This window comes from Gobius niger, assembly GCF_951799975.1.
Source record: "Gobius niger genome assembly, chromosome: 10".
Classification (NCBI taxonomy): domain Eukaryota; kingdom Metazoa; phylum Chordata; class Actinopteri; order Gobiiformes; family Gobiidae; genus Gobius; species Gobius niger.
The window spans coordinates 13,427,525-13,558,050 of NC_136861.1; the positions used below are offsets into that span (position 1 = coordinate 13,427,525).

General features: G+C 41.0%; 1 protein-coding gene across 1 annotated transcript; it reads right to left on the minus strand.

The window, feature by feature from the left end:
* Nucleotides 1-38,183: 38,183 nt before the first annotated feature.
* LOC306968923 (SH3 and cysteine-rich domain-containing protein 2-like) lies at nt 38,184-114,208 on the minus strand. Its single transcript, XM_079564506.1, has 12 exons — nt 113,565-114,208; nt 81,549-81,897; nt 72,569-72,663; nt 65,730-65,814; nt 65,543-65,632; nt 60,224-60,339; nt 58,737-58,803; nt 58,532-58,620; nt 56,352-56,440; nt 50,363-50,414; nt 40,381-40,518; nt 38,184-38,652 (listed from the first exon to the last, which is right to left on the minus strand). Exons 1-12 carry the CDS (start codon nt 113,646-113,648, stop codon nt 38,554-38,556), a joined length of 1,353 nt encoding a protein of 450 aa, XP_079420632.1. The 5' UTR covers nt 113,649-114,208; the 3' UTR covers nt 38,184-38,553.
* Nucleotides 114,209-130,526: the final 16,318 nt, after the last annotated feature.

Consider the following 130,526-nt stretch of genomic DNA (forward strand, 5'->3'; position numbering starts at 1 on the left):
TGGGTTTGTCCCTGTTTCAGAGCGTGGTGTCCTGCACTGTTCAGCTCCACCTTCTCCTCCCTCCTTATTGCATATACTGAACTGTAGTCTGTTCATCGCTATTTATATGGTGTCCCCTTGTTCCGTTAGTATTGCTGTCTTCAGCCATATCCGCAGAGAAACCCCTACACAACATGGACAACAAGAACTGATGCTCCAACAAGGACTGGCCGTTCTTCCGCGGTCTTGGCCCCGTCTGCAGAGGGACTTCCATCAGCCCTGGGTCTGTCTGTCCATGGATCTCTGCTTGCTGTGGTTCTTTCCATGGTTTCTCTTTTCTCCCATGGGTTTTTTACTTTTTCCTTGCCAGGTAGGATGGTCTGAGGAAGGGGACGGGTTTCCATCTGCTGTTTAGACATCACATCTGTTTGGACATCCTGTTTGCCTGGACATACATTTGCTTGGACATTCCATGCGTTATACTGGTTTTATTGTTTTAACGTTTAATGCAGCCATATGAGGCAACTCCTGTTGTGACTTTGGGCTATACAAAACAACTTAATCGATTGAATTTACTATGTCACATTGATCCTAAAAGGGGGTCTGAGAGTTCTCCCCTTTTTATGGAATTATCAATATTTCCGTTTTTTGGAGTACTTTAAACGGGTGGTTAGTTTACTGTACGAAGTAATCATATTTCTCCAAATTATCGGGAGGGCCAGAGGATTTCCTGTAGGACTGAATTTAGCTCCTGGGCTTAACGTCATTTTAAATAGCAATGGAACAAATTGTTTTCTCCTTCTTTATTACACCCAAAATAAATAGCAGTACAAACACATGCATAAAACAAATGTCTTTCTGTGGTAGTAACATGGGTTCAGGTTTCACTTTCCACATCTGCCAGATTGTCACTGCCAACTGTTTGAAGAAAAGGACATCTTTTAACAAAGACAGAAAAATGGCTGAACGCATTTGTAAAAGCTACAAGTCGAATTAAAATCCTGTTCACGCCGCAAAGCCCGCAGATTACACGAGCCGCTCTCCTCCTCTGTCCGTGGGCGCAGGATTTGGGAGCTGTCAGAACCACCCAGGGGACAAAACCACTTTCAGAGATGACTGAACCAGTGGCTGACTTCAACACCACGGTGCTTTGTTGCGCTGCGGAATCCATGCAAGGTGACGGAAACCGGCAAAACGGAGGAAACCGGGGCCAACAACCTGCAGCCATTGGAAAGAACACAAGCCCAGGACAACACCAGCTGCTCTGAACTGGCAGAGATTTGGAAAGATCTTGAGTCACCATTGTCCGGAAAAATACTCAGAATGTCACCATCGTCGAAACTGCCCAAGCCAATGGAAGAATTGAGGTTGATTTAGTCTTTAAAAGGCTTGACTCAATCTGTGATAACGGGGAAATGTCAAGTAATTCAGTTTATAATCAGGCTTTGACGGAGCCAAATAAATTGTCACTCCATTTTATCTAAAAAAGCAAGAGATTTCCTTTCAGTCCAGCCAGTGAAACGATATGTGTGTTTACAATTTATTATAATTGCTGTAAACTAGGTGTCATTTCTTTGTGCAGTTTTAATATTTCAAGTTCTTTGTTAATCTTATTCTAAAGTTCGTCTTTTATTTCAAGGCAAATGACAACATCGATGTTATAAAATTGAGGAGACCAACTAAAACACTGAAGTTTGGTTGAAGTGTTGCTCTAACTTATAATATTTAGTTCATACAACTTATAATTGATCTGTTTCTAAATGTAGTTCATTTTGTTGGTACAACTTTTTTTCTTTGTTGTGCCAACAAGAGGAAACGCATTCATAAACAAAAAAATGACAAACTAAGGGAACATAACACATGAAACTCTCTCTTCACATCAGCTATGCAGTTAAAAAAAGCTCAGCAGAGACTTTATTTTTTAAGGCGTCTCAAAAAATATAGTTTGTCACTCATCAACAATTACCGATGTACGATGGAAAGTGTTCTGAACAAGTTTGCTGGTGTGGTTTGGTAACGTTACCCGCACCCTCATGAGGACAGTTAAAGCCGCATCTCGGATTATTGCCTCTCAGCATTATGAATCCTGCACATTCCCTCTTCTCCTTCCTCTCTTCGGGGAAACATCTGTTGAGCCTCAAAACTCAGAAATCCCATATCAGAGGCAGTTTTTACCCTCAGGCGGTGAGGCTCATGAACACGAGCCCAAAGGAGATGAAGTTTTACTGAAGTGTTACTGTTGGAATGCTTTGTTTGTACTGTATACTTGTTTTTCTATGTAGATTATGTCTTGTTCAGCAGAGAGAGCGCCTTTGGTACTTGACACATGTGATAAATAAACTTGAACTTGAAATCGCAGTCTGGCATGCCTTGAGTGTCTTCCTTGAGTTTTGAGTTGAAAAGGCTTTTGTTTTTTACAGTGCAGCGACTCTAAATGTCTTGTTTATGACACATTTACTCGTCTCGTGGCATGCCGTGGATTGTTTGCACAAAGGACTTTTCAATCCAACAGATTTATTTGCCGTGCAGAGGATCTGGAATGCGTCTCAAAGAAGTTAAGAGGGGCAGCGCGCACTGACAGCTGAAGCTCACGGGTCAGCACTGATATGAGTGAGTGGCAGCTGATATTACGAGAGAGGTCCAGTGTCCCTGTGGTGTGGAGAGGAGCGGAGAGGAGGAGGAAGTGAAGATGAATGGGTGGAGATGATTGATGGATTATATCAAGAGTCTTGTGATGTTTGCAGAGGGGGAGATGGCCTGGCCCTGGCTTAGCTATCCCCAACAGACGAGGTGCAGCCAGAGGAGGCGAAGGCAAGTTAATAGAATGCAAGTCACGGAGGGGCACATGAGCAGAGACATTTCGAGGCGCTCGGGGGTACACTTAGTTATGCTGGGGTGAAACCAGGGTTGTCCCATGTCTATAAGGCTTTATTAAATTGAGTATAGTGAGCACTTAAAATTCAGCCTTCTGGTGTACTTAGTCGGTTTGTGCCCAATTTACCCATATTTGATCACATTTGGCGACACATGATTAAAAAAATATGCTGCTCAGACTCTGAGTGTGGTGACAATCTGTTTATGAGGAATAAGAAACCAGGATTGCAACACAAAAGTATAGATGTGCTTTAGTCATGGTGCCATTTTAATGACTTTTTTTCCATTCAAAAAATGTGTTTGACTCTTCATATTTCCTACCTGTGAAACACTGCTTGAGTAGGAGTTCAATGTGTGACTTATTAAATATGATCTACAAATCTACAAATCCACAAAACTCCACAGAAACACAGTCCATTCAAACGTGTCTGACTTTAAACAGTGGCTGTGACAAAACCTCCCCTGTCCAAACGAGTCACATACTAAATTCATCCTCTTTAGTGCCTTGAGCTTGATAAACGCAGCCCCAGATCTATTACTTTTGATCACCCACTCCAACCATGCAGTCAAGAGTCTTGGCGTGACTTTGGACTCTTATCAATCTCACTAAACTCAACAGACCGATAGACTTTGTGGACTTTCAGCTTCGCTTGTTGGCCAATGTCAAAAGTTCCTCAGCCATAAAGATCTTAAAAAAACGACCCTTTATTAGTTCATGGTTGGATGATCTTTGAGGTCAGGCTAAAAAACAGGTTGGCCTTTTGCATTTAAGTTTTGAGTCACCTGTGAATCGATAACAAGGGCACTATATTTTTAAACTTTGTCCAGCACTTTGATGAACCGTGGTTATAGATTTTAAAAATACACCACTGTTCCAAAGTTTGGGGTCACCCAGGCCAGTTCAGCACAACTGTTTCCAGCAGTGCTAGCATAATTACACAAAGGTTTTCTAATCATTAATTATCCTATAACACAATGTACCATTAGAAACACTGGAGCGATGTGCCTCTATGTAGGTATGTCTAGACTGTATTTCTGTATTTCTATTATCTTAAAGAGGCTAGATGCAAGTTAGCCATTTTATACTCACCACTGCCACCTCAGGTCATACATGTAACTACACCTTCTATATTAAAGCCTGTGCATGACGCCAATTCGGACCCGAAGTAACACTGTTTTGAGTGACCGTACAGGATTTTAGAGGCAGTTGTGGTGAACAGGCTTGGGCTCATTCTACACATTAGGACATGGCTGGAACATGTACATATTTTTTTAAATTCTGTATAGTCCCTTTAATTGTCCTTCAAAAATAAGGATAAGTCACCACAAACTTTTGAGTGGTAGTGTACTGTTATGGCATTTTAGTATTTAGTTAGTTAAATTAGTAACCACACTGGCGTCCCTGTCTTGGGTCCCCTGCTGGGCCTTTGACTAAACCAGGTAGAGAGACCGGCCTTTCCTGGACCCCAGACGAGGCCCTCGCACCTTTAGACAAAGGTCCTAAATGGCCCATCTCCCCAACAGCAAAAGATCTCCTTCTGCCTCCAAACGCCACCATGATTTCATTACCATGCAAAGTGCCTTTTGGTGGCTGCATTAACATCTCCAACTGTATTACCATTTCTCTTTGTTGTCTGGGCTTCCCCTTATGCTGCTCTGTCTGTGGCACTCACCTATAAAGGTAGTGCCAGGGCTGAGCAGAGTAGAGCTTACCATGATCTCCGCGGTCTGGGTAACCCTCTCCGCGATGCATTGTGTAATAAACTTCACATGTTGACTAGACAAACTTCTCTTAAGCTTTATTAAGTAAGAAAATCCACAACAGTACATTTATGATTGAATTAACCTCGATAAAGCAAAGTAAGACAAACTTAAACTACAATCACAGCATGTGAAAATGAAGGGAAATACTTTTAGAGATTTCCCCTCATGACTCTATTCTTTTTACAGCTAACTTTTGAAATGAAGCTTAAGGGTAAATTCAACCTGGAAGACCTCCCCACAGCACTCCATTCATGACCTCATCTACGCCTCTCAAGTGGCACCTCCGTGACAACCTATCACTGCAGTAGCACGTTCCTGCTTCAACCAATCATCTCCCAGGATTCTCCTCTTAAAATTAAGCCCCCTCGTTCATTGCCGCGCCCTTTTCCCATCTGTGCTGTGACCCTCCTCCACCATGGCCTCATCTCTGCTCTGCTCATCGTCCACTGGCCGCCTCTGACTTCATCCTCTACCACCACCATATCCAATAAAACTCTTCTCACGCTGCTTTGTTTCTGTGAGTCTTTTGGGATTAAAATGGTAGTAATCAGAGTCTATACTATATTTAGCCTTCAATATCAAGCCAGCCATGTAAAATAAAGACGTTTTAACTTTTTAACCTTTTTTGAGTGCCTCAGTTTTTTGTGGTTTTGCCTGTTAAGAATGAATGTACTGAAAAGGACCAAAGGATATGATATTAAACATACATCAAAGACTTTACAGCACTTTCTCTTTAAATTTAGGTAAGCCTCACTTTCATCATCATCTTGGCAAAAGTAGAGCTAATACAGTATGAAATAATTGTCTGCTGTGCTGAAGTATTGCAAACAGCTTGCACTTAAAAAGCAGGATCCATCACAGTATTGATTATGCAGCACCACCAACAAACCTGAACTTGAAATGCAATTAGTGGAAAAGTTTGGCTCAGTGGGTGAGAGATTGCATTTCATTGCACGAGTTTGCGCTTGACGTAGGCGCGCGTTAAACTGATGACGTAGGTTTGTGTCCGTGCCCAGGATGATGAGGGCACCCTCAAAGAGCAGCTACAACCGGGCTGAATCACAATAGGGCAATGACAAAGGAGCAGCAGCGTGAGAGCGCTCTGAACAGAGTTTAAGCCGGGAGTGTGATCTGCTGTGACAAGTTGGGGAGCTTAAGTAACACTTGCAGGATGTGCTTAAAAAAGGCGCTGCAATTACTGAACTGAACTTGGTTACCTTTAACTTGCTCATGACGAGTTTCCCTCTATATTAACATGACCTCCCCCATTTGAAAGCCAAGAAACACATTAACAAATGAATGAATGAACACTGCAGGACATTTTAAAACCCCCATTTCCTTCTAGATTTGTAAAGAAATTATATATTTATCATAACGGGCGCCTGCTCCAACTGAGAGTGATATCATTGGATGGTTGAAGCCGCAAATAACCATATAAGTCCAAAAAAGCCCAACACTTCTGCCTTTCCGTGGCTGTCTCTCCTCTGAATCAAACCCAACATTATCTCCACATCCTCGAGTTTTAGGATGATTAATGAAAAGAGCGAGTATGTCTCGTGGCCAGCCCGAGGCATTGCTCGGGTGCAGCACTCTTCTCCACTCTAACACTCATCGCTGACCTTTAGATTAGGGAAAGAGACAAAAAAAAATGACACTTTCTATAAGACAGATCTCTTTCCCCCTTCTTTTTCCAAAGCATTCATTTCCATTTTAGCTCCCTATCCATGAAAGGTTAGTCAATTTCCATTAACAATCGACAGGACTCATTACAATGCACAAGACATACTTACAAACACAAAGACTGAGTTCAATTTGAAGCCAAAAGAAATAGACATTTTACAGCACTAAAGCAAGAAAGGTTGGGTTTAATTGTAAAACTTCCCTGAAGCGATAAGGGCTGGATAATTATTTCAGCCTCATTCAGTGTCGTCTCACTGGAAGGTGGAAGCTTCGCGTGGTTTATACTCTGTCCTTGGAGATGATTAAACGTGGAAGCCATTCTACAAAAGCAACTATATTCAGTCATACAGAGACTAAAAGCTTGAGCACTAAACAATGGGATGTAATAAGCTGGATCGTGACGAATGGTCAATCCTCAATTGCCTTGCTCAGAGGCACAACAACGGCATGCAAACCATCAAGATACTGAACCAGTAAGTCAGTGAATATACATTAACTCTGCTTTTAATTTTATCAATAGCTTCTTATTGATGTGTAGTAGCTGGAAGTGTCGCTGCTGCCCCACAGAAGGATCCTGCCAACAAACGCCAAATGTTACGAAGCCAAAAAAGGCTGAGTCGAATATAAAGTATATTATAGTAAGGATATTTGGATATTGAAAGTTCAGATGTTTTGCACTGTTAAGCATGGGCATCGGTCAGAATGCACAGAAACCAGGAGATGGGACATTGACACACAGGGGCTGCCTGTTGTCTGCAACAAACAGAAAACAAAGGTATAAACTTAAATGTACACATTTCAGTTGTTACTAAATCAAAATATTGAAATGTGCAAATAAAGTGTCTTACCAAGGAATACAAATGAAAGCAGCCGTCCCGTGTAAAGATCAACAAAAGAGTGAAGTGACTGTGGGTGTGCAGGTTGCCTATATAAATAGGTGAGAGGAATCAGGATGATTACAAGGGAGGGGGGCAGTAAAGGAGGTGTGAAGGAGGAAGTAAAGTGAGGTAAATTAGGCAGGTAAATCACAAACTAAAATCTTTAGAACGGTGGTGCAGCAGTTATCGCTCGTGCTTCACAGCCAGAAGGTCCCAGGTTCGATCACCGGCCAGACGGGACCCTTCTGTGTGGAGTTTGCGTGTTCTCCTTGTATCTGCATAGGTTTCCCCTAGGTTCTCCAGTTTCCCCTACCACGAAAAACATGTACAATAGGCCAGATTGAATGAGAGTGTGTTTGAGTGCTTTGAGAAACTTGATAACTTGGAATTGTAAAGCACAATACAAGTGTAACACATTATTATAATTGTTCAAAGAGGAATAGTGCACAATCCCATTAAACTGTACCGACCACAGGTGTCTTTGTTAACAGCAATCCGTGCGTAATAGTGACCAAATCAGCAACATTAACCTGCAATACTTAAAGGAACAGGCCAGCGTTTTTACATACTGAGATATGTTCTTACCTGAGCTTTGTGCGTGCCCGTTAGAGCGTGGTCGCTTCTAACGTCACCCTGTTTGGAGCTATAGGAACATACTGGGAGAGGCCAAATGCTCTTCATCATCTTTAACATCTTTGGTTGTTTTGCGTGGCCGAGGACACGCACAAAGACCAGACAGGTACGTATGAACTCGTCTAAGCTCAGGTAAGAACATATCTCAGTATGTAAAAACGCTGGCCTGTTCCAGTGATCAGTGATCTTTCTAAAGTCCAAAACTTTAAAAAGTATAACATCTCTCTTTGCGCTTGTGCTTCACAGCAAGGTCCCAGGTTTGATTCCCACCTGGGCCTTTCTGTGTAGAGTTTCCATGTTCTCCCTGTGTCTGTGTAGGTTTCCTCCAGGTACTCCGGTTTCCCCTACTACGAAAAACATGTACATTAGGCCAGGATGAATGATGTGTGAATGATGGTGGTGGTGAGAGGGAGAGTGCAGTCGAGCTTCTATCATTCTACCCCAGGGGAAACTGAAGCTGCACACGTAGGTTACCACCGCCAAGTGAATGTTAAATTGTCCCGTGTAAAACCCTTTGTGACAATGTCTGTGGAAAGCGCTATACAAATAAAGTCCTTTCCTTTAGGCAAAAAGCTTTATATTTCATGACAAGCACTGTTTCATCCACAAGCGTCTCCAAGTCTATTTCTGTGTGTTTTGCATCAGTGCATGGGCAGCACTTCATTCACATGCAGCTAAATGAGTTTTTTCTACTCCACTGAATCGATGTCCCCCGAGGGATCAATACACACGGCACAAGACGTCTGGGGCACGTCTGGGCAACCTTTTCAACGCTCTCCCCCGTCGAGCGCGAGTAAGCGAATTATTTCAGGACAGGATTACATGACTTATAATTGAAAACCAAATACTCCCCATGAAATACAAGTTTCCACATCCTCCTCTCTCTTTTAGGGCTGCCAACAAGGGTATAATTTTGACATGCTCCATTCCCCATGATAACCAGGAACTCTCACTGATTGTGAGGGTCGCTTCATACAACTATAACATGGGGCATTTAACACACCAGTGCCAATGAGTTTTTTTTATTGCGAAACCATACACTCTAATACACCTTATGTGTGATTTTGGTAGCTTTGTGATGAACAGAACTGAAATAGATTACGATCAAAAACTTGTGAAAAGTCACATCTGGACATTTCATATGTATTTTTGCGTTTCTTTTATTTGGGGGCGTGGTGTTGCGTAGCAAACAGCTGTAAACCCGACACTTCTCTCTCGCTCCCTGGAGCACGTTTGACAAAGCAGCTTCCCATGGAAAGATCGAAACAGGAGAGATTTTAACATTTCTCTGAGTTTTTAAATGGTTAAAATTGGTCCAAGGACGGCTGAGAAACAAAAGTCTTCCATCCGAGAACCAGGCTGTTTAAATGCACACGCGATTAGCGTAAGCGATCGATCTGCGGCAACACACGGTGTTTCAAAATGTGTCAACAATGAATGTTGTCTTTGAAAATTGACTTGAAACAGAAATATTTAGGCATTTGCCTCTTCGCGTAACGTTAGTGCCCGTCCAGAGAGGAGGAGAGAGTTGGAGAGAGGAGTTAATCAGAAAGGAGAGTTGCATTCAAGACACATTATCTCAGAATCTAGAAAAAAGATATGGGATTTTGATCAAAACTAGCCTCTGTTACTTGTTACACTTACTGATCCAGAAATTGCATTACCACTACTTTTAAAACATGTAGACTCTTTTGGTAGAATATCCGGTTATAAAATATTATAAAATAATTGGTCCAAAAGCAAGCTTATGTTTATAGGAGAAAATGTTAAAATCAGTCAAAACCCTATTAAAGTCGCAGAGAACTATATATCCTATCTCGGTTTGAAAATAGCCAAGAATTATGAATCATTACTAAAATTTAATTTTAATGAAGCTTTTGAGAAACTGAAAAGATCCATTGAGTATTGGAAGACCCTTCCCCTCTCCATGATAGGCAGAGCGAATGCTATCAAAATGATCACCCTGCCAAAATGTATTTATCTCTTTCAAAACCTACCAATTCTCATTCCCAGCGATTTTTTTCAAAAAATTGAATCCTTGGTTCTAGATTTTGTGTGGGGGTATAAAAAACGCAGAATATCAAAGAAGCACTTATTCAGATCTACAAAGGAGGGGGGACTGGGCCTTCCAATGTTCAAAAATTACTACTGGGCAGCAAATCTGAAAGTCTTAACCTATTGGAAGATAGGGTTTCCAAACGATGAATCACTTAATTCTGCTCCTTTGTGGCTGAAATTGGAACTGCAATCATTAATTAAACCTTACACATCATTGTTATCTCTACTTTTTACTAAACCAGTCTCTTCTATTAAACTAACAAGCTGCAGTATAGCGGTGAGAAACTCAATCAAAACCAACATGCCACAATCATGCATTTATTCCATCTATAACAGACAAAACATTTCTTAATTGGCACTTAAATGGGATTAAATGCATAAAAGATGTTTACCTAGAGGGCAGTCTGGCGTCATTTGAGCAATTGCGAAATAAATTCAATCTGTCCCAATCTTGTTGGTTTCGCTATTTGCAGTTTAGGAAATTTATTAAAGATAACCTATCAAATTCTCAGTTGCTAAATGAAAATCACCCTCTCCTAGAAACACTAAACCTACCACCCACAAGCAAAAAGCTTATTGCTAAATTTGCTAGTTGCTTCATTGTGCCCGTCACATCAGCAGATGGTGTTAAAAAAGCATGGGAGAAGGAACTAAAAACAACAACACCGAAACAACAATGGGAACGGACACTCTCTCAAATTCACAATTGCTCAATTAACAGCAGACACAGGCTCATGCAGTTCAAAGTGATTCATCGTTTCTATTATTCCAAAGTTTCACTACACACATTCTATCCTGACGTATCTCCATTATGTGATAAATGTAAATTGGCTGAAGGATCATTGTCGCATTCATTTTGGGAATGTCTTATTATTCAACCATTTTGGTCCAGCATCTTCTTCTTTTACTCAGGAGTGTATCAGAGAAATCTTGTCCCTGACAGGGATATGGTCTTGTTTGGGTGGTCTTCTGAAACACAAAACCTTCCACAACATATTAGGGCTGTGTTGCTTTTAGGGACTGTCTTGGCCAAAAGACTCCTTCTCAAAGAGTGGAAAACCTCATCTGCACCGAACTTCAGGAACTGGCTAAATGAACTTGTGAACGTAATGACTCTTGAAAAAATAAGATTTATAAACTCTACAAATATGAACAAATGGGAAATAACCTGGAATCCTTTGTTGAAATATATTGAATCCTAACTTGTTGGCATTTCTTTTTTTTTTATTTCTTTTTTTTATATATATATATATATATATATTTTCCTCTCTCTAATATATATTTGTCTACATATAATTCTTTTTTTTTTTTTTTTTTTTTTTACTATAATGTTTCCTTATCATGTTTACACGTATTTGTCTCTGTATGATGGTTTCAAATTTTTACTGTTTTACTTTTGTATAGTTATGAAGGTGTCTTTTTTAAACTTTCCTTTTTAGTGCCTACGTGTGAACGGCTGAGGGGTCCCCAGGAAGTGATCCAGCGATTGCTTCCTGGGCTCCCTTGATGCCGAGCAATATTCATCCATCTTGTTATGGACTGGATCCTCTGCTGATCGTGAGCCAGTACAGGATGGATGGATATATACAATATCCGAGTATCCTCTCAAATAATGTAATGTCTCGATTGCGCCTCTCTCCTCAAGTGTGCATGTGTGCGTGACAGAGTGAACGAGTGAGTGGATGAATGCAGTTAAGGGTATGAATGAATAAAGTGTGAGTGACCAATGTGATTTTAACTGTAAATTCAATAAATATATTTGGATAAAAAAAACTTGGAGCTTAGATTTCTCAGGCACGTAGAATTAAACTGTTTTCGCCTACGGAGAGCTTAGAGTCTCGTCTTTCAAACGAGCCATAGCATGTGTCCATAGCTACAACATAGAACATGCTGTGGTGCTACAAATATCATGAAAAATGGTCTGGATTGTTGGCGCTCAACAGCTAAATCCTCAAAACAGCGCAGCACTCAATGTGTTAATAAAAGACGGTCCACAAATAGTGTCAAGATAATAGGTGCACAATATGAAGTCAGTCAAGGTTGATCCAATCTCATGTTTGATGAATGATAATGCGAGATTGAGTTGAAGTTTTGTTGTAAAGCCTAAGTGCCCATAACAGATCCTAATTGCTTTGCTCTTAGCCCTTTTAATTACCCGCGTAAGTCTCCTCAAGCACCGCACACTTTTCTGAAGCCCGTCCGTGATTGATCTCTCCTCCACGGCGCTCGATATGAAGAAACTGGGACAACATTGCGTCGGGGCATGTCAAACAAATGGAGGTGTAATCAAGCACAATCAGGTACGTACGCAAGGCCAATCACTAACGACGACAAAAAAACCTGATGCAATCTTCAAATTGGGACGGCAACACTGACACTGACAGCAATTTTACACGTTTTCAAATCACTTTTATGCAAATGTCGGGACCAGAAACCAGAAATGTTTTTTTTTTTTTTTTGCTCCTGCCATGCCATCAATCTGTTGTCAGCATCTCAACATGTCAGTCCATTGTAATGTATGATAATCTCGCAGCAGTCAGAGAGTGAGCACTGCACAAATGGGAACTGCACAGAACAATGGGCACACAAAAGCAATTTGTCTCACAGAAAGGCAAAAGGGCCATTGACACTTCCTCAAAGCGGTGTTTTCCCTTTATCATGGGCTTTTCAGCATTTGTGTGTTCGTACAGTTCTTCACGAGGCCACGCTGCGGGACATTACAGGTTGTATGTACTTATGTAATTTATTAAAACATGTATTCACACCGCCCTTTACAATAACTACTGTTGATCAAAGCTGCATCACAACAAGAGCACTTGAACTGTCACAAAATAACAAGCCACGGGTATAATTCTGAGCTTTGAAACAGTGACAGTGAAACAGTGATCAGAATAAAGCTTCGGTAGATGAGGCGACATTTTGATCTATTGTTTGGCTGTACCTGTAGTCAAAGCAAATCAGGAAGGTGCCTATACCTACACTAAAAATCATGTCATATAGAACCACAAAACATGTTAATTTATTATTTTAATTTTGACATAGATAGAGGCAAACTATTTTAAACTGTTGCCATGCCGAATAGGTTGAAAAGTTATATTTATTTGAATTTTTAAGCTACTGACAGGAAGTGACATAGATAGAGGTAAAGTTTCATGGCAGTTTGACTCATTTTTCATTAACATTACATGGTCGGCACGGCAACAGCTTAAAATAGTTTGCCTTTATCTATATAATTTCTTGTCAGTGTCTAATAAGGAAGTAAAACTATAAACATCTGAAAAACTGGATACATTTTTGAGAAAATTTTTAGGAAAAAAATGTGCCTAATGTGTCATGGTGCACAGCTTTTGAGGAGAGGCAAGAACTCCCACAGTAAAACAGCTACATCCACACAAAGACAAAACGCTTATGTTTTCAGAAACTCTCTTTGTAAGCATGAAGCCACCTTAGCAAATGTGTGCGTCCACATGGGTCGACTCAGGTCTGTGAAAACGGCGCAATTCATCTTCCAGGGCTGTGTGAGGCGCTGTGACGCTAACACAGATAATAGAACAAGCTGTAACATGTGCAGTAAACCTTTGTGGAATGTAAACAGTGAAAATGAAACTGATTCATGGATTAACGATCTACAGAAGAGATGAGGAGGCGAGTTTATTCTTCAGACATAGCGGGACTAAAGCAGTGACTTTTACTGTCAGTCCCAAAACACTGACTGACTCTGCAGTGGAGCAAAGAGGAGCGGAGTAAAACCATCATAGATCCATGAGGAAAACTCATTATAAGGTCAGTAGATCATTGATAACAGACACCACTCTGGAGCTGTGATGTCATCGTTAAAGTAAAAGTTGCGGAGACGTCTTAACAACGGAGCCACGTAAACGGCGTTTTGAGATCTTTCCACTCTGGGAGCTAGTTTGGAAAATGTTCGTTTGCAGACCCCCAAAACGCCGGGCTCGTATGGACGATACACTGGATTCATAAAATATATTTGCGTTTCGTCCTCAGCTTGACTTTGTATGGACAAGCAACAGCACCTTGTAAAATGAGTTATTGATTATATTTATTGGCTGATTTGTTTTTTGTTGTGTTATTGTGAAAGAATTAAAAAGTACTGAGACCTTCGGAGCTCACAGCGATCAATCCTGAAATTACAAATCCAGTAAAACTTGCAGAGGAATATGTTGACATTGAAAGCTTGTAAATGATTCACCCCCCAAAAGAAGACAGCGACAGATTTGCACAAAGTGACATGATTTAATGATGGAGAAGAGATGATAAACAGTCCGGGGCCTGCGGTGGATCACTGTGGGACATTCTGAATAATAACTCAGAACAAAAACAAGAACATTTAGGCCACAGCACAAGCACAAAAAAACACCAGTCTATTAAGACATACCACTGAGGTTTGAGTAAACTTCAAACTTCTTCAGATCAGTAATTGGACACATTTGTTGAGTACCAAGGTGTCCTGAATCCCCCTTGTTCTCTGAGAAAATTTTCTACAAACAAGCTCCCTGTTTCTGGCTCACAGCGGCTCTACTCGCGCCTGACGTCACGGATTAGCCGCGTCATTGAGTTTGGAGCAGACAAATTGACAGCGAGCCCCCTCAGAATGTTGAAATATTAATGGACGTGAAGACAGAGCCGCCTGCATGTGTAACGCAAAGACAAGGGCTGAGCGGAGACTGAACTTATCTCCAGAGGAAGAAGAAGGGGTTAATACGAATGACCTCAGACACATAGCGCTAAGATGTATAGAAAAATTCAATTAACATCAAGGAAACGCTGTGTTTCGTTGGTCAAAAGCGACAAGATGAGGGTAACAGTGCTCCTCGATGGGCAATTATTTGTCTGACAAATGATTAAAAGAAGCAGCGGCAGAGTGGTTTCCTCCTGTGTCTCAGATGTAAAGGTTGTTGCCATTTCATGGGGGGGAAATGAGTTCAATGTATTGAGTAGTTTACTGAGTAGATGGCGCATTATGGGATGAAGGGAGATTATGATTTATGAGAGAAAATATCAATTCTGCAGAGTATGGATATAAGAGGATGTTATGTCCGTAGGAGATATGAAGTGTTTGGCGTTTGGGCACAACCAATAAACCTAGTGTATTTAACCGCTTAACCCCCACATGAACTGAGCACATTTTCTCCAGTTTGGCTTTACCCGAATCTAAAAGCTTCTTGAAAAAAAAGAGTCAAAATAGCGTTGAAAACGAGGATGAAAATGCATCAAAAACATGACAAAAAAACGACAAAAAAAACATGACAAAAAAGCAACGAAAACACAACAAAAAACCTACAAAAAACAATATAAAAACAACAAAAAACACAACAAAAAAAACAATAAAAACCTGACAATAAACCACGAACTTGACAAAAAACCTACAAGACAATAATAAAAACGACGAAAAAGCTTAGTAAATGTGTGCATCCACATGGGTATGAAGATGCTTTTTACTTTTCACAGGCTACAAGACTGATACCGTCACATCTGGAGCCTGTGGTTGGCAATTGAATGTATTGAATAAATGTTTCCAAGCAGGCCAATGCTTCCTTTGTGCTGTAAGAGATCGGCAGTGTTAGAAGCCTGGATACATCAGCTGCCTATACCATTCACCAAAACATCCGTCAGAGATGGTGGAAGTAAACAACAACAGAAATCTCTCGAACAGCCTCTAGCAGTAACAGAGAGGAGAGTAAGGAGTGTTTCTCAATTGCCAGGATTCTCGGCGTCTGAACCACTTTGAAGGAATCCACGTCATCACAGCGGAGCCCAGTGTTACACTTCACCCAGACCCCTCGCCTCCTCCGCTGCTCGACTCCTCCGTTTGACTCATTCACCAAGAAACACAATTGTGGATCCTCCGTTATTACACACAGTGCACTGCAACAGTTAACTTCATTACAGTATTGTAAGTCGAGTAAAGTTCCATAAAAATGTGGTCTGATTATTCCTAATATGCCCCTATTGTCGGCCCATATGGTTGTTGTGTGCGTTTGTATCAGCCTCCAGTGTCTGCGTGGACTGCTGTATGAGTGAGAATGGGTGAGTGGTTCCTTGCTTCCTAATGAAGGTTGAAAAGCGCTACATAAGTGGAGACCATTGACCATTTTATCATATGATTTGATCGAAGCCTCTCACTCTGGAGGCGGCTCCTGCAGGACACTCGACACTGCTTCAGAGGAGCCCACACTCAAGGTAGTCAACAAAATGGACAACGGGAGAAGGATCCTGGTAACTGAGGGTACATCTGAATCTACATGTCCTAATCCTAGTTCCTGATCCGTCACCTTTCATGGGGTCAATTCGACCGTCCTTACCCAGGGCGGAAAACACAAGTGACATCACCAACAGCTACATTACCCATATAATGTTGGACTATACAACACTCCGACTGCTGCCACTGACTTTAATTACTTAAATTATTCAAACATGAACCACAATAATGATATGAAACAGACAATGATAAAAAAAGCTTTATTCATCATTACAGCTTCATTACAGAAATAAAAAATGCTCTGGTCAAATATTCCACCAAAATCCTGTCCTTGGTTCACTCTCAGAGAAAGCCATGTGGCTTAAGTTTTTACTAAATGAAAGCAGAAGCACAAAGTGCCTTCATTTAGGCTGTATACTGAGGCGGCGCTTTAAAACAGTGACATGTGACTGGGCTGTCTTTTGTTAAATTATTATTCAATGTGCGCCTGTCAATCAACAGTTGTTGCACATGAATCACTGGAGGGTATAGTCAGGGTGAGAGAGAGTAAGGGACCACAGGGTAAGGGGTCACATGCTAAAGGAGGTATGATAGTTAGCAGGGTCCTGTCCCTAGCTCCTTCCTAACTGGCAGCCCTATTCAGAGGCTTCTTATCATGGCGGACACTGATGCACATCCGGTTTGGTGTTAGACCTCTTCCCAATTTACTGGTTTCGGCTTCAGCCCTGGTAATTGAGAAACACCCCTTGAAACCTCCTCTCCTAGGTGTGATGGACACCAGGATGCCAATCAGTGATCCTCATGTCGGGACCTGCCCACTTTACCTTCACTCACAAAATCAGAGGGAAGACAGACGCATCCAGGGTCCAATCTGCTCTATCGTGGTCCAAAGAAGCGCCCCTTATCAATCATCACCTTTCCCAGAAAATTTCAAAAGAATTGTACCTTATTTTCAGTATTTCAACACATGAACATGTATTTGCTGTCTATTGTTTGTAATTGCACTCAAAATCATATTGATGACTCCAGATTTTGGGGGCCTGATGTTGTCCACCAGTTTAGAGGTAAGCAAACAAACAACTTATCAGTGAACTTCTAAACTGACTGTGAGAGTGATACTTGTTTCTTTAGTGGCTTTAGTCTGAGGATCAGCTGCTGGGAATCATAGCTGAAAGAAGCTGTTAAAAAGAATAGAAAGATTTAAAGCACCGACGGCTGAAATAATAGTTATGTTCTGTTCACAATTTTGCTATAAGTCATTTCTGTGTTTGATAAATAATGCATCAGGGTGAAAAGAAATTGTGTTTCATTCATGGTTTGGGGCTATTGTTAACATCCAACATACATTTCGATTTGCGCCTCAGTTTTTCCCAAACACAAACAATCTAAATGCAAACATGCTGCAAAGGATGACCCGCACAAGCTCGGAATTAGAAAGTGCATTTCCATATGAAATTACACAGACGCTCCTGATGAAAAGAAGGGTCGAAAATACACACTGGGTTTTCACAACACATAAGATGCAAAAAGTTTCAGGCGACTTTATGACCTTGCATTGCGTAGTTCAGTCACTAATGGACACTCATGATCGAGAACCCGTAATTAGTACATTCATTCCAGTACATTCACTCATGACTAATGGGCTCCAAAAGACCATTGAGTTCTTTACATATGCATTAGCAGATACTTATATAAATAGAAATACATGCCAAGTATGGGAATTATGGAGGCTGCTGTAATCTGGCGATGAAGTTCCGTTGTGTAGGTTGAATCCAAATGCGAGCCATGTGTTGGAAGTTATTCACCAGCTGTATTTGAGTCATGTTAATATTTGCAACATGCACTGAATGTTTTTGTGTTGTTTGCTTAAATTGTCTCACTAAAAGTCATTGCATATTTTGATGATAACATGTGCAGATCGATTCCCCTGCGACCCGGCAACGGATAAGCGGGAGGAAAAAGTCTTTATGTTGAGATATTCTCTGATTTGCATATACAGTACATAGTTGTCTATATAACTTCATAACCATCAATCTTTTCCCATCTTATCGGGAGCCAGGTCATGGAGGCAGAAATCTGTGCAGAGATGCTCAGATATCCTTCTCTATGTGCACTTCCTACTGCATCGAAACCCAGGCCGGCTGAGAGACGAAGTCCCTGCTGCACGTCCGAGGTTTCCCCGGGGCCTCTTCTGGATGGTACATTGCCCAAAAGACTTCGCGGGGGAGACCGCTGGAAGCATCCGAAACACACACACCTGAGCCGCCTCGTCACACTTCAAAACTGTGCAATTCACTGGCCCTGCACCTTAGGCAGATTCACATTACATGTTAAAATCCTCTCTTATACCTTAGACACCTTAACTCTGGGATCTCAGTAGCTCTCCAGCCCTTTCTGGGTAGCTCGCACTCTCAAATTTTAGAGGCACTTCCTGTTTGTCCTGAACTTGCTGAACATAATCTAATAACAGTTGGGTCGTTATTGTACAGTACGAAGACTATATTCAAGTATTTTTCTTGAAATACCATCTTGGCTACCCATTCTTTCGATGAACTCCACCTAAGTTGCATTTTACACAAGTGTATTTGAAGCTCTCAGACGTTCTTGTTGTGTAAAGGTAAATGTTCACATTTATAAAGTGCCTTTCTACCTTCTTTAGGCACTCAAAGCACTTTACATCAAGGAATCACTCACTGTAGTGGTTCTGCCCTGAGATGGAATAGAATAGAATTTTATTGTCGACCAAGGTAGAAATTCATCTTTGGCTCACCGACACACAGAAATACACGACTGTGGACAATACAAACATGTCCAATAAAAAAATAAAACAAAACAAAAACACAGTTCATTTCTGTGGCAATTGTATTCAGGACGCTGCTTCATTCAGAATTCCCACAGCACAGGGGACAGAGGATTTCTTAAACACAGCCTTTTTAGCCAGTGGGACTCTGTATCGCCTCCTAGAGTTCAGAAGCTCAAACTGAGGGTTCAGAGGGTGAGTCAGAGGCAATAGCTCGAGCCTTTGTCAGTGTCCTTTCCTTGTATCCTCATTGAATATTTATATTTGTATACATGTATACATTTGACCAAATACATTAAAGTACGTCGAAAAATATGTATTTTATTCTTAGTCCTGCTGTGGGGAAATTGCAACAACAATATGAACAGCATCAAACTAAAATATAAAAGGCTTTCTCAGTAACATCCTGAGCACGGGTTGCGGGAAAGTATAAATGATCTATTAGGCAATTTATCTATCAATAGTGAAGACTGTGTTTCACATGGAAGTAAATGTCTAAATGGCTGCGAGTAATTCCTCTTTTGTCAGTGGCAGCAAGACCTTGTCGTGGCGCTGCTGTGAATAGGGTTTTATCAAAAGGGTGAGTGCTCAGTGAAGTGGCTGCAGCGTCAGACCCATAAGCTCTGGAGAGGTGAGTCATGTTCGAAAGTCCGAACAAGAGCAGGTTTGTGGCTCAAGGAACAGAAGGAACTGGACTCATGCAGTGAGAGGAGCAGGGAGTGTAAATTTCCGTGGTACCAAGCAGAGAGCAAACAGGTGGCTAAGAGGATACAAGAGCACATGGTGAAAAGGAATCTCCAGCCGTGATGATCTAGTCTGGTGTAAAATAGGCTTGTTGTGGAGGTGGCCATGAGTTTTTCAAGAAGGGGAAGAAATGGCAGGATTTTTTTTTTCTTTTAGGTGTTTGTCTGACAAAATTTCTCTAGGGAAAAAAACGAAAAATAAATCTATGCAATAAGCTTATCTATCATTCACTGAATCAACGTTTCTTTATAGATTTAGATTGGAAATGGTGTAACTTCAAAGCCATTTTCTCAAAAGTGGAGCAAGGTTTGCAGCATTGTACTTGGTTACGTACCATCTCACCGTCCTGTGTAAAACCGAAATTGAGAATTTGGCCTGAAATGCCATGAAAATTGGTAGGAAAGAGTACCCTTGTTTTCAAACAATCTTCCTGGCACAGACAAAAAACCTTCTCAAAGAACCTTCTCATGTGCTCTTCAATGAATAGGAGCTTCTTCCACCTGGGAAATGATATCAGGCTGCAGGAGTCACAAGCAACCGATACAAACGCTCTTTTACTCCTGTATCGGTTGCTCTTCTTGACAAGCGCAGATAGCACTTCATGTTCAGTTCTTGTATGTTCTCTTTATTGTCTTAAGAAACGTATGGGCAACATTGAGGCCTTAATAATGCACGTTGTCTTACTATGATTGTTGTCCTTTTGTGTTTTGTATTTAATGTCATATATTGTTCTTGTAATGTAGAACTACAGCATGGCAAATCCAAGACAAATTGACCTATGGGACAATAAAGTTTAACCTTAAAGCAGTACTAAGTAACTTGTTTAGTGTTGCTGAGATGATTGGGGGGTCTTTCATTTCCAATACACACTAATGGAATCATGAAGAAGAAGCTAACAGGCTAACAGGCAAAGCTAACTGCGGGCTAGCGCCACTTAAACAGTATCAGCCAAGTTAGAGTGACAAAAATGATCTCCATTGTGTAATTGGATGTACAATATCCCTCTCTCCCTTTGTCTTTTCTATCAGCGTAGTATTTACTCTCACGGACAATTAATGAGTACAATGCTACGACACCTGCAGTGCTGCTTATGGCCTCTAGGGGCATGAGTTACTTAGTTCTGCTTTAACCTCAGTAAAAAAAAAAATACAATATTAAAAAAATATTTTTTATATTATCTTATTTGATTTATTTATCCTAGTTCTCTGGACGATCATCCAATCAGAAAGCTGCCAGATGCTATGGCTAATATGAACAGGGACTCTCCTACTTCCTCAAACAAGTCTTAAAGGGACTATACAAAGTTAAAAAATTATAAAATGATCTAATTTCCTCCTACATGTCCCAGCAATGCCCTAATGTGTAGAATGAGCTCAGACCTATAGTCATCGCAAAGCCTCTAAAATCCTGCACTGTCACTCAAAAAGTTGTTATTTCGGGTCCGAATTGCCGTCATGCACAAGCTTAATATACAAGCTGCAGTTACACGCATGAAATGAGGTGGCAGTCGTGAGCATAAAATGGCCAACTTGAATCTAGCCCCTTTAATTCGTGCTAGTGAAGCTCAGTGACTGAAACTAGGACGTCCCTCCAAGCAAGGAATGGCATGTTCAAATAATGCATCCTGTTCTATTCTATTTGCACAGACTTTTTTTAAACCACTTAGAGCTCATGCACTTTGTCAGTCAATACTTAGGAGCAGAAGGATGGAAGCAAAATTAAAAGAATAGATGCCGTGGCTCTGTAAGTTTGAACGCTGCACATCAGATGGAGGGAGAAAAGAACAAAACAAAGTATACTGACTCAACTGGGAGTCACCAGAGAGCTGTCAGCACAAGTCAGCAAACGAAACGTAAAATTCTTCTGTCACTCGACGCGGGACCGCCGATGCCAACTGGTGCATGCATCACAGGAGCGACGCCGGGCAGACGGGGGAGAGACCGGACCGAGACTGCTGTGAAAACATCAAGAGATGGACCGTGCATGGGGGGGGGTGGGGGCAACTGCCACGGAAAACATCCACACGGCAAGAGACAACGTGAAATGAAAGATTGATGAGGCTCCGTGGATCAGTGAAGTGACGAAGCTGATGAAGAGGAGAAGCGGTCACACATTGTACATTAACAAGTGACTTCACACGTACAGCATTGTGTTCTCACCTCTCCTATGTATTTGTATGTTTTAGTCAATCCACAGAACATAACAAGCACAGTGAAAATCCCACAGGCATGTCCTTGAGCCCAGGATCCGCCTCTACACTGGTTTACTCTCATTACAAACTCTACCTTGGATCGGAGGGAATTGCTCTTGGCCGCCGTATACAGCAGCAAATGTACAGCATATGTGCAAGGCTCGAACACATTCATATCACTGGTTGTTGTTATTTTTTCCTTCTAAAGCGTTATTATTTGCACATGTTTTCTCCGCTCTGTTGAGGCATTCACTGACCTGATTTAAAGTACGATAAACAAAAGGGAGTATTAAAGGGATATTTCAGGATTTTTGACATAGGGCATCATTTCCTAGTTATCCAGAGTGTTGCTGATTTCTGGAGATATTTATTTTTGTAATTCATGCAGTTCTTATGTTTGAAGAGTTTCGTGGCGCTAGGCTAGTGCTAGGCTAGCGCATTTCTACGATGTCAGCTGGCCTGCATTCAAAACAGTCTGCAAACGCCACTGATAACTTATAACGCCAGACTTATATTTGAGCAGCATCAGCTTCGTGGTTGTATAAGCTTCGTGATCTGCTAAATAGTCCCTCAAAATGCGATCATTCACGTGATGCAAGGTCAGTTTTATTCCAAAAATCATTCTATCGACACAGACATTAATATGGTTAGTCCGGTGTTATAAGTGATTTGCCTCAGGTGCACTGTGGAGTGCATAAGACTGTTTTTAATGCAGGCTAGCTGATATTCTAGAAATGCGCTAGCCTAGCCCAAAAATCTCCAGAAATTAGCAACACTCTGAATAACTAGGAAATGGCCCTATGTCAAAAAACCTGAAATATCCCTTTAGAAACTGTCCCCTAAGAAATGTTGATATTTGACTAAAAGGTCAACTTCTGTGTGTTTTGAAAGTTTAGCTTTGCCGTACGTGGCTTCAAGTATACATGTGGTTTGTATACTTATACATCAACTGCTTTGTTCTCCTCAGTTACAGTCGAGCACAAGCCCAGTTGTTTTGTGAAATCAGCAACTCGGCCTCAAGTGCTTATCCCAGAATAAATATAAAGTGCTTTGAGCGCCTGTTAATTTGAAACCATGTTTTGAAAGACAAGAAGAGCGATGGTCCGTTCTTTTTCTCTGAGGCGTTTTAAAGGGATGATTAAAAGTGAAAACTTAATTGACTAGACCGATGTTTTGTGGATGAAATGCAATAGTAAAAAGTATGTTCTGCAAATGTCTGTGAGGCCCAGCAGGATTATTAACAACTCTCCATGCAGACCGGTGGGGCACGAGGCCCGGCAGTGCATTTTTGTGTATTTTTATTTGCAATATCAGTGTTACTTTAAAACTGTAATATATTCTGTATTAGTAGTTACAGCTATAAAAATGTAATATGTTTGTATTACACATTATTATTTCAATGTAAGGAGCAGTCACACAGACTCCACTTTATATATTGGAGTCTATTATACAACATGTGCCTCACCAGCTGCAAACCTCACTGCACGTCACTGAACCACATAGAATCTGAGCCGTGTCATTCAAATGATCAAAACCACTTACTTATCTAATTCAGAATCAAACATTGATCCTATGTGAAACCAGACTGTAAACTACATAAATGGAATAAATACAACAAAAAAAACACATTACATCTGAGACGCCATTTAATTTTGTCGGATGAGAGAATATTGATGGAAAGCAAATGGACTTGAATAGCCCTCCAAATCCTGGCTGATCTGGTCACAGCAGATGGGACAGAGAGCTGAAGGAGAGGCACAGCTTCTGCCCAAACACTCAGCACTGTTTTACCCAGAGCCAAATCCACAATCAGCCAAGGACATGACCACCTCACTCCATACAGCTCCACCGAATACGTGCAAGATGTTTAAGCTCTCGCAAATGGTGCTATAAATGAAGACTGTATTTGAAATGTCTTTCGCCTCGTGTCACAGGCCTGCTCTTTGTGTCATTCAACCTGCTCAAGTGGCAGATGCAAACTTTTACATTTGTTCTTCTAATGACTATAGTTTGGAGATTTAATATTACATATTACATATATACAGTCTGGGGGGCACATTTCGGAACTTCAAACGGATCATGGAGGCAATAGAAATGTATAAACATGCGATCCGGACAGTAAACCGGGATGAGGGGACTTTAATGCTTTCGTACACCTGGAATACAGTAAGGAAAAAGTCAGACTACAGATGCCGCTGTCGTCCTGCCTCTCCTGATAGAAAGACAACACCAAAACGTGTGAGGAAATGTGCAGTGAGCTGTCGACTCTGTCATGTAAGAAAACACATGCAGACTGCACCTTTCTCTGCACCATCTTCAAATCAGCACTAACGTCTTTGGAGGGAGGTGTCCTTAAAGGTGGGGTATTATGTTTTTGTCAAGCACATAGTGCCATTCTATAGCATACTCAAATAACTATGCTACCCAAAATGGTTTGGAAAATGCATCAGATATCAAAAGCTTCCTAAAAGAATTTTCCCTCATACAGTAGCAACACTACTCCTGACGCTGCGATTTTGCCTCTGTCTCTTTAAGAAACTCTGTGCCCGTCTGACACGCCCATGAGCACTTCCCCTTCAGTACGTTGTTGGTGTTGTTTTTAAAATTTCTTCTTTTTTTAGGCATTTATAAATGAGTACACATAAGCAAGGGGTTTCCTACAAAAGTATTTAAAATAGCTAAATTAAAAGCTAACGTCCAGTTCACATTAAATCCGGTTACGGTCCGGTACGGCCTCCATGCTCTTAGAAAGTCATTAAAACCAATGACCAAACCGAACACTCACACTGCTCCGCGAAGTCCGGGTCCGGTTACCGAGGCCATGCGGCGGCAATGGAAAGAATCCACAAGTAGTCTATTTTGCTGGAGCCCTGCGGATCAAGCTGACGGAAAACACACGAGCCAAACAGGAAGTCAGGTCTCGTGAGAAAAGAATGTGTATTTCAAAATAAAATCTGTCTGCTCACTTCTTATCTGGACTCGTTCACCAGCTGTACACGAGCGCAACGTCAGAAATGTAAACATTTCTACATTACCGGTGCCACAGGGGCACTAGTGTGTTGCAAAGCATCCACTTCACTGGGGAAAGTCGTTGTACTGGCAAATGCGGCTTTTGTTTACAAAAACTGCCTATACAGCTACTTATCATGTGCACTTCTGTACTCGCGAGTGCCATTTCTATGCATGGCGCAGCGTCTGGCGCCGGAGCCGGCAGAGCTGGCCACAGTGTCAGCCGGATTCACTGTCAGTGGACTGGATCCGGACCGAACCCGGACTGTAGTTAATGTGAGCCGGGGGTAAGTCTGCAGAGGCGGGGACTGTGGGCTTAACTGAGGACAGCACGAAAATGGCTGCTGGCAGAAGATTCAAAGATGACTCAGAAATACTTGAATCAATCTGAGCAACATTGGAGGTATGTTTTTCAAGAGGGAATGACACACTAACATGATAAAAGCTTAAAAAAGTGACCCCCTTTAACAAATCATTTTTTTCTGACGTCCCATTGGTGTCTCTGCCATACGGGTCCAAGCAGCGAAGTGTCTGAGCGGCAAAGCCAAAAACTTGTACGAGTTAGAAGATGACGGATTGTATTGTAAGATTATAAAAGTTAGTGACAAAAGTTATTAAAATTGACTGCTTCCAATGATAAATGTGACTTAGTTATATCGCAACATTAAATGGTGTATTTCAGAGCGTTCTTTCTCAGAGTTTTTATGGGGGAAGTGTCTGCATCATAATGATTCAATGACACATTTTTATCATGACTTCGTCTGGCACGCTACAGCCCTCAAAGTCCATCTCATGCAATTTCTATTTGACACTTAGTTTTTGATCAAAGAAGGAAGTATCCAGGCATTGAAGATCGCATTTCCATAAAGTTCTGATAGAGATAATGTACTCTCTGGGTAATAAAATAATAAATAAATAAAAATAGTCCTATTCAAATGTAACTTGGAAAAAAGTTTTTTTTTTACAGAGATGTTGTACAGACCAGGAAGTCAGATTCATCCTGTACCAGGCATATTCCCACATTCAGACAGCATATGGTCACAGTTTATGTTTTCAGATCTAATATTCATGGGCCTCCAGCGATATCCAACACTATTAATAAATCATCACGCAACGTCTCAGTGGCTGCGTGTTGACAGTGAGGGCTCCTACTTTTCTTTATTTTTTATTTTACTGCAGTCTTACAGTGACTCCTGCACTCAACACGGGTGTGATGGTCATATTAATGAAGCCAAATGTAGGAACGTTTGGTGAATTGTCATAATTGGACGATCACTGTGGACGTGGCTGGAATAGTGTTTCAAAAGGTAAAACCATACCCTGTGCTCATTTGCAAGAGAATATTTGTGATAGAACATTTGCAGAACTATCTAATATTAATGCATAGGAATAGGAAAAGCTAGAGTGGTGTCTGGCTGGGCTCCTCAGAGAAAACACTGCCGCTGAGTAAAAAGACCGAGCAAAGTCTATGCAATATTGAATAAAGAACCCAGGCAGCCATTACACCACAGTTCACTCTCCTCTCCTTCGGTAAATGTCTGCAAAACCACGAGGGGATTTAAAAAAAAAATATCTGGAAAGCCGAGTTCTCAAAACATAGATACTATTCTTGCTATGTAATGAAGAGAGAGAAAATTGTACATAGTAAATACTCTAAATACTCTAAATACCATCATCAAAACAGGCTGGAAATAGGCGCGGACCTTTAGGTACCTGCGTCAAGAACAAGCTGCTTGTCTGCTCAGATAATGTATGTTTTCCACAAAATGCTGCCTGAAGCATTCTCATTTCGGGTGGAGATTACTTTCGGAGTGCAGCACTTTGAGGAAACAGCAGCATCAGTGATTTTTCTGGGACTATGACCTAGATTCAGGTTTCTGTGGAGACCGAGCGCTGGATCTAACTGGATAGACGTCGCCATCATTTTACTCTTCTGCGACATGAAACTGGTACGAAGTTCTGCATTTTGTCCGGTATCTGTAGAGTAAAGACAATGTACACCTTTTTAGTCGCTGATGGAATAGTCTTTGATCTTTCGGTGTGTTCAGTGACGCTATGTGACTATGCTTTATCTTCCATAATCACCTGCAGGAATTAATAATCCTTCAATTAAAAGCCGGATCAAGAGAGTGTGTAAAACTGTTAGATCTCAAGCATTAACTGCTTCAAGATACAAAGGAAATGCTCTATGATTCTCTCTGGTCTATACATAGCCACTGTCTGCAGGTGATAAGCCAGGCTGCACAAACAAATCAAAATGTTGTGAATTTTATCGTAGTGAAACTCCTTTTTAAATGTCTCGATGGACTGGCCCGGGAGCCTTTGAGTAAATAAGTGAACAGGCTGAAGAGCTCAAGAAGTGAAGAATGTAAGATGCCATTTAACATCCTTTGCTCAGTCTTCAATTTTGAGTGAGAGGTTCCAATATGTGGAACTTCACAAAAAACTTTGATAGGACGTTGTCCAAAAATGTGTATAAATCATGGATGCTTAGTGTTGTGTCTCTGACTTTTTATGTACAGCTCTGTACAGTCTTTAAGTTTGTGAACGTTATTGTTCTTTCATCCCTCACTGCAATGTCTTGTATTTTAAACAGACTTTAAAAGCCCTCCTAGTGACAAGTGCTGCTAATCAGCTTTTGATATAGCTAAGTCTGTTTCAGTTTATTTGGTTGGGACAGTGCATGTTAATGAACACACATGGGTCTCATGCATGTAAAGAAGCCACACAGAATTATAGCTGTTGTGGCTCATTTAAACAGCCACAGTGAGCCAGATATCAAAGGTTTCTTACACTGAAGACCAGGGAGACGTAATCCAGTGAGGTCCATTTATTAGACAAAACAAAAAATTAACATTAGAGTCTCTTTCAGTAGCAGCAGGTAGAAAATCTTCACCTGAACGGGCTAATTTCCATCCGTCGTCCCCAATGCGCACTCTCAAACACACTCTCATTCATCCTGGCCTATTGTACATGTTTATAGTGGTAGGGGAAACCAGAGTACCCAGAGGAAACCTACACAGACACGGGAAGAACATGTAAACTCCACACGGAAAGGCCCGTCCAGGTGGGAATCGCACCCACGACCTTCTAGTTCTGAAGCGAGAGCACGGTATCCCGATCAAATAGACCAAATAAATAAATAAAGTTAAATAAATAAAGTCCCCTCCTGGAGCCGCCACCTTAACCTGGTGGAGGGGTTTGAGCGCCCGAATGATCCTGGGAGCTCTGTTGTCCCATGGCAACAAGGTCCTGGGTGACGGGTCAGACAAAGAGCGGTTCAGAAGCCCCTTATGAGAGACCAACAGGCCCGGTTAGAACCATGAAGCCGTCCTCCCGTGGACCCACCACCTGCAGGAGGAGCCATTGGGGCTGGAGCAATGTGATATGGGAAGCACCAACAGTTGCCCCCACGACCCGGCAACGGAAAAGTGGAAGAAGATGGATGGATGTATGGAAATGAATAAAGTAATTTGGCCAAAGAAAGACAAACAGTTTTTGCATCATTGGGCAGGTTAGTGTGTCGAGTCCATGAGTCTAGTGCATTATGGGTTATCTCTATTTGCCAGATGGTCATACTGTTTTCCCTGATTCATGATCTTTAAAATAATCTATTCTTGCATTGATTCTCCAGTACTGTCTTTTTCTACAGCCCACCTGGCTCTCTCCAGCTTCTGTCACTAAAAGAATACATCTTTTATGCAACAAACAGGTGCTCGCTCTTCACCAGTAACTGCCACCACAACCATCTTAGACATGGCTTTCAAACAAGAAACCCTGTGAGAGGAAATGATGCGGGCACATCTGCAGTCGGCTCACACTAGGCTGCTGGCTACTCTTAAACCATTTCAAAAGCACCATTATTCATGCAGCGCGGAGAGCGGGTTTAATCTCCCAGATGCAAAGTATTTTAGGACATTCTTTCAATAGCACCAGACTTAACAAACACTTCTCTAAGCATAATTATATCGTTATTTTCGCTAATGCGGCAATTGCAGCTATTGACGTTTGCGAGACCTTGAAAAGCCTTTCGATTCGGGGCGTTCGACTGTGCGCAGCGTGCGTCGGTTCATTACGGGCCCCGCTTTCCTTCAATCTTCGTGTGGATTTGATTAAAGATAAAAAAAAATCAAAACAACCAAAAGCTACACGCTGTTTGCAAATGTTCACGGATTCCTCAAATAACAGAAGATTGTTTTGTAGAGACACTTTATTGAGCCCACGTCCAAACAAATTCATTCGACATTTGGGAAAGGAAAAGTCACACAATACGGGATGATAAAAAGTACGGGAGACTGATAGTGCCCCCACCCGTGAGAAAAAAAAGTTGCTACAAAGGCCACAGCAAAAGTTCAATACCATATTAACCTTCAAAAGCGTTTTCTACCCAGATTGTTGAACTTTCCATTCTGTTCCTTCAAGTTCCATTGAGGTTACTTTCCCTTTTCGGGCTTTCTGAATTTTTCACATATAATTCAATATATATGGAAAGCGACTTCTTAGGGGGAATTTTTACTTCGCTGAGAAAGCTGGGATTTAGAGAAAGGCTCTGCTGGCAAAGAAGGATACTGGAGTTTGATGCTCGCCGATTCAAAGCGCGGCTCTTAGCAAAATGGCATGAAGTAGATAGAAATTGACCGATGATAACAGTAATTTTCAGACAAAAATGACCAGAGAAGTCATACGAAGGTGAGTGGACGGTTGCACTATATTTACACTTCCTTAACCTTTACTCCAACATGAAGGAAACAAATTCTCTTGCATACAGGTTTTGAATTTGCAAACATATAGTGGGAGGAAAAAGTGAGTACGCTGTTTGGAATTTCATGGCATAAAATGTGGTTTGATCTTTAGTAAAATCACAAGAATGAGTAAACAGTGTCTGCGAGACACTGCAGGTGAATAGGGATTTTTCTTTTTTAAATTACAGATGTCAATTTGAAATTTTTGCTGTAGATTACTGGCATAAATGTGAGAAAAAAAATAGATTGAAAGTTTTCTGTCAGTTTATGTTATCATATTAAAACAAGATGTTTTATGCTTAAAATGCCCAAAGTTTCCCATCTTTTTGGCGACAAAATCTGAATAATGGCTTGATTCAAATGTATGGTTTTATTTTGTTGACAGATTAGTTACCAAGACATTTTCAGAGGGGATTTTGAATTTCTTTAGTTTAAAATAAGCTATTTTTAGTGGAAAAATCAGTAAAAAAATATTGTTCAGTCCAAAGCTGGAAAATTTGAAGTCTTTGGTTCCTACTGACGTGGAGATAGTGTCACCACAATGAGAGAAAAATGTGTTTTGAGAAAAAGGCCCTTGAAATTATGATGTCCTATATACATCTATGGGGAAGAGACCAATTTGGCCCAAAACCTGAAAACTGAAAACATTTAGTTTTTGCCTGTAGTGTCTCTCCTTAAACTTATACCACTCAAACATTTTATCACATTCTTATTGGCCATAGCATGTTAACATTCACAGGACTAAGTGAATAAGTGAGTACACCCTTGGATTCAATAACTGGCTGACCCCAGCGATAACTTCATCCAGACCTCAGGATGAATCTTGGACCATTCCTCTTCACAAAACTGTTGCAGTTCAGCGAGATTCCTGAGGTAAATCGCTTTTGAGCTCATGCCACAGCAGCTCAAGCTTTTGTGCTTTGGGTCATTGTCTTGTTGCAGAACCCATCCTCCTTATGGTCTCAGGCTTTTCTCTTAGAGCATCCTTAGCCAGGGGGTGTACTCACTTATTCCTCCCTGTCCTGTGAATGTTTCCATGTTATGGCTAATAAAAATATGATACAATGTAAATGTGTGGGTGGTATTAGTTTAAGCAGACACTGTTTACTCATTCTGGTGATTTTGATGAAGATCAGGCCACATTTTATGAGCGATTTAGGCAGAAATGTGAGAAATTCCAAATGGTTGACTCACTTTTTCCTCCCACTGTATAACAAGGCATAGAGAGATGTTGTATGTTGATGAATATTAACATTTACTGTGAAGGAATGGGATTAATTATAAACCTGTTCTCAATAGAAATTAATTGCTTTCGTGTCTCAGAGTGACTGAATGTAATTATTAAAAATCTGTTCATATTATACTTAATCTGTTGCTAAAACTGATGAATTGCCTGTGCACCTGTACATATTGTATTCATATCGTGTCCTTCTGGTGTTTTGTGTTTAAAAGGACATTCGCCTATTTCACAGGCAAATAAATGGAAAAAAACATCCACACGCTTCATTTGGGTTGTGAGAGGAATCCAGTTTGAAATCAGAATTGAGCCTGTGTCTTTCAAGTGAGAGAAGCCCGAGCAGCCAAACCCCCAGATACTCTTGACGCTCTTTTCAAGGGAACTGAAAGTTATTGAAGTCTCCAACCGCGCTTGACTGCAAAGTAAATGTGCTGGATCTCACAAGTGAGCATATTTTAGAAAGCCGGAGTTGGCATGTTTTTAGGGCCGCAAAATTGTTATTTCAGAAGTCAACAAAACAGTTAATTATAGTGAATTTGATGTGTGTATTTGATGTGTGTTTTCAGCACAATAAAAACTGTATATGATGCTTTTACTGACGGTTCAAGCTTGTGTTAGAGTCAAGAGGCAGTTAATACATTTGTCATTCATTACATTGGTCTATAGGTGCTGAATGGTTAGCACATATGAAGGTTCCCAGACCATATGCTGACTATCTGTGTCGAGTTTGCACATTCTCCATGAGTCTGGAGACACCGGCTTCTCTCATCAACCCAAATCTCCAGCTTTAGTCTTGTTGAAAGTTAAAGCTGAAGATCTGGAGATGGGATCATTTATTTAAGGCGAGACACTGCAGGTGAATACATTTAGAGTTATCCATTTGAAACTTTTGCTGTAGACAGTGTTGGGGAGTAGCTAATTACTGTACATGTATTTAGAACACTCATTTTGAGTATGCATTCTGGTAAAGTTACACTTTCATTTGATTGTATTTCGAATACAGTTACTTTCCAAAGATCAAGGGAACATCCCAGTACTCAATGATTAAATTTTAGCTCCATACTGCACTACATTATTAAGAAAGAACTTTTAGTGTTGACCTGTTTTTCCTCCAAAAATAATAAAGATTAAAAAAATGTTTGATTTAGATTTAAAACACCACAGTGCATACAAACACTGCGCATGTGTCACATGATGCTGTGATGTTCTGCTCTTGTGCTTTTGCCAAGAGAGTTAAAGAGTTCCTCATTAATGGTAAGTGAGTTTATAACAGGTGTTCTAATGATCATAGTCTTTATTTTTGTAATTATGCGGCATATTTATACATAAATATAATGACAATCAATGTGAAAGTATTGAAAAAGTATTCAAAGTATTCAGAATACAGTACGCTGATTAGACAAAGTAACAGAATACATTGCAAAATACATTTTAAAGCCAGTATTCAGCATTCTCCCCAACATTGGCAGTAAATTATTGGCATAAATATGAGGAAAAAATAGATTTTAATTTTTTTTTCCGTCATTCTATGTTTTCATGTAAAAGAATGGCCCTTTATGACAAAAAATGCCCCAAATTTCCCATATTTTTGGCGATGAAATCTAAAGAATGGATCGAACCAATTTTACATTGACAGTTTCAGAGACTTTTTCTGAGGGGACTTTGGATATCTTATGGGGTTTTGAAATATGCTGTTTAAAAATTGAAATTTCGCCCTGTTTTTTGAAATTCCTAATTTAATGAATCAGGCAAGGAATTAGATATTAAAATTTGGAGTCTGTCAGCACTACTTACGTGGAGATATTGTTGCACCAATGTGAGAAAAATGCCTTTTGAGAAGATGGCGCTTATATCAATCTATTGCGAAACATTGAATCAGTGCAATAATTAAACATGTTATTGTGAAGATTAGTTACTTTTCTGTTTCCAAGTGAAAGTTTATATGTTCAAGGGATATTTCAGGATTTTTGACATAGGGCCTCATTTCCTAGTTATCCAGAGTGTTGTTGATTTCTGGAGATTTTGTTTTTTTAATTCATGCAGAGTTTAGTGGTGACTAATAACACCAGACTACCGATATAAATGTCTGTGTTGGAATTCAAAAAGGAGCTTTCTACAAATCAGATATGGCAACGTTTGGAGGGCTTCTAGTTACCATAGACATGTGCTAGCCTAGCACTAGCCTAGCACCAATAAACTCTTCAAATATAAGGATGAATTAAAAAAATGAATGAATTAAAAAAATAAAAAAATCTCCAGAAATGAACAACACTCTGGATAACTAGGAAATGTCAAAAATCCCCTGAAATATCTCTTTAAGAAACCAATTTGGCCCCCCGAAAAAAGAATAAAAAGGTTTTGCCGGTAGTGTCTCCCCTTAAAAGTGACTAATAAATGGTTTGGAGACAAGTTTTCACTGGACCAAAACAGAGCGAGGACCGGCCCTGCTCCGGTGTCACGACTCTGACTATTACAGTCACACATAAGAGAGGAAGACAGGAGAGTTATATTTAATCACAGATGACTACAGCTCTCTCGAGTCCGGCGTTACCTGCACACACAAACGCATCACGGTTCAGTGCTTGTGTCGTCCCTGTTATTTCTGAACTCATCCAACGAACGGTCCCCAAACTCCGTCAGGCTCAAATCCCTGGTCGGGAGCCGATCTTTCCAACAGACTGGGCGCTTTGCATGTTTGAGTGGTTCGGAACGTTTGGAACAAAATGTGTTTCCGGGAAGGAAAAAAAAATGCTTTGGACAAGTAAATCAGTTTTGTACCATAGGCTGCAGGTGATATAGTGGGTCAATAGGTAGCATTCACGATTAAGAATGTGATGATGTCATAATGTCAGGTGGAGGGCAGGGCCAATACAACTCTATGGGAGAAATACAGTTTTTGTAAGAAATCTCCAAAACAAAAATTGACAAATGTTTCTCCTCATCAGTTTTTGATCGTGATTGGATTCACAAACCTGTGATATTATTTCTATGTCTGAAAGTTCTTTCCTTTGGACAACATCACGCACTAGGTAGGCTAGCGTTCACGTGAAATCATTCTAAAGAGCCCATAGTTTAAAACTGAGGTGGAGCAACTGACGGTAACTATGGTAACTGTGGTAACTGACAAAATGCATATTTGTATGTCTTTGTTTTTTGGCTCATATCTCAGACATTACTGGAGGAATCCACATGAAACAAAAACTTTCAGACACAAAAATAACATCACAGGATTGTGAATCCAATCATTCTCAAATACTGATGAGGAAAAGCATGTGTCAATTTTTGGTTTGGAGATTTCTTACAAAAACTGTATTTCTCCCATAGAGTCGTATTGGCCCTGCCCTCCATCTGCCATTATGACATCATCACGTTTCTAAATCGTGAACGCCACCTTTTGTTAAACAGGGGGTTGATGGTACTTGGCAGAGAGGTATGTATGGGCTTTATGCACAGCTTCACCACGCGACGACTTCTTGGACAATAAGCCAGACACTGCACTTCCTGTCGCAGATCGTTTACATTCACAGTTAGCAGGTCCCACACAAATAAAGAGAGATAGCTCAGGATTTGGTTAAGGACAACGAGTTACTAATGGACAGTCACTGCTTAATTTCTGTGGGACCCTGCTAATTTTTAATGGGAAGAGATAGCGGCCAGGAAGGACAGCGCCGGGTTTGCTGTCCAGGTTGAAATCATGTGGGGTCACTGTGCATAGAGCCCACTGCTGTGTGTCTGGGCAAGACACTTTCACATTACCCAGTAAAGCGGGACAATTTTGTAAAAACAAATGAATAAATCTCTCGTGGGAATTATTATTTGAGCATTACAGTTAGATTTGCAATATATATATATGCAGATTCAGTCCCCAGTGCACAGTTTAAACAGGTTTAGGATCATTATCATATAAATAGACTGGAATGTGAACTTTTATCGGACCACCTTTAGCTTTAATTACAACTGTGGCATTGTTTGGATGGCGGCCGCGACACAACGATCTTTCACCAAAGAAAAAAAAAAAGAGTGGTGCGCACTGAATGGGTGCTGCTGCCGGATGCTCTCTCATCGAATGCAATTTCTCCATCTGTGAGATCAATAAAGTACCATCTTATCTTATCTCTTTCAATAAGCTTCTCCAAAGTCAAAAGTTGCACACGTTTTTTTTCTACCAAGATATTGTACTGATGATGGGAGAGTGTGATCACTGCACAAAGCCTTCTCCAGCACATCCCAAAGATTCTCACAGGGGTTAAGATCTGAACTCTGTGGCGGACAATCCCACTGTGAAAATTATTTCTCTTGCTCTTCTTTCACAATGTGAGCCTGATGAATTCCGGCACCGTCATCTTGGAATATGCCACTGATGGAATAACCTGGTCATTCGGGATGTTCAGGCCGTCCGCTGATCTCACTCTTAGACCTAGACCTGACCAACTGCAGCAGCCTCAGATCAGAACAGTTTGTTAAATTCAAGAGACATCTGGTGTAAAGAAACATAAATGTTGTAAAATCACTGCGCGGCCAGCTCTCTAGGGCAAACCAGACTAAATTAAAGATAATACTACCCATAATAACAAGGAATTGCAGTCTACTTTTAGCATAATTTATGACCCTGGAGTGATTTGACTGTGAACTCGTGTTAGTCCATATAACTCTCAGTGCTCATTTCCATTCAACAACTTCACATGTAGTGCACATTACACACTTTTTATTAACTTTCTTCAATGTTAAAATATTAACCAACAAAACACAGAACAGGGACACACACTCAGACAGAATACATTAAAAACATTCACCAAAAAGGAACATTTTTGTTTTACATGGCTTTTAAGAGCTTTACCGAGCTATTTTGTTTCTCAAACTTCGAAATGTCATTTGAAATCCGCAAAGGGTTTATTTCCCTCTTGCGCCGCTGCAGAAGTCGCCCAGCGTGACTCTGAGAGATTTCCGGATTAGGCATTTGACCTTTTGTATATCTGTTCCTCTGTGGTTACTGTGAGTGGCGGGAGCTTCCTTTGACTCACGTCGGGTATCTGGCGTCGGTCTGTTTGAAATCGATATCTCTTCATAAGCCGTACAAGACACTAAAAAGATGACTAAGACGGAAGCTTCATGATACTTTGACTAGTGGACACCTACACAATGACGGCAAACTAAACAGTGATGGAAGATAGGCCTTGGTTCGGATTCTTAATACATTTCCCAGTGCATTTATCAAGCCAGCAACATTTTCATAAGTGAAGACGAATCGATGAATACGAGATTGCTAAAGACGGGACAGGCACCAGTCACTAACCCGGCAAAGTCAGATTGATATTAGGGTGTAATAACATTCACAATAATTCGCTATTGCTGCTGATTGGCTAAAACGCAATGAGCTTAATCCAATCACGGCAAAAGCTTAAAACGCTGACAAACAACATCTATTGATAGACAGAATCGCCCATATATGGTAATGTTTGAAAACAGTTAAGGGGGAAAACAATTGGAGAAAAATCTAAACCTTTCTGTAATTATTCAAAAACTATTTTAACAAATGCTGAATTATTAACATAGCTTTTCTACTAAATAAAGATACAAAGACATGGAGAGGAGCAAAGTGGTTCAACCGTAAATACATAAATAACGGAGAGCATCGTGCAAATGCTAATGCTAACCCTAGCGAGCACTAGCTACGAATGCCGTTTTTTCCACTTCTACATAACAATCTGCTGTGAATAAACATCCATCTGGACCCGATTTAGACTTGACTTTATTTGTATGTGATAAATAAGATTATATTTCGCCAGAATGGCTAAAAAAGAGTGAGCAATTGTGTTTCCCAATAGATTCTGTTTTCCCCCTCGGCGAGGCCACACCCCCTTCTGTGACGCGATGGTAACGTGTCAGACAAGGGGGCGTGGTCTAGCGGAGGGGGAAGAAAACCTCTTATTGGAATCACAATTTTAGAACGTTTTTAACCGTTTTCGGGTGGACTCTACACACATTTATCCTACACAAATAAGGTCAAGCCAAAATTGGGTTCATATGGATGTTTTTTCACAGTAAAATGTTCAGTATGAGCGCTAAAACAGCACTCGTAGCTAAAGTTAGCTTATGTAGCGTGAAGCTAACGTTAGCTTCATGTTAAGCATTGTCCATTTCTGAAGTCTGTTGAATCACATTGCACTTCTCCATGTCTCTGTATCTTTATTTAGTAGAAAAATATAGGCTAATCATAATTCAGCATTTGTTACATGGTCGAGTAGGAGAGAGTTTATATTTTTCCGCTCTTTGTTTTCCTTCTGGCTGCTGATCGTATATGAGCAATTCCAAAGATGCCGTCTGTATCTATTGTTATATAAAGTGTGTTAAAGTGTTATTTGGGGTCACCGTGTTGTTAACAAGAAGTAGCTAAAATTATTCTTGTTGTTGTCGCCAAATGTAGAATCCACCCACTCAAACTCGTGCAGCGGACTCAGAGCCCCTGTTAATGCACATGATGGATATTTTTGGTGAGTTTGTGAATGTCACCACAATCCAGCACTTTTTACTTCTACTTGAGTATTATTAAAATGAAGAATCTACTCTTACTTGACAAAAAAATAATAACATTGACTCTTGACATTATGAGAAAATCTTTAAGAGACAAATCTTCATAATAACCTTCACATAACACGTAAAATAGATCTTTTGTTTTTGTTTTACCTAATTCTTCATAATATTTTTGTATGTTTTTCTTGCATTATCTTTGAAAATATAATAATTATATATACATTTTTTAACATTATTTCATGTTTTGTTTCTCTAATTAATGTCACTACTGAAACATGATTCAGACTTTTATGCTCCAACAGATACTCAGTACTCACAGTACTCAGGTAAAATGTTCTTTAATTCTTTTTATTAATTAATGATATCTTTACCTTTTACTATTTACTACTGACATGACTGGATATACAGTTGTGCTCAAAAGGCAGACCTTTTGAAGATTTCTTTGTGTGACAATTTTTCAAATAATATGAAAGATAACACAAAAGGTTTCTTCACTCATAATAAGTGGTTGTGTGAAGCTAAAAAAAAAGAGTTTTAAATCATGATTAACAAAAAAAAGTACCCTGATCCAAAGTTCACATACTCTAGTTCTGCGTATTCTCCCCCTTTAGCGTCAATGACAGCTTGGAGTCTTTTGTGGTCATGGTGGAGAAGATTCTGTTTATAATTTAATGGTAAAGCGGCCCATCCCTCTTGATCATAAACTTTGGAACAGGGTCATTTTCTTTTTTCAATATGATTTAAAAAGAGCAAACTCAGTTGTTTCACTTTAATGGCTTCCCACAACCACTAACTATGATTGAAAAATAATTTTGTGTTTTCTTTCATATTCTTTGTAAAATAGAGAAAAAATCTGCCAGGGTGTGTGAACATTTGAGCACAACTGTATATGGACTGTAATAGGGGCTCTCATCATCAACATAATGCATGTTTAAGATATTATTTCTTATTTTCTCGCCTGTATAATTGTAAAGCTTCTAAGTTGGCCCTTGCACTGTTCACGCCTGTATTATCACTTGTATTGAAATGTTGCAACAGAACCCAGACCTATCTTCTATTATGTATAAGAACTCTGCCTTTATATGGCCGTTATATATTCAACTCGGGACCAATTAAAATGGCCGCCCCAGCCGAGGCGAACGGTGCAGGTGTCGTCAGGAGTTTGAAGTCGTGTAAATAAGTCTTTTGGGGTCCATATAAAGGAGGGATGGGCTCAGATCTCTTCTATGGATTGCGCCGCCACCAGGCCCCTCTTCTTCCCACTGCTCAGCTTCACAAACACCTCGCCGTCGTCTCTCTTCCCCACGCAGATCTGAGGAGGAAGGAGAGGCCAATTAGAAAGTTTACAAACGCAGTGAGTCATCGCTCCAGGGCTCAAATGTCACAGCTGTTTTTAAGATGGACCTGAAAGAAAATGGTCCAAGTTTAGTTTTGTAGCTACTGCTATTAGGCTCGGGAAGAAGGTGTAAAAAAATACCACCCAGAGACCAGGAACGGAGTCCAATGAGTTTCCAATTGCATGAAAAAATCTGCCTGTATACACCTTTTACAGATAGATTTAATAAGCTCTTTATTAGTGAAAAATTGCAAAAATTTAAATTTTGCCTTGTTTTCTTGTGGTTCAAAGCTCAATAAATCAGGCTAGGAATGAATCTTAAAAGTCTCTTTGAAAAGGACTTCAAAATATTACATTCGAATCTGTAGGAGCTTCCGTGCTGCACAAAGATCCCAAATATGTGGCTTGCTAGTGGAGATAACTTTACAAAATAAGCATAATAAGTTTGGTCTTTTTATTACTCCTTTTTTGACCATTGAGTGAAAAATCCATGTTTTTACCTGACATGTCTGCTTTAAAGGAACCATCGTTTTTCCATACTGAGATATGTTCTTACCTGAGCTTGGACGAGTTGATGCATACCTGTCTGGTCTTTACGTGTGCGCTCTGTCACCCAAAACGACCAAAGATGTTGTTAGCATTTAGCCTCTCCTCCTCTCCTCCATGGAGTCGAACAGGGTGAAGTCAGAAGCGACCAAGCTCTTGACGTCGGAGTGCTCCCCAGGTGTTATAGTGCTCCCCAGGTGTTATGACGCCTTGCAATATAGTACCCATTTTTATCCGCTTAAAAAATCGATATGTTTAATTTTGTGTAACTATACTTGAATCGTGTAACTACTCACGTAACCGTATTTAAATAGGGAAAATGTGGAAGAGCTTCGTCGCTTCTAACTTCACCCCCGTTTGGCCCCATAGAGCAGTGGTTCCCAATGTTTTTTGTCTTTCGTACCCCTTTGGCCTTTCAGTAGTCAACCGTGTACCCCCTACCTCAAGGGTGTTCCAGTTTATTTAGAAAGTAATTACTTAAAAGTGGTATTTGTAAGAAAAAAGGATAATGTTGCAGTCAAAATAAACCAAAAAATCTCCCAAAGCAACAATTATGTTACATGTTCCCCTTTTTCAATCTGAAATAGTTCCAAGTACCCCCTGCTATAGGTCCTCGAGTACCCCCAGGGGTCCCCATATCCCTGGTTGGGAAACACTGCCATAGAGGAGAAGAGGAGAGGCTAAATGCTAGCAACATCTTTGGTCTTTTTGCGTGACTGAGCGCACGCACAAAGACCAGACAGTTACGCATCAACTTGTCTCAGCTCAGGTAAGAACATATCTCCATATGGAAAAACTGTGGCCTGTTCCAATCTGATGCTTTAACTTTTACCCCAATACATTTACTGCTCCTGCATCTGTACTTTAAATCAAGTAAGAAAATGTAATATTTCTTCCACCACTGCTGAAGATGGGCTCGACCCGCCATCTGAGAACCACTGGCTTGAGCGACTCAGTAATATATGATCTTTGTAACTTCTGCTTTAAAGTCTTGATGTTTCAGAGGCTACTCAGGACAAATGGTTCCATGTGTTTAGCATAGCGGGGCAAGATGATTCATTCATGAGTCATTCTTCCTGGTCTAAAAAACAACAGTGCTGCTTTCAAGGTGAACCTGGCAGGAAATATCCCTAATTTAGCCCTGTAACTGTTTGTTACCTGGGACTCGCGCACTGGCATGTGCCCTCTCCCACGGTTCCCCTCGGAGCTCTGCACCACCCTCCACACTCTCTCTCCAGGACGCACCCGCTGCACGAAGTTGGCCGGAAAGAAGCCGACTCTGTCCCCGCATTTGCCCTAAAACACAGAAGAGCTCGTGAACAATTTATGCATAACAGTAAGAGGAACAAAAATCATACTTTACAAGTGTTTTAATAAGCACTTTCCACACAAAAGTCAGTCAGTATATGGCTGCAAAAAATGAAAATGGGAAATTAATGTTCAATCAGCCAATTGCAATCACTTATTATTTCAGAAGCATAATACCCTCTGAAAGTGTTTAAACCTGATAACACTTTAGTTTCCTACAAACAGCTCAAGAACACTGCAAATAATGTATTCTAGTGTCTGTGTTCTTCCATATCAGGAAGCTCATTTCTTTGAGACAAGAGAATTAGTGATGCATGGATGTGGCAGGTGTGACAGTGGCTTTGTGGAGAGACTGTGCGGTGTTTCTATTCAAGACACTTTGATGAGAACGACAGAACATAGGCGACAGAGTTACATTTTTAAACATTTTCTGTTGCCTCGTGGTTTTTTTCAATGAAAAAAAATGTGCCTTGGCTCAAAAAGGTTGAAAAACACTGGGTCAGGGAAACGCCTCATTTGAAAGCTCAAGCTCCTTCCTAATTTTTGTTGTCACGTTTTTTTATCACGTTTTTTTCATCACGTTATTTTCACGTTTTCATCCTGTTTTCTAGTTTTTTCACTTCGCGTTTTAATCACGGTTTTTTTTATCATGTTTTTATCTCGTTTTTGTCATGTTTTTGACATTTTTTCACATTTTTTCAAGGTATTTTTATCACTTTTCCCGTTTTCGTCACATTTTCATTTTTTTTATCACGTTATTTTCATGCTTTCATCACGTTTTCGTCACTTTTTCTAGGTTTTTCACGTTTTAATCATGTTTTGTTCACGTTTTCATCACATTTTTTCAGGTTTTTTATCACGTTATTTTCATGCTTTCATCACGTTTTCGTCACTTTTTCTAGTTTTTTCAAGTTTTATCACTTTTTTTCTTCAGTTTTTGTCAAATTTTCAGCGATTTTTTCCCCACATTAAAAAAAATAAAAAATCATCACGCTTTGTTCACGTTTTTGTCATGTTTTTGTCACGTTTTCGTCAGGTTTCTGTTGCGTTTGGGCCCATTTTTGTAGCTTCATCTAAACTAAATTACACTAAACAAAACGCAGCCAAAATGCTACAAAAAAGCAATGAGAACGTGACAAAAACGCAACACGACGAAAATGTGGCGAATGTGGCAAAAACCCTACAAACAGCACCAAAAACAAAAGCTATTTTGTTGACCTTAGCTTTCAAATGAGGCTTTACACTTGCCTATAGGCTGTAAACTCCAGTCGAGAAGCTTTTCGATTTGGGTGAAGCTGAACTGGAGAAAATGTGCTTGGTTTTGGTGGGGGTTCAGAGGTAAAATTCAGCCTTGATTTGAAATGTTTTTTCTGTGGCTTAGAATATAATTTCAATATTCTCCCTCACCTTCAATGCAATGCAGTGAAAAGGCCCATTTCAACATAAAAGTAAATAAACATGTATCTGTGAGTCCTTTTACCATGTAGAAAGTACAGAGAGTGGGTTTTAAAACCCATACAGGCATGGTTTAGTGCGGACAGTCATGATTGAGGACATTGTGGTTTCAGAATTACAGGCAAATGGAGCCCACTGCCCGCATCTTAGGAAATGTAGCTAATGAACGTAGATGCCTCATGTATCAAGTAAAGCTGAGAGCAACATTACATGCCCCACAGAGTCGATCCTTATTTGATTCCACGGCTTCATTGGCTTTAATTGTATTCCTCTTGTTCCATGTGCTCTGCCCTGAGAGCTGCTTCAATGCCACTGAAGAGGTTTATGTAAAAGCCAGACATTCCCTTCGTTCTGGCTAAATATTTTAAAATGTCTTGATTATTATTTCATAGCATTTGGATCGGCCACTGCTGCTGCTTGGATGACTTTGTCATTCTTGCTTGGAATGTGGGAACTTGAGTGCATGGTGAAGGGCGAGCTACTTCTGCTTCTACTTGAAACTTGTAACTGTTGGATTAAAAATGGAGGACACCCTGGACACTACAGTCGCCATGATGATATTTCTACACGTGAATGTTTGGAGGTTTTATTCAGTGTGTTCATAAACCTAAGTGTTTTTGACTCATCAAGGTTAGAAATGTTGAGAGCCTTTGGTGAGCTGTTGGAAAGGGCAATAAAGTATTGAACTGAGAAGATAATGAAATGTGGATGTTTGGCCTCGTGTGAGAGAGAGAAGGACCTCAACTACTGAATAGGACAGTCTACAAATGTGAATCGGAAATGACTTTAACCTCTTTACCCCCACCTGAACCAGGCACATTTTCTCCAGTTTGGCTTTGCCCGAATCTAACAAAACAGCGACAAAAACGAGGATGAAAACGCAACAAAAAAGTGACAAAAGAGTGTCAAAAAACGTGCTGGAAAAACAAAACAAAAAATGTTAAAAAGTAACAGAAAATGGCAAAAACATGACAAAAAAGTGACATAAAAACGTGACAAAACGCGACAAAAAGAGCCACAAAAAAACGTGCCAGAAAAATGATGGAAAGTGACAAAAACGTGGGGAAAACACAACAACAAAAGCTATGAAAATGTAACAAAAAAGTGACACAAAAATGTGAGAAAAACGCAACAAAAAAGTGACAAAAGAGCGACAAAAGCAATGTCGGAGAGTGACAAAAAAGTAGCGAAAACACAACAAAACAAGTGACAAGAACGTGGGGAAACACAACAAAAAAAAAGCTATGAAAAAATAACAGAAAGTGGCAAAAAAAGACACAAAAACTTGACAAAATGCAACAAAGAGCGCCAAAAAATGTGCCGGAAAAACAATGGAAAGACAAAAACATGGGAAAAAACCCAACAAAAAAGCTACAACAAAAGCTATGAAAAAGTAGCAGAAAATGACATTACAACCATGACAAAAAAGTGACACAAAAACGCTACAAAAAGCAATGAAAAACTAACAACAAAAACAGGAAACAAAGAGACGAAATCACGGCAAAAACATCGCGACAATGTGGCAACAAAGTAACGATCACTTTTGTAGGCCTTAGCTTTCAAATGAGGCATTACACTGTTGCTCTCCAGTCAAGAAGCTTTTAGATTTGGGTAAAGCCAAATTGGAGAAAATGCGCTCGGTTCAGGCGGGGGGTGAGAGAATAATTATCGCTTGTACTATATTTTCATGATGGTTAAAGACGGGGCACAGTATTACGCTTTTTTCTTTATCACTATCTTGCACTTGGTTGGCAAGAAAATGCACTATTGATCTAAAACAGCTCAAATTAGAAAAGAAGAAGAAGAAAAATATCCAGTAGTTTCATTTCCTGACCATCCACGCGAGCGAAGATAAGCTCCCCTTCGCGACGGATGGACGACACCAATGATTTCAGTTTTGAGCCGATACCAAGTCAGGGCGAGGGTTTCCAATAATGACACCAATGAGTTTTACATTAAAATGAGATGAAACTCCCTCATTTTGCTCCCTTGAGAAATGTACTTTAAATGTATTTATTTGATCAGGGACAGTGCACAAAAGACATTGGTCTAACAATGAAAGAAAGGAAGAGCTGTCATGTGCCAGATTGATGTTATACTTACAAAAGTGAATTAAATGATTACAGAAAAGGAGGAGTAAGAAAATGTAACTTCTTTGTCGAATTTTGTCTCTTATTTGTTGCATTCTAGTCTCTTTTTTGTTGCTATTTTGACGCTTTGTTCAAGAAGCTTTTAGTTTGGGTAAAGCCAAACAGGAGAAAATGTGCTCGGTTCAGGTGGGGGGTAAAAGGTTAAAAAAAAAAAAATATCGATATTAAGACATGCTGATCACACTGTCAATACTGTCTCCAGTATCGACATATCAACATTATGGTTTCACCCATCCCTGTACCCTTTGCTGAGCAGCTGTTTCAATAAAGAGTCAAAATAATGGCTGTGGTGAAACTATGCTGTGTGTTTTCCCTTCGCACTTAGCAACTATCGAGAGGTGAGGAAATCATTTTTCGTAGGACCTGGGGAGGAGATTGGTGGGAGCTGTCGACGGGCTGCTAATAAAGATGATTCAAAGATTACTGAAAGATGCGCTTGTGGCTCGAAACACAACTGAACAGGTGTGTTTGTGATGAGAAAACAACACCACCCTTTAAAGCAGGGGTCCACAAACAACGATGATTTAATCCGGCCCCCAACTTGTAGAGCACAAATCCCTGAGTATGTCAAAAAAAAAAGGAAGTCTCTAGCCCATTCCTGTGCGGAGTTAGGATATTTTAACTAAATAACCAGTTTACTCATTCCAGTCACTGGGGGGCAATTTGAATAAACAAAAAATAATTCCACAGGTGTCCAGCAGAGGGCACCTACATAATAGATCAGAATATAAACACATTATAGCCACGTGGTAAATGAAGCTTACCACCACAGAGTGTGGAGAGAATGAATAATGACCACGGTACTTTGTGAAACTTGTGACACAGGACACAGCACAATACAAGTGTAAGAAGTTATTACTTTGGTCACATTACATAATGAGGTTTTATTTGAAAATATAAATAAATGGAAATTAAAACAAAGTGTGAAGACTTGATTGACTATTCCTGCAAACCACTACATTGAAATAAATATGTGCCTGAATCAAGTGTTGACCTTGTGGATATAGTAGTGGGGACGACTGTGCCAGGCGAGTCATCTCTACTTCACAATGAAGCATTTTGGTCTAGGTCATACAATTCTATGTTATAGCCAACCCGGTCCGGCCCCCCATCAAAGTCAGGAACAATAATGTGGCCCCCACAGAAAAAAGTCTGAGGACCCCTGCTTTAAAGGGATATTTAAGGATTTTTGACATTGGGCCTCATTTCCTAGTTATCCAGAGTTAATTCATGCAGTCCTTATATTAAAAGAGTTTAGTGGTGCTAGGCTAGTGCTAGGCTAGCGCATGTCTATGGTAACTAGTAGCCTGCATTAAAGGCCTCTTCAAAATCATGGGGTAGTCCTCCAAATGTTCCCATATCTGACTTGTAGAAAACTCCTTTGTGAATTCCACGTGTAGTAAGGCCGCAGGTAAACAAACTACTGTAGATCCGGTAACCGAGCAGATCACTCCGCCGCTGTGTAGCTTACAACCAGGAAGTAGATGCAAAATATACAAGAAATGCGGATATAGGTCTTTTGTAATTTCATTTATACATCCAGAGAAGTTCACAGTAAATTCTAAAGTGCATGTGAGAGATTACCCACTTTTTGCTGTTACATGTTGATTACATTGCCCCCTTTACAAATGAAAACACATTGCAAAAACAAATAGAAAACAATTATGAAACCCAGCAACCCAACGTGCCACATTACTGCTCATTAAATCTAATCGTTGCTTTAAAAAGAATGCATTAGTCCATTTATGAACATATCAGTGCCTCCCCCAGTCACCGAGAATAAATTATTGTTTACTGTCTGTGCTGTTGATGCCCTCGGTTGTGGTCTCTCTCTCCCAATGCTATACATAAGTAATGACTGATTCACTTTTTCAAAGCTTTCTGGATCCAGTGCTGTGGAAAGAGGCTCACAACTGCGCCGCTTTTAGTCAGGCATCAAGCAGATATTTAGTAAAGTGTATGATGGGGTGATTTGGGGGGTATTCAAGGTTTTGTAGGAAGAATATACTGTGTTCTAGACAAAAAACATTTTTTTAATCATTTTTTTTTGACTGTCAAACATCTCGGTTTGTGGTAAACGCTAAAGAACTGAGCCACTGCTGGTACAACTATCGCCCCTGAGTCAGCTCTCGTTGCTCCCGGTCCATTTCCAGCACTTAACGAACACAGATGCACATTTATTTCCATCGAGAGCCAGTGCAGCTCATTACACTCTCAATAAAGGGGCTCTTTGAGGTTGTTCAATTACATTATGTTAAAGTCTTTTGGTAATTTTCTGCGCAAAATGAGCATCTATTTCTGTCCGGGCCCTTCTGCATGTTGATCACCGAGGGGAAGCGGAGCAGGTGTGACGCATTAAAGCTCCCATTTAAAGACCAGGATTAACATGTGCACGATCAAGACGTTTGACTGTAGGAGAGTGTCTGGAGACATGAGATATGTCCAGCCAGCGTCTAAACATTTGACTGGTTTGGAAAAAAGTGTTACTGTACTTTTTAACCAAGTGCATTTTCTCCAGTTTGGCTTTACACAAATCTAAAAACCAGAGAATTACAGAAAAGTGACAAAAATGTGCCCCATCATGGAAATTGGTCATGCCGCCTTTGCTCTGCCCAATCCCGTCAGACCTTGGAAGCTAAGCAGGGAAGGGCCTTGCAGGGCTTGGATGGGAGACCGTTTGGGAACACCAGGAAGCCTAGTGAATGTAGTGAGTGAGTGAGACTGGTTGTCTCGCTTCTGTCAGTCTACCCCAGGGCAGCTGTGGCTACAATAGTAACTTACCACCACCGAGTATGGAGTGAACGAATAAAGCAATGTAAAGCGTCTTTGAGTGTCCAGAAAAGCGCTATATAAAACCAATGCATTATTATTGTTAAATTCTGATAATATTTGGAGAACTTGTGGCCATTTGAAGCTAAGCACTCAAAATATGTATCTCTTTGTAGAAACAATAAAAGTCTTTGGAGCCAGGCTTTAAAGTTGTGTTTAACCTCTTAAAGGAACAGGCCACCGTTTTTCCATACTGAGATATGTTCTTACCTGAGCTTAGACGAGTTGATGTGCACCTGTCTGGTCTTTGTGCGTGCCCTCAGTCACGCAAAACGACCAAAGATGTTGTTAGCATTTGATTTGGCCTCTCCCAGTATATTCCTATAGCGGGGGTGAAGTTAGAAGCCACCACGCTCTTCCACGGGCACACACAAAGACCAGACAGGTAGGTATCAACATATCACAGTATGGAAGAACTGTGGCCTGTTCCTTTAACCCCCTCATGAACCGAGCACATTTTCTGCAATTAGGCATTACCCAAATCTAAAAGCAAAAAAAAATCGGCAAAAGAGGGACAAAAATGTGCCGGAAAAACAACAATAACACAATAAAAAAGTAACAAAAACACACGAGTAAAGAGTGATGAAAAAGCAAGAAATAAAGTTACAAAAACGTGACAAAAATGAGATAGAAAAAATGACAAAAAAACGACAAGAAAGCGATTAAAAAAAGACAAAAACACAACAAATACACTTCAAAAATGTCACGAAAGTGTGGCAAGAGAGCAACAAAGACGTGATGGAAACGCAACAATAACACAACAAAAAAGAGATAAAAACGCGACTAAAGAGTGATGAACAATCAACAATAAAAATCAACAATAGAGCCACAAAAAAGCGACAAATAGGTGACACAAATGCAATGGAAATGTGACCATCGTACTTTGGTCACTTTTCCAACCAACGACTAACGCTGACATTTTTTAACCAGTGTTGGTCATGTAAGCCCCCGCCATGAGGACCAAAGACAAGTTTTTGCCTCGCCCATTGGTGGGACATCACAAACTTTCTCCATAGAAATCTTAAATATTTGCATTGACAACAAAGGCATACACTAGCTCCCCTTCATTCATTTTGATAAGAGAGCAAAAGTAGTATTGTCCAGCTGAGCATTAGGAGTCAGGAGTTTTGCCTTGTGTGGTACTTAGACCAGGGGTAGGCAACGTCAGGCCCGCGGGCCAAATCCGGTCCTCCAGCACAGAACCTCTGGCCCTCAAGATGATTTTGAGAAACATTATCCCATCCCATCTGCACTGGTCAAGCTCTGCCTTCCCTGCCTCAGCCCACTCATCATGGACATCATCAACTCCTCTCTCTCTGGAATAGTCCCCTCCTCCTTCAAAGTTGCCGCCATCACACCAATACTTAAAAAACCTGGCCTGGATCCTGACAACCCCAACAACTTCTGCCCCATCTCCAACCTTCCCTTTCTGTCTAAAATCCTGGAACGTTCGGTCGCCTCCCAACTAAAACATCACCTCCTCTCCAATCAGCTCTACGAAACCTTTCAGTCTGGATTCCGCACTCATCACTCAACAGAAACTGCACTACTCAAAGTATCAAACGACCTCCTCCTCGCCTCCGACTCTGGTTCCCTCTCCATTCTCCTCCTACTTGACCTCTCCGCCGCCTTCGACACCATCCACCACTCCATCCTTCTCCAACGCCTACAACACCTCGCATTCTCTGGCTCAGCTCTCTCCTGGTTCACCTCCTACCTCACCAACAGATCTCAATTCATATCCATAAACAACTGCACGTCTCACTCCATACCTGTCAACCATGGAGTCCCTCAGGGCTCGGTGCTTGGTCCCCTTCTGTTTATCCTGTACATGCTTCCCCTTGGACTTATCATTCACAATCATGGACTACAATTCCACAGTTACGCAGACGATACACAACTCTACCTCAGCACCAGATCCATCACTCCTGCCACAGTATCCACTATCACAAACTGCCTCTCTGCAATAAAATCCTAGATGAACACCAACTTCCTCAAACTCAACTGCAATAAATCTGAAATCATCGTCATTGGTCCCAAATCACTCCTCCCCTCCTCCCAAGACTTCAATTTCTCCATCGATGGCCACACAGTAACCACCTCTCCCCAGATCCAAAATCTTGGTTTCATTTTCGACCCCACACTCACATTCAAGCCCCACATCCGCCAAATCACCAAAACTGCCTTTTTCCACCTCCGTAACATTGCTCGCCTCCGGCCCACCCTCTCCACATCTGCTGCTGAAACACTGATCCATGCATTTATCACATCCAGACTCGACTACTGCAACAGCCTCCTGTACGGTCTCCCCTCCTCTGATTTACAAAAACTGCAATATGTTCAAAACTCTGCTGCCCGCCTCCTCACCCACACCCGCTCCAGAGACCACATCACCCCCGTCCTCCAACAGCTTCACTGGCTCCCCGTACAACAGCGCATCCACTACAAAGTTCTGCTCATCACCTACAAAGCCCTCAACAACCTGGCCCCCCCATACCTCACAGACCTCCTACAACGCCACCGCCCATCCCGTCGCCTCCGCTCTGCCGACATAAACCTCCTCAAACCCATCACCAAATCAAAGCACCGAACCCTGGGGGACCGAGCCTTCGCCATCGCCGCCCCCACCCTCTGGAACTCACTCCCCATCCACATCAGAAACTCAGACTCACTGGCCACCTACAAAAAACTACTCAAAACACACCTGTTTCAGCTCACCTACAACCAACAATAGCTCTGCCATCTTTGTTTGTCTGTCTCACTTGTAAAGCGTCTTTGTGTCTCCTGAAAAGCGCTATATAAGACCTATGTATTATTATTATTATTATTATGTAAATAAGAGTACATTTTACAGTACTCTGAACATGCAAGAAATAGTGTCAGTATTTTAAAAATGCCCTGGCAGAATATCCTACTTGGTCCTACAGTATGTAACATAAAACAGTGATTCTCAACTGGTGGGTCGGACCCAAAAGTGGGTCACGGAAACTTTTTCAGTGGGTCGCGAGATTTTCCATCTGAAACTGCATGGAATTTAAGTTTTAAAAGCATATCTATTGCTTTTTCAATAAAAACTTGTGTGGAAAACAACAATTTTGTACGATATATGACAAATGAAAGCTTTATTTGGGTTATTTGGGCCTGTCATCCGAGGGTAACGTTGGGTCCCGACTTGAGAACCACTGATGTAAAACATTGCAGAGAAAGTTACAGGCTACAATGTTGAGGTTCGGCCCTTGGTGTTTTGGCAATGATGAAAATCGGCCCTCCTCATCGCAAACTTGCCGACCCCTGAATTAGACTGACCGACATAATGTTATTACTAAAGTGTGATTCTGCATGGACACAGTGACACAGATCTGTTATACCGTACATATACAACAAGACCCGCCACCCACCTTCCACCACTCTTCATTCGAGTCGTCTGTGACCTGCACTCGATCTCCAGGCCTGAGAGAAGAAAGAGAAAAGCAAAGATGAGACGAGGGACGCATGTACCACAAGCACAGCGTGACATTAGAAGAGACGCGGTGGGCTGCGCGACAGGAGAATGACGGGGTGAACCATTCAAGGAGAACAAGACAGTGTTTTGAGTGGCGGGACAAAGACAGCATTATCAAACTGTCACAGCCGCTGCAGTAAGGGCATTGTCACTCGCTGTGGTAAAAGTGAACCTCCTTTGAGCACTGGCACGGACGAGGAGGAGGAGGTGATGGAGATGTCGTGACATCCTTTGGGGAAAACGCAAGAAACCGCCCGCCAGACCTGCACCGGTAGCCGACCTGCATGCTAATGATGAGACTTTTAAAACTCGCACACGCTGTCCTAGATACAGCGAGAACAAGGGAAGCAGCCGCGTCCCACTTGTTTCTGTACATTGGGTCCACGGGGAGTTGGCGCTCACTGTTGCCCCATATGATTACGGCTTACATTAAGTTTGTGAGATGTTATGCAACAACTATAACTTTTTTTTCATCCTTTTGTTTTCTCTTCTCCAGGTTGCAAGTGCAAACGGTTACCTTTAAAGAGTTTCAGAAAGAGGAGAGATTGGTGTGAAGGGACATTTCAACTCGAAGATGAAAGACGACTGAGGAGAACAAAGGCTTGGCTGCTTTTGGAGATCAGGCAGATGGAAGGGAGAAAGAGGTGATTTATTTGACAGACTTGAGAGCAAAGTTCTGTGAGAAAAGCAACAGGAGAGACTGTACTTCTTGGTTAAATTTACTCCACAGCATTATGTCCATGTTTTCCTTTAATAGACTGTTTATAATTCTCTTTGCAGTCCGTTTCATAAGCCTGCCGAGATACGCTGAATCATTTCTACGCATGACATGGCATACAAATAATCTGTAGCAATCTGCAATTTAAATCACTCGGTGTAGCTTTTGGAAAAAAAACATTGGGATTGGACCTTTGTTCAAACATACGTCATCATTTACTTTCTGCTGATTTGATCCAGTCTAATCAGCAAAGTTTGTCGTCTTGCAAATCGTAATTAAAAACAAACAAAAGGTCTTCAGCATTGCTTCCGAAGAAGAAGAGGACTTTGATTAATGAAGCTGTAAGTGTTGAATGGCCAGTCGCCGCAGCGCTGGCTGGACGTGCGTGAACTTTCTTTGAATATAGTGATCTTTGTCATCTTTTTTAATCAGGATGGTTGATGTTAATGAAGATTTTTATCAAAATATTCCGAGGGAAAAAGATCAGGGTGACACGACCTCGCTTTGTGTTTCTCATCTTCTTTGATTAGCCATCATTCGTCATCACTTGAATGAAAAAAGTCAATTATGGAACTACATTGAAAATATTCTATCTTTGAAAGGCTGACCCATTATGGCCCACCATAATGGGAAATGTGACTAAAAGCCATTCATAGTTGAATGGAAGCGGACGTAATCCAAAAAGCAAAAGTTCAATTTTACTACTTGAGTATATGCATGTTGTAACCGATAAAACTGTAATAATATGCAAAGTCATATCGGACCTACTGTATTACTGCTTGTACTGTTTCTGGGATGGAACTGGAGAAAAATCAGTTTTTGGTGCAGATGCAGCCGCGGTTGGTTTGGTTGGAAGCTTACAGCCTGTGTAACGCCTCATTTGAAAGCTAAGACCGGCAAAATGGCTGTAAGATTTTTCCACGCGTTGTCGGCACTTTTTTGTCGTATTTTTGGTTGTTTTTTGTCACGTTGCTATATTGTCTCTTTTTGTTTTTTGAGAAGCTTTTAGTTTTGGGTAAAGCCACCAAACTGGAGGAAAAGTGCTTTGTTAAGGCAAGAGATTAAAATCTGGTTTAATGATGTTAGTTTGGATACTGTTTTTTCATATTTGCCTTAATTTAACTAAAGCTGTTTTCAATCAAAAATACATCAAGTTCAAAGTCAGAAATGTATATAATAATGTCTCAAAATCATCTTGCAATCCCCACTTCAGTGTCCCCGCCCCCCACTTTGGGAACCACTGGTCTAAACAAAAGCTGGATGTCTTATCTATAGCAACTCAATCTTGAAACTGAATAACTTTTTGAGTGTAGAAGTCTAATGTTCGGGTTTTGCTGTGCTTACTTTGCTTACTCTGATATTAGATACAGACGGCGTCTCTGGAATCGCCCATATATGGTTATGTTTGAAGCAGTTGAGAGAGAAAACAATGAGGAGGAAAATCTAAGCTTTCTATAATTACTCCAAAACTAGTTTAACAAATGCTGAATTATGAATATAGTTTTCTACCTAGTAAAGATACAAAGACATGGGGAGGAGCAAAGTAGTTCAACAACCCATAGATAACGGAGAATTCTAACATGCTGCTTCATCTTAGCATCTTGCTACATGCTAATGCTAGCTTCGCCTGCCGTTTTTTCGCTCCTGAACAATTTTGTGTAGAAAAAACGGGCCCGATTTAGACTTGACTTGACTATTCCACCAGAAGTCGGCTAAAAAGAGTGAAAAATTGGGAGTTTCTTCCCCCAACTTCCTTCGCCCTCGGCGAGGCCACGCCCACTTTTATGACGCAATGCAGACTTCAATATGAATTATGACAACAAATGCCACAAAACATACAGCTTTTTGATTTACTCACAGTACTTTAAAGGGGCTAGATGCAAGTTGGTAATTTTATACACACTACTGCCACCTCAGGTCTAGGAAATGAAGTCCTATGTCCAAAATCCTGAAATATCCCTTTAAGCTCGTGCATGATGGCACTTTGGACCCAAATTAACAACTTTTTGAGTGACAGTGCAGAGGCAGTTGTTGTGAATAGATCTGGGCTCATACAGATTAGGACATGGCTGGAACATTTAGTAGGATGAAAATACTTAGTTTTAACATTTTTAAACTCTGTATAGTCCCTTAAACTAAAGTAAATTATAAGTGTTGTTGTTTTTTTTCACCCCAAAAAATGTACTTGAGAAACAATGACTCATTTACAATCCACCAGCTATATTGTAATTGTCAAAACTATGAGTTATTCTATGCCGCCGGTGGAGTAATTAGCCATAGTGCCACATTGTATTGTCACCTTCAACATGACTTCATTATCGCACCGACGTTTAATCAAGGTGCAGGTTATAGACCAGATTCACGAGTCATCAGAATTAATGTTGTCCAGGTGTTTGCCCTCTGTGATAAATTACTGCCTCACCTGAAAAAACCCGGGCTGGGGAAAAAAAAAAATGCATTAGTAAACATATTGTGACTGGAAGAGACGTGGAGCAGATGGCCGTGAACAGATGCTGATGTTACCTGACAGACGTGACCCACAAAACCCAGGTCCCTTTCCATATTTGAGACGCGACAAAACAGCCAAGGCTTCCCATTCAGTGCCCCGCGAGAAAATCCATGATACATCAAAATCATCTGTTCCTCTTTGATCAAAGTCTACGTAAATATGAATCTTTGCCTGTTATTTTTCGGGAAAGGAAAGGTCTGATTCTTAATTCAGTCATGAAATTCACATCACCGGTGTATACATGTTTTATAAGATTGGAAAGTGCTCAAGTGGTTCCGACTCAGGGCATTTCAGCGGAGTCTGACTTGAGCTGTGCAGTGTGCAGTGCTTAAAGCAGCAAAATGTGTAATGAATTGGGCCTCTGCAGCGTAAAAAATGTGCCAAATGCTGCTCCAACTGTCTGTGGAAAGATAAGGAATCCATCTCTGTTAATAGAACACACAGTGGGTCATTTACCAAGTGTTTGTTCATGTGCAAAATGAGTAGCACGTGCAAAAGTGGAACAACAGCAGAGTAATTTACACAGCACTCTCTCAATTACTGTACCTGTGCAGACCGCCCCACAAATTGCAACATTTTGTTATGTTCCAGCTTCCACTCACTATATCTTGATTAATGTAAAATTGTCTCTTGCAACGTAAAATCAAGATTCAGTTCTCTTTTTAAACATGTCTCCAGAAGCATTAACACTACTGAGAACATTAAAATTGGGAATGGACAAATCATTTCAAAACTCCATTTTTACACAATGGAGACAGGATTTTTGTGGTTGCCAGAATAATTACAGCTTTTCCAGTATCGACCACCACACACAAAGGGATTTTGATTCTATTGGGAATAATCTGCAGATCCCGATAGCCTTGACAAAGGTTAAAATCTGTTTGTCCTCTGTATTTAACATTTTTTAAGGGCCTATAACACTGGAGAGTTGAGAGACGTTGTGACTGGCAGTCTCCACAGTGTCTTCTTAAGTCGGACTGATTGTGCGCATACAAAGAGCCTATCTAACGGCCTGGAGACAATGTTGAGACTTGTCTGGAGTTGCCTCATGGAGATGTCTCCGAGATGTCCCCTGGCTTAAAGGCGAGTCTCCAGGTAGTCTCGGTGAAAACAAACAGGTTTGATTTCACGGTCTCAAGCAGCTGTGGCAATTGTGAACACTATTTGTTGTCCTCAACCTATAAGACGTTTTTGTGTCGTCCCTGCAATGTCTCCAAGACCTGTCAGACACTAAGGAGATCTCAAAGGGTCGAATGGAGTCTTTTGGAGATCTCCTTGGTGTCTGACAGTTCTCGGAGACATTGCAGGGACGACACAGAAGCATCTCACAGGTTGAGAACAACATAGTATTAGCGACTCAATTGCTTGAGACCACGTAGACCTCTCGGAGACCATGCAGAGAGTCTTTTTGAAATCTCCAGCCAGTCTCCTGTTTGTTTTCAACAAGACTACCGGGAGACTTGCCTGACCTCCAGGGGCCGTCTCGGAGACATTTCCGTGGCCATCGGCAACTCGTTTACTCGTCTACAACTAATTTCCAATTGGTCTTCAGGCCAGTGAAATAGGCCCTTTAGGGAAACTTCCAAACATCTTCAATAACCAAATGACACGATCCAAATGAACTCAAACCCTCCATTATCAAAGTGATGCATCTACAGTATATGCTTTTCAAATGACAGCTTTCTTTCTTAATGCATGAACAGAACGGACAGTTCCAGATCCACGCGCTGTTGTTCACGGCACTTAGGCGTAAATAGCCTTTTACAAATCGAAAAAAAAAGACCTCCCGACAGTGCCCTGGTTTCTGAGTTCGTTCCCACCCAGTCCTCCGTTTGACTGCCCTTCTATACCTGTTCTCCCTCACAACCTCAAGTGGAGCAAACTGGAACACAACACAATGTAAACAAACACTATGGTCATGCATGATTACTATAGCGCATCAGCTCTGTACACTCTTTCCTTACTTTTTCTCATCTTTTAGTGATGCAGCTTTTGATTTGGCACATGTTTAACAATCAGATGCCCTTCCTCACCCTCTTGTTTATTCATCACAGTCACAAAAAGAAGAATGGCTTGCACACCATCATAACTACAAGGTTATGGTATGTTTTTTAGGTTGGTGGGTGAAACCGCAGCACACTTTTTTTGGCCTATTTTTTTATTGAGATTTACTCTATGATACACTGTTTTATTATACCCTTGCCAAGACTTTCTACCCCCCAAAGCTTTTTGTGACTCTATCCGCTATTTTCTGTGCCATATAATTCCGCAGCTCCTCTCGCCTCTTTCATGTTTTACTTGTTAAATGTGTCTACTCTGTCCCCCGCTGCTCCCTTCCCTCAGCACTACATGGGGGCACGGCGGCTTATAATTAGTTGTCCTTAAAGATTGTCCTCTGCAGAACGTTTTCATAGCCCAAATACAGTCACGTCGTGAGAAATAGTCTTGCCAAGAGAAGTCACCGAAGGATATGAGAGCCCCTATTGGATACACGCTCGACAAAGTGCCTAAAGGAAGAAGAGCGCAGCTGAATTCATGTAAGTTTGGTGATTGTTCTGGTTTTGACATGGCTTACACACACACATATTAGATCTATTATGCTACATCTTCTACAGTTTAGCAATCGAGGGGGAGAAAAAAAAAAGTATTTCGACTCACTGTAGTTCCAGGTCGTTCTGTTCCTGAGGCAAAAACTTGTACAGCGCGACGTAGGTGTGAATGGACTGGACGTCAATGCGCTTGGGAACCTGTGAAACGAGACAGAAAACGGGTTAAATTAAAGCATGAAAAAACAATGGAGGCGACAGTCAGGTCCATAACTTTTCAGGTTGGGTTTTTGTGACGTTTTTGCATTTTTTTGACAATGTGAATAAACAATGGCAGAGGAGAAAGCACTTCTGACTCTGAAAAAGTATTCCAAATACTGATTACTCCTTGTAAAAATAATCTCGTTACTCTTCTTTGATTCCTTTATTCCAAAACTACTGATTAGTTTTAAAAATAAAGGATCACATCTAGCTGTTTAGGCTTGCCCCACTTGCAGGAAATAGTAATAGTGTAATAGTGTTTGGTTCTGTTATTATGTGAATAGTTCAAACAGTGGTTGTGAGTCAAAAAGCTGTGCTGAAAGGAAACGAGTTCTTCAGTTTTTGTTTTGTTTCTTTGCTATTGTTCCTTGTTGTTGTTTTGTTTACACTGATTATACTATGAGAAATGAAAAGTTCATAATTTTGAGTTGGGGGTAGGCGCTCATAAGCTTTTGCTTCATCCTACTCCTTTTGAGCAAATGTATGCTCAAATAAATAAAATAAATAAAAAAATAAAAATAAAGAAGAACTAAGGAACTCATGCCCCTAGAGGCCATAAGCGCCACTGTAGGTGTCGGAGCATCCATCCATCCATCCATCCATCCATCCATCCATCCATTTTCTTCCGCTTTATCCGGGGCCGGGTCGCGGGGAGCATGTTATGCTTTTTTACTTATTAATTGTCCGTGAGAGTAAATACTATGCTGAGAGAAAAGACAAAGGGAGAGAGGGATATTGTACATCCAATTACACGATGGAGATATTTTTTTCCACTCAAACTTGGCTGCAAATACTATTTAAGTGGCGCTAGCCCGCAGTTAGCTTTGCCCGTTAGCCTGTTAGCTTCTTCTTCGTGATTCTATTAGTGTGTATTGGGCCTCTGATCCGTAGGCAGCAAAGTTGCAATTGTGGTTTTCTGGCCAGACACCAGGGGGAGATGAAAGACCCCCCAATCATCCCATCAACACTTGTATTACCCCCAGAGGGACTACGGAAAGGTACGCAGCATTCTCTCATTTACATATCAGATGTAGGGCCATAATAATCGAATACCGGGAATATCAAATGGCAAATTACATGTCATAAAAAAGCACATTCTATTTTTCAGCTTGCACTCGCTCTTTAGCACTATGCTCTTGGTTTTTACAGTTGAGAATACCTTGTTTCCTGCACTGAACCGACAATGGACCACAATAATCTTTGCTTTAGACGAGATAAACTCAAAATAATGTCTGTATTTCCAGCAGGTCTTTGTAGTTTTCGGGTTGTTTTTCCAAATAATAAGACATTTTCAGTTGTCAAGATACTGTATTACAAAAAAAAGCAATAGTTAAATGATAAAGCAATTATAATCCATCAACTGTAATCCCGTTGCATTATTCCCTTACAGTAGTGAGCTACGTTCTGCTCATGTATGTGTCCTCTTTGTTTTTTTAGGTGTATTTTGTCCTCTGCACTTTACCTAGTGCCTCATGACAACCAATGTTTAGTCATTAGTTTCACAGTGAAAGCCTTTTGCTCTTTTTTATAACACACATTTAAAGAGATGCAAGTTTGGAAAGGTTTTCTTTCTTTCCGGCCATGTGGCAAGAATGTGGATACACCAGGTTATGCAAGACCTATACGTCACCATACTGTTTCTAATATCGATGGATTGTCCACCTCCAGCTTGAAGCAGCAGGGGGCTTTAGGTGTTTCATATATGGTCTCTGTCATAGACATAGAGCGAAATAGAAAGACCACCTACTGTGTCAATAGTGAGGCGCAGGGGCCCTCTGTAAGTGACATAGGTGTGAGAGGAGCACTCTGCTCCACTGGATACAGGCTGTTCAGTGTTTGCTCTGAATCATGAACAGACAGAGAGGGAACCGAGCACAAGATATTCCACTTCAAACGAAATTGGGTGACTGACTGGTTATCTTTTTGTCCCAAGCCATGTTTCACTTGGATTTCAGTTTAGTCACGCTGGCATTTTCGCAATCGTTTGCTTTAAAGATCCCCCAGTCATCGTTGTAGTAGTAATAGTAGTACCTTTACACCGCTGTCTTCTGGTGGAGTCAGGTTTGGTGCATCGCTGGACTCTTCCTCTTTCTCTATCTCAATTTCAGGCACTGGGATCTCTATAAAACAAAATTGACATAAATTCTCTTAGCATGCACCTTGCAGCAGACACTGTAAACAGTCAGGTCATGCAAAAAGTAATTTTAGATAGCAAAGATTGAAATTCAGCACTGACCTGCTGTTTCCATAGGCATCTCCTCCTCCATGCTGTACTGCCTCTGTGTCTCGTCGCCTCCTTCTCCCTGTACCAAAACATCGATAAAAAGGAAAAGAAATAACATGCTATTGTCACCGGGAGCTTGGAAGGTCATTGTAAAATCTATGCTTCAATTTAATACTCCACAATTGCTTTTGTCACAAAACACTCTCGGGTCTCAGGTTATATCTATTAAAAAAGCAATATGGTTGTTTTTTTTTCTTTCATAGTTTTACTTGAAAGTCTTGGAAAACTGGCAACTGTAAAGTTATGACTGTAATCTGGGGGAGACTGACAAAAGTGTGACTGCAAACACCACCAATCACTAACTTTCATATATAAGCAAAGTGGAGGATGTTTCTTGCTCAAGAGACACACAAAAACGTTAATAATTAATTCATGCAAGCACACATCGCAAGTAAGTAAGTAAGTAAGTAAGTAAGTAAGTAAGTAAGTAAGTAAGTAAGTAAGTAAGTAAGTAAGTAAGTAAGTAAGTAAATAAGTAAGATAGTAAGTAAGTAAGTAAGTAAGTAAGTAAGTAAGTAAGCAAGATAGTAAGTAAGCTTTTGGAGCCACTTCAGTGTTTCAGAAGAAGAAATGTGTAAGTCTCAAATGTCTTTAGCTCATACGCTAGCTGTTTGTTAACTTTAAAATATGGGTCCTTCATGGCTAGTACGGACCCTATGCAGTAAAAAATCCACTGAATCTCACAAAAACCCAGCAAAGACATACAAAAGTATCCAGTAAAACAATGTGGAACTTTGACACTAAAAACACAGTTGTACCAAGAGAGAGGGAAGTTGCTGCTTGTTTACGTGTCGCCATGATGTCGTGTATATACAAAATTAGGGCTGGGTACGATACCTGTTCAACTTAGTCTCTAAATGTGGATTTTTCGATACCTGCTTTCGATACTTTTATTTTTCCGATACCAGTAGTGCCTAAACTTTTTTCTGCTTCCAAACTGGTATACGGTACCCAGCCCTGCACATGATATAGAAAAGTTAATTACCTCTTTCTTAGCACATCGTTTGAACTTACTTTTCTTGTTTGTAAAAGTGGCTCGAAAGTGACTATGAAATACAAAAGGCCTATTATTCTTTGACTACATAATGCTGACCAAAAATAGGCACCTTGCCTAAAGCTATTACTGCGAACACCTTGTCAATCATTCGAGTGTTGAGGCTCACAGCGACAAACTGAAATTGCATTAATGACAGCTGCCACCGTAACACAGCAACTCAGGGTCGCAACACTGACGCTAATGCAGGTTATTGTAAACGTCTCACTGAGAAAGAACCAGTGAAATACTTCTTCATATGAAATTGCTTTAGCAAAGACAGCACTACTTACTGACTCGATGGTGACGTAAACTGCTGTCATTACACTTGAGTGGCTAATTTAAGTGGCAAGAAATGCTTTGATCGAACGACACAAGGTGTCATTACCAGAAGATGATTTCTCACCAGGCTGCGCGTGGGCGAATCGGACGTACTTCCAAAACTGGAGCGGCTCATCTGGGCCAGGGAGGTGCCGTAGCGTAAAGCGGCATAGACGGGATCCACGCGAGACCGATGGCTTTCTGAAAGGGTACAAAATCTATAAATAAAATGTTCCGCTATAAACAACGGTTGGCTTAAAAATTACAATGTCGAAACACAATTTAACATCTGTACATTCAGGCTACTACTGGACTTTCACTTATTTAAAGGTTCCTAGTCCAGAGTGTAAAAAGGTTTTGACTCCATCAGGCTGTTGTTTGACAGAGAATCCTCCGCTTACCTGTGTAAAGCTGAGGACACATTACACACATTTGTCAGTCTTAAAGCGAGACACTGCAGGTGAATCTTAGTGATATCGATTTGAGACTTTTGCCGTCGATTAATGACTTAAATATGAGGGAAAAAATTAAATATTGCCAGCTTAATGTCATTTTATGTTTTTCCTTGATGCATAAAAATGGCACCAAATTTCCCATATTATCGGTGATGAAATCTGAATAATGGACCGAGTCAGGTTAAATTTATGGCGTTATTTTGCTGACATACAGTATTAGTTACAAAGCCATGTTCAGATTTTGGACTTCTTGTTTTGTTCTAAAATAAGCAATAAGGGCCACACCGCCATTGCTCTGCCTGATCCCGTCAGATCTCAGCTCAGCAGGGAAGGGCCTGGTCGGTACTTGGATGGGAGACCATTTGGGAACATCAGGAAGCCTGGGTGAATGTAGTGAGTGAGTGGTTGGTGGTCGTAGGGGCTGATGGCGCAGACTGGTAGCCTCGCTTCCGTCAGTCTACCCCAGGGCAGCTGTGGCTACAATAGTAGCTTACCACCACAGAGTATGGCTTGAATGAATACTGATGACAGTGTAGCACTTTGAGAAACTTGTAAAGCCCAATACAAGTATTAGGCATTATTATTATTAAGCTGTTTATTAGTGGGAAACAAATCTGCAAAAATAGAAATTTCACTTTTTTTAACTTAATAAATCAGGTTAGGAATTGGATATTAAAAAATACCTGTGAACATTTTTTTTTTAATTGTTGTTCAGTCCAATGCTGGAAAATAAGTCTGTAGGTGCTATTATGTGGAAATATTGTTGCACCAATATGAGAACAATGCATGTTGAGAAAATGATAAATCTATCATGAAACATTGAATTAGTGCAATAATTAAACATGTTGAAGATTAGGAGCTGGACAGACATCAGCTGAATGAGATCTGGCCGGAAAAGCGGTTCTTGTGGCCTTTTACTGATATAATTTTGTGCTGTTTGGCGCGATCTGCGTGAGGCTGTGGGTGTTGTTTTATTGCTTGTGTCTTTGTTATGGTGGAGGAACGATAAGGCAGCGAGGCTATGGTGTTTTCGGTGTATATCCTGCTCTGTTATTGGCAGCTGCTTTCTGTGTGTGTGTGTGTTTACATTAGGGCTGCAACTAACGATTATTTTTACAATTAATCGAGTAATCACTTGGCTGTGAATGGTGCAAGAAAACTGTATTTTTTCTATTTTTTTATAATCCCATATATCTTAAGTGGCGCCGCTTGATGTGTTGATGGAGTAAACTAAAGGGAAATGTTTGTTGGAGGCTCTATTCATGAAATTTACAATGAACAAAATGTACACAGACCCTAACTATATAAACAACTATTGATTTAATCAAAAATACTACATTTTTATGTCATTTTTGCTCCATTTTAGTCTGTGTGAACCAGAAAACGATTAATCGATTACTAAAATAGTTGTCGACTATTTCAATAATCGATTAGTCATCGATTCATCGATTAGTCGTTTCAGCCCTAGTTTACATTTGGGCCTGTAAAATCGCCCATGCTTTAAAATTCAAACCTGTTTAAGTCCCCTGTGAATGGGTTTAGTCGCGTCTTTCCACCACCCAGCCAATCGAGCAAAAAAAAATGGCGTAGTGTGTCCTCGGCTTTAGACAAGGCGCAAACTTCCACACACAGGTACAAACTTCCAGGCAGGTGGCCCAGAAGGAGAGGATTGACCCGATGGTGAACAAGCACTGCAAGACTTGGCATGAAGATCTTTTCTTTCTTTGAGGCAGAAAAGTTTGGGAGCCTCTGACATAGACAAGGTGGAATTCAAACCATTGGATCAGCGTATAAACACTTCAACCAACTGTGCCATTGACACCCACTTCTGCTAACACTCCCCTTCTACTTTGTCCCTCATCAACCACCACTTCCTTTCTCTGCACGTGTACTTTTTATCCATCTCAGCAACTCGCATTCAAGCCGCATCCGACAACGCCACTATTTTTAACAGAGCAGCACTTTGGGATAGAAGTGCGCATCAAACACTGCGGGACTCGAGCCAATCTGAACTAACTATCGTCTAAATATAACCGTAACACAATGAGTCCTGCACCAACGCGACCCACTTATAAGATTCGGAGAGAGGGGGGACAGCGGCCAAAAAAAAGACATCAAGAGACGGCAATGATATGACAGGGTTTTGATTTATATATATTTTTACTACGCGCTGGCAGGACGTGCGACTTGAGCACATTAGCCCAGTTGTGCGGTGGAAGAAAGGGAATGAGAGATGAAGCTTAAAATATGGAAATCTTTGTGGTGCATTAAAGGCCGCGTTTTATGTGGGAGATGGCGGCGTTTGAAGTTATCACAGGATTCTAAGCATCGGCGAAGGACGTTTTTCGAAACGGCAGACGCCATCCAACTGAGAGGGATGGGTCCTCAGGGTCAGGAGAGGGGAGTGTGGCTGTGGGAGATAGCGGAATAAAAGGATTAAAGCTTTTATTTTTCTAGAGAAGTAGCCGCGTGCTACAAGGAGTGTGATCTTTGGAGAATATGATTACTACCAGGGCTCAGAAGTTTGGCGAGCAAGGCTTCTCAACAACTGTCTCTTTCTGGGGGTCGCTTCCTCTTGTGTCCTCGAGTTTCTTCGGTTTATTAACCCGTCTTAATAGTGGAGATCATGGACAAGCATAAGAACTTCTGCGCATGAGCAACAGTAGGCAGTGATAAAACCAGAAGTAACTACAACAAATCTTCTCTTTTGAGCTTCACTTTTATCAATGAACTTTAACACTGATCAAATTCATTCTCATCCATGGATAAATGGACGGGATATTCCAGATGTTGCCATTGAGCAGCAAAAGTTATTATAAGCGAACAGCAGTACACTGTCATGGATACAGATCTGGCTACATACTGTATGAGAATTTTGATTAATAGTTATATTTGGCCTGGACATAGGCAACCCCACAAGGTCCATGCTCCCGCCATCTACGACATCTGCAATTTTCTGACATTACTTGGAACAGAAGGTGATACAGACTTGAGGTCTTTTGTGTCAGAAACTAGAGATTTCAAGGACCCCCCCTGGTCCGTCTATGCCTCCAGGAGCCGTGTAACCTTGTGGTGAAAATTAATCCGCTTCTGAAGTAGAGGCACTGTTTCATGTTTGCAAATGTTCCAATTTTTATTTAATTTTTTATAAATAGATCATCATAATAAAACATAACAATGATATCATGATCATCATGATAAAATAAAAAGGGTCAAAAGTTCAATCTTTCCAAGGGCACCACATTGGCCAGGCCGGCCTTGGTTCCGACGAGCTCTACTGACCTCCTCCTACATCCAATGGTGTTGTTCTCACTAAAGACACTTGTCCCGCCATCTGCAAAAACATGCCTGGCCACTCCAGACAGGAGATTACTGGGTTCATGTGAAAAGCCTTACTCACAATAGCTACTTTGGTCAGTTGCTTGTAAAATGTTTAGGGCCTATACTTTAAATCTACAACGTTTAAAATGCTTAAAATCATTTTATGTGTACTAGTCTCACTTACACAAATGGGACTCCAGCAATGAGTGGCACTGATTTAGAAAATGACCATTTTGGTTTTGATCCAAAACCAACAACAATCTCTGTGTGAAATCTAATGCACTATATTTTACTGCACATCTTTAATGTGTATTTTCAGCAGTGTTCAAATCTGTGATGTTTCCCTTCTTGAAGTAAGTTTGATACCATTAAAGTGACACATTAAAAGGCCGATTACCCTCAGATAAACAAACCTCATATGAGACGCCTGCCTGGTCAGAGAGGGCACTTATCGGAAATTACTTGCTAAGTGAGAGATCAATCTCGCAATATTATTTCTGGGAAAAAGCACTGGCAAGCTGAGCCAGGCCTTCAGCAGAATGAGGGCAGTGATTTTTTTTGGACAGGCTGAGCTCTCCCTGGCTCTCTCCCAAACACGATGGTGCGATGAGTTGGAGGTGACGATGGAGATCCGTGAATGAAGCGCTAACCCTGATTCATCGAGGTATTTAGCATAATGGACACAGATGCCGAACTCAACAGGGCCATATTTGGGTATTGTGTGCTGTTACAATGGATATGGTCGTAGACATTTTCAGTGAGAATGTCTTAGGCTTGATTCTTTAGTGGTTAGTGGTGGTGGCAAAAACGTTTTCCAAAACGGTTAAAAGCTATAGATACAGACGGCATCTTTGGCATTGCCCATATTTAGTCATGCTTGAAGCAATTTCTCCAACAGACGCTGAATTATGAATATATTTTTCTACTAAATAAAGATACAGAGACATGGAAGCAAAGTGGTTCAACAGCCCATAAATACTTAAAAGGAACGGACAATGCTAACCAGGAAGCTACACTAGCTTCATGCTATACATGCTAATATGTAGCATGAAGCTAATGAAACGAGTGCTGTTTCTCGCTTCTACTGAACAATTTGCTGTGAAAAAACATCCATATGGACCCGACTTTGGCTTGACTTTATTGGTGTGTAATAAATATGGATACAGTCTGAAAGGAAAATGACTAAAAAGAGGGAAAATTGTAATTCTCATGAGAGGTTTTCTTCCCCCTCGGCTAGGCCACACCCCATTTGTGTTGCTGTCTGTATCTATTCCAGGTTTTCATGTTTTCAATTTACAACGTCTAAACATTACAATGTCTTTAGGTCAGTTTTTGTTTTTTAACAAGGACTGTGCTTTGTAACAAACTGTAGCTCCAATTATTTTTCACCAGATGCCCTTATGTGTGCGATCCTCTCTATCAATCTATGCTTGGAACCACTGCAATGTGTAAGCTGCTTGAAAAACTTTATTTTTTGCCGTACAGTGGACATATGTGAGACTTAAGAAACCACTTCCACTGTCATTTATCCTTTCACACATTTACGAACCGGACCCAGCTTTACAGAGAAACAAACGGCGCGTTCATGTGGGAAAAACCTCAGACACCATGTTTAAGAAGTCACATACTTTGAGGAGGCTGTTGCGCTTCAGTTTGCTCCTCCTCCCTTTCTTTTTCCTCTTCGTGCATAACAGTTGTCAGACGAGATGAAGACATTTCTGGATTTATTGCAACACACAAGCAAATCAAGTAAAAACAAAATCTAACGGCACAGAAAACATTTCTCCCCTCCATGCTCGCTCCATGGACACTCACCTTGACAGGGCCGCACCTCTTTGACCACGGATAGTTGGTCGGTGATGATCAACGGAGAGCTGAAGTTTCGCTTGAAGGCGCCGGACTAATGGACAGAAAAGGAGAGTGTTTGTGCCGTTACTTTACCGGCAGCAGCACAATATGTTACACAAGGGAAAAAGAAAGGGCACTAAAATGGACACTAAGCAGTAAGTGCGCAGTGATGGGACATGTTAAGTGTCTATCAATCAATCCATCCACTTCATCTTCACGTCTCTTTTTAATTTTCCTTCTAGTTCATTGTTATTCACTCCCTGACATCACCACAATCCTGCTCCATCTGGTATCTGGTGGAGAGGTCTCTTTTCAGGTGCCGTCTGTGTCAGACATGCCAGTAATAAATGGCCTATACTGCTCCCCATCTGTGCTCCAGACCCCACCTCACGGTCCAAACAATTACTCTGTCTTTGGCCGTCTTAGTCAACCACTTTGTTTTCCTTTCTACAGTGTAGAGGAAAAAAAAAAGCTCAAGACTCCAGGAATGTAGTCAAACTAAGTTACACCTAAGGCGTAACTACTGTGTTATGTTTTTGGCCATTTGCGCCTGTTTTGTCTCCCTCTTGTGGCGCTTTGTTTTTTCTTTAAGGCTTGGCCCTGGTGGGGCGTTGGGGGGTGGGCAATACAAAGACCTCGGACTCACCGCCACTCATCGTTGGATTGTTCTGTCTATGTTGCGGTGCTACTCCTCTGAGATACAGTATCTAGTAATCTGTGACCATTTGCTGTTTTCTGTGAACTATTTATTCCTTTAGTGCCTGCGCCTGCTCTGGAGCCACTCCCTGGACCAAGCCAAGCCATAAAGACATTTTTTTTGTTAATAAATTCACTTGCATCTCCGGTCATCGGTCCAACTTTAACAAACCCTAACATTAAAAAACATTATGATGAAAAAAAAAAGTGTTGGAAATTGTCCTTGTTTTTTGCACTTTACTGATATTTCCATTACAGTAATATGTAATATGTAAGCTCGCAATTTATAAAAATGCTATTACGTCATTTCCCCCCCACAAACCACTGCATATTCACAGCACTGAAGGAGAACAAAAAAAGGGTATATAAATAGAACATAAATAATCTTTATTGTCTCAAGCCTGGTTTTGAATATAGTCTGAGATGCCTCAAATTCTCAATAAGACGTGTTTATGATTAGCTGTATAAAACTGAAGCGCAGCCTCGAGTAGCAGTGTTCTTGATGTACCAGAGCTATCTTACAGCTGGTTTAAAGAGTGCACTGTGTTTGAGTGTGGAAATTCTCTATAAACATCTCGTCTTAGTTGACTTTTCTTGCTCAGGGTTCCGTATAGGTTTTGTGACGAATTTTACTGAGCCGTATGACAATCAGAACAATGGCTTTAGACCCTGTAGACCGTTAAACTGCTGTGGTCGACTCACATGTGTTCAGACATGGATTTAATGTGTCCTGCCCCTATAATTTCACACTGTGTTAACCGCAGCAAGTGCAAAACTGAGATAGCAGCTTCACCCAGAGCTACAGGCACGCACTTCTACTGCTCTTTCCCATTTGGGGTTGATTTGGAGCCTGTCCCATTATCTTTAGGGACAGGGCACTCACACATTTGTTTACTACAGTCAACTCAGAGTCACTCATCAAGTATTCAAGAAGCCATAAATAACACTGGGAGGATCTGCAGACTCCTCACCGCGGGACTGTGTGTCACAAATCGAACTCAAAACCTTGACATTTACTCCCTGCCCCCTGGAGCGCAACATATTTACATAATACAAACAGCTCAATCAATGTGCTAATTGAATAGACACAAACAAGCTTAAACGCACTGCTGACTGATGTTATTGCTCATCAGTTTTGGTAAAAATAATTTGACTGTGTTCATATTCCACAGACATTTGGCTTCTCTATTGATATTGCAAGCACAGAATAAATTGCAGTGATTTGCATTTGTCGTTTGTCATAAATGTTACCCCCAGTGACCCACTCCCACCATTTTACATTGTGCTACCTTTGGGATTTTTGCTTGAGGGCGACTAAAAAGGTTCACACTTATTTCCTTTCAAAGCATTTGTATACAAATTTACATCAATGATTCCAAAGGCAGTGATTATTTATGTACTATGAACCAAAGTTAACCCTGTAATTTACACTCCAAACTTGTTCTGAAATACCTCTTGTTATTCCTTCTATTGGCTTAAAATTAATAAAATGGATTGTATTTACATGGAACAGGGCACAAAACAAATGTATTTCATGGCAATATAACAAATTACTCAAACCTTAGACTGTCAATGAAAACAAACATTTTCAAGTGTTTTCTTGGTATAAAAGCAGTACTAAGTAACTCATGCCCCTAGAGGCCATAAGTGCCGCCGCAGGTGTCGTAGCATGTTATGTCCATTAATTGTCCGTGAGAGTAAATACTACGCTGACAGAAAAGACAAAGGGGGAGAGGGAAATTGTACATCCAATTACACAATGGGGATCATTTTTTTTCACTCAAACTTGGCTGTAAATACTGTTTAAGTGGCGCTAGCCCGCAGTTAGCTTTATCCGTTAGCCTGCTAGCCTCTTCTTCGTGATTCCATTAGTGTGTATTGGTGGCTCCGACCCGGTGCAGGCAAAGTTGCAATTATTTTTTCTGGCCAGAAACACCAGGGAAAGATGAAAGTCCCCCCAATCATCCCATTATCATTTGTATTACCCCCAGAGAATGAGAATGAAAGTATGAAAATTATTTATTAAAGTAAACAAGTACTGCTTTAATAAGGAAACAGGGCAGCAAACTGCATTATCTCTTGCAATCCTAATCATCTCCATGCTATTTCCTCCCTATTACTCTGTTTTTACTGTGCCATAAAGCAAAGTGCCAAAAGGGTTATGCTCCTACTCCTGTCCTTGTGGTCTGACCTCTTGCTGTCCACACACTTTGATAAAACCAATAATATCTGCTCTAGAATGCTCTCAAGCCCTGCAAGTGTGTCTTTGGACGTCCCGCCTGAATGCTGATGTCCTCGGTGCTAAACCCGAGCGTAAAAACAACAGCTGTGGGTGAGAGGAGGCGCAGTTTGTTTGGGATTGCCTCGTCTCGGCTGCTCAATTCAATCCCGCATTAAACATTGGGAACACTTAAAGCTTGCGCGAATTAGAAATGAAATTACTCACGTTTATTGTAAGTGTCCCATCTGCTCTTGTTGATTTTGTACTGTTATTTAGAAATGTGTAACAGAGAAGTAAGGGAGGAATGAGCTGGAGTAGCAGTAAACGCCATCCAGTGCTTAAAAACATATGCCATTGGTTTAAGTGGACACACTGTATACAGTATTGAGGTTGAGGCTGTATAGCTGAGGCTTTAAAATAATCTTTTGGGTATTGTAGTATTTATATTTTTTGTTTATTTCAAATAGGCTTTTAGCACCCTTGGAAGCAGTGGTTATCAGTATTGTTATTGGTAGTTTTAGTGTTTAGGATGACAATGCTTTCAATTTTAGTCACATTTTAGTAATTTTTAGTCTATGAAAAGTCTAGTTTTGGTTAGTTTCATTTAAAAAATAAAGAATTAACAAATTAATTTAAATCGATAAGTAGGCTATTGAAAACAAGAATTGTAATCTGGGATGACGGTTAACAGGGTTTTAAAGCTTTTGAGAGACAGATTACACCACCATAGGCAGAAGTGTCCTCATTGTGAACATGTTTTTTCCCTCTCCTCATCCTTTAATCATCGCTTCGACATTTTTTATTGACAGCGCCGTCTGCACATTCGTTCATCGACATGCTTTCTGCGTTCAGTACTGTATTTAACTGGGAAAATCTGAGTGCCGCGTGCAAGGCCACGTGACCTCACGGCGCCCCTCTGTGCCACGTGCAGCGGGTGTGATCTGCGGCTCGGCTCATCAACGTAAACTTATAATCGTCTATTTTAAAGGAACAGGCCACAGTTTTTCCATGCTGAGAAAACTTGCCTGAGCTTAGACGCAAAACGACCAAAGATGTTGTTAGCATTTGGCCTTTCCCAACATATTCCTATAGCTCCAAACGGACAGGTACGCATAAACTTGTCTTAGCTCAGGTAAGAACATATCACAGTATGGAAAAACGGTGGCCTGTTCCTATAACAGCATGCTAATAAATGGCACCCTGATCTGACCTTTTCCATTAATTCAAAAGCATCTCAGAAAATCACTTTGTTACAGTGTCTGATTAATGTTCCTATTCACTGTCATATAAACTGAAGACATGCAGTTTCTGAATGCAACAGATAAATGAATGGTCTAAAACACACTGACTGATAAGAAGATAAGAGTTCCAAATTGTCCTTTTAAACATTAAAAGTATTTGGAAGACTATACTTCTTTTACTTCTTCCACTTAAGTTAAGCGATATCATCAGCAGACTATTTATTCTCGCATATACAATTTTCTGCTTCCCTCTTCACGTCAGCACACAACTCCCAGAATCCTTTGTCCCCAGAGTCCCGGGTGTGTTCGATAGTGATTATGCCTCTGTTGCTGTCTGCGTGGCGTGTGTGATGGGCTTATTAAAAATGTCTTCAGGAGAGCAGAGGAGATCTGGAGGTCAAACTAAACTCGCGCTGCGCCGGTTTATGCTGCTTCAAATAAAGTGTATAATAATAATAGTAAAAGCCGGAAGGGCATTAGCGGAGCACAGGGCACAGAGCGGGACAAGGCCAAAAGTCTGCTCCTCTTATTTCGTATGCACTTTTTAGTCGGCAACAATCCACAAATGATGGCTTTTGACGCAGTTGAATTCTGCTTGGCATAAAGGACACGCCGCTTTGTACCCTCATTATGGAGGCCCTGTTTGAAAGCATTTATGAGCTGTCAGGAACTTTAAAAGGCACAATAACTTTTGGAAAGAGGAAAAAGAACTATTTATGTCTGACATTTTGGTTACGGCATTTCCTTTGACGTCATTGCTATTGCTCAAAAAAGTCTGCTTTTTAATCAAACCTAAAGGAAGAAAAAGTCTCTCTTAAATGCCGGCAGTTGATGTCATTGAAATAAAATGGAGAAGCGGCGTTTGTTTCTAATATGCGGACATTACTTTATTAATCTCCATAGGGAAATTCGTTCTCTGCATTTGACCCATCCTAAAAGTCACAGGGGCAGACTGTAGGAACAGTGGCAGCCAGTGTAGGCCGGCGCAAGGGGAACCATCTCCAGATGTGAAGCCAGGCTAATGGTCAGAAATACTAATGTATTTTTCCGATGCATAATGAAGAAGGTGAAAAGCATATATACGTAAGTGGCTCCGGAGTACAAGTCGCACCAGCCTTGGAAACTACTAGGGCATGGAGGCATAACTGCACCATTGACAAGCCTCTCCCGGCAGCAAGTTTCATTTGTGAACTCGTTCCTCTAGCGGTGGCCATCTAGCTCTTAGCCCTCAATTCACTTTTTTTGTTTTCTTAATTGCAGTAAGAGCAACCTCTGCTTTTTGCCAGTCCCTCACAACTTTCTTGCTCACTCCAAACTATACAGTTTTTTACATTTTCAGTGGGACAGTAAGTAAGTAAGAAGTGAATTCTTTATTTGTCATTGTACAACCGTACAGGAGAAGCAGATACTGCTACACAAGCCTAGAGCGCTCAGAGTGAAAATAACAAACGGGAAATAATGTATTTTGATCTAAAAGTCGCACCAGAGTACAAGTCGCACCCCTGGCCAAACTATAAAAAAAAGTGTGACTCATAGTCCGGAAAATATGGTTGTTAGAAATCATGAATGAACAGACCTTTTGAGATTTTACTTCAGTGTATAAAAGTGGGCTCTGAGCAAAACCCTTGATTGTATTCAGTCAAGTTTCTGCTTTTTGTGGAGTCAGATACACATCCAACGGCCACTAAACATCATCCTATGATAAAGAAACCACAGAAATTATATAAAAAACCGACATAAAATACCTCGCCATACATACATTTAGCATTGCGCCTGGCCTCCCTTTTCCTTTGTATGGGAATAAAACATGCTCAATTCAAACAGGTTGGCTACGAACCTCAAAAATTTCCCTGAGGGTTTTTCAAAATATATAATTGTAAAATATAACACTGTAAATAAGAATTTGTTCTTAATGCTTTGGCTGATAAAATGAAATCAAATTGCAATAAAAAACTAACTGAACCGCTTCTTAGAGAAAGCAATGACAGAGGTTAACAAAGAAACATCCCACCTTGAAATGCGGACCCTCTTAAGTGCAAATTATTGTAGCTTTATTAATGTTTTTCAGTGTTTATACCGACCTTGGACCAGCTCTTTACCAAAGCACGAGCATAAATCTAATTATTGCGCGGCCTGTGATTGCACACAAACAATGTTGCAAACTCTACAACTTACTGATTACTGAGACTTTTAGCAAAACAAAAACATTCAGTGACTTTGATAAGAAAACAAAAGAGAGCTGTCAGACTGTACAAAGGCATTTTAAAACACAATTGTATCCTCGGGTGTTGATTATCCATTTCTTTTTTTCACTTAATGTTGGGAATAAGGAAGAAATGCAGCTTTCTGAGCATGCAACCCCTGGAGTCTTCCTTTTCGGGCTCAGAGGGAGACAAGCAAAACTATCAATACTTGCAACTTATGAGCAAGATATATGATTTGCAGGGGAGGCAATTTGAAGGCTGGTATAATAGGAAGTAGAGCAAACAAATGGAGTATTTTTAATATAGAAACATGATTAAAAAGCTTTAAAACCTATAGTGGAGAAGAGAACTTTTTTTAAAAACAGATGAATAATTTCTAACTCAATGATTTTCCTTGAGATATATTTTAATGGGGTCACATCCAAAAATAGAAGAGATTTTTACCTTTCCGTAGCAGGGCTGCTGCGATAGCTCAGAGGTGCACCACAGATGAGCAGCCATCTTGCAGGTTTTGCAGCGCAGCGCCTGTTTGGAGTTTCCTGTGGCACAAACGGAGATGAAAGGGAGAGGAATGAGAGAACAGGACTCAGCGGGGGACACTTCTGAGCAAAACATCAAATCTCCTCTGATCCCCCACTTCGCTCAGTAATCAAGTGGTTGGCCCCGTTTATGAAAGTTACACGTGTTAGAATAGTGTTTTTCAAACCGTGGTGAGGGTACTCTCACGGTACGCGTGCTGCTTTCGGTGGTTCTTATGCTCCTATACAATTCTAGTGTTGTCGTCTGGTTTAGCGGACACAAGGAGAACTCCACACAGAACCCTGGACATTCTTGCTCTGAGTTGAAATCAATGTCAACACCGCTTTGTTCCTTTACTCTGAGCTTTATCAAGTCACTGGTTTAGCCGGTTTGGTTGAGGTTGCAGCTTGTTTGGACTTTAGGACCTAAAGGGATATTTTGTCATGGTACTTGGGTTGAAAGACTTATAGATTAAACGCTATTGAAGAGTAATATCCATTAATTGTTATATATTTTGTATGGAATTCAAAATAAAGGCTCAGGTGAACTTTATTGTCCGCATATAGCTTGGTTTTGCCATACCCTCGTACTCATTGCATTTCGTACAAGGGTCTGGATTTTCACAATTGAGCTCCATTATCAGGTGGGAGGGGTGAACTCCTTTGAAACAATTGGATCTGATTTTCGCTAGCGTTTGGTTGTGACGTATGTAATGCGCCCGAGTGAGTGAAGCAGCCATCATAACTCTATTATAACTCTATCACAACTCTATCATAACTCTATCATAACTCTATCATAACTCTATCATAACTCTATCATAACTCTATCATAACTCTATCATAACTCTTTCATAACTCTATCATAACTCTATCATAACTCTATCATAACTCTTTCATAACTCTATCATAACTCTATCATAACTCTATCATAACTCTATCATAACTCTATCATAACTCTATCATAACTCTATCATAACTCTTGGAGGCATTCCTTGTGTATTCCAAGGCTTGAATTTAAATTTCTGGATATTTGGGAGCCGAGCCAGAATGGATTGAAGATCTTCCATTACTTTCGTATCCGCCGCCATGGCCAAACTACAACCAGCAAATGCGGCACAAATGCTTGACGTCACCTACAACCCCCGCCTCCCCCGCTCGCTGTATGGTAGGTTGAAATTCAACCGATGTAACGTGGCCACTGAGATCAGACCCAGACGTACATGTAGGGAAATTATAATTGACCGGAGTTTACGGATGACTCAGGCCAGGCTAGTCCGCATAGGGCAATTTGCCAACCCGTAAGGAGCAGTGGGCGCGTTTTGTATGTGTTGTATGAACCCAAGTTGGGCATCACTCCTTGTGCTGCCTCATCGTTCTCATTGAGTACAAGGCCGTGTTTTCACAATCAGAATCAGAATTGCTTTTATTGCCATGGCTATGAACAGGTTCACAACAAGGAATTTTTTTTTTGGTCGATCGTGCAACATGGAACATACATATAACACATATAAACTTTAAACTATAAAGCTATAAGACTATAAGGGCATGCGTGAGAAGATTACATTTAAACTATGATAAAGACAACAACAATTTGACATGGAACAACAGCGTGAGTGTATTTACAGATGCACGGGTGCATTGAGTGTTAGCAGCAGATATGGACATACCACATAGTGCAATAGAGCAGATTACATTCATGAGTCTGTAACTGAGTTATCAGGTCTTGTTTTCATTCATGAGTCTGATGGCACAGGGGAAAACTGTTCCTGTGGCAGGAGGTTCGGGTCTGAGTGGACCGTAGCCTCCTGTCAACAGCATTAATAATACAGCGCCACATTTACTGTATAATGTCATTTATGTGCACTGTCCTGAATAAACAGTAAAGTAAGTCCAAACCTATACAATATACAGTATTTATAAATGTTAAGTATGGATGTAAAATAAGGCATTCCCAACCTTTGCTTTGTACAGTAATGTTGCAGTAAATGCCGAAATCACAATGCCATTTCTGCCTTATCTGCTCACTTTGTCCGCTTATAAAACCAATTCATCATTATTTAGCTAAATAATCCCATGAAGATAAAAACCTGCCACACAATTGGATTGCCCGAGTCTATACTACAGAGCACATTGTGTAATATGATATTGATTTTGCAATTTCATGTCTCCTGCTCCATTATCAGACGGTAATACAATGGGTTTCTAAAAATACCATTTCTATATTTCGCTCCCAATTTGCATCCTAATCGTTTTCTGTATGGGCCGAACAGATACAGTGTTAATTTCCCTTTTGTGCAGCCTTCTCTAACTCCCATGACTGTGACTAATTACTGCTGTTTGTATAGATGGCTATAATACGAATTTCTTTTATGTGCCGTCCTTTATGTCCTTTTGTTTAAGCAATGAACATCCATTGTTTTTCTTTATTTTTAAAGCCTTGTGATTTCTGACAAATGTTTTGACACAGGCTTTTGACTTCATTTTTTTATGTTGTTTTGTTGCATCCAGATTCATTTAATATTTTAGCTTTACTCAATAAAATGTCATGTAAATTTATTCAACAAGATCTTTTTGCATCAGTCGTATCATCATCAGAACTGCATTGTTTGGGAGCTACTGTCAAATCCACTGTAAGTCTCCCCACACGATAATTACTAGCACATGACAAGGGGACAATTTTGGTCAGGAATACTTACTTACAGACGACTGAATACTTGTCTTAATATGTATTTGTCTTGTTTCTAATCAGAGTACTGCATTCTGAATACTTAAAATCAGTGCTGCCACTTACTATACTCTCATAACATGCTCTTCGTCGGGCACCACATTGCGGCCAATGTTTGAACGGCCTTGTATTAGTATTTGTGCCGCTGTTATATTAACTCAGCTGACAAAACACGGCCTGCATTCAGTGAGAACAATCGATACAACGCACCTAGGAATCTCTGTGCCACACAAGGAGACTTCACGCATGGCCCGCTCAAACAAACTGTGTAAATTTGCTGCAAACGGAAGCTCAGATGTCCTGAGAAAACATTAGTGTCATGGAGTGATCTCTGGAGCTGGTGCTCACAGCGGCAAGTGAGAAAGGAAAGAGGGAGGGAAGACACTGAGGTTCTGGGGGGCACCAACTATTAAACTTGTTATAGTATAAAATTTAATTGCTATATATCATACTGGGTCAAGCTGTGCAGTCGTACTATCCCTGTCGTAGCCTTGACTGTGGTGCTCAGGCTCCTTCCCTCAGCCACTGAATGTTTTGCTTGTGTATCAGTATGATGCATGACAGGGTGTTTATCCCTCTTCTGTGGAAGCATGGACAGATTTGAATGGTAGGACTAGCGCAATGTCTCGAGTTCATGTCTCGGACGCCATTGTTTATTCTCCAGCAAAACTGTTACAGCTAAACCCAAACAGTATTTTAATACCACAAATATTACTGGTGTAGTTTCGAGGGTTAATTTTGATGATTTTCCCCTCTGTCCTTTCTAGCTTTTTTTTTTTTTTGGAGGGGTGGGGGGGACACCATTAAACAGTACTGCCTAGGGCACCAAAATGGCTTGCATCGGCCCTGCTTAAATTACTTTCACAGTGATTTGCATTACATTCATGCATAAAAGCGCTGTACGATTAAAGCAGTACTAAGTAACTCATGCCCCTAGAGGCCATAAGCGCAACTGCAGGTGTCGTAGCAACTTGTGATTTTTTAACTTACCAATTGTCCGTGAGAGTAAATACTACACTGACAGAAAAGGTGAAGGGAGAGAGGGATATTGTACATCCAATAACAAAATGGAGGTATTTTTTCTTCACTCAAACTTGGCTGTAAATACTGTTTAAAGTGGTGCTAGCTCACAGTTAGTTTTGCCCATTAGCCTGTTAGCTTCTTCTTCGTGGTTCTATTAGTGTGTATTGGTTGCTCCGGTCCGGTGGCAGTCAAGTTGCAATTGTGGTTTTCTGGCCAGAAACCAGGGGGAGAAGAAAGACCCTCAAATCATCCCATTAACACTTGCATTATTATGGTAAAAAGTTACTTGGTATTGCTTTAAAGACATGTCGGCTAAACTTGCTACACGCAAGTTACGTTACAAATGTATTTAATAGACATAAAACTAAACTTTTCCCTTTAGCTTTGATTCTTTCTTTGTTATCATTATGAATATGAAACTAGAATATAATGATTGAGCACAACAATGCATTCCTTTGATTAGGAAAGTAATACCTTCAAATGAAACCCTACCCAAAACGAGTATTCTACATACAGCTATACCCAACACTGCAAATGGGATAAAATATGTGTTTGGGTTTCATACCATTGCATCACAAACGTTAAAGCTAATGTAGACGGCTAACCGGAGAGTAAAGCTTTGTTACTTATGTGCTGCTGTCCGTTTTGCACACGTCACAGTATGTCTGAAAACGAATAATTTAATTCAGCTCATTTCGCTTTTAGCACCCCGTAACATCATCCCTTTGAGATGTCTCCGCGCTCTGTAATATTTGTCCGAAACGCAATTTCTTCACAGCAAATTAAATTTCCTCTTTTGATCGCGCGGTTGCAGCTTGTGACTCCAGATGCGCTCAGAAAACAGTGTGTGTCGAATGGACTTTGAGGAGTGTCATTTGCATAATAAGGGATGTTCTCTCCTAAAAACGGTTCCTCATTTAGGTCAACGCAGACGAAGCCATAGGACGTGAGACCAAGTGAGCAGAGACCCAGGTACTAGAATGTATACATTTCTCTTCCTTTTCACATTGCTACATCTTACAGTGTTCTGGCTTGATCAATTCAAAAACAGCCCAAGAGATATAACTAAGGTGGATGTGCTCAACATTATGACACGCACTGTATATCATTAGCAAAGGTCCCTGAAGTTGTATGGCTGAGTAATAAGCAAACATTGCGTCATGTTTCGGAGTTAGAAGTAAGTTTGTACTGTTGCATGGGTGTTGCATTAGTCCAGTGAGGCAGCAAAAGGGACATCATTAACACTGTCTCTAAACAACCAATACAGTAGTGCTGATTCACCAGAAGACTTTTTTCCTTTTACCCCAACTTCCTTTTCAATTTCAGAACTGCCACGGTGAACCAGCAGCAAGGTAATTTGACAGATTGTTGGTTTGTGTGATGAATGCCTTTCCTTTAACAACCAGCCACATACTGTGACAGCAGACGGTGAAGTGTACTGTATGTTTAGCTCCTGGTGTGAAGATTTCTGGACAGGACCTCCATTCGTGAGGTTATGGAAGTGTGTGAGAGTTTTCATGCTACTGAGTCCGGGACTGATCAAAGGAAAGGATGGATTCAGAATGAAGCCCAGGCTGTGATACAATAAATAAATGAGAGCGTGCAGATGCAGATGTTATTGCTGTATTGCTGTCGACGGTGAGCACTAGAAGCTGAGCAACCGTCTTAAGGAGTAGTTTTGGGGCCACAACAATGAGCTCTGTCTTGTCAGTGTTGACTTTAAGGAAGTTGGGGATGAGCCAGGTTCGGAGGTCTTACGCCAAACTGGATGTGCGTCAGCGTTCGCCATGATAAGAAATGTCCAAATTGGGCTGTCAGTTAGGAAGGCGTTAGGAAAAGGAGCCTCAATGCTAACTATCATAGCCACTTTAGCATAGGGACCTCTGGTGCTAACTAACCGGTGATTAGGAGCTATGTGCCATCCCATAAGCCACTGCGCCAATCCCCCCACCCCCTCAGCCCCACCCTCGAGTGATTCATGCGCAACCACTGTTGATTGACAGGTTCACATTTAATAATAATAAAAACAAGATTCTGCACAATCCAAACTTTAGAAAAGTGACAAAATACATGTTGTTGTCACCACAGCTCAGTCACATGTCAGTGTGTTAAAGAACCGCCTCAGTAAACGGCTTAAATTAAGACAGTTTGTGCTTTTGCTTTCATTTAGTAGAAACTTATTTGCTTAATTTGCTACTGTAGCTTTATGAAGCAGCTGTTGAGATAAGAATTAACACTTAACACAGGGAAATGTATGGCTCATTTGGATTTTATTTCTCCTTAAATGTCTTTGTTTGGACACTATGTTGTTGTTGTTGTTGGATACTATACAGGAGGGGGCGACATGCGCTTTTGTTTGGCCTACACTCAGAGGGTAAGGACGGACGGATTGAGCAAAATAGCTCTGAAGCTTTAGTTCACTAACTGCATAGGGATCTAACAGTTGACGCCATGAAAGGTTAAGGACTAGTTGCTAGTGTTAGTACTTAGAGGCTATAATTTGATGGTTTCGGACGCAGCCATAGTGATGTGACGTTCATGACCGGCTCAATTGAACGGCTCTTTATGGTTAACAGTTCGAACCGGATCTCAGTCATGAAAAGAGACAGCTCTTTTTTTCAGTCAATTTTACTCAGAAGTCCCCCGAACAAACGCAAGAATCAGCCAAACAATGGAGTAGGCGACACAAGTGAAAGCTTTTCACACTTAAGTCAAAGCTAAATCCACTAAAAATGATTTGTCAGACAGTCGCAGCCTCTTTTTCTTAGAAGTTTTTATTCATAGACTAGTTTTTTCACACGTTTGCCAAATCCCATCACTGTGGAGTTCTAAGAGGCAACTCCCGACCTGGGTCATGAGAGATTGCTTATGCATTGAGAATCTGCACTATATTATGTAAATTCACCGTCTCCAGAGTGACTGATTGCATGTCGAAGGTCGTCAGTACAGGTGATGATCACTTTTGTCCATTGCTGTTCAACGTGTCCCTGCATGTGTCCAGATTGTGATGTTATTTCACTAAATATGGATGACAAAGCTTAGACAGCCCGCCTGCGGCAAACTTGGAGCAATGTATAAACAAATTGTAATCTGTAAACATGAACAATGTAGTGATCGTGAAAAGCCAAGTTGTGCTAAAACAGTAAGTATTTTGGAGGTTTTTTTGTAACTTTGTGAGTTATTAAGTCATTAAGCTTTTGCGCCCTTAATAAAGTCTGTAATTAATGAATGACTGAAATAGACTTTAAGCTTTAGAGTTTTGGGGTAGAATCCATAGGACTTAGACGATTCTGAGGTAGTACAGGATGTAGACCCATAAAGAGTTTTATTTTATTTTTGTTCTGAAGATTTTTCCTGTAATGATTTTTTAAAAGCTTTTTATGCTGTTTCCCCAACTTTTAGCGTGTCCTCTGTACTCTATGGCAGGGGTTCTCAAACTTATTTTGGCTGGGACCCCAAAAATTGACATGTAAACATTTCGGGACCCCCATTGTACAAAGGTATTGCCTCTTATGCCACTTTGGTTTATATGTATTTAAATGGATTTCATTAATTACAGGCTGTTTTACACTCAAAAATATGCTAAAAACAGTAGCATTATTCTTTTTGACAACATCTGGGGACTTCAATGAAGGCCTTGCAACCCTCTGAGGGTCCCGAACCCCACTTTGGGAACTGCTCTATGGGATGATGGTTCTCAAGCTTTTTTGCCTTGGACGTTTAAGCGGTAGTCAGTGTACCCTCTACTTCAAGGGTATTGCTGTTTATTTAGAAAGCAATCACTTAAAAGCGCAATTTGCAAGTATAAACACAATGCATTGTTCAAAATAAACCTAAAATTCTCCCAAAGCAAAAATGTTGGTGCTATTACATCAGGCTGTTCATATTTCGGTTCAAAACCCAGCTTCCCCTCGAATGCCTTCACCCCCGCACGCTCAGGTCTTGTGAGTTAGATTCCCAGGGCTGAAGCTGCTGAGACGCTCGGTTTGGTCTTTTCAGCAACATGACATCCTCCCCACATCATGTTGTCCATCCCTTGTGAACTGCGTGGGTGAACTCACTTAGGCACTCCAATCCCATAAACTATATTTGACAATCGTATTTTCCAGACTATAAATCACACTTTATTTCATAGTTTGGCAGGGGGTGTGTCTTATACTCCGGGGCGACTAATATGTCTTTTTAAAAATTCAAATATATAATTTCACATGCGGAGGCTACTCTTAGAGAAGAAAACAAAACAAAGCTAATCACGGGCTAAAAGCTAGACGGAAATCGCAAATGAGAGCTTGAAAAACGTGCTGCCGGGAGAGGCTCGTCAACGGTGCAGTCAAGCCTCCGTGCCCAGGTCGTTGCCATGGCGATTGCTTAGAAGTGACACTGAGGATGAAGATTTCAATACGTTTGTTAAGTGGTGACATCACAGCTCTACTTCCGGGGTCTTAGATGCGTGAGAAACTTCAAAAAACTCTTTAATACAACAATCAATATTTCTGAAACTCATCGGGCAGTGCTTATCCTACTTATTTCTCAGACTCATTAGCCAAAAATGCTGCATCTACTGGTTCTTCCGGTTTAGCGGAGACAAATGCTAACGGCGGAGCAGCTACGCTAACCCCGGAAGTACCGACTTTAGTAAATAATACTTTTTTAGCTGTAGGTGCGGCATTTTTGGGGTAATGAGTCTGAGAAATAAGTAGGTTCAGGCACTCCCCGTTAAGTTTAAAAAATATTGATTGTTGTATTAAAGAGTTTTTAATGTCTTTTTCTCGCATATTAGCTGCTATGCTAAACCCTGGAAGCGGATGTCGTGATGTCACACTAAACAAACGTATGGATTTAGTGATCTGGAGTGAGATGGAGATGTATGTTCTTTATGCTATAGTTATCTAAACTGTTTATGTGACGTTAACATACCAGACACCTCTTTAGTTCATTGTTTATGCTTCATGTAGCTAACCATTAATGTTGCATGATAGCGAACCGTGCGCCTATTCAGCCTGTTGTTTTTGTTGCATTTTTTGGCTAGTGCTTATACTCCGGTGTGACTTATAGTCCGGAAAATACGGTAATCTAGTTCTTCCTATTTAATTTGTGTTTTTGTTTATATCTGAACACTAAGCCCTTCCACACATCAACGCCTTTAACTCTCACTTACCCACGATCATGTTCTTGCAGTGCTGGCAGTTGGTGGGCTTGCGGAACACGTGGTCCTGGAAGCAGTGGTTGATCTGCGGCCGCACCGGTTTGGCGGGCAGAGAGGGCGACAGGCTGAGGCAGGGCGAGTGCGAGGCCACAGACGGGTTCGGGCTGAGGGAGGGAGACACGGAGGGGGAGCGGGTGTCACCCACCAGGGGCGAGCCGGGCGCCAGCGGGGGGGAGGGCGGCGGGTCAGCGAGCAAGTCCTGGGGCAGACGGGCTTCGCTGTTGGACCTCTGGAAGAAGTTGTCCACGCTCTTACTGCGCATCACGGTCTTAAAGGAGAGGGAGCGTTTCAGCCTCTGCAACTGCAAAAACAAAATGTTAGAATAAGAAGAAGATTTGATATTTGAGGAAAACATAGCAGCAATAAATCGCTTTTTAGGTGTCGTAGCATGTTGCAGTTTTTTACTCATCCGTTTTCCGCTCCGCTGACAGAAAAGACAAAGGGAGAGAGGGATATTGTACATCCAATTTCACAATGGAGATAATTTTTGTCACTCAAACTTGGCTGTAAATACTATTTAAGTGGCGCTAGCCCGCAGTTAGCTTTGCCAGTTAGCCTGTTAGCTTCATCTAAGTGATTCTATTAGTGTGTATTGGGGCCTCCGACCCATAGGCAGGAAACTTGCAATTGTGGTTTTCTGGCCAGAGACACCAGGGGAATATGAAAGACCCCCCAATCATCCCATTAATGCTATTACGCCCAGAGGTACTACAAAAAAGAATATATTCAGGTAAAGAAGTTATTTAGTACTGCTTTAAGTCCTTAACAAATGTGCACATTCAGACAGACTGCAGGTGACTCTGACATGTACACAAGCTTCCCACTTTTCCCTCCCTGCTGCTGAGTGCGACTTGGTGGGCTGTTTGTCCAGAGAAATCGAGGGTTAATAGCCAGATGGTGACATGTCTACCACGTGTCTTTCTCATTTGAGATGGCATACAGCGAAATATGTGTTTATATCGAGCTACTGCAAAGAACTCCTCCCCCCATGGCACATAGAGGCACATGCAAAAACAAATGTATGGTAAATGGTCTCAACTTATATATAGCACTTTTCTACCTTCATTAAACGCTTTACAACAAGGAACCAGTCACCCACTCACACTCTCATTCATTCACCAATGTACACAGACACTGGAGGCAAGGTGGGTGAAGTGCATTGCCCAAGGACACAACAACAGTGAGCACCTTCAGGAGCTGGGATTCAAACCCCTGACTTTCCGGTCATGAGACGACCTGCTCTACCAACTGCGCCGCCATCGCCCCATCACAGACTTTTTTGTTGGCATGGACGTACTTTCAAATATGAGCAGTGATTATTACAAAAGAATGCAGGTCATTATTAAGTGGTTTTCTTTAGCAGTTTGTTTTTCTTTTTTGGTTATCTTTTTCATTCTTCCTTTCATTTCCACAGCAATCAACTGCACAGTGATTTGGGACGTTCTTACATCAATGTTATTTGCCCCTAAAAGGCCCAATGTTGCCCCCCCACCCCCCTTCCAAAGACATGTTTAGAGGCTTTTTCTGTACTTTCCTCCAATTTAAACATCTAACACGTAAAATATAAACTATATAACATAGCAGCCTCAAAATAAGTTTGTCAAATCCAGTTTACTTTTGTTTTTTCTTCTTTTTTATCCTATATTCCTCGGGGTGGCAATTTAGAAAGCTATTGTTTCAGTGCCTGTGGACAGCTTGTTCGCCCCATGCACGGATGTAGCTGCGTGTGTGCATTAATTTTTGAAGTCTTCTCCCCTACAGCTTTGAAGGACAAAACTAGTCTTTGTCACCCCAACACAAAACAGACAGATAGAATTGCCGCCACACTTGAAAGTCTATGCATATATATGGGTTATTGTGAGCTGAATGTGACGTGTTATTATAAATATGTGGTGAGGAAGAGAGAGAGGCAAGCAGGGTTAACACTGTCATGGAGTAAACACTGGGCTTTTAATAGAACAGTAATGTTTGAGTCTGCAGCCGGGCTTCATCACCGGGATCTGATAAACGGAAATTTCTCCATAATGATGATTTCGAGAAGCATTACCCCGAAAACTACTTTAGTCGTGCCAGCAGGACCAGGCCTTACCACGTAATATCATGCCTTCCATTTAGATGATCAGTGTAGAATAGAACCAAACCAAAGATCTGAGCTATATGCGTGACTCTATTAAAAAAAACTGTTGTGAATGTGCAGGTTGAGTTTGTTTGTCAATAGTTTAGTCACAGGGCTTCACACAATGATTCATTTACGAAAAAGGAACTGTTTGAGCGGATTTTGGCGAATTGAGAGCGACCTATCACAGCCACTGAAATTACAGAAACAATATACAGCCATTTTGAACTATAAACTTGTCTCTTTTCTGTCTGTCTTCAAAAGCCACTCAAATCACTTTTCCATTCAAAAATGACTCACTCCTTCACGCTGATAGTCAAACAATCTACATGGACACTGAGGAATGATGGGTGAAGTGCTCTGTCCAAGGAGCAGACAAATGCTCGACCAACTGAGCTACTTACACTTTCTCATATTGTCTCTCTTCTCCTCTGCCATTCTGCACAGGTGTTTGTGTTCACGTAAGTCATGTCTATGTTACCTATAGGACAGTGGTTCTTAACGGGTGGATGGGAACATTTTTTGATAGTTTGACTGATGATCAATGCTTCAATCAGTGTTTTTTTTTTATTTTGTAACCTAATGACTTTTGTCTTTCAAACAAGCTCCCTCAAACATTTTACACTTGAGAATAAGGGTGCAACGGTTCAGCTATCTCACAGTTAAGTTCGGTTCACGGTGCAGGATCCGCGGTGCAAGTGCGATATATATGGCTAATAAGTCACTTTTGAAATAAAATAGCCTAAATTTTCATTATGAGGCAGTATTTCTAATTTCAGAAATACACTGACAATGCTTTGTAATTTTTCAAAGCTGCTTTAAAATAAAATGTGCCCCTGGGCTCACAATACAAAACAAAATATAAACCACAGTGCTATAAAGTTAAAGAGAAAAAGAAAGAAAAATCCAGCGCAGCGGGCCATGTGCTCGTTAAGTGACAAGTTTCAGTTTCGCTTTCCAGCTAAAACAACAGCACATTTGATTTGAGGCTTGTGTTTGGGCTGTTCCTGGACGACATTCTGCTTGTACTTTTTGGAAACAAAGCTTTTGATGCGGATTATGACCAAAACTGGATCTTGATTTGTCTGCGCCACCATAGCGCAGTGCACTGGATCTACACTTTACCGCAGCCTGGCCATCATCAGCAGGAGAACTCTTTGCAACGACACGCAGATTTCATGTGTTCTTGGAGGATGTAGCTTTGCCTGCAGCCTCCAGTTTAGCGGTAAGTGAGAATGACACACATGCGCTCTGTTTAGGTGCACGTACACACTCCACAGAGCTTAAATATTATTATATATAAAGTAAAATAAGTCTTGCACCATGGCTTTAGCCCAAAATATGCATGTATCGGTATATCGGCATCGACCTTAGAAAAAACCATATCGTGTTTGAATGGGGAACGACATAACACCATATAAATTTTGCATAATGTAAATGAATGTAACAAACCAACTGCTCAGTTTATGAGGCGACGGCTAATGTCTCCATCCCTCACACTCCGCTCTTGTCTCGAGCTTGTCTCTTTCGTCTAAAGTTGAACAGACAAACTGTTTTCATATCGTACTTGCAGCCGCGCCGAGCTGTAAACTGCGTGTCCCTGTAAAGTGATTATGTTTGGCACTGAGCTGAAGCACCGCAGACAGGAGGGGCGCAGCGGGCGGCCCTTTGCTTTCATAACGGCTCCTCTGTCACTCTGCCCCGCCCTCTGCCGCTGCCACCGACATGTCACTGGCGATAAATGACCGCCTAATCGCCCTGGAAAAACTAGCGCCATCATTATGGACACAGAGCCAGGGGGAAATGTCACCAGAAGAGTGTGTATCTGACCAATCAATGTGAGAGAGCAGAGATTCTGGACAGAGAGCGGTCCAAGGGCTGCGGAAAATGCACAGGCCATCCATCATTCGCAACCGAGGTGGTCAATATGGCTTACGGGCTACAAGCAATATCAATATATATGAAAATACATGTACATTTTGATGCAGAGGCGAGATTTTCAAATGTGTAGGAAACAAAGAAAGCTTGTGTCTAATAAGAAACATCCACAGTTGATTAGGAGATGGGTCCAAGGCTGTTACAAAGTCTGAGGCTAAAAAAAGAAGGTTGCGGAAGAGCTCACCAGGATCTCAACTGCTACAACGACCGGTGCTTATCGAGGTTCCAGAGTGGGTCAAAAATATGTTTAATGTAAAAAATTGGTCCGACAGACTACCATGGCGATGTTATGCACAGCAGTGATCCCTCCCTACAGACCGTTTTGGTGTTTTGACCACCTTTCTGCAGCGTGGAGTTTGCCCCACTCTCTTTAATACTGGCGCTAAAGCGGGACCATCGATATATTGGGGAGACAGTGTTTAACTCACAGTGGGAGAAACAGTTTGTGGTTTGTCTTGCAAGCACTTGAAGAAATAGGCCACCGTCATTCCATACTGAGATATGTTCTTAACTGAGCTTGGACGTGTTGATGCGTAACTATCTGGTCTTTGTGTGTGCGCTCAGTCACGCAAATAGACCAAAGACGTTGTTAGCATTTAGCCTCTCCAAGCATATTCCTATTGCTCCAAACTGGGGTGAAGTTAGAAGCGACCAAGCTCTTCCACGTTTTCCCTATTTGAATACAGTCACGTGAAAAGTTACACGATCCAGATATAGTCACACAAAATTAATCGATTTTCTAAGCGGATAAAAGGGGTACTATATTGTGAGTTAGGGCTGTGCAATTAATCGAAATTCGATTATTACACTAAACGCTAACAAAATGAGATTTTTTTGCAAAGCAGATTTACATTATTTCATGGCGCTGGGATTATTTACCCTTCGCATTTCACGTGCCATGGCTCATGCTTTTGCCTGACATAAAAATTAACAGTTCTGTGTGATGATGTCATCAGACCACGCTGCTCAGTTTACTTGCGCAGGTGTGAGGGCTGGCCAGCAGGGGGCAGGTGTGAAACAGAGACCTCTCCTTACTCAAGGCAAACTTGAAATCATTTGTACTTTTATGACTGTTCAGAAAACAGAAAATATTCAGCATAGTTTTTTTTCATTAATAAATATATAAATAAAATAAAGACTTTAAAGGCAACAAATAATCGTTTGAATAATCGTGATTTCAATTATGACAAAAATAATCGTGATTATTATTTTTTCAATAATCGAGCAGCCCTATTGTGAGGCATAGTAATATTAGGAGCACTTCCACTTTACTGCGCGGACGTCGAAGTGCTCCTAAGGTATTATTACGCCTAATAAGGTGTTATTCTGCTTAGAAAATCTACATGTTTAATTTTGTTTAACTAGACTAAATGCTATTTGTGTGACTGAGTGCACGCACAAAGACCAGACAGTTACGCATCATCTCATCCAAGCTAAGGTAAGAACATATCTCAGTATGTAAAAACGGTGGCCTATTCCTTTAATAGGATGCATGAGGCTGTAGAGAAGAGGAAAGCAAAGAATAAGCGTTCGTAGTCAGCGCTGCTTGTAGCACATGCACCACGCCTCCACCGGACACTTTTTATCCCTGAGCGACGCTCTCAGGCGACCGTCAAAAGCACTGGTAAACTTCGTCTTGGGCCCTACAACTCTAAAATAAAAAATGTATACACAATAAGTCCCTTTTAATTAACACTGCAATGTCGCTTGCTTGTGATGGAAAGTGTCCCACAGCCTTACGGTGCAAACGACGCAAAATCCTGGTCTCCAATAGTTACAACGTTTTGTCTTTGGTAGATTGAGAGTTCAAGACAAAGCACTACTAAACACATGCAGAATACTCTAGTGTAGACGTCATTAATTCCACTTGAAGAGAGCTGTCAGATTATACAGATTACAACAGATGAGCTGCTGCGAGACGCTGTGTACATTAGCCCCTCTCTGTTCTATAGCGCTCACACACAGCCCGGGTGTAGGTGGTCTTAATCAGTGCAAAGGCCTATAGAAGCAACCCACATGTGTCCGGACAACATTGTGTGTGATTAGAAGTGCGGCGTGTTTATCGTCGCTGTGAGTCATTATTCTCCCCATGTGTGAACACAGAAGGAGCGCCGGTGTTTATAGATGCTAACATATTGGTCGTACTTTCCCCGGGGTCTATTGAGGGACACTTGTTATTGCTCCTATGAAGTGATGAAGCTGAAAGGGACACTAAAGCGATGTCCTGTCACGCTGCCAAAACAAACCAAAGACTTTGCAGCCTTTTATGAAAGTTTGTCACGTAGAGACAGTACCTGAAACCAGTCCCCTAACAATTGTTCAAGCTATTTCACCCAATAAATAGACTAAAGTACAAGAATTAATTTAATTACAGGTGTTTTTATTGGGGATAAAGTCTTGATGGTGAGTGGGCTTGCCTCTCCTCAGACCTGACACAAAACTTAACTGGGAACGGGAAAATAAAATAAAATAAAAAAATCTGAGTGTAATAACTCTCAATTATAGTTGCAGTTTGTATCTATAGGTTGCTAGGTAGCGGAGCAGCAGATAAATAATTGGGCAGTCAGTTAAACTGTCTGTAAATGTCTGCATCTGTGACAGAGGTGGGTAAATATGATCTATTTTAAGAAATGTGATTTCAGTGATCAGTTATGTGAGAGATAGCTACTTCCTCATAGCTGTTCCCCGTTACCTTTGTAACAGATTGAACCTTCATTTGCCCTTAATGTGTCCAACTTCTCCCAGATAATCATTATATACAGTCCTACAATCCCGAATATTGATCCTTCGAGTCGGATCCTACAATCACTAATATTGGTCTTTCAAGTCGGATCCTACAATCACTACGATTGGTCTTTCAAGCTGGATCCTACAATCACTAATATTGGTCTTTCAAGCTGGATCCTACAATCCCGAATATTGATCCTTCAAGTCGGATCCTACAATCACTAATATTGGTCTTTCAAGTCGGATCCTACAATCACTAATATTGATCCTTCGAGTCGGATCCTACAATCACTAATATTGATCCTTCGAGTCGGATCCTACAATCACTAATATTGATCCTTCAAGTCGGATCCTACAATCACTAATATTGATCCTTCAAGTCGGATCCTACAATCACTAATATTGGTCTTTCAAGTCGGATCCTACAATCACTAATATTGATCCTTCGAGTCGGATCCTACAATCACTAATATTGTTCCTTCGAGTCGGATCCTACAATCACTAATATTGGTCCTTCGAGCCGGATCCTACAATCACTAATCGCTAGCCACATAGCATAATTGCCAAAGTCATTTTTGTATTGTTACAATGGCAATAAGAGAACTCCAGTGTGTTGCCTAAAAAACATATTTTTTTTATGTTTTCCAAAAACAGTGGAAAAATTAGTTAGGCAATTATGCTATGTGGCAAACGTAATATTGGTCCTTCAAGTTTAGTTTTAATCTCAGTATTCAGCCTCAGTTTTGCACGATTGGTTCCCAAGTAAACTAATTATCTTTACAAAATAGAAATTATGCTCAGTGTACTAGACACAAAGGTGTATTTTAATGCCAAAACGTTCCACATAATAGCTGTTCCAGAAAGTGACACTGTTTTTAAAGGTTAACTCTAGTTGGATATTCCTGTTTGTTGTCTAAATTCTGTTATAGTGTATGTCCAGCAAGGTTTTTTTGGGGTCATCTCTTATTGTAGCTTTTTGTTTACTTTTCACCTCAAAACATCACCAAAAAATCCTGCATAGAACACTCAGCCTTCCTCCATCTGCTTTGTGCCTGTGTGTTGTTTGTCTTCATTTGGAGCCCCGTCCTTTGTCCTCTCACTATGCCCTGCCCTGCTCTTCTCTGGGGCTAATGAAGTGCATCCCGGAGGTGAGGGAGCGTCTGACAGCCTCCTGCACACAGCTATACACGTGTGAAACTAACATGTGCGGCGTATGAACCAATGGGGATAGAGCTCAAATACACAGCTGTGTTGTTTGCTGTATCGCCCCACAGCAAGACGTTTGCCAAGAATGTTGGGCTCTTGGCATGTTGTTTACATAAGTTCTCCTTGGATGCTTAGGTTCCCTCTATCAATGTCACACAGTACAGGGGTAGACTATTATCCTCCAGCTATAGGTACTCCTGCCCAAGATCTAGAATGTCCAGATGTTGCTCTAAATTCAGCCTCCGGAAAGCATGAAGTAGTGGGTCAAATGTAAAAGATTAATGCATGTAATGGAATGATAAAGTCTAATGCCAAAACATATACATTCCTATTGTTTTAATATATGTTTTTGGACAGCACGGGGTGAAAGTGGAAGGAAGAGACATTAAGAAAATTGTCAGAGCTGGGACTCAAAAGCCCCTTTAAACATTTAATCCACCTTTTACAAGATTCCAAGTTCTTTGATTGTTGGGGGCAACACATGATGCAAGGCAAGGCAAGGCAAGGCAAGGCAAGGCAAGGCAAGGCAAGGCAAGGCAAGGCAAGGCAAGGCAAGGCAAGGCAAGGAAAGGAAAGGAAAGGAAAGGAAAGGAAAGGAAAGGAAAGGAAAGGAAAGGAAAGGAAAGGAAAAAAAAAGGAAAGGAAAGGAAAGGAAAGGAAAGGAAAGGAAAGGAAAGGAAAGGAAAGGAGTCTTATCTGGAGATGGTTGTCATGATCAAATGGCTGACTGGAGCAAGACAGTTCACCCATATTCCCTGTCTGAGTGTCTAGTGCCATACTTTAACAAGATATAATGTTTCAATGCCACTTTTTATTTCACCTTTATTTGAAAGTCCCACTGAGATAAGAATCTCTTGTTCAGGGGAATCCTGGCCCCAGAGGAGAACCTATTGTGCACATTTTTAGTGGTAGGGGACACCTACACAGACACGAGGAGATCCTGCAAACTCCACACAGAAAGGCCCCATCCAGGTGGGAATCGAACCCGGGAACTTCTTGCTTTGAGGCATGAGTACTAACCGCTGTACCACTGAGCCGCCCAAGGGTCTGTGCAAATGGAGTGACGCTGATACTCATATAAAAGGCGAGAATTTGTGAAAAATAAAGGAAAAAACAGCACTGAGGTGGTCATTAACCCAATCATTGGGTCGAATTAACCCAAAATGGATTGGATAAACAACCCAACTGTCATGATTTGTATTTTGTTCCCTTGTTTGTTGTCTCTGGTCTGCTCCTGTGTTTTATTTTGACATGTGTTCTGTCACTGTGATTGTGTTTTACTTCACCTTTAATTGCCTGTCCCGCCCTGATGTGTTACACCAGTGCCCCATTTCCCCTTTGTCGGTTCATTGTCAGCATCCGCCCCGGTTCCTTTGAGTTTTGGTTTCACCAGCTTATTACGTTTTTGTTGCAGTCCGGCTTCATTATTTCGGGTTATTATTTCAACCCAACTGGGTCAAAATAATCCAATGTTGTGTTGGTCCAATAGTTACCCAGCACTTGGGTTAACCAAAGAATGATTTGCCACTACATTGCTACATAAATATTCACTAGTCAGTCTTAAATACTTTTACCTTGAAATGTTAAAAGCTCTTGAAATCCATTACTAGCTAACTTCATAAATCTAATACTTCATCTTATACCCTTAGAGAAATTTCATTCAATCATAATAGCTATTTAATATGACAGCTTCGTCACTAATTGCACTAAGATGATTGAACTCAATTTCTATATGGTCGTCAGTCTCCTAATCAGAGCAGGATCCCTATATAGTCAACACACATCCCTATTAAAGTCAATCATCTGTCACCGCGGGCACCAAGGCATTACTATTAGGTGCTATTTAAACCTCACAGCCCACAGCATTACACGTCTGACTCAAGGTGGGTGCAGACCATTCACTTCAGCTCAGACTCGCACAATATTTATTATAAGCTGAGATAAATGTTAAATATTATAGAGAAAACCACAACAAAAGTGTGAGAATTTTTCGAGACTCTTGAAAACTTGAGTTATTTTAGAGCTGTCGGCGAGACTTGGGGCTGTCTCAGTGGATGTACTGATATTGAATCATCCATCCACGAACTATGACAAGCTGTTGTCTAAAGAGAGCGTTGCAAAATCTAATCATAAAACCAATAGTCCCAATGGCTGACTTTTTTTCTTGTCGTGAAACAAAATTTAGTGTAGCTCTTAGTATAGGTTTAAATATTGGCTATTGTCAACTTGAACAGATTGATGGAGTTGAGGACATTTCGCTTATACCTTCAGAAGCTTCTTCTTGCTCTTGTTGTCAACATGTAAGACTGGTTATCAGGGTTGGGAGAATACTTTCAAATTGTATTTAGTTACTGAATACTGAATACCATCCATCCATCCATTTTCTTCCGCTTTATCCGGGGCCGGGTCGCGGGGGCAGCAGTCTCAGCAGAGATGCCCAAACTTCCCGATCCACACACACCTCCTCCAGCTGTTCTGGGGGCACCCCGAGGCGACACCAGGCCAGCTCAGAGACATAGTCCCACCAGCGTGTCCTGGGCCTTCCACGAGGCCTTGTCCCACTAGGACATGCCTGGAACACCTCCCGCGGGAGGCGACCAGGAGGCATCCGAAACAGATGCCCGAGCCACCTCAGCTGGCTCCTTTCGACGTGAAGGAGCAGCGACTCTACTCCGAGCTCCTCCCGGGTAACTGAGCTCCTCACCCGATCTCGGAGGGTGCGCCCAGCCACCCTGCGAAGGAAACTCATTTCGGCCGCTTGTATTCGCGATCTTGTCCTTTCGGTCATGACCCAAATCTCATGACCATAGGTGAGGGTGGGAACGTAGATCGATCGGTAAATCGAGAGCTTTGCCCCCCGACTCAGCTCCCTCTTCACCACGACAGACCGATACAGCGACCGCATCACTGCTGACGCCGCACCGATCCGTCTATCGATCTCACGCTCCATCCGTCCCCCACTCGTGAACAAGACCCCGAGATACTTGAACTCCTCCACTTGAGGCAAGGACTCCCCACCGACCTGTAGAGGGGAAGCCACCTTTTTCCGGTGGAGAACCACGGCCTCGGATTTGGAGGTGCTGATCCTCATCCCGGCCGCTACACACTCGGCTGCAAACCGCCCCAGTGCGTGCTGAAGGTCCCGGTTCGTTGAAGCCATCAGAACAACATCGTCCGCAAACAGCAGAGATGAGACTCTGAGGCTCCCAAACCGGACACCCTCCGGCCCTTGGCTGCGCCTAGAAATTCTGTCCATAAAAGTAATGAACAGAACCGGTGACAAAGGGCAGCCCTGGCGGAGACCAACACGCACCGGGAACAGGTCTGACTTACTGCCGGCAATGCGAACCAAGCTCCTGCTGCGGTCATACAGGGAACGGACAGCCCTTAGCAGAGGGCCCCGGACCCCATACTCCCGGAGCACCCCCCACAGGGCACCACGAGGGACGCGGTCGAACGCTTTCTCCAGATCCACAAAACACATGTGGACTGGTTGGGCGAACTCCCACGAACCCTCGAGTACCCGATGAAGGGTATAGAGTTGGTCCAGTGTGCCACGACCAGGACGAAAACCGCATTGTTCCTCCTGGATCCGAGGTTCAACTATCGGCCGGATCCTCCTCTCCAGCACCCCGGAATAGACCTTACCGGGGAGGCTAAGGAGGGTGATTCCTCTGTAATTGGAACACACCCTCCGATCCCCCTTTTTAAAGAGAGGGACCACCACCCCGGTCTGCCAATCCAGGGGCACTGTCCCCGACCGCCACGCGATGTTGCAGAGACGTGTCAGCCAAGACAGTCCTACAACATCCAGAGACTTAAGGTACTCAGGGCGAATCTCATCCACCCCCGGAGCCTTGCCACCAAGGAGCTTTCTCACCACCTTGGTGACTTCAGCCCCGGTGATGGGCGAGCCCACCTCCGAGTCCTCAGCCTCTGCTTCCTCATTGGAAGACGTGACGACGGGATTGAGGAGGTCCTCGAAGTACTCCTTCCACCGCCCGACGACATCCCCAGTCGAGGTCAGCAGCCCCCCACCCGCACTGTACACAGTGTTGGTGAAGCACTGCTTCCCCCTCCTGAGGCGTCGGATGGTTTGCCAGAATCTCTTCGAGGCCGACCGATAGTCTTCCTCCATGGCCTCCCCGAACTCCTCCCAGACCCGAGTTTTAGCCTCCGCGACCGCACGAGCTGCAGCACGCTTGGCCTGCCGGTACCTCTCAGCTGCCTCAGGAGTCCCACAAGCCAACAAGGCCAGGTAGGACTCCTTCTTCAGCTTGACGGCATCCCTTACTTCCGGGCGCCACCACCGGGTTCGGGGATTGCCGCCGCGACAGGCACCAGAGACCTTACGGCCACAACTACGAGCAGCCGCATCGACAATGGAGGAGGAGAACAGAGTCCACTCTGACTCCATGTCCCCCGCCTCCCCCGGAATCTGGGTGAAGCTCTTCCGGAGGTGGGAGTTGAAGACCCCACTGACAGAGGGATCCGCCAGACGTTCCCAGCAGACCCTCACAACACGCTTGGGCCTGCCAGGTCTGACCGGCTTCCTCCCCTGCCAGCGGATCCAGCTCACCACCAGGTGGTGATCGGTTGACAGCTCAGCCCCTCTCTTCACCCGAGTGTCCGAGACACGCGGCCGGAGATCAGATGACACAACTACAAAGTCGATCATCGACCTCCTGCCTAGGGTGTCCTGGTGCCACGTGCACTTATGGACACCCTTGTGCTCGAACATGGTGTTCGTTATGGACAAACCGTGACTAGCACAGAAGTCCAATAACAGAACACCACTCGAGTTCAGATCGGGGAGGCCGTTCTTCCCAATCACCCCCTCCCAGGTCTCACTGTCGTTACCCACGTGGGCGTTGAAGTCCCCCAGCAGAACAATGGAGTCCCCAGTCGGAGCACCATCTAGTACCCCTCCCAGGGACTCCAAGAAGGCCGGGTACTCTGCACCGATGTTGGGCCCGTAGGCCGAAACAACAGTGAGAGACCTGTCCCCGACCCGAAGGCGTAGGGACGCGACCCTCTCGTCCACCGGGGTGAACTCCAACACGTGGCGGCTGAGCTGGGGGGATATGAGCAAACCCACCCCAGCCCGCCGCCTCTCCCCGCGGGCAACTCCAGAAAAATGGAGAGTCCAGCCTCTCTCCAGGAGTTGGGATCCGGAACCCAAGCTGTGCGTGGAGGTGAGCCCGACTATATCTAGTCGGTATCTCTCAACCTCCCGCACAAGCTCAGGCTCCTTCCCCCCCAGTGTGAATACTGAATACTTGCCTTAAAATGTATTTTGTAACGTATTCCTTTACTTTGTCTAATCAGAGTACTGTATTCTGAATACTTTGGATACTTTTAGAATACTTTCATATTGATTGTCATTATATTTATGTATAAATATGTTGTATAATTACCTAAAAGTATGGAGCTAAAAAGTAATGATAGAGTACTGGGATGTATTCCCTTGATATTTGGGAAGTAACTGTATTCTAAATACTCTCAAATGAAAGAGTAACTTTACCAGAATACAGTTACTCAAAATGAGTATTCCAAATACATATATTTAGTTACTTCCCAACACTGCTGGTTTTACAAGCGAGCAGGATGTCCATTTAAACGCTGGTAACTCCTGAGGGGAGACGAGCAGGACTTTGTGCAAATGAGACTAAACCACTCCCACTTTTGCCCCAGCACAGAACGAAGACTATTTGAATTGTATATAATTGATGAAATCGGTGCTACAAAAGCGTTCCCAGGTTTGTTTCATTTAAGAGACTGTATTATGCTATTGAAGTTAAAGGAATAGTTCACTGTTTTAGACTGAGATATGTTCTTACCTGAGTTTAGACGAGTTGATGCGTACCTGTCTGGTCTTTATGTGTGCCCTCAGTCACGCAAAACGACCAAAGATGTTGTTAGCATTTGGCCTCTCCCAGTATATTCTTATAGCTCTATATGAGGTTGAAGTTGCTTCCACAAAGACCAGACAGGTACGCATCAACTCGTCTAAGCTCAGGAAAGAACATATCTCAGTATGGAAAACTGTGGCCTGTTCCTTTAAGAGACTGCATTATGCTATTGAAGTTAAAGGGACCAATCTTCAGTTTCCTTCAAGAATCATGATAAAGGATATGTTCACACTTCCAATTAGCGCATGTTTCAATGTCTTTAGTGTCACAAAAGAAGTGAATTTTTGCTGGAAGAGACGGAGTGTGATCGCGCCTAAAGAAAGTGTTTCTTCATTGACGCTGTACATAGTAAAAGCCTGTTGTAATCTCAGATAGTGCGTCAGGTGTAAAGTCTTCAGCAAAATACAATTGCTTGGGTAATTGTGCTAATTACTATGTCACTGGTTCGCCATTACCCCTGAAGAAAAAGGGACCAACTTGATAAATATAATATAAAGTACAATAAAACTAAAAGCAATGAGGATAGAATAACATTTTAGATCATTTTTAGTTTGTGTCTAAGTGTGAAACTGCTCTCTTGAGTCTAAAGCCGATAAAGCCAATAATCATGTGCTTTTACCTTGTACTGCTTCTCTCAGTGCTTAAAAGTGCCAAAGGCCGGGCAGTGAAGTATTAATCGGATGCTAAGCTGTGCCCGCAGGTGAGCGCTGAACACCAAAGCCTCTGTCCCAGCGGACTGTGGCGATATGTCTCGCTTATGGCCATAACAGGCTTTGATGTTTGAAATTATTCCCCCGCAAACAACAAAACAGTCCCACTCCAAACACTCGCCTTTCAAAATGCCTTCATGAAAATTACCTCCATTGTTGTAGGACTGTAATGTGCCTGAACACTTTCATTCAGCTCACTTTTCATTCTGCTTCTCCACTTTCGGCTGAGTTTCCTGGACCTTAACGTAAGAGTGAAAATGTGCCTTTCTAGTATATGAGACTAAGGGCAACGGTCTACAGCTTTAAAGATGATTTTTGTACAGCACAATAGACACTAAACAAGACATCCTACTGTGCAAGGTCAGCGTTAATGGAGTGACACCGATACTTATGAAAAAAAGCTATGGAATTCATCAGTATTATTGAGAGCATTTTAGAATAGGTGGCAATAACTGAAGAGTTCATTAGCAAAACAGATATTCATTCTTTATTTAGTACAAACACTGAAAAAGAATTAAAAGAAAAAGAAATACTAAGTGCCATTGAAATAACTCAACGTATGCTTGCAAATCTCCCAATACATAGCAGTGATTTTCATTACCAGATTTGTTTCAGGGCCATGAAAATATAAAGTCACTATAGTTCTTAATCAAATTTACACAACTTTGGCTTCACAAGTGTCATCTGTAGAGTGCAGTAACAAATATCCAAAACGATTCGGAAAAATAATAAAAATTGAGATATCTGCTTTTGCAAATGAACAAACCTGTCCCTAGATCAGTGTGTACAGTGGGTTGCATAAGTATGGGCCTCCCTTTAACCTTTCAATATTTTGCCATACTATGAACCATGAACATAAATATATTGAAATTGAAATTTAATGTGAAAGACAAACACTAAGGCAATTGGTTGCACTAAAAGGAAAGGGGGCCTGCACTTTTGCACATCACACTTTCCAGTTAAAATAAATAAATAATCTAAATCATGTCTAAATTTCATTTCACTTCACGATTGTGTGTCACTTAGTGTGTCTTTCACATAAAATTTCAATTAAATATATTTATGTTTATGGTCCATAGTAGGGCAAAATGTCGAAAAGTTAAAGGGGAGCCCATACTTTTGCATACCACTGTATTTACCCTGCTGCTGAAAACTGTTTAGTTGCTGATGAAGCCCGTGGGAGTAATACATTACATGAAATGTCCTCAACACTGAAACAGTTCAGCACATTTACTTTTGTTCCAACAATGCCTTGCAAAAGAAAAGCAGCGAGTGGGTAATACAGTGTGTGACAACCTACAACTCAGGTGCTCTTCACAAATGAAGGAAAACGCGTTGGCATCACTGTCTACTATCAGAATCAGAATAGGTTTTGAAAACAGAAGAGGGGGCGAGTGCATCAATGGTCTAGGAAAAAGTGAAAAGGTAGACCGGTGCTCTTGAAAGACTGGGCTGAGCTAACATAAGAGTAAATTAGCTGAGACTGGCATGTAGAACAGCTTGTGCTAAGTAGCGAAAGCAGTCAAAAAAGCAAAATAAAGTCCGAGGCACTCGTGTCATATAGCAAAAATAAAAGTCCTTTATTAGTTATGGACCAGCCTACGCGTTCCAACCGCACAGGTCTTCGTCAGGGCATGTAAAATTGATCACAGGTGTGGAGGTTTTAAAAGAGAGATCATGTGACCAACAACAACACAATAAGATAAATGAATTGTCCTGGCCGGTTTCTAACACGAAAGACCCACAGAAGAAACACGAAGCATAACATAAAGACAGACTACACCCACAAATGGACAGACAGACAGAATAGGTTTTATTGCCATTGTCAGTGAACAGGTTCACAAACTAGGAATATATTTTGGTGCAAATGTGCAACATGAAACATTTAACTTTGTAGAGATAAATAATAATAAAGTAATTGAAATGATAAAGGACTTTTAACTATGTCAGATGTCGAGGATCTGTGACTTGACCCAGGATACATTCTAGAAGGCCCGCCAGCTGTTTTTCCTTATTCTACTCATTGCAGTAGACGCTGCTTCATAAGCATGATTAAATTCTAGACTATTAAGTTTTTCAATTCATGTAATAATGTTTTTAAGTTCATATCTGTATCTCTTTGTGCTATACTGCTCTCAGCTCATATCAGCCTATAAATGTAGCACATTTAGCCACTGAGACCTCCCAACACCCCAGACCCACTGTTCCCTTCACGCTTCAGCCGGATTGTTAAATCACATTTTCTCTTTATAGAGTCCGCTGTACATTGCGATATTTTTGGGGCCAATATACAATTTTGACATTTAATTTAGTTTGAATTCCACACTGTCTAACATTATTAGAGTGGATATTTTTCAGCTTCAAATGAATGTGAGTCAAGGGCACTTTACACAAGGACACACATTTACATGGTTTGTATTAAATCCCAATTAAACCCGCAATTGTTTAGGTAATTTAAAGCAACAAACGTAAACAGTCTTGATTGGGATTTATTGTCTAACCCTGCTGTTCAGACTTCTGCAATCATGTTTTCAAATGATTGTAAACCTTGTATTCATTTCAGTCTTCTCTCGAATGTTTAAGCTCCTGAATGTGTGCAGTGTGTTCTTTTCAGCACTCCCAAAAATAGCCTGGATAGCACAATAAAGGACATTTGTATCCCGATAATCAACTTTGGAGAAAAACAAACAGCAAAATAAAACACTGAACAAACATAAGCTTTAAACAGCCGGCCATTATGAATTACATTAATTTTGCCCTCAACAGTTTGAGGTCACGTGTATGAAGTGTTTCAGAGGACCTCATTAAAACTCTGTGCAGGTGCTTATTTTGGGATGTCATTACTCATAAACACTGTCACCTCTGTTGTTTGGGGCGGGAAAAGAACATCAAAAAGTGTATTCCTAGCTGGGATTACCAACAACAGTTAGCCGTGTGGACTTTTGTGTTTAATTAGTGCTGCTTTGACCTTTATAATGATCACATAACATGTCGATGTAAATGCAAACGTTCTTTCATGCATCTCATCATCTCATCATGCAGTAAATTAAAAAAAGCGTGAGCAGCCGACAATATTGCAATTTCCTTCGGGATCAATAAAGTTTCTATCTATGTATCTATCTATGTATCTTTGTACGTATCTATGTATCTATGTATCTTTGTATGTATGTATCTATCTATGTATCTATCTATCTATGCATCTATCTATCTATCTATCTATCTATCTATCTATGCATCTATCTATCTATCTATCTATCTATCTATGCATCTATGTATCTATCTATCTAGAATCTATCTAGAATCTATCTATCTAGACTCTATCTATCTAGAATCTATCTATCTAGAATCTATCTAGAATCTATCTAGAATCTATCTATCTAGAATCTATCTATTTATCTAGAATCTATCTAGAATCTATCTAGAATCTATCTATCTATAATCTATCTATAATCTATCTATCTATCTATCTATCTATCTATCTATGCATCTATGTATCTATCTATCTAGAATCTATCTATCTATCTATCTAGAATCTATCTAGAATCTATCTATCTAGAATCTATCTAGAATCTATCTATCTATCTAGAATCTATTTAGAATCTATCTATCTAGACTCTATCTATATAGACTCTATCTATCTAGAATCTATCTATCTAGAATCTATCTATTTATCTAGAATCTATCTAGACTCTATCTATCTAGAATCTATCTATCTAGAATCTATCTATTTATCTAGAATCTATCTAGAATCTATCTATCTAGAATCTATCTATCTATGCATCTATGTATCTATCTATCTAGAATCTATCTATCTAGAATCTATCTAGAATCTATCTATCTAGACTCTATCTATCTAGAATCTATCTAGAATCTATCTATCTAGACTCTATCTATCTAGAATCTATCTATCTATCTATCTATCTATCTATCTATCTATCTATCTATCTATCTATCTATCTATCTATCTATCTATCTATCTTTACAGCTTTACAGATAGGAACCAGTCCCCATTCACTCAGTGGAGGCAAGCTGGGAGCTGGGATTCGAACCCGCACCCATCCAAATCATGAGACGACCCGCTCTACCACTGGTCTACCGTCGCCCCAAAACACAAAGATACGATCAGTTTTGCAAGTCTTAGCTTTCAAATGAGGTGTTACACTGGCCTATAGTCTGTAAACTCCAGTCTGGAAGCTTTTAGATTTGGGTAAAGCTGAACTGGAGAACATGCGCTTGGTTAAAGTGGAGGGAAAGAGGTTAACTGTGATCTGATTTTAGAATACAAACTATTTAACTACAAGAATTTCGCATTCAAGATCGTGTTTGCAGAGGTTTAATTTAAAGGTACACTGCGTAACATTTTGGACTATGCTGATGCGGCAAAACAAAAACGACCAGCTCAACACAGAAAATGCTATTACTGCTGTGTGTAATAAAAGAGTGGATTTGGATGAAAAACTAACCTGTTTAAATCTCAAATTCTACTGCCTTTTGTCACGTCTCCATGGAAACGAGCTGGAGACTTACCCACTCCTAGTAAAGTTTACAGTCATATCTTAGGAGGGGTGAGCCTCATAAATGTTTTTTTCTTTTTTACATTTGTGAGGTACTTTTCAATGATGAAAATATCTGTCATAAAATAAAAGCTTGCATTTCAATTTTATTTAATGGGTAAAATTCTACACCGTGTGGCTTTAAACAAGACGATGGAATGCGCTCGGCAAAGTGAAATGTACCGCCTAAACAACTGCAGAACTTTCTGTTTGCGACTAAATAGCGCTCTTGATTTGAGCATTGACCTGTGCCGGGATGCAGCTGTTTCTATAAACGCATGAACCGTGTGCCGTTATTATCGCAGGCTGATCCATCACACACGGCCATATAAGCCCATCACAAAAGCCCTCTGCCGTGCACGCCTCACAGAGGAGAAACGTATCGGATAATAGTCGCGTGATTACAACTGCTGCAGTGCACTCTCAGCCCATCATACAAACATTATGGCGCCGCAATATCACCCTCCAAATGCGGGCTATACATGTATGAAGACCTATAAGAGCCTGTGAGCAAAGCGGACATTTTGAGTCGGTGGATGGGCTAAATCTACCGAGAAAGTGGTTATCTCAATAAAAGAAAGCAGAATGATATTTACAGTATTTATTCCACAAAAACATGATTCGACGTGGTGAACCAACAGAAAAAGAATGAAGCCAAATAAAAAATAGATTGTTGGGCAACATCAACATGCCATTAGAGTTGGACCATTTGGCAAATATGCACATTTTTATGCGGATTCATAACCTGTGCACCTGAGATGTTCGAACATAGAGTCGATATAGCCTTAGGGGCAAAAACAATGGTTTATGAAACGACTTGGACGATAAAATAGAATAATCTAAAACTTTTAAAAGGCGGCTTAAATCTACTATTGTTGAAAGATACCGAGCTGAGGACTGTTAAGTTGGAATGAAGCCTGAAAAACTCATTTCAGCATCACCTCCAGTTCACAGCCACAGCTTCGTCGCAGCCAATCATCGCCCGTGTTTAAGCCCCAACGTTCATGGCTCATGTGCTGTGACCCACCTCCACCCCTCCCCACCTGCTTCATCCTTCACATCTCCCATACTACCACCAGTGTTCGGGCTCAGGGGAAACACATCCCTAACTCTAACCTATACATCCATACTAACTAAAATCCATCTACTGCCGGGGTCTGATCGCCAGAATATTTATGTCAGTAAATCTTTCTGATCGCTGCTTTTGTCTCCGAGTCTATCCAGGTTGGAATGTTTTTATGTCACATGTCAAAGAAAACACAAGTCTTCTCTGATGTTTTTAAAGATGTTATTGCTGACACTTTCAACAGTTGTGAAAAAGTTGGAAGGGCTTTCGTCTCTCTAATTGTGGAAGCTTTTCTTGAAACGCACATGGGGTTATACAGACTAAGTTTAGCTTCAGCCTAAACCCCCCTGTCACAAATTATAAGGATGTTGATGTTGTTGGCTTATTGTGTCCTGTATTTGTTGAACTGGAAAAATAAACCACCACTACTACTACTACTGCTACTACTTTATGGTTAATATTGTGTCCTTTCTGTGGGTTCATTAGACAGCAGAGTCTAAGGGCCATGGGAAGGACAGCTTCATCTTCCCGGCTGGCAGGAAGCCTAGTTCTCTCTGTTCCCGGCCCTCTCTCCCTGCTTCCACCTGTATTCTCAAACTCTGGTCCACTCCAGTCTCCTCAAACTATAATCTACTCTCTGTCTGTGCTACATGGCGCTAGCAAAAGAGCCGACTTTGATCGTATTTGTCGATTGCTTAGATAGTAAATGATCACAAACTGTTGCCCTACACGCAGTCGTTAGATTTCATGTGCAGCTTGTCCCTCTCCGGCAGCTCACACTTCCCTCAATGGTGTCACATTATTAAAGTCAGACTGAGGAGGTGCCATATTAATTAATGAAGCTGATGACCCAGTTCAAACAGCTCAGATCTGTGTCAACGCGTTCTCCCTTTGCATTAAAAACGCTGCGTTTTCCATATTATATCATCAGGCGAGCCTAACGTTTTACTATCCCTCTGACTTTTACTTCTTATTATTCACACTAGAAAACATCATTTAAAATAAGATTCTTACATCACAACTATTAGGGTCAGAACTGCCATGAAGCTTTTACATGGGGACAAAACATGCAACCAGCTTTAGCTTTTGTTTTGTTTTTACATTGGAGCCCCTTAAATATATGTAACCTCGGAAGTATCATAATAATCTTCAAATGTATTAAAAGTATAAAGTTTTGAACAAAAAGTACAGATCCTCCAAAAACTCTAAATTGACTTTAATACAGACCACTTCTGAGTGTATAATCAAATATTGAAAATGACTTATAAATGTTTCAGTCTCTCATCTTCTCTCAAATTATATTCTCGATTCTATTAATTTCTTATAAACAAGGATAGTACGAAGCCAGATTAAAAGTTCAACCATAGCTGTCAATCATTAGCATTTTACGTTCCAAATAAAGCGGTTTTAATTGCTTAATGTTTTATAGTTTTATAATCCTCAGTAGTCATGCCATTTTCCACTTAGCATTCTCAGTGCAATGGGCTGCATCTATTACCCAACTCAATTTGAAAAGCCCTCGACGAGATTTATGCTCATCCTTGACGAAGAGTAAGAATACTCACAACAACATGATTAAGCCGATGCTATGATTTATATTTTCATATTTTAATTGAGCCTGTGAGGTAAAGTTTTGAAATCCTAAAGTGCCTTTGGGTTCGACTTGTACTCCTTGTTAATATGTTATGTTACACAGCAGCACAGGGACCGAATATTTTACCATAATTAATAAACCAGAGTTTTCCATTCAGGACGGTTAAACCTCGCTTAATCTGTAGTTGTGAGCGGCCGGTCCCACGAAGAAAGCACGATATGCACTGCTGAAATATTCACCTTATTCCGCCCCGCCCACTTTTGCCACTTTTTGCGTTGTCTCGGCACCTCGTTTTCCCGACACTTCCGGTCAAGCGCGAAGCCCGTTAATTTTAACGGAGAACGAGGGAAAATATTCTCCGCTCAAATCTGATGTTTGGTCGATTTATTTGTGTAAAATGTCCAATGTTCATTTGCACCAACAAGTCAACACTGCAGCGCTTCTCTGGGCGACCTGAAAACGGCTTTGTTTTCGTGTAGTGACTGATTTTACCTGGACTTCTCCAGTCCCATGTTAACACATAGGAGAAAAGGGGCGGGCACAATTCATTGTGGCGCCCACGCGAGCCTCCAGAAAATAAGGTGAATAAAGACAGCTTAATTACTAAGGCTGGCACATTGCGATACTTTGTGCTGCAATACCAAGCATCGATAATTGTAGTATTGTAATACTTTCAATACTTCTTTTTTTTATCATGCACTCCTTTGTTTTCCAGTAACAGCAATTTGTTTCATTTTGTGTTAATGCACTTTTCAGTCTCAACACTTCATTAAAATACGTATTGGATCAGCCCCTGAGTATCGTGATACGTATCAGATAGTGACATAAGTTTATTCAATAATTCTGAAGTGCCAAGCCAAAAGTTAGAGGAAGCTAAAGTGGATAATGTTATGCTAACAGCCGCTAATGCTATCAATGGTCAGTCTGTGAAAATCACCTTTTACAAACACGTTACTATGTTGTGAAATATTCAGTTGCGCTGATCATGTCACATTCGTATCAGCACGGCTCACTTCGGTTCAAGGAGAAAGGTGGTTCCAATATGACACGCTTGTACCAAGTCAAAATTAGTGTCGGGCAATATGGACCTAAACATGTATCACGATATTTGTTGGTATGTATCACGATAAGACATGATTAAATCCACAAATTTACTAAAGTTCACATAAACTATCCCCCAAGTCATGTCTGAGTGGTGTCTCCCCTTTAATTCTGACTCTTTCACAATTAAACTCTCCCAGCTGATGGAGCACTGACAGCTTTTATTTTGTAAGAACAACAGGAAGTGGTTCGCTGCTACTCTGACATCAATGTCACTGCAGGCTTATCTACTTTCACTTTTCCGCTGACTTGGTTTATTTGTTCTCGTTTATTTGTTCTCGTGTAAAAGGCAAGTTTAGACGGAGCTTTTGTGTTTGTGATCGATCATAGAACAGACACGAGAGAAGACAAGATGCTGGCGACGATCGAATGACTTGTTTTGTTTGAGCCGTAGGACTTACCTACACACGGAGGGCGCAGCTTTGAGAAAACTTACAGGATGCAAACGTAACTTCATTAAAGCAATACTAAGTAACTCATGCCCCTAGAGGACATAAGCAAAACTGCAGGTGTCGTAGCAAGTTGCGATTTTTTTACTTATTAATTGTCCGTGAGAGTGTTATATTATTATTGTACATCCAATTACACAATGGAAATCATTTTTTTCACTCACACTTGGCTGTAAATACTGTTTAAGTGGTGCTAGCCCGCAGTTAGCTTTGCCCGTTAGCCTGTTAGCTTCTTCTTCGTGATTCCATTAGTGCGTATTGGTTGCTCAGGTCCGGTGGCAGTCAAGTTGCAATTGTCGTTTTCTGGCCAGAGACACCAGGGGGAGATGAAAGACCCCCCCCCCCAGTCATCCCATTAACACTTGTTTTACCCCCAGAGGAACAACAGAAAGGATTTATTAAGGTAAACAAGTTACTTAGTACTGCTTTAAAATCCTGGAGGACATTTGTTGCTTGTCCTGTTTCCAAAAACAGTCACAGGAGGTTTGAAAAGTGGCTAAATCTGTGTCACGCTTGGACCAGCTCCACTCTGCAGATTTCCCATTCGGCCTGCACTCCAGTTATTTACATATTGCACGTGAGTTATCATTTATACCGGTATGAGACATATTCCTATCATGGGGAATATTTCTACAGGTAGAGAAAAAATATCACCCAACCCTAGTCGAAATGCAACAAAGTTAAGGCGCTTCGTTTATTATTAAACAACTGTGCAACGAAATCTGTCCTCTACTTTCGACATCCTTTGATGCCTCTGGGGCAACCCCTAAGGAGCAGTGGGCAGCCGTGCAGTCCATGGATCACACCCAGGACCTTCTTATGAGGCAAGAGAGCAGTGTTAATTTCGTCGACTAAAATATTTAGTCTTAATTTTAGTCAAAGTGTTATTTTTGACGACTAAAATTGGACTAAAACTAAATTAAAAGTTTCTCATGAGACTAAAACTATGACTAAAATGTCCAGATATGTTAGTCGACTAAAATAAGACTAAATAAAAATGAAAGGGCGAGACTAAAATCATCCAAACTTCTATTGACAGTCTGAAAGAGCCTCATATCATGTAAATTCTCTGCCAAAGGATCAGCTCTGAGCTTTGTTCATGTGGAGCAGCTCCATGAAGCAGAGGAACAAGATTAAATATGATTATAATGAATATTATCAATGCAAAGTCGACTAAATTTGTCTTAAATTTAGTCGACTAAATTTACTTGCAATTTTAGTCGACTAAAACTAGACAAAAATTGAAGATATTTTTTTGACTAAAACTAGACTAAAATCGAATTACATTTTCGTCAAAAGACTAAGACTAAAACTAAATTAAAATATGTTGTCAAAATCAACACAGCAAGAGAGCTATATGATCATCACACCATTGACACTGACGGTCCATACATTATATTTATACACACACCACAAAGAAAGTTGAGTGAATGCTTGTAATGGGAATAGAGCCACCAACCATTTAGTTTTCTACCCATATATGAACCATTCCTGCACTGTCCCTCAACTGCAGAAGGGCCTCTCTGACTTAAAATTCTAGTGCGCCCATAAAGAAAGGATAAAGGAAGGACAGCGGAGCGGCTCATTTTGTGACATTGTTATTTGAAAAAGCGCTTTCATCGGTGAGTCAAGGTGACGTCTTTTCGGATGACACCACATCCGCTCCATAACTTCACTGTTACACATTCACAAACTCTAATTTGATGCTTTTGTGGATCAATCTCCTTTTTGAAAACTTTTGCAACACTAAAGTACAAAGTCAATCCTATTATCATTAGCTCGTTTCCCTGCAGCAGCACTTCAACCATCGATTACAGAAATGAAAAGTATGTGTATTGATTAAAAGTGCACTTGATTAAAAGTAATTATCCTCACTCGTTTTTTTGGAAGGGCTTTTTACTATTGCATCACTGAGGCCAACACTTATTTTCACACAACATTAACATCATCATTGCCCGCCTTGTGAGTTTTTGGCAAGTCTTGGTAGATGTTTACATGAGCTGACAACTTGGCCCCACTCTGACCCGGAATTTCACTTGTAAGTTTGCTTTGATTTTGGCTTGGAGACAGGGGTGAAAAAAAAAAAAAATCTTACATTCGCTACACAAGGGTCCCCTTGCAGCAAAAAAAGAAGAAGAAGAAAAAAAAACAAACAGCTCCATGGGAGATCAAACAAGTTTTCACCCACCAGTGACACTCTTGGCTCACGATTGCAACTCGCTGTGTGCCAGACTTAGCCAAATACCACGTCAAGAAAAAGAACCCCCCCAAAAAGTGTTTTGTCCATTCTTCCTCTGCTTCTAATCCCCTGGTGCCGCTTCCTGTCTCTGATATCATCTATGGAATGAATATGCAGCGGCGGGATTAGACGGTGCATCTGCTATCAACCCCACTCACGCCTGTTTTCTCTTTTCGTGTGTGATCTAATTAAAAATATCACGGGAAATGTTTGTGACTGATAACATCCTATCGAAGATTAGACCCTCTGGCCATTCTGTAATCCGGTAACTGTTAACTGGTACTTTTAGGAATAGGACCATCACTATTTTACAAACTCTAATTTACTCTGAACAGCAGTGAATTTGTGAACTATATAACTTTTTGACATTCATGACAGAGTGAGTCAATTACTGTAACTGAAATGCGTAAGTAAAAAAAATCCTCAGAAAAATATCCATCAAGTTTCCCAAGGTGTCATTGTTATTCCTTTAATGCTTATCCTTTACTGTGTTTTATTGTATTTCTGTAGCTGGTTTAAGTTGTGTTTCGCAGTTTTATTTCATATTATAAATTATGTAATTGTACTCCTGACCCCAGGAAGACTAGCAGCCATTAAATGGGCAGCTAATGGGTTACTATACAGTGTATAATAATGTTTAAATTATGTATTTTCCTCCCCCTACATGTTCCAGCCATGTCCTGAGTGTAGAATGAGCCCAGACCTATTCACCACAACTGCCTCTAAAATCCTGCACTGTCACTCAAAAACGTGTTACTTCGGGTCCGAAGTGCCGTCATGCACGAGCTTAATATAGAAGCTGAAGTAACACATATGACCTGAGGTGGCAGTAGTGAGTATAAAATGGCCAACTTGCATCTAGCCCCTTTAAGGTTATGGTGTACTTTATTGTCCCTGGAAATTTGTCCTCTACATTTGACCCATCCCTCGATGCAGCTGGGGCAACCCGTAATGAAAAAGTGCGACCCATTTCCAGATGTAGGACCAGGCTGATGGTCAGAATCACCTGTTTGAAGGATTCACCTATTCACCAAATGAAGCCGAGGCCTTAATTCAACCTGGGAGACCAATTTAAGCATCACCTTCCTCCAGCCAATGATCGTGTCTGTAAAGGTCACACCTCCATCAGCACAGAGCCACACCTTCGTCAATCATCGCCCTCGGTTCTGCTTTAAAACCTCCGGCATTCATGGCTCGTTCGCTTCCCAGTTGTGCTGTGACTCACCTCCACCCTCCCTCCACCTCGTCACTCTATGGCTCTCCCTGCTGCATCCTTCTCAGGCCTCCCATACCACCACCAGTGTCCAGGCTCCGGGGAGGACATTTCCAACTCTAACCTGCCCATCCATACTAAATCAATCCATATATCTGATGTCTACTGGCAGGGTCTGATTGCAAAAAAAATACATGTCAATAAACCCTTCTGCGTGGGTCTGTTTGAGTCTATCCAGGTTGAAATGTTTTTTAGTGGTTGGGGAAACCGGAGCACCCGGAGGAAACCATACGCAGACACGGGGAGAACATGCAACCTCCACACAGAAAGGCCCCATCCAGGTGGGAATTGAACCCGGGACCTTCTTGCTGCACTATACCATGCCGAGGATCCTAACAAAACAACAAACAATATAAACAATCTTAAGTTACTGACAGAGCTGATGGAGTTTTAAGAGGAATATCTTCAAACTACTCAGTGCAGGTGACCTATTTTTACGATGGAAAACTCCTGTCTAATGTCTGACGAGGGCAAAGTTACCTGGTGAACCAATAACATGGCAGAATGGTTGCATTAAGATTAAATTAAGATTAAATTACATTAAAATGCAGTAATATATTATGTCAGTAGAGGGCACACTTCTTGCTCTTGTATGAACCTGCGTGACCAAAAAGGCAGTGCTAAAACAAAACAGAGAACAGAGGTTTTTTTTATGTGACATCTGCCAGAGTGTGGGCTGGCGTTTCGAGTAACAGATGGACTGAAAGTGCAAAATGTAAGAAGAAGAAGATCTTTATTTATATAGCGCCTTTCACAGACATATAGTCACAAAGCGCTTTACATGAGACAATTGTACATTCACTCCACACTCGGTGGTGGAAAGCTACATTTGTAGCTTCAGTTTCCCCTGGGGGAGACTGTCAGAAGCGCTTTCGCGACTACATACGTCTGCGCCAACGGACCCTCTGACCACCACCATACATTCACTCGCACACATCATTCATCCTGGCCTATTGTGCATGTTTTTAGTGGTAGGGGAAACCGGAGTACCCGGAGGAAACCTACGCAGACACGGGGAGAACATGCAAACTCCACACAGAAAGGCCCCGTCCCTGGTGGGAATCGAACCCGGACCTTCTAGCTGTGAAGCGAGAGCACTAACCGCTGCGCTACCGTGCCGTAAGACCCTTTAACATTTGAAAGAACGAACCCCAAACGTTCTCATTCAATACAACTCATCACTGAATTCATGTGCAGTGAAAGCAAACTCTATAGACCTCATCCAATGACCCAATACTATAAACCGGGGGTAGGCAACGTCAGGCCCGGGGGGCCAAATCCGGCCCTCCAGCACAGCCAACTCTGGCCCTCAAGATTATTTTGAGAAACATTATTACACAAATCAGAGGGCATTTTTTAACACTATTAGAGGCAAATGGGAGAAAAAAGGTAGAAATACTGTCAATACACCCAATGAGGTCATATATTATGTACAACACTGGCATCTGAAAGAAGTGCACTGGAAAAAGAATAATCGTTTTATTGAATTAACAGATTAAATCTCGGGTTTGGGTAGATTTGATCTGGTCTTAGATGAGATAAGACCTTTAGTAGTAGTTATTCTCTTAATTCAGATAATTTTGTGTCATTTCACGAGAAAATCATCAATTATTTGTCTGATTTCAAGTGGATTTTATCCTTCTTCCATTGGTGCTATAGCATTTGTATCTTGGATTAGTTCAAACCGACTCAAATAAAACATAGAAGAACTTTAATTGAAGAAATTTTAAGTCATTTATCTCATTCAAGATGGTCATTTTTCCAGTGTTGTGCTTTACTTTGGGCTAATAATCAGTGCCCCTCGGTCTGTTTACAATAAAGAAAGTCATCCCTCCGCTAAGAAAACTTGCCAACCCCCGCTATAAACGCTCCATTTTTGCACACATTTATGCAATGGAGCGATGCTTTAAAAAAACAGTCTTTATTTACACTCGCTCCCCTGATCCTGCCTCCCATCCTATTCTCTCAATAATGGAATAGTTTTTACACAGTTGCAAACCTTTACTGACCTCATAACACGCTTAGATTCAGACCATTTAAGACCAGTTTAGAGTCGCTCCCGGCACCTGCTCACCAGGCATCTGCAGTGCACACATGCAGCGAAAAGGTTAAAGTGAAATCTATTGGACATCGAGCCCTGGATTTCAGCTGTGATCGATCTGGGAGGAGACAGAGGAACGGGCTTAGGACAGACCGGGTGAGGTAATAAGTCCGTGGTGCAGAGGCGGCGGCGTTCTATGGTGAATAGTGTGAATACTAATCAGTGCAAGTCTGCAACAAAATCTCTCCGAATGTGGGAACCATTTGTATTTTAACAGTTACTACGACCTCATGGAACAACACATTTTCAATAGCCATCATCAGTTGTTTTGTAAGCTCAGTTAAGAAGGTACAACACAACTCTCTGCATTTTTGTTGACAATATCGTGAGTATTGATGTATCATAAGAAATGGAGCTTCTTATTGGCAAATGTGACGAAAACAAGTAGCAGCAGCTTTTTTTTCATCCAGAAAGCCACCCAATTGACTCTGTGCATCACTTCAAATCACAACAACGCCGCCCAAGAAGTGACTTCCTGTTTCAATCCAGCACACCAAAATAAAAGCACCATCTTATTCATTAGTTCAACTTCTTTCTGCCTAATTATTAACAGACAAAACACTTAAAATGTGTGTATTTAATTCTATTCTTGTAATGTTGCAGGTACGTGCTGAACTAATCAATGAGACGAGCTGTGTGCTTTTATTTTGGCGTGCTGGATCGAAACGTGGTGAAGAGGGAGCTGAGTCTGGGGGCAAAGCTCTCGATGTACCGATGGATCTCCATTCCCACCCTCACCTATGTCATGAGATTTGGGTAATGACCGAAAGGATAAAATCGCGAGTACAAGCGGCCGAAATGAGTTTCCTTCGCAGGGTGGCTGGGCGCACCCTTCGATATCAGGTGAGGAGCTCAGTTACCTGGGAAGAGCTCGGAGTAGAGTCCCTGCTCCTTCACGTCGAAAGGAGCCAGCTGAGGTGGCTAGGGCATCTGTTTGGATGCCTCCTGGTCGCCTTGTCCTAGTGGGACAAGGCCTTGTGGAAGGCCCAGGGCACGTTGGTGGGACTATGTCTCCGAGCTGGCCTGGTGTCGGCTCGGGGTCCCCCCAGAACAGCTGGAGGAGGTGTGTGTGGATCGGGAAGTCTGGGCATCTCTGCTGAGACTGCTGCCCACGCGACCCGGCCCCGGATAAAGCGGAAGAAAATGGATGGGTGGATGGACCACAGCAGAGATGTTTTGGTGTTTTTCACATGACGATATGACGATAACGTTATACACGGCCTGACTAAATGATTTGGGGTTGGTGCAGCTCATCGGGTCTAGGTTCAGCAACGACCTGAATGACCAGGTTATTGCATGCATAGATTTCTTCTTCTGTCATATTCCAAGATGACAGTTCCATGAGTCATCGGGCTCACATTGTGAAAGAGTTGTTCAAGGAGCACGAGACATCATTTTCACACACGGACTGACCACCACAGAGTCCAGATCTTAAATGAATCCCATTGGGAATCTTTATGGTCAGGCAGTGTAATATTGCCACATAGTCACATAGTCACATCAGCCGCTTGTTGTATTCTGAATAATAAAGAGCGAAAATGCTGAGGAATAAAGATGACCAAATGCAGAGCCTTATTTCAACATGTTCCATCAGAAAGCTGCGTCAAACGGGAAACATTGATGAACTGGCACTTGAAAGCTTTTAGCGCTATGAGTCAAGTCCTTGAACGTTATGAAGCGGGGACAACAAATTAATAAAAATCCGGAAAACCGCAGTCACAATATGTTTGATGTAAGCAAACATGCATATGCATAAACCGCTTTGCAACTCATGAATATACAGACACACGAATGTAAGGAGAATGAGTTTGATTCTTGGATCATGTTGGGTCAGTCGGTGGCACAGGTGGTAGAGCGGGTCGCCTCGTGATGGGAATGTCGGGGATTCGAATTCAGTGCACACAGTAGTTGTGTCCTTGGGCAAGACACTTCACCCACTTTGCCTCTAGTTACATTGGCGTGTGAACGAGAGTAAGTGGTTCCGTGATGTAAAGTCCTTTGAGTGCCTAATGTAGTTGGAAAAACGCTATACATTTTTTCCTGTGTTTGGATGGTTGATATCCTGCACACCTATCACATTCTCTTTCCCAAAGCGCTTTACATTGCTTCATTTGATTCACTCTGTATGGTGTTAGACTGGAAGACTCATGGAAATGTGAATAAGTGCCAACTGCTTTTCACTCATAGACTACATAAGGTGGGCAATTCATAAAAAAATATCCGAAATCGCAAATTTCTACTTTTGTCGGTTTCAATAATCGTTAAAGGCCTTTATAATTGTGAGGTTTAGCCATTTCTTTGGCAGAAACAGCTTTGCCCAGTTTTGAAGTTTGTATGAAACAAAGGAACATTTCTGTGTTAAATGAGGAAAGCATTTGCTATTATTTGAGCTGGGGTTTGCATGAAAAGTATGTCTAGGTTCATGAATCAGCTACATGTATTTATTCTTATTATGAAACAATAAAATACTGTTGCATCAATCCTTAGAGAGAGAGTAAAACAATATCCAAAGAATTAGATGGCATTGTTTATTTACTTAGGTCAGCTTTTGTGTGGGATTTCATTAGTATCACAGTGTCAGTGTGAACTCAGTGTCCGATCACGCCGAGAGTAAAATGCGCGCGAGAGTGTGAAGAGTTAAGGGGTGCGTTTGGGCCACGAGGACGGGAGTCTGTGACATCACGCTCCACGTTTGAGGTTACACCTAGTGACGCAGTCCTGATCACAACTGCAAATGGGAAGTGCTGTCAATATTGCATAAGACGGAATGACATTAGCCTAAAGCAAAAACAACGGGCCTATACCATCACAACAAAGTCACTTGATTGTCAAAGGCGAGACCGGTTTTCAAGTGGATAGTTTGCAAAGTGTATAATCTTTTTTATAATCTTTTCTTTTTTTTCTCCAGAAACGATAAGACACACAATAGCTTAAATGTTGATGCAAGAACAAAATCACGCAAAGGATCAATGAACGCTCTTACCTTGGATGGCACGGGGTGAATGGGCACGTTGCTTGGGGAGCGCTGCAGCGAGTCGCTCTCCATCTCGTTGTTTTCAGTCATCATTGGTGACGCGTCTGGGTAATTCGCGTTCAGAATGTAAAATAAACAAAATGTCCAAAGCTGTTCAAGTACGTGACAACTGGAGCAGGCAAGCCAGATCTTTTTGCCCAAGTCTTACAAAGCGGCAACAAAGTGTGAAGCGTTCATATCACATGGACGAGTGCGCGCGGCGTGGTGGATGCGAGGAAGCCATGGCCAGTCTAGACGAGAAATGCCCAAACTATGTCATGCGGTCTTTGGTGGTAATTACTGATGTAGGGATCAAACACGTGAGTTGAGACGCTCAAAAAGAAAGAAAAAAAGCTTCTAACACCGGCTACGTCTTGTCATAACGTCCTTTACGCGCGCCACAAAGCTCCAGTGTGACTGCCAAAACAAACACCTCACGGAGTTACCCTCTTCAGAAGGTCAAATCTCTCAAAACAAGAAAGACGAGCTCGTGAGCGGTCGTCAGACGTAAAAATCCAGATTCGAAATGTGCCCTCCACGGCTCCACACTTGAATTTAAGCGCATCCCAAGGCACGCCTCCCCGTGCGTCCGGCGCGCATGATTGGGGCAATTTCTACTACTCTGCCGGGATCCGTTTGGACTAAATCAGGATGCGCGGGTCAGGGAGGGGGGGGCGAGTACGTACGAGTTTTTTCCCTGTGATCAAACGGGGACCCTGTTTTTTTGTTGTTGTTGCGTCAGAGTTCCTATGCACCTGCTACTGTTCCCCAGAGCGACACAAATAAACTATGAATTTATATATATTTTATATACAGCCTATTATGGGTAAACTAGCAAAAAGTATTCACTCGATACTTTAACATGTGTTTTACTTAACCTCTTAGCCCCCACCTGAACAGGGCGCATTTCCTCCAGTTCGGCTTTACCCAAATCTAAAACCTTCTCGACTGGAGAGCAGCAGTGTAATGCCTCATTTGAAAGCTAAGACCTACAAAATTGTCGCTGCATTTTGTCGCTTTTTAATTGTTTTTTCCTCACTTTTTTGTTTTTTGTGTTTATGTTGCGTCTTCATCCTTGTTTAACAAAACACATGCTGTAAGTTAAAAAAAACAAACAAGGGTAGGCAAAATAAGCATTAGCTTCAGCCTATACCTTCTCGGTCATTTTGTATGTTATGTTATGAAGAAATATACTTAACTGAATGTAAATCTTTTGTCATAATTTTGACCGAATAAACTGAACTGAAAACTGTTTCCGTTGCTATATTGACACATGGGTTAGGCGTTATAAGTTTTCACTTCAGCCTAAACCCTTTCGGTCGTGTTGTACACAATGAATTGGAAATGTATTTACGTTTAAAGGAATGAATGAACTGACCGAATAAACTACTACTACTACTACATTTTCAAAAAGCTTTTAGATTTGAGTAAAGTCGAACTGAAGAAAATGTGCTTGGTTCAGGTTAAGTAAGTAGTAGTAGTAGTAGTATCTTACTGGTAGTATACACACTTGTCTCATAAGTAGAAACTGAGAAACTGCAGGTCAAACTATTGCTTTAAGTTTTCTTTCATGTAATGTTTTCAAATGGAAATAATGTGTAATAGACAGAGCCAGGTTTAAAATAATTGACACATTAAAGGTGCATGATACAACTTTTTGTGTGAGAAAAAAAAAGAGTTGATATTTGTGCGTATTTGACCTTAGTGACCCAGCGGCTGTGTGAATGGTCAACATGGCGCCTTCACTTTCGATCACAGAGGTCTCTACAACACTCCAGGAAAAATCATTGTGTAGGTTTTCTGATGAGAGGCTCCGGCAGCAGTGGAGCGTCCTCGAAACCACTGTAATGGAAAGTAAAGGCGCCATTGCCGACTACTCACACAGCAGCTGGGTCAGTATAAGGTCGAATACACACAAAAAATCAACTTTTTTTTTTACATACGAAGTTGCATGATACACCTTTAAGATAAGCACTTAATTTGTATTGTTTAGACTTTGAATTAAGGAATTATTACTGAAAAATCTGCAACAGCTCAAAATGTGGTTTGTTTTGTATGTAGTATTTAAGCACCAAAACCGAGCACATTTTTCTTCGGTTCGACTTTACCCAAATCTAAAAGCTTCTTGGAAAAAAAACATCAATATAGCAACGAAAACGAGGAATGAAACTCAACAAAAAAAGTGTCAAAAAGTGACGAAAACATATAATGAAAAGGAAACAAAAACAAAAAATGAGAAAGTTAGGATCAGTTTTGCAGGCCTTAGTTTTCAAATGAAGCATTACACTGTTGCTCTGCAGTCGAGAAGCTTTTAGATTTGGGAAAAGCTGAACTGGAGAAAATGCGCTCAGTAAAGGCGGGGAGTAAGAGGTTTAAATAGCCTAAATATATTAACATAGAATAAACATAGACAAACATGGCATGAGTGCATTAAAGGGGCTAGATGCAAGTTAGTCATTTTATACTCACTACTGCCACCTCAGGTCTTACGCGTAACTGCAGCTTCCATATTAAGCTCGTGCATGACGGCACTTTGGACCCGAATTAACACCTTTTTGAGTGACAGTGCAGGATTTTAGAGGCAGTTGTGGTGAACAGGTCTGGCCTCATTCTACACATTAGGACATGGCTGGAACTTGCAGGGGGAGGAAAATACAGAATTTTAACATTTTTTAACTCCCTATAGCCCCTTTAAGAAAACAGATTATTGTGAAAATTAGGTTTGTAGGTGAACGTTCATTATGGTAAAGAGAACTCAAGCAGAAGTGTGCGTGACAAAATGTGTGTTCAATTTCTTCAAAAATATACCTTTCATGTAAAAGCAACCTCCTTGTATTTAACCTAGAGAAAGATTGTAACAGCGTGTGCCGTATATCCATCAAACTTGCTCATCACTCATGCCGGTCATCTTCTCCTTCAGCGAAAGTGACCCATTTGGACCGTGCTACTTAGAGAGTTTCTGCGCACAATTTTAGCTCAGTCCGTCCTTCGGCGCGGGCAATTTCATCCATGTTACCTGCCCTCGAGAACGCTCAGAAAGACAGTCATACCTTGATGGGACTGCCCACGAAGCCATTGAAACAAGCACATATGCAGCTCATACAGTTTAAAAAGAAAGTTCACAAATCAAGGCTTTTGCAGATACAGCACATTGAGCGACACATGAAAAACAGATCCAAGAAAGAAGCTCAAAAGATGACAGTATTGATACGTGGGTGATGTGATTGCAGGTCTTTTATTCTCAAAACTCTATTCAATTCAAAGTAATTTGCACTTAAAAGGTTCACATGAGCTCTGATTTGATCTTGAACAGAAAATTAGCAAATGGACCACTTCAGCTGCTTTTACTGTAATGACTTTCCACTCGAATAAGGATTTTATTTAAAACTCAATTTGGCGATCGGCGTCAGAAATTATCATATCAGGAGGTTGTAATTACATGTTTTGGCAAACTTTTCGACTCAACAAGCAAGCGCGTAGGAAAATATTACACTTACAAATACTAAATATAAATCAAGTTATCGACCGAACCGGGACTGAAGAAAACATCAGGAAGCCACCCACGTTATCTCCAGGTTTAAACCAGGGCTAAACCAGGCCAGGACTTCGTAAGAAACAAGTTTATGCAACAAAAACATGAAACATAACTGGTGTAAAATCAATGCCACGAGGGCTCAGCCAGGTCTAATCAAGGAAAGGGCTTTACCATGCCAGGGCAAAACCAAGAAGTGGAATGTATAAGATTTGTCATCATCAATATTATACCCCAAAACTTAACCCCAAAATCAGGTCTAGATCAGAAAGATCTGTTCCTTTAAAGGAACAGGCCACTGTTTTTCCAAACTGAGATATGTTCTTACCTGAGCTTAGACGAGTTGATTCGTACCTGTCTGGTCTTTGTGCGTGCCCGTGGAAGAGCTTGGTCGTTTCTAACTTCACCCCGTTTGGAGCTATAGGAATATACAGGGAGAGGCCAAATGCTAGCAACATCTTTGATCTTTTTGCGTGACTGAGGGCACACAGTTCTTCCATACTGAGATATGTTCTTACCTGAGCTTAGACGAGTTGATGCGTACCTGTCTGGTCTTTGTGTGTGCCCGTGGAAGAGCGTGGTAGCTTCCAACTTCACCCCCGTTTGGAGCCATAGGAATATACAGGGAGAGGCCAAATGCTAATAACATCTTTGGTCTTTGTGTGTGACTGAGGGCATGCACAAAGACCAGACAGGTACGCATCAACTCGTATAAGCTCAGGTAAGAACATATCTCCCTTTAAAACCTGGACTAAAGCAGGACAAAGACATTATATCTGAGTAAAGCATGAGTGTAAGGAGCAGGGAGCTCGGATGATCAAGGTAAATTCATTTAACTCCCATCGCCCACTCACAGTAACAGAAGGAGGGGCATCTGGCATTAAGATCCACCATGAAACTACACTGGATTTAACTAACTGTTATGATCTGGGGTCACTGTTATTGGTCAGGTTTAGGTTCAGCAAAGACTGAGATCAGCTGACGGCCTGAACATCCTGAGTCCTGAACAAGGTTATTCCATTAAAGATTTCTTCTTCCCTGATGGCACAGCATTATTCCAAGATGGCAACACCAGGATTCCTCAGGCTCACATTGTGGAAGAGTGGATCAGGGAGCATAGGACATCATTTTCACACTTTGATTGGCCATCGCAGAGTCCAGATCTAAACCTCATTAAGAATCTTTGGGATGTGCTGGGGAAGGTTTTGTGCAGTAGTCACACTCTCCCATCATCAATACATCATCCTGGTGAAAAATGAATGCAGCACTGGACCTTCTGACATTGCAGAAGGAATCAACGCCACAGCAAACCAACGATAAAGGTGGTCCTACAAAATGCGTGTGACCTTTTCTTTGCAGCAGCTGTTTTTTTTTGGACAGGCAGATTGGGTTTCCTCTGGGTGCTCTGTTTACCTCAATCCAGCAGGGACAGACTATATTACTATAGCCTATTGCACTGTGGGACCCAAACCTACAGTATGTTTAAGAAACACTGCAGTTCTCGAGTTTAAATGCAAGACTGGAGACGGGCCTTTTACGTTTGACGTTAAAATAAGACAGAAATACGATCCACTTAACATACCTCCCATGAAGAGTCTATGGCCTTGAAACACACACACTCTGCCTCTTCCTTATTTGGATAAAAGCGGACATGAGGCGAGATATTGAGATAATACCTCAGGGGAATATTGTTGGAATACTAAGCAAGTTAATGCTTTTATTCGCTCTGGTCGCCGACAGTTTATGTGGCGTTGTGAGGAGCGCAACCTTGAGACATCTCTTTGCAAGAAGTGACTGTCTTTATGATGTCTGCCCACACAGTTAACAGAAAACAAAGAGTGCACCTGCGTGAGTTTGTGTCTGCAAATCTGGGCAGTTTCATCAAAAGAGAGTTTAAAAATGCACACAAACATTTCAAACAAAGGCACTTCTTTTTTTGAATCACACAATTTTATTCTTCAACAACGAGCCAACCAACTTCCAGGGATTTAAGTTAGATAAAAGGTGATAAGTTCCTATTAGCACTTTAAAGGAACAGGCCACCATTTTTCCAAACTGAGATATGTTCTTACCTGAGCTTAGACGAGTTGATACATACCTGTCTGGTCTTTGTGCATGCCCTCAGTCACACAAAAAGACCAAAGATGTTGCTAGGATTTGGCCTCTCCCAGTGTATTCCTATGGTCCCAAATGGGGTGAAGTTAGAAGCGACCACGCTCTTCCACAGGCACGCACAAAGACCAGACAGGTACGCATCAACTCGTCTAAGCTCGGGTAAGAACATATCACAGTATGGAAAAACAGTGGCCTGTTCCTTTAACAATAATGCTCCATAGTCAAATAGCAGTCATGCAACACACATAACTCTTTGCTTCTACAGCCATTCTGGCCACTCCTCTAACTCTGCCTCTTGTCATTAGACCCCTGCCTCACAACACGATGTGTGAGGGGGACCATGTTGGCCTCTCTGTGCGGAGTTTTTGTTCTCTCCCTCTGTATGGACTTTTATATTGGCACTCCGGAGTCCCTCATCAATAACCTGGCTAACGCCAGACTGCTGTGTGCGCTCGAATCATTTCGAACTGCACAGCAGCCTGGGGACCATGGCCGAAATTTTCGCATGGATTTGGGAACCAATCACAGAACGAGGAGGGACGGATCAAACATGACAGCAGCAGACGCGATGCTATTTTTCGATCAAGCTTTAGGCCCTGTTCTAAATAGTTTAGCTCGAAGGTTTACAGCGGGTACGTCATACATCATCGGATACGATGATACGATTGGCTGTGGCTACGTGCAGACGCATGATAGACATTCATAGCGCCCAATAAACGGCTATGGACGATCATAAACCACACCTCTCCTACGAGAAAATGAATTGGTGGTCCCCAGACTAAATATCACTTGTGATTTTAGTCTGGCGTTAGCCAGGCTACCTCATCAAGCCAAAACTTGCACAATTGAAATATTTGATATCTAAAAAAACATATATTGATAAATGATTTAGAAAAGAAAAAATATTCATCAACAATGCAATTAGTAAATTAAACTCTACACTACATTGACTCACTGAATAGAACAGAAGTGTTCAGCCAAAGTTAACCCTTTAACGCCGTGTGTCGCTAATTCACAACATACCACTTCCTGCAAGACTCCACTTAATTTAGCATAATTGGAAATAAATTCAGGCATCAAGGGGTTAACAGCCCTATATCTGATTTTTTTTTTCTTTTTCCCCCCATAAAAGTATGTTGTAAAAGTAGTAATTTGTAGAAAACATAAGACGCGTAGGCCTGTCCCGATAATATAGCACTTTTCCACCTTCATCCACCAGTCACCCATTCACACCCTCATTCATACAGCAATGCGCACAGACACAGGAGGCAAGGTGGGTGAAGTGTCTTGCCCAAAGACACAACGGCAGTGTGCACCTTCATTAGCTGGGATTCGAACCCCTGACCCTCTGATCCTGAGACGACCCACTCAACTTTTCATTCGATAAATACATTTTTTGTCATCTGGCACTTTTCCCTCATATTTCTCTGTAATACTTGTACTAATGCACTTTCTGTAATACTTTCACTCTCTGTAATACTTATAGTTTTTAAAATGTGGTTAGTTACAATACAGGGACTATACAGAGTTTTAAAAATGTTAAAACTAAGTATTTTCGTCCCCCTACATGTTCCAGCCATGTCCTAAAGTGCAGAATGAGCCCAGACCTGTTCACAACTGCAAAAAAAAAAAAGTTGTTGCTATATGTTTTTAATCAGAATCTACTCTACTCGACTGGAGGATTAAACTACTGTGCATGTTTGCCGTTGTGTCGGACCTGATAAAGTTCCCTTATAAAACAAAAAGAAAACTGACGTGTCACCTCGACGTAGGCTATAGTAAACTCCGAACTTAAACGCCCTCTGCACACGCCTTTGTATCGACTCCAGCGGCTCAGTTCACTTTGGCACAGAGTTGGGGGAAAGTCTTTGGGATCAGAGCAGACTTTCTCCTTTGTCTTCAGCGTCTCTCCACCTAAAGCACGACTTCAAAGCCCCGAGTTCTCACAAAGTCGAAATGTCAGGAGAAGAGGAAGAAAAAAAAACACACAACGATATCTCATTAATTATTTGGAAGCGGCAAAGTGAGCGCTAAAGGCAGAACAGTGCACAGAAACACGGCAGGGTTTTATTTATGGATAGAATAAACGGCTAAACAATGTCTTTGAAGAGACAGATTGTGCTTCAAAGTCGAGAAACAAACAGATGACGTTGTGGCGGTTATCTTCACTCTTCGCTTTTAATAGAATTTTATAATGATTTCTATTCATCTGTTAATTGATTTTGAATTGTAAATCTCTTCTACAGTGGCTTTTAAGTGTATGTACTTAATTGTCCTTTCTGTTCTGTAAAGCACATTGAATTACTGTGTGAACGTGCCCCCCAAAAAACAATGCCTTACTACACCTGCTCTAATGAGTGACAGCAGCAGCACAAAAACATCAAACTGGCTGTGTTAGTAGCAGTAATAATTGTAATAGTAGAAATAGTAGCGCTGCATAATGGGCAAAAATGCTTTCCCCCACATATTATATCCAAAAAATGAAGAAAAACAACATGACTTGTATGTGAGGACACGTTTGGAGTACTTCTGCTGTTTGTGTTCCCAGAGGGAGCCTCAGGTGGCTCCATCTCCACGGCTAAAAAAAGAGCATTAGACACACTCAGAAAACCAGTCAACAGTAAACACATGAATAATGGAGGGTGTATGAAGTAGGAGTTAAAGCGCAAAAAGTAGAAGTAGTAGTAGTAATAGTAGTGCCATTATGCAGTTAAAGGAACAGGCCACCGTTTTCATACTGAGATATGTTCTTACCTGAGATTAGACGAGTTGATGTGTACCTCTCTGGTCGTTGTGCGTGCCCTCAGTCCCCAGTATATTCCAAACAGGGTGAAGTTAGAAGCGACAAAGCTCTTCCACGGGCACGCACAAAGACCAGACAGGTATCAACTCAACTCAATTAAGCTCAGGTAAGAATTTATCTCAGAATGGAAAAACGGTGGCCTGTTCCTTTAAGAACTTGCATAAGCCCAGTTGCAGTTTTGAGAACCTATATTTTACACTTTGTTTTGATTTCACTCTTTATAAACTCATTCCCACACTTTCTTGTATTGATTTTTATTGCTTATTTCACATCTAACAATAAAGTTTAATCCAATTCTTGTATGAAATGGGCTTTACAACTGCCTTGCTTTTTGTAATAGCAGCATCAGCATTTTCTAGAGTTGTACTGGCGGTATCTGCAGATTGAACTGTGGTGTAATCCATGACTTTCCTTATGGCCAGAGCTGGGTGAAAATATTTTGGTTTGGATGTGCTGGGGGATAACATTGCCCTAAATATTTTTTTCTTTCTGCGCTTCTTTTCAATTTGTTTTGACATGCAGCGCACAAACTGTCCATCAGGGGGCACTGCAGCACCCACAGCACCCTCAGTTACCCAGGCATTATGGCTTCGGGACCAACCTTCAACGTGTCATGACAAGTTATGACCCTAAAACAATATTAATTTCAGCTTTTACTTGAAATATTTAGCGGTTAGGCCACTTTTTTGTGTAATTAATAGCAAAATGCAGTATTTAAATGGTAAACGACTTATATGCGCTTTCATCAGGCCCAAAGCGCTATACAGGAAAGGTACTGCTCACACATACACCATCTCGTCATAGAAGGGGGCGTGGCTTTGCCGAGGGGGAAAATAGGGTCTTTAGAGAAACACAATTTTCCACTATTTTTTTTGCCATTTTCTGTGGAATATGAACTTATTTATCACATAAATAAAGTCAAGTGTAAATCGGGCCATATGGATATTTTCTCACAGCAGATTGTTCAGTAGAAGTGAAAAAACGGCAGTCGTAGCCAGTGCTAGCTAACCGTTAGCATTAGCACGATGCTAAAATATAGCATCAAGTTAGCATTCTCCATTATTTATGAATGTATGGGCTGTTGAACCACTTTGCTCCTCCCCATGTCATTGTATCTTTATTTAGTAGAAAACTATATTCATAATTCAGCATTTGTTAGTAGTTTTTAAATACCTTTTAATAAATGAAACTATTAAATTTATAGTGGTGTATGTTAATTATACCCTGGCCTGCAACATGCTAAAGACCGTGCGGTGACTTAAATGACAAGTGATGTCAGTTCTTCTAAATTGCCATAGCATGATGAAATGGATATAAATGTTTAAGAAAAATGCAAATACAAATATCTCAGTTATAAATGATAAACGTTTTGTCAGATTCTAGCTGTAAAACCTACAGTAAAGTGGTTCTTGTCTCACAGCAAAAAAGGTTAAATTCCCGGGTGGGGCTGTGGTGAATTTGCACATCCTCCCTTTGTGGGCATAGGTTTCCTCAGGGTACATTTTTCCTTTCCTTAACACATGTACAATAGGGATTCCTCTTGCCCAGGACTATAAACATATAAATAAATTGAAATCTCAGTGGGACTTTCCTGGATTACAAGATTACAAGCACTTCACCGGACAAAGAGAAAGATGGAAGCAAACATTTTTTCCTGTTTTTGTTTTCCCCAATGGAATCTTTTAGAAAACACACTCCAGAAAGTTGAAAGCACTTGAGCAAAAGTAGTCCCACTGTTTGGCCCCATGAGTGAGCCTCAGGTGGTGCATTTCAATGGCTCCAAATGAAGAGGAGCAAACACACATGGAGAGGAAGGTAACAAGCCCCATGCGGCGGACGTGCGGGCCCAGCAGTGGATCCTGTCGCCATGGCGCTGTCCAAGGGATGATGGGAAATAAACCTGGTCCTCGGACGTCAGCGGCAACTAATGGAGGGACTTAACTCAGCTGGAAACAACACGCAATCAACAAAAAAACAACGCTTCAGGTGAGACACAGCAAGATTATTTTAATTTAATTTTAATTTAATAATTAATTTTTTAATTTCATTTTTTTTAATTTCACGTCTGGGCCTGATTGGTCGCTAGTTAACCTTCCCTTGGAAACAAATAGTCCAATCAACACAATCAGTTTAATCATGTCACTGCACTGCAAAAAGTAGTCTTGAAATAAGTGAAAGTTTCTTGAAATAAACACTTTTGTCCTTTCAAGAAATCTGTCAATGGAGCAAGATATTTACACTTAAATAAAAATGAAACAACTAGTTTTATTTCAAATAAAATGGGGGGTGGAGAGGGGGGCTATAATCCGGTGTAGCGTGTTTACATACATGAGACCATAGTCATTAACATGCACTGTCCCCACCAAATAAATGAAGATTTCTTTTCATCTTGTTTTGAGTTTGGTGATTTCTTTTATCCTAAGTGTAAATATCAGATTTCTTAAAGTTGGACTCTCAAATCAAGGACAAATGTACTTATTTTCAAGATAGTTTTTTGCAGTGCGAAGCTCCATTATTTGAAGATTGTTCCATAAAGGCCAAGTAAATAAATTCTTGCACAAAATATCCACTAAAACTGAAGTTTTGTTCCTTAATAATGTAGGTAAAGTTTGAATTTTTACGGATCTGTTTCAGAAATAGGCTATAACTATATTTTCTTAAACCTGTAAACCTGGCCCTTTCCATAAATCTGACTTTTTCTCTCAAAATAAAATTAGTTCTGACTATTTTAACTATGCTTTTATGTTTTTGTTCTTCCCCTGCAATGTCTCACCTTAAAAATAAATGTCAAAATTCCCTTGTATAATCTTGAAAAGACAAAAAATGCAGGAGATGATCAAAACGCCTGCATTTGAAAAGCCTCTTTATATTAATAATCTGTAAAATTTGAAGTGAAACTAAATGGAGGGAGAAAACGTGTTGACATTTCACAAGCAGCTGTTGAGAGAGACGTAAACGTAGCTCTTTGCTGCCACACACTGGCCGTACAACGCATAGCACAGGAAACCATTTAATAATATAGGTATATATTTATTTATACGCATATTCATTTATATCGGTTAATTGTAAAAAAAAGAAAAAAAAGAAAAAGAAAAGAAAAGAAAGAAAAACAAAGAAAAGAGAAAAAAGGGAAAGAATTTACAGTAATTTATAAACTACAGTCATTGTCAAAAGTTGAAATTTCTTGGGTATGAACGCACAGTGCCTTGTCATTGAATTTGTCCAGTGTTCTGAGTATGAAATAAAATCCAGTTTGTGGTGTCAAATTAGTGACAAAGCCATTTTTTTTTCTTATGAATTCCTAAGTTAAAAAAAAACATCAAAATAAAATAAAAAATAAATCCACTTAACAATAGGCTATAATTATCAGTGGGCTTATTTTAACAGTGCATTTTGTGACAACAGACCAACATTCAACTTATCTATATCATCTTGCTCAGCCTGGCCAGCCATTTTCTACATTATTGGGCAATGTTTGTTTGTGGTGACATTTGATCAGTCAGGAAAAGGCGATCACCAATGAAATGTGGAAAAGGTCATATAACATGTTCAGTTCAAACAAAGGGATTTTACATGATTGTGGATTATTTACTTAAAACTATGATTATTATGACAATTATGCATTTGCACGAGGTAAACCAGCCTCATAATAACAAGTCAGTGTATTATATTCAGGATGTTGAAGAACTCTATTAGACGAGTTATAGGGACAAAGTTGCATTGGGAAAGAAGTCAAAGTCAGCTCTACAGGAGTCAGATGAATAGCAATCAATAATCATGAACAAAGATAACTTAGGCGAATAGGACTGTACGGCATGGTGGCTGAGTGGATAAGGGTTTTGCCTCTGGTTTGATTCCCAGATTGCACGGGCCTTTGCTTTAAGTTTCATGTTGTCCCTGTGTCTGGGTGTGTTTCCTCCATCAACATACAATAATGAGCTAAATAATGTCCCTTAGACCAGAGATGGGCAAAGTAATACGGCCCGTCTAGCCCAAAATCACTCAAACAAAAACCACCAACAACTCTGTCAAATATAATGAGCATTTATAATAATCTATGGCACACAACATTTAAAATCTGGCTTATTTTAGAAACAATATGTTGATATTGTGCCTCGACCCCCATTTTGGGAACCACTGGTCTAGCTCTTGAATGGCTTGCAAAGCATGATCAAGCCTGATATGCATTGGCTAAAAGGGGTGAACATCACCATGTTTTTACAAGAGGTCGACAGATATGGGTTTTTCTATGGCTAATGCCAATTTTGGGGGATTTTTATTGGCCAATTTTTCCAAATGTCTGGTCCACAATCCTGTAAAAACATAAATACTTGGCCACTCCAGCAGTGGCCATTTATATTTTATTCATTTAGGTGATTAAATCATTGTGTCTGCCACAGCATTATTAGTTGCTGTTGGCATTAGCATACTGCTGTTATCATTAGCATACTATTGCTAGCCACGGCATTTTGCACGGCGATCAAAAATACAATTGCGGAGGTTGAAACTAACTCAGCGATTGAATTCGCCGAGGGGGAAAATAGAGTCTTTAGAGAGACACAATTTTCCACTCTTTTTAGCCATTTTCTGGTGAAATATGAACTTATTTGACACTCATAAGTAAAGTCAAGTGTAAATCGGGCCCATATGGATATTTTCTCACAGCAGATTGTTCAGTAGAAGTGAAAAAACAGTAGTTGTAGCTAGCGCTAGCTAACCGTTAGCGTTAGCCGGATGCTAACATGAAGCATCATGTTAGCAGTGTTATTTCTGTATTTATGGGCTATTTAAGGGCTGTTGAACCACTTTGTCTTTGTATCTTTATTTAGTAGAAAACTATATTCATAATTCAGCGTTTGTTAAAGTAGTTTGTGAATAATTAAAGAAAGTTTAGATTTTTCTCCAAATTGTTTTCCCCCTTAACTGTTTTCAAACATGACCATATATATGGACGATTCCAGAGATACCAGATATTGACCCGATATATCGACTGGCGGATATATCGGTCGACCTCTAGTTTTTACTTGCATAAATAATACCTGCCTTAAAAGTTGCACCTTATCCTTAAATCTAGTCTTTATACAAGTTAGTATGCGCTACTGAAATAAACAGACTCTTTCCTATGTGGAGAGTATTGAGAAAGGCGATGGGTTCTGGCTGGCCAGGCTTTACCCTCTGATCTCTACACTGGGTGTTTTGGAAAAAGCAAGGCATTGAAATTAAAGGGAGATTAAGTCTGTGGCAATGCCTTAAAATCCTTCTCCAAGGTGGAAACATTCATTTAAAACTTCTCGACAGACACTCAACATGTATTACAATTGCACAGATGCCAAAAAATACCTCTCTCCTCCCCCCCCCCAAAAAAAAAAAATAAAAAATAAAAAATAAAGACTACACATTATACAACGATACACTCTGTAAAACATAAACTCGGAGGAGGGCTCAAAACAATCCGGAGACACAGAACTGATTTTTTTTTTTTTTTTGAAACATCAAGCAACCCAAACCACGCCAAAAACAGAAAACCTAAAAAGGTGGAAATGCAGAGGAGAAAATATGACGAGGAAAAAAAAAAAAAAAAGGAATAAAATACGGTTATAAAATTAAACAGAGCAGGTGGGAGAAGGTACAATACTTCTTCAATGGGGGCGCCTTTAGTCCAACATGGCCCTCCATTTGCCGTGTCAATCAGCAGGCCAATTTTGTGCGTTCATTGTTCGGTTGTCGCCATTTCAATCCGCAGCAAACAATTTTGTTTCTCTGCAAGGCATCATGGGAGTCGAAGGGGCCGTCACTGTCGCGTGTGGTTCATAAAAAGGATAAATGGAGAGAGAAAGAAAAAAAAAAAAAAAGGACACAAGTCTTTTTTTTTTTTGTCCGTGTGTGATTGTTGTTGTGGTTTTGCATCGTCCCGTTAGGATACATGATGTAGTGACGATTATTTGTTTTGTTTTTTAAAGTTCCAAAAGCGCCAGCATCTACATTTCAAGATGTCCAAAGATGTCTGGCAATTTTGTAGAATTTTCTGTACATATTATTTTTTTTTTTCCCTCCATGTTTTTTTTTTCTCCAAACGTTTTATAGTTCAAAATACTCCTCTCCATAGCATTCATGTTCTGTCTTCGCTGGCTTCATCTTGGGGAATCCTCATGTCGTCCTCGCAAATTCAATTTCTTAAAAAAAAAAAAAAATCTAGAGATGTTACATGCAACATTTGGCATTTTCTCCCATCTCCGCGTATAGGCGAGTCTGTAATCCATTCTTAGAAAAATATCCTGTCTTTTTTTTCTTTTTCTTTTATGTTCTTGTGATTCTTCTGATTGTAACAGAGAGACAGAGAGAGGTGCGGTGACGAGTGAGGAGATTTCATTAGATTTATGTGTTAGTAAAACGCCATGTCTCTGCTTCTGTTTTCTTGTCTAAAGTGTCTAGTCATAGAAGTGAGTTTCCCCCAAAAAGAATAAAATGCCCAGGAAGTTTAAAGACTTGTTAGGCAAAGACTAATTCCAATATGTTGCAATGAAGAAAACCTTTACACAATGCACTTTTAGTCGTATCCCTAAGAAAATGAAAAATAACTTAATGAGTTATCCTATAGAGCAACATTACGGTGGCCAAGAGTGGACAAACTGCTGGTAAGAGATACATTCAGTGTTGCATGTAAAAGGTTAATACATGCAAAAAAAAAGTGTCCTAGTGTCCCAACCAGGCTACTGTAGTCTGTGGGTTTTCTGTAAGTAATACCACTCATGTTCACATTGTCTGAGTCTGAATGGCATCATTTCAAAAAGCATGTTTTGCAGCATCCGAATCGAGCACATTTACTCCAGTTTGGCTTTACCCAGATCTAAAAGCTTCTTGAAAAAAGCGGCAAAATAGTGACAAAAGTGAAGATTCAAAAGAGCAAGTGACTAAAGAGCAGTGTTAATTTTGACAACATATTTTAATTTAGTTTTAGTCTTTTGACAAAAATGTAGTTCAATTTTAGTCTAGTTTTAGTCGACTAAAATTGCAAGTAAATTTAATCGACTAAATGTAAGACAAATTTAGTCGACTTTGCATTTATAATATTCATTATAATCATATTCAATCAAGGTCCTCGGCTTCATGGAGCTGCTCCCACATGAACAAAGCTCAGAGCTGTTCCTTTGGCAGACAATTTACATGATATGAGGCTCTTTCAGACTGTCAGTAGAAGTCTGGATGATTTTAGTCTCTCCTTTTCATTTTTATTTAGGCTTATTTTAGTCGACTAAAATATCTTTTTTGTCTATATTTTTGTTGCTCAACAAAAATGACAGAAAGGGATGAAAGTGCAGCAAAAAAGTGACCAGAAAAAACAATCATTTTTGTACATTTTTTGTTGCTCTTCTGTAGGTTTTTTTGTGGCTTTGTTTATTGGGTTTTCATCCCATTTTCGTCCCTTTTTGCTGCACCTTTTTGTTGCACTTTCTTCACTTTCTTGTCATATTTTCATCCTCATTTTGGTCTCCATTTTGGCACTTTTTTCAAGAAGCTTTTAGATTTGGGTAAAGCCAAACTAGAGACAAAGTGCTTGGTTCCGGTGGGGGTGAAGAGGTTAAAGGTCCTAAAAGGTCCTACATTTCAAAAATGTTAGATGTAACTCATTTCTATTCACAGGGATGAGTTTATAAACACGTTGTACAATTCTCAGTGAGCAATGTGTTGCTTTAGTGCCTCCGTAATGCTAACAACAACTAGCCCGCTAGTTCCCGATAGATACAAATGCTTTATAATTAGATGCACAGTTATAAAGCACAAAGGCCTTTTATCTCAAATGTCAGTGAAGGACAGAACAAATCCAATCCCACTCCTGTAATGATTCAATATTTAAACTTCCTGGACACTTTAAGCATTGGCAAACCCACTTCTATAGTTAACCATAAGTGCAAACAACTGCAAAGTATTTTCTTTAAACCCCATAGGTTTACTGCTGCTATGTTTGTCCCGTTGTGTGGGCAAGTTTGCTGAACCTTTTGTTGTGATCATTATTATGCATTAATGCAGGCCTGTTGTAGAGGTAGCAGATAGTTGACCGTAGAACACTGCTGGGTGTAATGTGGCTAAATCAATACTCAAAAGTGCTGAACAGGTAAAGTGTATTTTCGTACAATCGTTTCAAGCTACAATGGCCAAACTCTGGTGATTAAATGTCCTTAATCTTTTGATATTTGCGTGTGAAACTTACAGCTATTGACCTATTGCTATGCTCCGCCTCAAATACTAATCACATTCTTACCAAAAGAGCTCGATAGGACGACAGAGCCAAGATCTCAGATTAGTTAACTTGGGCTGCATGATTTTGGAAAGTTATTTAACTGTTTACTGAGCAAAAATGAAGATGGATGCTTCAGGTAGGATGTGTTGCAAATCTGTATGCAATTAACTGCATAGGATTTGAAAAGGTGGCCCTGAGGAAAAGCAGATTTTATTGTTTTAATTTAAATAAATAAAAGGTAAA

Excerpts from the sequence above, each read along its gene's own strand:
- LOC306968923 (XM_079564506.1), bottom strand. The coding sequence starts at position 113,648 with ATGATGACTGAAAACAACGAGATGGAGAGCGACTCGCTGCAGCGCTCC. Across the intron at positions 58,621-58,736 it reads GATGCCTATGGAAACAGCAG|AGATCCCAGTGCCTGAAATT; the intron begins GTCAGTGCTGAA and ends TTTGTTTTATAG. Across the intron at positions 40,519-50,362 it reads CGAATGAAGAGTGGTGGAAG|GGCAAATGCGGGGACAGAGT; the intron begins GTGGGTGGCGGG and ends TCTGTGTTTTAG.